This window comes from Chiloscyllium plagiosum, unplaced genomic scaffold (genome assembly GCF_037043375.1).
Source record: "Chiloscyllium plagiosum isolate Xiang-an unplaced genomic scaffold, Cpla_swu_hap1 HiC_scaffold_37, whole genome shotgun sequence".
Classification (NCBI taxonomy): Eukaryota; Metazoa; Chordata; class Chondrichthyes; order Orectolobiformes; family Hemiscylliidae; genus Chiloscyllium; species Chiloscyllium plagiosum.
The window spans coordinates 37,540,263-37,684,441 of NW_028270175.1; the positions used below are offsets into that span (position 1 = coordinate 37,540,263).

Genomic DNA, 144,179 nt, shown 5'->3' on the forward strand with positions numbered 1-144,179 from the left:
AGGTAGTCCTGTTCCACCATTCAACGTGATCATGGTTGATCCTCTATCTGAATGCCATATTCCCGCTTTCCCTTTGCCTGTTGTCCCATTGATGTAACACTTGCCTATTTGATATAACAAGTGATTGAAAGAAGAATACTTCACAATTAGTTTTCTTTACTATATTCATTGCTGCCGTGCCTTCTGGGACATTTGTTGAAATACACAACCACATCAGAATAAATAACAATCGCTTCAACTAGACATGACAGAAATCCTCATAGAACATAGTACAGCACAGAACAGACCCTTTGGCCCACAATGTTGTGCCGAGACTTACTCCGAGACTTAACCTACGCATCCCTCAACTCACTGCTATCTATGTGCATGTCCAGCAGTCGCTTCAATATCCCAAATGACTTCGCTTCCACCACCACAGCTGGCAATGCAATCCATGCATTCACAACTCTCTGCATAAAGAACTTACCTCTGATGTCTCCTTTATACCTTCCTCCTAATATCTTCAAACTATGACTTCTCATACCAGTCAATCCTGCCCTGGGGAGAAGTCTCTGGCTATTGACTCTATTTATTCCTCTCATTATTTTGTACTCCTCGATCAGGTCTCCTCTCTTCCTCCTCTCCAGACAGAAACGTCCGAGCTTATTCAACCTTTCTTCATAAGGCAAGCCCTCCAGTCCAGGCAGCATCCTGGTAAACCTTTTTTTTGCACCCTCTCCAAAGCCTCTGTATCTTTCCTATAGTAGGGCGACCAGAACTGGACACAATATTCCAAGTGTGGTCTCACCAGGGACCTGTAGAGCTGCAGCAAAACCTCCCGGCTCTTAAACTCAATCCCCCTGTTAATGAAAGCCAAAACATCATATGCTTTCTTAACAAGCCTATCCACTTGGATGGCAACTTTGAGGGATCTATGTACTTGTACATTCAGATCCCTCTGTTCCTCCACACTGCCAAGAATCCTGCCTTTAATCCTATATTCAGCATTCAAGTTCAACCTTCCAAAATGCATCACTTTGCATTTATTCAGGTTGAACTCCATCTGCCATTTCTCAGCCCAGCTCTGCATCCTGTCTATGTCGCACTGCAGCCTGCAGTAGCCCTCTATACTATCAATGACACCTCCAACCTTTATGTCATCTGCAAATTTACTAACCCACCCCTCAACCTCCTCATCCAAGTCATTTATAAAAACTACAAAGAGCAGAGGCCCAAGAACAGAGCCCTGCAGGACCCCACACAACACTGACCTCCAGGCAGAATACTTTCCATCTGCAACCACTCTGCCTTCTGTCAGCCAGCCAATTCTGAATCCAGATAGCCAAATCTCCCTGTATCCTATACTTCCTGACTTTATGAATAAGCCTACAATGGGGAACCTTATCAAATGCCTTGCTGAAGTCCATATACGCCACATCCACTGCCCTACCATCGTTGACCTGTCTTGACACCTCCTCAAAGAACTCAATAAGATTTGTGAGACATGACCTGCCCCTCACAAAGCCATGCTGACTGCCTTTAATCACACTGTGCTTTGTCAAATAGTCATAAATCCTATCCCTCAGAATTCTTTCCACAACTTTGCTGACCACAGACATATGGCTGACTGGTCTGTAATTGCCAGGGATTTCACTATTCCCCTTCTTGAAAAGAGAAACAACATTTGCCTCCTTCCAATCCTCTGGTACGACTCCCATGGAGAGTGAGGAGGCAAGTATCCTCGCCAGCGGCTTAGCAACTTCCTTTCTCATTTCCCGGAGAGGCCTCGGATAAATCTGGTCTGGCCCTGGGGACTTATCAATCTTAATGTTTTCCAAAATTTCTAGCACATCAGCTTCATCAATCTAAGTTTTCATTTACAACAAATTCCCTTTCCTTGGTGAAAACCGAAGCAAAAAACTCATTTAGGGCTTCCACTATCTGCTCAGACTCCACGTACAAGTTCCCTCTGATATCCCTGATCGGCCCTACCTTCTCCCTGATCATTCTCTTATTCTTCATGTATGAGTAAAATGCCTTTGGGTTCTCCCTAATCCTTCATGCCAAGCCTTTTTTGTGCCCCCTCCTGGCTCTCCTCAGTCCATTTCTGAGCTCCTTTCTAGCAAGCCTGTAATCTTCTAAATCTGTGCTAGATCCTTGCTTCCTCCACCTTACGTAAGCTGCTTTCTTCCTTTTGATGAGAAGTTCCTCTGTTCTCGTCATCCAAGGTTTCTTAATCTTATTCCTTTTTACCTGTCTCAGAGGAACAAATTCGTGCATCACTCACAACAACTACCCCACATGTCTGCTGTGCCCTTTCTGTGGAACAATTGCTTCCAGGCTGTACTTCCCAAACTCCTGTCTGATAGTGTCATAATTTCCTTTCCACCAATTATATATCTTCCCTCATAACTGCTCCCTTCACTCTCCAAGGCTATGCTAAGTGTGAGGCAGTTGTGATCACTTTCACCAGAGTGCTCTCCCACCGTGAGATCTGACATCTGTCCTGGCTCGTTGCCGAGCACCAAATCCAAAATGGCCTCTCCCCTCGTCGATCTGTCAACATACTGAGTAAGGAAACCCTCCTGAACACACCTGATGAAAACGGCTCCATCCAAACCGTCTACACTTAGGAGGTTCCAGTCGATATTGGGGAAGTTGAAATCACCCATAACAACAACCCTGCTACTTTTGCACGTTTCCAGAATCTGCCTGCCTATGCGATCTTCAATCTCCCTATTGCTATTAGGTGGTCTGTAGAAAACTCCCAATGAGGTGGCTGCTCCCTTGCTGTTCCTAACTTCCACCCATACTGACTCAGTAGACAAACCTTCCTCAACAGCCTTCGTTTCTGTAGCTGTGATGCACTCTCTGATTAACAATGCTACACCTCCTCCTCTTTTTCCACCCTCCCGGTTCTTTTTATATGTTCTAAACCCTGAAACATCAAGCAACCATTCCTGTCCCTGTGAAACCCACGTCTCTGTTATGGCCACAACATCGTAGCCCCAAGTACTGATCCACACTGTAAGTTCATCACTCTTATTCTAGACACTCCTTGCATTAAAGCAGACACACTTTAACCGATCCCTATGTTTCATCGCGTGAGAAACCTTCCTGATAGATTCAATATACCCTGTCACTGTCCTGTCTGCAACTGACCCCCTCTCAGACATGTGGCTCTGATTCCCACCCCCCCTGCCAAACTAGATTAAACCCTCCCGAATCGCATGATCAAATCTCCCACCCAGGACATTTGTGCCCCTCCAGTTCAGGTGCAACCCATCCTTCATGTACAGGTCTCACCTTCTCCAGAAGGTATCCCAATGGTCATGGTATCTGAAGCTCTCCCTCCTGTACCAGCCTCGCAGCCACGTGCTAAGCTGCATTCACTGACTGTTCCTCACCTCACTGTCTCGTGGCACCAGTAGCAAACCTGAGATCACTACTCTACTCATCCTGCTCTTCAGCTTCCAACCTAACTCTCTGTAGATACTTTTCAGATCCTCAATCCCTTTCCTGGCTATATCATTGTACCACGATTTCTGGCTGCTCACCCTCCCCCTTCAGAATCCTGTCAACCCGATCGGCGACATCCCGGACAGTGGCACCAGGGAGGCAACATACCTTCCGGAAGTACCGTTCCTGACCACAAAATCTCCTGTCAATCTGTCTAACTATCGAGTCCCCTACCACTAGCGCTTTTCTATTCCCCCCACTTCTCTTCTGAGCCACAGTGCCAGATCTCACCCACTTAAAAACTTCCTAGAAGTCCTTCGCTCCTCCCTCACACCTCTCAGCAAATACCTCAGTTAAGGTATTAGAGGTGATAGAATTATAAATTGCTGATTGTCAATGATTGGGCCTTCGTATTACACTGTAATATTCAAAATATCATGGACTGTTTTACAGAAGCAGCAGATGACTTTGGGCTTAAAAAATCAGCTTAAAAAAACAGAAGTAGTTCACCAACAATCGCCAAACACTGACTAAATCCGTCATCTATTACTGACACAACGCTGCAGGCTGGAGATAACTTCCACCTATCTCAAAGGCACTATCTCCAGCAATGTCTACATTGACAGTGAGGTGGCTAGTAGAATTGCCAGACTGGAGCTCAGCATTTTCCGATTTACCCAAGAGACTTTCGAAGTAACTTACTGTGCACAAGGTCATGGTAACATCCATCATGGCACGGTGGCACAGTGGTTAGCACTGCTGCCTCACAGTGCCACAGACCAGGTTCAATTCCCGCCTTAGGCGACTGACTGTGTGGAGTTTGCACATTCTCCCCGTGTCTGCGTGGGTTTCCTCCGGGTGCTGCGGTTTCCTCCCACAGTCCAAAAATGTGCAGGTTAGGTGAATTGACCATGCTAAATTGCCTATAGTGTTAGGGGCAGGGATAAATGTAGGGGAATGGGTCAGTGTGGGTTGTGCTTCAGTGGGTTGGTGTGGACTTGTTGGGTTGAAGGGCCTGTTTCCACACTGTAAGTAATCTAATCTCTATGCCTGTGCATTTAAGGCACCCAGCCCATAGTTGGACAGGTTTCACATGAGATGTACTCAGAACATCATGGGAAACAAATGGGGAAAGTGCCTTCACGAGGTTCTTCAGACAGCAGAAATGTATGGAACTGAAGAATTCATGTTCAGAGCCTAGCAAAGATGAAGTGAACAAGTGCAGTTGACTTATAATAAAATCATTAAGGTGGTCAGGTATTGACAACTTGAACTCGGACTCAGCCAGGATAAGTTTAGGTTCAAGGAATCGTGAATGTGACTATAGGAACTTCAAGGAAAGTGCACAAGACAAACCTACCTGGGAAATAATGTCAATGCTGTTTCCCACTGCAATGGCAGCTTAACACCATCTTCTCAAGGGCAATTCGAGACAGGCAATAAACAGTGGCACAGCCAGTGACACCCACATCGCATGAGTGAGTTTAAAATAAAACTTATTTATTTTTTCAGATCTCTGGTGTTTGTAGTACTTTGCCCATTTGTGAGAAATTATAGCAAACCTTGTGTAATCATTATTTGGACCTCAGCGAGGGTATTGGGTAAAACTCTGGGGAAGCTTTAGGAAGGACACCAAGGCCTCAGATCTGGGGCAGAGCAGATTATTAGAATGGTACCAGGGATAAAGAATGTCAATTAAAGTGTAGAGATTGGAGAATCTGAACTTGTTTTCTTTGTCACAGTGAAGGCTAAGGGGATATTTAAGAAAGATGTTCAAAATTAGGTATAAATTCGATAAACCACTAAGAAAAAAGTGTTTCACTGACAGGAGGGCTGTTCAATTGAGGATATAGATTTTTTTAAAAAGCGAAACAAAAAGAACAACATTGTGGCTCAGTGGTTAGCACTGCTGCCTCACACCATCAGGGACACGGATTCAATTCCAGCCTTTGGCACTCTCTGCCAATACTTCAGGCACCCAAGTCTCTAATCCTTTAAGGCCACCCTTTGTGGAGTTTGCATGTTCTCTCCATGTCTGCGTGGGTTTCCTCCCACAGTCCAAAGATGTGCAGGCCAGGTGGCACTAGCCATGCTGAAGTGTCCAGGGATGTGCTAGCTAGGTGGCTCAGGCATGGGTCAGAGGGAGAGGGTGGGCCTGGGTACGATGCTCTTCAAAGGTCAGTGTGGACTTAATGAGCCAAATAACCAGCTCCCAGTCTGTAGGGGTTCTATGATTAGGGGAAAAAAGTGCAGGCAGCAAGTAGTTTTCTGATCTGAAGTAAATGACTTGATACAATGATAGAAGCAGATTTAATAGTAACTTTCAGAAAGGAATTGGCCAGATCCTTGTAAAGAAGGAAAGAGGAGCTGAGTGCAATGAATTGGATGGACGAATGGCTGTAATGACTCAATACCTGGTGTCTTTGAGCAGTGAGATCATTCGCAGTCCTACAGGAGATGTTTTGCCACACCTTTTAGTCATCGCACTGGCATCGCGAACACAAAGTTCACAAATAGGAAGACAGCAAGCTGTGAATCAACTGAGACTAACTGAAGTGGTGGCTCAACACTGGATTGACACCCTTCCAAACAGTGCCAAATTAACACACCTCCCACCAGAAATAACAAAGTGTTGCGTGGGTATACAGTAGACACTAGCAAATATCCTTAATGAGGCTAATGCACTTTAACATTGGAAGCTAGCGACTGCAAGCAGGAAGTCTGATGTCTCTGAAGTAAACGTAGAAAATTTAATTGGAGAAATTAATAGAAAGACAATTGCAATTAAATAGCTTTCCAATTTCTTGCCATGATGATCACCTCACTAGCTAACAATACTAATCGAGATGTCTGGTAAAGTGACATGTTCTTCCTGTAATGTAGCACTGACAAAATTCTTTCTTTCCGTGGGTCGTCAGTCTGAGAAAATCTCTTCTCTAGAAAGCAATGGAGGCTGATTCTTCAAATTTATCCAAGGCTGAGTTAGACAGATTTTTGATAGACAGGAGAATCAAGGGTTAATGAGGGGGCAGGCAGAGAAAGTGGGAATGAGACCAGGTGGCTCAGTGGTTAGCACAGCTGCCTCACAGCACCAGGGTCCCAGGTTCGATTCCAGCTTCGGGTGACTGTCTGTGTGGAGTTTGCACATTCTCCCCGTGTCTGCATGGGTTTCCTCCAGGTGCTCCGGTTTCCTCCCACAGTCCAAAGACATGCAGGCCAGGTGAATTGGCCATGCTAAATTGCCCATAGGTTAGGTGCGATAGTCAGAGGGAAATGGGTCTGGATGGGTTACTCGTCGGTGTGGACTTGTTGGACTGAATGGCTTGTTTCCACACTGCAGGGAATCTATTCTAATCTAAAAAAAAAACCAGACCGACCTTGATCTTACTGAATGTTGGAGCAGATTTGAAGGTCCATATTAGCTACTCCTCCTGATAATTCAGATATTTCTTTGCTCTTAACTGGTCCTTGAGGTTGCCCTGATATACATGGGAGCTTTTCAAATTATTTAATCAGGTTAAGTCTCAACCTCAATAACATAGCACACACTAAGGAATAGGTTGAAGTATTTACGACAATAGGTGGAAACTATGGAGGAAAGTTTCACACTCCGTTCCATCCTCCACATACCGTCACCACTCCCGCTGTGGTTCCCAGTGTCCTAAGGCCGTAACTTTAAAAATTTCACCAATGTGCTCAAATCTTCATCCTTTCCTATCTCTGTAACCTTAGTGACATGCCTTCCTGAAATATCTGTTCCCCTGATTGCAATCTCTCCTGCCTTCCTCTCCATTTAACCCTACCACTCTCTGCCAATACTTCAGGCACCCAAGTCTCTAATCCTTTAAGGCCACCCTTAAAGCCAATCTCTTCGACAAAGCGTTGACAGTCGTAGAGTCAGAGTCACACAGCACAGAAACAGACCCTTCGGCCCAACTCATCCATGCCAACCAAGTTTCCCAAACTAAACTAGTCCTATTTGCCTGTGTTTGGTCCATATTCCTCTCAACCTTCCTATTCATGTACCTGTTCAATGTATTTTAAATGTTGTAACTGTATCTGCATCTACCACTTCCATACATGAACCACACTCTGTGTTAAAACATTGTCCCAAAGGTTTCTTTTAAATCTTTTTCCTCTCAACTTAAAAAAATGCCCTCTAGGTTTGAACTCCCCTCGTCTAGAAAAAAGATCTTACCTATGTCCCTCATGATTTTATAAACCTCTGTAAAGGTCACAGCTTAACCTCCTAAACTCCAATGAAAATAGTCCCAGCCTCTCTGGCTTCTTTTTTTAACTCCAGTCCCTGATGCATCCTCATAAATCTTTCCTGAACCCTCTCCAATTTAATAATGTCCTTCCTATAGCAGCGTGATCAGAAATGTGCACAGTACTCCAAAAGTGGCCTCAGCAATGTCCTGTACAACTGTAACATGATATCCCAACTCCTATACTCAGCAGTCTGAACCAGTATGCTGATCACGTTCTTAACCATCCTGTCTATCTGTGACACAACTTTCAAAGAATTATATACCTAGAACACCTAGATCCCTCTGTTCAACAACAACACCCATTAATTGTATACGTCCTGCCTTTGTTCATCTTACCAAAATGCAATATCTAGGATTTAATCAATCAACACCCCTTATTAGGCCCCTCTGAGGTTCAGTCGAGCATTTAAGTATATTGAAATGTATTAAAATCCAAGTTTTCGGTAGTGTTGTGGTACATGGATTAAATAAACCTCTGGTGATATGAGTGTGGAAACATTGTATAATGATGTCTGATTGTGCTGGGAGGCTTGGTACAACAAGATGATGAGATTATAGTTCATGAAAATGTATAAGCTGCATGTGTAAGAGATACACAAGAACAAATCGATCACATAGAAATAAGATGACTTCTCTAAAGTTATTGGATGCCTCATTTAACTGTTAAAAAATGATACATTGATAGTCCTTTCACCAGTTGTGTTCCTGGCTGCTAGATCTCTCATCTACGCTGCTTCCTATTATAATGACAGTCTCATCTTCTGTGAAATCTAATTATTCATAATTTCAATTAATCTAGGATGTGTTTGCCACTGATTTACATAGAATTTTATCAAAACTGCCTCAAAAATTGCAAATAGTGCAGATCATAATTTGGAGATGGAATTGTAAAACTATCCAGTTCAATTTAATTTCACTCAGCAACTGGATTTGGATATATTACAGAATTACAAAGTGTTTACAGTAAAGGAATAAGCCATTCAGCCCAGCTGGTGTTTATTCTCCACACAAGCATCCTCCTATCCCTCCTCAACTCATTCCTCCAGCAATCGCATGTTACTTTCTCCTTCATGTTCTTATTTGGATTTCCCCATAAATGCATCTCTGTTATTCCCCTTGACTACTCCCTGTGGAAGCATATTCAACATTCTTTCCTCTCTCTGGGTAAAGAGGTTTCTCCTGAATTCCTTATTGGATTAATCGGAGACTATATAAGTATGACCTCTCGTTCTGGATTCATCCCAAATGGGAGGATTTGCTCAATGTCCACCTGATTTCTTTTTTCAATAATTTTAAAGGTCTCTATCAGGTCACATCTCAGTATTTCGCTCTGGAGCCTCAGCATTACCTTATTATCGTGACCTTGCTCTGGGGTCTCTTTGATAGTAGGCAGCTGGAAACTGGCTGGGGCAAAATATTGGATATTTATTGACTATTGGTAAAAAAAAATGTACATTTTGTTGAAGCTTTTCATCTTGCACTCATCAGGATGGTTCTATAGACTATCAGTTTAAGGGGAAAACCAACATTTATGCTGTGTGAGAAGAGTGTGCTAAATTGGTTGGCCAGTGAACTCAACAAAACAGGTACAGCCATTCACTGCTTCATCTCTCAGAGTGATGCCCTGCCCAATCAGAGTCAACCTGTCTGGTTTAAAATTTAAACAAAGCTGATGGTGAATTGTCAACTATCATTAACTGGTATATTCTCCATGGAGCATCCTGGTCAACAATTATCCCTCAACCAACATCAATATGACAGTTTTTTTCTGACATCATTATTCATTTATTAAATCTTGGTGCATGCAAATTGATATCATCAGTGACCAGACTACAAAACTATTTTATTTATTGTTAAAAACCGAAAGAATTCCAGATACTGAAAATCAGGAACAAAAACAGAAATTGCTGGAAAAGCTCTATAGTAAAATGCTGAGATGTGACCTGATAGAGACATTTAAATTAATTGAAAAAAGAAATGGGGTGGACATAGAGAAAATCCTTCCATTTCGGATGAATCCAGAACTAGGGGTCATATTGATATGGTCTCCTGTAGGGATTCTATACCGAAAATCAGAAATTGCTGGAAAAACTCAGCAGGTCTGGAAGTGAGTTCTGAACTGAGTTCTGAGGAAGGGTCACTGGGCCGGAAACCTTAACTTTGTTTTCTCTCCACAGATGTTGCCAGACCTGCTGAGCTTTTCTAGCAATTTCTGTTTTTGTTTCATTTGCTGTTAGGCCGTTCAAGGCATCCCTAGGTTTTGAAAGTAGCTATATCAGTGCATATCTTTCTTTTCTTTCAAGATTGACAGGGATATAGATTTAATTGTTAGAGATTAATCGTGATCCATTGCAGCTTTCTTTCTGTCCAAATGCTGAATTGGAATTCTTATTTACATGGGTTCACTTTGTGTTACTGTATTTACTTAGGAGTCTGGCTGTATGGCCTGGTTTTTAATGGTGAAGCAGACATGATCATGACAGTCCAGTTTCTGGATTACTGGTGCTGGAACAGCACAGCAGTTCAGGCAGCATCCGAGGAGCAGTAAAATCGACAAAAGCCCTTCATCAGGAATAAAGGCAGAGAGCCTGAAGGGTGGAGAGATAAGCTAGGGGAGGGTGGGGGTGGGGAGAAAGTAGCATAGAGTACAATAGGTGAGTGGGGGAGGGGATGAAGGTGATAGGTCATGGGAGGAGGGTGGAGTGGATAGGTGGAAAAGAAGATAGGCAGGTAGGACAAGTCATGGGGACAGTGCTGAGCTGGAAGTTTGGAACTAGGGTGAGGTGGGGGAAGGGGAAATGAGGAACCTGTTGAAATCCACATTGATGCCCTGGGGTTGAAGTGTTCCAAGGCGGAAGATGAGGCATTCTTCCTCCAGGCGTCTGGTGGTGAGGGAGCGGTGGCGAAGGAGGCCCAGGACCTCCATGTCCTCAGCAGAGTGGGAGGGGGAGTTGAAATGTTGGGCCACAGGGCGGTGTTGTTGATTGGTGCGGATGTCCCGGAGATGTTCCCTAAAGCGCTCTGCTAGGAGGAGTCCAGTCTCCCCAATGTAGAGGAGACCGCATCGGGAGCAATGGATACAATAAATGATATTGGTGGATGTGCAGGTAAAAGTTTGATGGATGTGGAAGGCTCCTTTAGGGCTTTGGATGGAGGTGAGGGAGGAGGTGTGGGTGCAGGTTTTGCAATTCCTGCGGTGGCAGGGGAAGGTGCCAGGATGGGAGGGTGGGTTGTAGGGGGACGTGGACCTGACCAGATAGTTATGGAGGGAACGGTCTTTGCGGAAAGCGGAAAGGTGTGGGGAGGGAAATATACCCCTGGTGGTGGGGTATTTTTGGAGGTGGCGGAAATGTCGGCGGATGATTTGGTTGGTAGGGTGGAAGGTGAGCACCAGGGGCGTTCTGTCCTTGTTACGGTTGGAGGGGTGGGGTCTGAGGGCGGAGGTGCGGGATGTGGACGAGATGCATTGGACGACATCCTTAACCACGTGGGAAGGGAAATTGCGGTATCTAAAGAAGGAGAACCTTTTTACGATGCCAGTCCAGTAGTGAGTACCACCCGCCGGCAGACTAGAGACAGAGATACTCTGCTGACCTTATTGCTGAGGCTTCACACATTACTCCTTTGTGGTGACAACTGCAAACATCAGAAAGAAAGCAGCTTAAAATGCGCATACAATGTTGAAAAGGCACTGTCATGTAATTGGAGAGTCATTGAAGTATGAGTTCACTAAGTTTTTCAGAATAAGCAGCAAGAGTTAGGGCAAATCTTAAACAACAAGCTAGAATTGACTTGAACCACCTTGGCATATCAAGGTGAACATCCTGGTTATGTTATAAATATTGATATTTATACAAGAAGTCAAATAAAATTTCATGTCTCACTTCAAAAAAGCCAAAGGGAAATATGAACACCGGCCCCAGTCTTGCAGGAAAGGACATTCTTGACAGACATACAGTTCCTATCTTTGATAAATAAGCCTAATCAGGTTGAGTGCCATTTGGTTCTGTGCTGTGCGACTCGATCATTATGTTCTGGAGAATTACAGTGTAAAATGGCTGGAGCTGGAAGCACAAAATAGAGGACACAAGTGCAGCGTTATTATGCCTCAGGCAAGACTAATGCTGGGAAGACATTTTTTTTCCCGCTGAGTAATAGATATACAGCAAGGAGTCCAGCAAGGACAGCTGATACTGTTTCCGTTATCTCTTTCCCTTCAGGAAGAGCTGTGTGGGGACATTGCTAATGGTGAAGGAAGGAGAGATTTCCTCTCGTCACATCGCATGCACGGAGGGAAAATCTCCTGAAGAAGATTCTACTCATTGACTGTAAACAATGGCACATTGAGAGGGTCACATTCGCAAAATAGAGCCTGCTCAGTTATCCATCAATTGAAATGAAAGGAGGGGGATGGAAGAAGTTTGATTATCAACTGTCATGTTTCTTGTCGCATTGGCTTTTGGGGAACCAGTACTTTTTGATACTGATTACTAATAGAGGATAAATCACTGGGGAGTCTTATCAAGAAGAGGCACTTGCTTTGCATTGTAATGTAAAAAATATAAGAGGAATAGTCCATTTGGTCCTTCAAGCCATTCAATTTGATTGTGCCTGATCCTTTATCTCAATGGCATATTCCTACTTTCTCCCATAATCCTTGATCTAAGATCTACAAAGTTATCCAGGCTTTTTTGAATATATTCAGTGACTTGCCTCCTCTGGTTGAGAATTCCACAGGTTCACCACCCTTGAGCAAAGAGGTCTTTCCTCACCTCAGTTCTAAATAGGCCTATACCCTAAGGCAATTGCTTAACAAGCTGTAGTTTATTGCCTGATTACAATAAATACAATTAAGATTAACGAATTAGCCATAGCTAAAGCTGTCTGGAGCCAGTGATGATATATCAGTCTCCAACAGGATCTCATGCAAGACGTCCTCATTCTCTGTTCAGTAACTATGTGACAGCATTGTCAGGAACAGCACATTAAAAACAGAAGTATAAAGAGCATAGGTGGTTACCTAAAATGAAAATTAGAAGGATAAAGAGGAGCTGCGAAATATATTTGGCAGGTGGGATCAGTACAATTGTGGACAGCACTGTGGCTCAATGGATAGCAATGCTGCCTCGCAGCACCATGGACCTGGGTTCACTTCCACCCTTAGGTCTGTGTGGAGGTTGCACATTTTCCCCGTGTCTGCGTGGGTTTCCTGAGTGTGCTCCAGTTTCCTCCCACAGTTCAAAGATGTGCAGATTAGGTGGATTGGCCATGCTCATTTAGAAGGATGTACATAATGAATGATAGGTCCCTGGGGAGTACTGAGGGGCAAAGGGATCTTATTGTACAAGTTCACAGATCCCGCAAGGTGTCAGCAGGGTGCTGAAGAAAGCATATGGGATGATTGAGCCAGGGCATAGACTATGAGAGTAGGAAAGTCTTGTAACAACAGTTCTGAACACCACACTATCAGAAGGATGTGATTTCAGTGGAGACCGTGCAGAGGAGATTCATTAGGTTTTGCCTGCGGTGGAAAGTTTCAGTTATGAGGAGAGACTGGATTGGCTGGCTTTGTTTTCCTTCAAACAGAGGAAGCTGAGGGGGGATCAGATTGTGGTATACAAAATTATGAGAAGGGTAGACATAGTAGATTGTGAGACTCTCTTCCCCATGACCGACGTTTCTGAGACCAGAAGACAGAAGTTTAAGGTGAAGAGCAACTGGTTTAGAGGAGGTTGGAGTGAAAAATGTTTTCAGCCTGAGGATGGTAGAATAATGGAACGTGCTGCTCAAGATGGTGGTGGAGACAAGTAATCTCGCAACATTTAAGAAGCATCTGGATGGGCACTTAAAATAACAGGCATTCACAGTCGGTGCAACACTGAGGGCTGAAGGGCCTGTTCTGTGCTGTGATGTTTTATGATCTATCTATGTTCTATATTGGCTGCAGATCAAATGCAGGTAAATTAGATTGGTGTGGTTTGGTGTTTGTAGATCAGCATAAACATGGTAAGCCAATGGGCCTGTTTCTAGGCTGTACAACCCTCTGACTCTATGTTACAAATCACTAGTGTGCCATAAATTGAACCCTGCTATTCCTGGCGTTGTACCAAATATTAAAGTATTTTTTAAGGTATGCACTGCATCCCTTTTATGTGACTTTCAGATCAACCATGATAGAAAGCACTGACCAGGTTTCTGTACTAAAGAAGAATTATTACGTGTTATGAGTAATTAGTTCTCGGTAAACAGATATAAGCCATTGGCTTATTACACTACTGCTCAAGATGGTAGAGGTAGACTTTGGGCTCCTGAACCTGGGGCTCATCTGCTCCTTCTTCCATCTGCTTTTATTTTTCCTTATTTTTCTCTTCCTTCTTATTTTTTCTGTCAGAAAGGGGCAAGTGTGGGTCCGGTATGGGATCTGACAGCTTCAGCATCATCATCGAGGTAGACCCAGCAGTGAAGAGTGGCGACTCTGCCTTTGTTGGTTCTGGTGCTGGCAGCAACAAGGCCCTGGCGGAGGGACTTGGGCATCAATGGTGGTGTGGTGATGTGGGTCCAGCAGCAAGAGATAGCGCCCGAAGTGTGGCCACTCTGACGGTGCATGTCAGAGTAGAGTTTTGAACTGGAGCAGTGGATAAAGAACAAAGATGGACTCTCTTCCAGTTTTATATATTTTTTAATTTATTCAAAGTGGCACTGGCACATGGAGACTGTTGAGGCTTTTCACTGTATTTTCCCTGAAATACAAGTGACAAGAAATCATTCAATTCAATCCACTATTAACTAAAATCTTAATCTTCTTATAAACTCCCCATTACTGACACAAATACACACACACACATAAACAGTCTCTCGGCCCGACATGGTGGTTTATCGGCTTGGCATGGTGGCCTTTTGGCCCGGAGTAGCTTCAGCATGGTCTTCTGGACTCAAGGTGATTTCTGAGCGGTCTCCCGGCTTTGAGAGTCTCAGGGTGAAGCCCGGTATGGTCTGGACTCAGGGACCAGCATGGTCTGAAGGCGAGGTGCCAGTGTGGTTTGGGTTTGAAGGACTGAACTTCAAAGTTCAGAAATATAAAGCTCTGAACTTTATATTTCTCTATTTTCGAATTTATTCCTACGATCTGTAATGCTGGACTTTTTATTTCCTCATGTTTCTAATTACTTCTTTTCTAAGAACTTGTACTGAAGTTTCTGTACCTAAGATGGCACTGTAAGTGGCTACTTATAAACCTTTCACTGTACTCATCTGAGTACATGTGACAATAAAGCTAAGTAAATTCAAACATATCAGGAAAATAGATTGTTGGCAGAGACAGAAAGACTGTATAGAGTGTTCAAGGGTCTATGCTTCCTGATTCCAACATTGAGATGATGTTTCTTCAGCTGGTCAGACTCGTTGCTGTTCAAACATCTCCCTCTGAAATCTCCCACAGGTTTGTAAGATGTACGGATTGGCTGACCCACTCTGATTGATCCATTGAAAAGTCACAGCAATTGCTGTGCGAAAGGGAATTAATTTTCTTCGGGGTAAACTGAGATTTTTGACTGCGGAGAACAGGCAGATTTTGGGCTGGGAGATGACCAGTGTACTTCTTTTCCTCTCTTTCTGTAACTTGTTTTCAGCTTCAAGATGATCAGTCAGCCCAAGAAGCATCACACAACTGTTGGCAAGTAGAGTGTCTCTGTCATCGATAACTGTTACTCATCTACAGACCAATACACTACTTGCTGCCAACAAAAGCTGCATCAGTGTACATTCTGAGCTTTCTCTGCAATTAAACTTCAATTACTATGTATAAAACAGTTATTTACAATATCCGCTATGTATACCAGATCACTAGCATTCAAAATTGCTGCTACTCTGTAAGAAACTCTGTTCTTTCTCGTTTTATTTGATTAGATTACCTACAGCGTGGAAACAGGCCCTTCGGCCCAACAAGTCCACACCAACCCTTCGAAGAGTAACCCACCCAGATCCATTTCCCTCTGACTAATGCACCTAACACTTTTGGCACAGCCAATCCACCTAACCTGCACATCTTTGGACTGTGGGAGGAAACCGGAGCAAACCTACGCAGACACGGGGAGAATACGCAAACTCCACACAGACAGTCTGCCTGAGGCTGGAATCGAACCTGGGACCCTGGTGCTGTGAGGCAGCAGTGCTAACCACTGAGCCACCGTGCCACCCACAGCTTTTAAAAAGACAAAACTAAAAAGATATGGTTCTTACATCAAAGAAAATAATTAATTTTGCATCATCCAAATCTGGTAAATAACGGTTAAAAATAGTCAATTGAGGAAATTGTCTCTCAATATTTGCAAGGTCATTAGTACATGAGCTCTTAAATTGTGTCAAAATGCTTAATCCTTTCATCCTGAATTGTTCTGCCTGCTATTTTAATGGAACCATTAGCGCTCTGTTTAAAAGATATGAATCAGCAACTCACAAAGCCACATTTCTATTAATTTTGAAAAAAAAACAATACTTGTATTTATATAGCTACTGTCATAAGCTCAGGCTATGGCGGTGAGAAGAATTTAATACACATACAAAACCTTAATCTGCTTGTATCCCACCACGTCTGGCTTCAGGTTTGCTGCAGTGCTCCAGTGAAGCTCAGCACAAGCCTGGGGACCCTGCAACCTTCAGAATTCAATATTGACTTCAATAATTTTAGGACTTGAGGCATTTTCTCCCATGTCCTTACCGCTCCCCCCACATGCCAGGCTTTGTTATCACAGAGTCAGTTCTGAGGAAGCTCATTTGACCTGAAACGTTAACTCTGATTTCTCTCCACAGATGCTGCCAGACCTGCAGAGGTTTTCCAGCAATTTCAATTTTTGTCTTTTATTCTTACATGTCTGATGTTACTTACAATCCATTGTTAGCCACTAATTGTCCCCATCAGTAGCTACTCATTCTCGCAGGCTGATCATTATCCACTCAAGTCTGTCCCACTGCTCTTCTCTCTCTCTGTTTGGGTTCTATCCTCAGCTATTATTTACTCCTTTACCCCCCCTCCCCCCCCCCCCCCCCCCGCATCTGATCTTCTGCATTAATACCAACATTTTCCAAGTTACCATCACTTCTGAGGAAGAGTCACTGGATCCAAAACTTTAATTCTGATTTCTCTCCACAGATGCTGCCAGACCTGCTGATCTCCTGCATCAATTTCTGTTTTTGGTGTCTGATTTCCAACATCTGCACTTCTTTCGGGTTTTTGACTTCATTAACAAAGTGGTGGAAAGAGAGCAACACCCATAGGTGGAGGAAGAAATCGCAACTGGCCCACATCTTCTCAGTTCTTGTTGTTGTACAGTGTATATCAGAAATAGTGACCAAATTGTAATTGTGGGCAGTATAATTTTAAACATCTGCTTTTAAAACCTCTCAATATTATTGCTTTATTCCAAATCAGCTTTCAATCCACAACTTGCATCAAGTCTACTGATCAACTAAAGGTGGAGTTAAATATTGAAGTGTATTCAAAGGTTCAATCGATGTCAAGATTATGTCTCCTATGGACTTTTAAGGAGCAAGTGAGGGCTGCAGATGCTGGAGATCAGAGTCGAGAATGTGGTGCTGGAAAAGCACAGCCAGTCAGGCAGCATCCGAGGAGCAGGAAAATCGACGCTTCAGGAATTCCTGATGAAGGGCTTATGCCTGAAACGTCGATTCCCCTGATTCTCGGATGCTGCCTGACCGACTGTGCTTTTCCAGCACCACGCTCTTCGACTTATGGACTTTTAAGTTTATCATGTGTCTTGAAACGTTTAATATGAAAGAGTGTGCCAGAGGAGCTCGGGCAGTAAACACAACACAAACCTGCGTTGATCTTAGCCAATAATTTTAACAGATCTTCCGGCACTTCCTTAACAATATTTTACAAGGGCTACACCCCAGGCATAAATGTTGGAAGCTTTGTCCAGCTACTAAATCTTTTGAGGGTGCCAGACATGCACGATTACTCTTATAAAGCAGCTTATAAAGAGAATTAGCTCCGAAGCAGTTTGATTCAGCAAAATGCAGAGCGTTGCTGTTTAAACCCAATTTCCAAACTTTAGCTGGTTCCAACATTCTGACACAGAGTGACAAGATTTACTGGCCTGATGAATTGCTGTTTAATAGCTTTAGCCCAGATAAGCTTTAGTTCAGCCAGTAGCACTTTCTACCTCTGAGTCAGTGCGTTCAGTTCAAGTCCAGCTCTGAGACTTGAGTGCATGCCATAATCTGCGCTTCAGCAGTGGAGGTGCCAGTTTTTGACTGAAACTTAAAACTGAACCCCACTTTCCTTCTCTCAGGAATCTGCAAGTTGCCAGGGCACTAACCTTGGTGTCAAACACTATGGGTGGGCAACTACTGGCAGGCTTAAAGGTATAGTGCAGGTTATTTCCCAGGTTAAATACCAAACATTGTAGCAGTTCAAAAAATATTTAAACTCCCCATGGATTGATGATTAAATGTATTCAATACTTTATTAATATTATCTTGATTGTTTATTAAATATAGTGCTGTATTTGTATTAATGATATCAAGAATTGGGAGATTCTATGGGAATGTACCACTGATGTAGAAAATCTAGTTGAATGGCAAGGTAGGCTGGATCGACCAAATAGCCTATTCCCTCTCCTGTTTCCAAGGTTCCTAGGAACCAACTGGACATTCACAGCAATTCACTTTTCAAGTGGAATAGCAAAGTGCTATTCAAAACAACATTGGGGCTAACCCTGAACAAACGGATTTAGAAAAATAATTTATCTCACCGTTCTTTGTGGAACCTTGCTGTTCCCAAGTTGGCAGTCACTCTACATCACAACAGTGTCCCACACTTCAAACGTACTTCACTGACCATAATAGTAATTGATGAATCCTCAACGCCACTTTCCTGCCTTTTCCCCATAACCCTTCATGCCTTTACTTCTGAAAAGATCTGTCTAGCTCAGCCTTGAATATACTTAATGACCCAGCCTCAACAGCCTTCTGCAGTACAGAGTTCCACAGAGAAGATATTCTTCCTCAACTCTGTGCTCATCTGAGATTATGCCCTCTGACCCTATACTCTACCATGAGGAGTAACCACAATTCCACATCTAATCTGTCACATGTCCTAAACATCATGGATGTTTCAATAAGGTCTCCTCTTATTCTTCTACGTTCTAACAAGTACAGGTCCAATAAACTCAGTATCTCCTCAGATGACAGCCCCTCCACACCTGATAACAACCTAGAGAATCATCTCTGGACTGTCTCCAATGCCAGGATACCTTACTTGAGATAAGGGGCTGAATGGCCTCTTTCCATACTCTATGGAGCACCAGGGACATGGGTTCAATTCCAACCCTGTGCAATTGTATGGAGGTTTGCTGTTCTCCCTGTGACTGTGAGTCTCCTCTTGGTGCTCTGGTTTCCTCCCACAGTCAAAGGATGTGCAGGTTAGGGTGGATTGACCATTCTACATTGCCCATAGTGTCTAAGGATGAGCAGGCTAGGTGGATTAGCCATCTTGGTTAATGGAGATGGGATAGAGGGGTGGGTCTGGGTTGGATGCTCTTCAGAGAGTTGGTGTGAACGCAATGGGCTGAACGGCCTTTTTCTGCATTGTAGGGATTGTATGAAAACTATTTACAGTATTCTGGCTGTGGATGGATTGTATAGCTACCTTTACAGTCCACTTTTCTTGAATTTGCTGATATTGCCTCCATCATGTGTTGGAATACAATCCAGACAACTGAAATAACTGGGCAGAATATGCTTGGGCATCATTATATGGCTTCCAACATTTTGGCAAACCAGGCTACTACTGTGATTGTGAATGTAGCCCATCAGTTACAAACTGGAATAAGACATTTCCACACAGGATCTGCTGGCAGCCTGTGCAGCAATATAGTGACAGAGCAAAACTCCAGTTCCAAAAAAAAAATACGTAATCATTACTGTCATGACCATTCTTTCAGTTTGCTGTTCTGATAATGCAATTCCACACACAATTTAATCAGGCCTTTCTTAATCTGTTAAAGTGCTGACTCTTTTCAGAGAAGGTGTATTTAGTTTATAAAGTGCACTGCTTTATCATGCAACACTTACAAAGATCTTCAGGGTATGAACATTTCTTATAGTGAACCATTTTGTACAAAAGAAGCTGATGGGGTGAGGCTTGTTGCTTGGTATTTAGCCATCAGCAGTCACAGAAGTCATGGTACACATGTACATCAGTGCTCTCCTGACAAGATGTACTTTCTTGTCTTGTGTCAACTTAGTCTCAAATGGCCTAATTTGTCACCATATTATTAGAGTTTGAATTCTCAGTACTATTTTGATCAGCATTGTTTGATGGTTCTAATATTCCTTAAAGATTACCCATGATGCACAATATTCCGAATAATTTCCTCTTCACAATCGAGTCATCAAACAACTCAACATTTTCAACCGTACCTGGGGCACATAACCCATATCACTTTGACTATCAGGATCAATCTTAAATCCAAACTGATCAATTCTGAATGAAGATACCTTGGGTCAGTGATTAGTACTGCTGCCTCACAGTGCCAGGGATCCAGGTTTAATTTTACCCTCCATCATTTCTGTGTGGAGTTTGCACATTTTCCCCATGTCTGCATGGGTTTCCTCTGGGTGCTCTGGTTGCCTCCCACAATCCAGGGTGGATTGGCCATGCTAAATTGCCCATAGTGTCCAGGGATGTATAAGCCAAGTAGGCTGGCCATGGGAAATGCTGAGTTACAGGGATAGGGTAAGGGTGTGTCTGGGTGGGGGTGTTCTTTGGAGGGTCGGTGTGGACTGAGAGGGCTGAATGGCGTGCTTCCACGCTGTAGAGATTCTATGAAGACTGAGAGGTTCTCCACTGTTGACCAGTCATGTTGGAGTACCTAACGCCAACTTTGTGTTCTGTCTGTGGATGAACAATACTGACATGTTGTGTTACCCTCTAGGTACCTTATGTCAACTGATAAACAGGGATACTTCGAACACCCACAGAAAGCTCAAATTCAGGACTATGATAAAGAGATCACAGGAAGGATTGAAGACCAATGTGTGAGAATGAAAGACAGAAACAGATTTCTGTAGCCTTCAGGTGATCATAGCCATTCCTGGACATTTCTTTATCTGTACATACATTGTGGATATGGACCTCAATACAGGAAAACCATGAAATTTCAGAAAAAGAACGACAAAGCAAAATGAACTGAGAATTATATTCATTGTATTGTTTTTCAATTTCTTATATTGAATTTTAAAATGCAATCACTCTGCAATGGTTATAATTAGTGCACATCCACTAATATCATTTATTATACCCGTTGCTCCCGATGCGGTCTCCTCTACATTGGGGAGACTGGGCGCCTCCTAGCAGAGCGCTTTAGGGAACATCTCCGGGACACCCGCACCAATCAACCACACTGCCCCGTGGCCCAACATTTCAACTCCCTCTCCCACTCTGCCGAGGACATGGAGATCCTGGGCCTCCTTCACCGCCGCTCCCTCACCACCAGACGCCTGGAGGAAGAATGCCTCATCTTCCACCTCAGAACACTTCAACCCCAGGGCATCAATGTGGACTTCAACAGTTTCCTCATTTCCCCTTCCCCCACCTCACCCTAGTTCCAAACTTCCAGCTCAGCACTGTCCCAATGACTTGTCCGGACTTGTCCTACCTGCCTATCTCCTTTTCCACCTATTCACTCCACCCTCTCCTCCCTGACCTATCACCTTCATCCCCTCCCCCACTCACCCATTGTACTCTATGCTACTTTCTCCCCACCCCCACCCTCCTCTAGCTTATCTCTCCACATTTCAGGCTCTCTGCCTTTATTCCTGATGAAGGGCTTTTGCCCAAAACGTCGATTTCGAAGCTCCTTGGATGCTGCCTGAACTGCTGTGCTCTTCCAGCACCACTAATCCAGAATCTGGTTTCCAGCATCTGCAGTCATTGTTTTTACCTAATAGTTATAATTGATGATTAGATCACATTACTAGATCTCTTTGACAACTGATCATCTATTATACACCATTAGATGATCTTTTTCATCTTTGTGGCATCATTCACATTCAGCGTTTCCTTTTTACCAAAAAAAGGGACTTGCATTGATGAGGTCCTTATACGTGATCTCAGTATTTCCAATGAAGCAATATTGCAGTGTAATTATTTATGTAAGGTAGGAAATGCAGCAGTCAGTTGACCAATTTTCCTGATGCTGTTTACAGAAAGTACATTAATTATTGTTGATTGTGAGCCACACAATATTCAGCTATCTCTGCCTTTGGATCTCAAATTGTTCGAACAACTGGTATGAAAATCCAATAATAGAAGAATACTTAACAGGCAATTATTTAGTGTAGAGTTGCTCTGAAGGAGTAAGCGGTTGAAGATGATTCAGTGAAAGTAAAATTGTAGATGTTTTGATGTGCTATTTATTTGTTCAATTTATTGTTATCACTCATACTGAGATACAGTGAAAACTGTTGTTTTGAGTGCTTTACAGGCAGATCGTATCATACAAAGTGGATCAGGGTAGCAGAACAGAGCTGCAGAGAAGGTGTGGGGGGGGAGAGAGAGAGAGAGAGAGAGGTCAGAATTAAGATTTGAAAGGTCAGTTCAAAAGTCTGCTAACAGTGGAGAAGAAGCTGTTCTTGATCTTTTCATACATGTATTCAAACTTTTATACCTTCTGCCTGACAGAAGAGGGTGGAAGAGAACATAACCAGGATGGCAGGTGTCTTTGGCAATGGTGGTTGTTTTCTTGAGGCTGCGGGAAATATAGATGGCGTGAAGGATGGAAGGCTGGTTTGCATGATGGACTGGGTTGTATTCACAAATCTCTGTATTTTCTTACGATCTTGGAAAGAGCAGTTGCCAAACCATGATGCATCCAGGCAGAATGCTTTCTATGGTGCATCTATACCGATTGGTAAGAGTCTTTGTGGACATGCTGAATTTCCTTAGCCTCCTGAGGAAGTGGAGATATTGTTGTGCTTTCTTGACCATCACATCAACATGGGTGGAGCAGAACAGTTAAATGGTGAATATTGCTCCGAGGAACTTAAAGCTGATAATGGGATTGGTTCTTTAACTAGTGAGTGCCTGGTAAATAAATGGGGGTGAGGAGCAGTCAAAGTTTTTAAAGAATGAAATTTAATATCTATGGAAGTTTGCTCAGTAAGAAAAATAAGATAGTGAAACAACAGGGCAGTCCACCTTAGAGAGCTGGTGGCTACCTGATGCATTCTCAGGTATTTGGTGGGGGGTGGGGTGGAAAGCACATCCTGACAATGGACTGGCAAACCATACACTGGGCTACAGAGCAATTTGGCTGGAGTTACAGACACAAGTTCATACAATAGCCATTCATAATTTTAATCAAGAGAACTGGAACACTGATCTGAACTGAATGTCCCTCACATAAAGTGAGTTCTCCATCCCTGATTAAAGACACACTAGCCTAATGCATGCGTTTGTGACCCAACTCCAGTGCAAGATTTCTTTTAACCTGCTTCTGTCACATATAAAGCAAGTAGAGCAGTTAATATTCCTAAGGAGTGGATTTACCTTCATGTATTAATGTCACTTGTTTATGGTAATTTAACAAAGTGGGTATTTTTGCAAAATGTTGTGTCGCAGGAGAGAGCATGTTTTATTTCAGGGATCAAGTCTTCATGAGTCAGGTGTAACAAAATGGGTTTTATAATTCAGCTGCCTTTAGCTTCCCCACAAACCTTCTCCCTTCCCACCTCTCAGCCCCAAGTTTGTACTTCATCACTACTCCCACATTACAGCCAGTTCATGTCCGCATTCTTCATTGTCCGCATCAGTAATTCTAAGCCTCCATGAATGGAATTATCAACTCATTGAAAATTAACCCCAGCTAGGGGGTTAACTTAATTTGCTCCAGAATTGAAACCGAAGCCCATTTAACACAGAGATTTTACAGCTGGTACAGAGAGGGAAGTTTCATCTCTTCAGCTTGGTCTTTTTGTGAATCCACTCTCCAGTGGTGATGGAGCTAATCCTACACGGAAGCAGGAGACAGAACTTACAAATGTACAACCCACGTTCTTCTATCAATTGACTCTTGCATGCTTCCCTGGCTAGTGCTGTTCCCTACTGGAATCTCAATGTATAAATTCATCACATATTTACTCCACACCCCTCCAAGTAAAGGGCATATTGAAACAGTCACAGCTCCATTCATTTATTAGGAAGAGAAAGCCTTGTTCTCTAGGTCTCACCTGAACAGAAGACGTTGAGGTGATTGGAGCAGGATCAATTGCATACACATATTAAAGGCCATCTGATTATTCATCCATTTGAATAGGGGCATGTCAACCTTACATCTGAATCTCATCTACATCACATCCATTTAATAAAGAGGAAACTCTGACCCAAGTCACATTGCATCTGGCAACACCCAAAGCTGACTGTGATGTTTAGCATCGTGCTTTCAATAGCTCAACTTGAAAGAATACACTCCCAAATTCCTCTCTGCCTCCCTTCTTACAATTTATCTTAAAATCCAACACATAGACCACGGTCGTGGTCATCTCACCTGATCTCCATTGGTTACTCTGTGTTTGCTAATGTTCCTGTGAAGTAGATTTGCACATTAAAACTTCAATGTAATTATAGTTTGTTACAGTTGCTATCATGAAAAATTTCCATTATTCTCATTCATGCAGACAAAAGGAACAACAATGTTGACATAACATGAATGTATTCCATTCTTTATCAGATATGCATCGCAGGAAATATGTCAACAGTGTTTACATCTCTGTCCAAACTCTACCTCTCATCATAAATTCTGACCATGAAATATTAAATTGTGAATTGTAACTGAATAGCAATCAAGAAAAGTCTTAAGCTCAGGTTGCTGTAAATCAATAATGGATGAACGTTACATGTATTAAGTAATTAATGAGCATACAATCTTTTGAAAGTTGTTTGCATTCAATGCCACTGAGATACTTGTTCCAGTTATGAAGTCAACTTTGTAGCAAATGACCAAAGATATGTATTAAGGGAAGGAAACTATTTGTCTGTCTGTCTACCTATCCATCTGTCAATCTATCTTTCTAACTGGCAACTTACCTGTTGACCTTTGATATGTCTTTTTATCTATCAGTTAGTCCATTTATTTATCTACATTTCTGATGGCTTATCTATCCATCGAGCTATTCTTCCATCTATCCACTACTAGTCCATTTATCAATCTGGCTGTTTGCCAGTCTGTCTGCCCATCCATCCATCTGTAATAATGATGGTGGTGCAATTTTCTGCCCTGAACACCCCCCCTTCCTGTAGGTGTTCAAGTTGTCCGTATACTAAAACAAAAGGAAAATACTGTGGATCCTGGAAATTTAAAATTAAAACATTCAAGAGGATTCTGAAGAAGGGTCATACTAAACACAAAATGTCAATCCTGTTTCTCTCTCCACCGATGCTGCCAGACCTGCTGATTTTCTCCAGCGTGTTTTGTCTTTATTTTTGCCCGGTTTGTAAATGTATCAATGTAAGTAACTAGTCAGAATCCAGGTAATCTGACAGGATCAGTAATTCAATAGAATCCCAATCTACCATTATTAGCATGGATGGACTGACATTCAGTAATTGGATTGGTAGCATGATAGGGAATTGCCCACAAGAGATGGGCAGGGTCCGTGCCCCTAGTCTTGAGAAGGATGGACAATGAGAGACTTAAAAAGAGCGGTCTGATGGGGGAGATGGAGAAAGGGTGATCAACCAATGTTATAGTGACCCCATGCATAATGGGAGAAGCTGAAAGAAAAACAAACCAATGAATGGCCAAAATATATCTTGTGCAGTTTACTCCCTCTTTTTCCCTTGCAATCAAAGCTGGGTATGGCAGAGAGTCACCAGCGTAACTAACAAATAATCTGGGTATAAAATATTTACATTTCTATAGAACTGTGAGCACTGCCTGGCATCTTCACAATTTTGTGGGAGGCGGATGGTATTTAATTGTTTGTTTCTTTGCTTTATGTCACAAAAATTACATTTTCAAAAAGAAAACTTCAAAAAAGTAGAAACTAAGATATCATTCCAGGGGCTGAAGATGGAGTCCAGCCCCCACAGTGCTCACTGATGGTCTTAACTCCATCGGAGAGAGGCAGGCCGTCATGGTTAACAATGCCCTGTAAGGCCTATTGCCTGGGCCTGATCATGGTCACCTTGGCCAAGCCTAGGAGCAGACCCATGGGGAGGTCCTTGCACTCCTGTTGGATACCCACCATACCTGCTGACCAAAGGTCATAGAATCCCTATAGTGTGGAAGCAGGCTATTTAGCCCATTGAGTCCAGACCAACCTACCAAGAGCCACCCCCTACCCAATCCCCATAACCCTTCATTCCCCAAGACTAATCCACCTAGCCTGCAAAACAGTGAACACAATGGACAATTTAGCATGGCCAATCCATCTGACCTACACATCTGTGGACCATGGGAGGAAACCGGAGCAGCTGGAGGAAACCCACACAGACATGGGGAGAATGTGCAAACTCCACACAGACAGTTGCCTGAGGGCAGAATCGAACCCAGGTCCCTGGTGCTGTGAGGCAGTAGTGCTAACCACTGAGGCACCATGCCATCCCAAAAGATCAGGAGCATTGGGTTGGAGTGCGAGCGAAATGTGAGGTACAGCCACTTCAAATATGGGACAGAGACTACAGCCTCATTTAGTGTCCACATGAAACACATGGACTACTCAAGGCAGCAGAAATTAGTTCAGTTGATTGCTGCATGGTTCTGGCACCACATCTAAAACATGTTATTGTGCCCCATTATTGCAACATCCATTTACAACACATTCAAATACAGAAGAGCAACTTAATAATAGAAGGTAACATTGCTATTGTCCTGCTGGACTATTAGAGAGATCATGACTGATGGTGGTTTAACCTGAGGGTCACTATGCCTCAGGCAAGGGAGAGGTTGAGATGGAGAGTCCATCATGGTAACCACAGCTGGAATTGAACTCACGCTTATGGTGTCACATTACGTCACAAACTAGCTGCCCAGCCAATTGAGCTAACCAGCACCCCCTTAGGGATTGCATAATATACAAGATATGGGTGACAAGTAAGGCCTTGCAAGCATCGAGAGAGAAAGAGCTAGAACAGTTATGGAGAAAGGATGCAGGACTTCTCAGCCCAGTTCGCTGTTGGCTCTGCTGTAAATGGTGGGATTGGAAGGTGCACAGGAGACCCAAGTTCAAGGGACTTAAGAGCTCTTGGAAGATCATTGAACTGGAGGAAATTGCATTGATTGGGAGTAGTAAGGCCTCGGATTAATTCAACCATAGAGCAGAATCATAGAGTCATAGAGTTGTACAGCACAGAAACATATCCTTCAGTCCAACTCGTCCATGCCAACCAGATATCAGAGCTTAAAAAAATCAATACAATAGGCTAAATGGTCTCCCTGTGATTCTGAAGGCACACGGAGCTAATCAGATCACAGATAATCATGTCATGACCCCTCTCTGCCTGAAGAACATCTCCAAAGACAGTTCAGTTCCCACACTTCTCTATATGACAATGACCACACTGATGACATAATTGATTGGTTATGATTAGATTATTTACAGTGTGGAAACAGGCCCTTCAGCCCAACAAGTCCACACCGACGCGCAACCCACCCAGACCCATTCCCCTACATTTACCCCTTCACCTAACACGACAGGCAATTTAGCATGGCCAATTCACCTAACCTGCACATTTTTGGACTGTGGGAGGAAACGCACGCAGACACGGGGAGAATGTGCAAACTCCACACAGATAGTCGCCTGAGGTGGGAATTGAACCCAGGTCTCTGGTGCTGTGAGGCAGCAGTGCTAACCACTGTGCCACCCGTATGGATGCCATGTGATCCTGACACCAGGCAAATTCCTCTGTAATCCCGGGTTCAGTGTCAGCGAACGGCACCTTTACTTCATCCACTCTATAACCTTCAGTGAGCAAAACAGTTAAGGTTACTCAAATAGTCCCAAGCAAGTACAAAGGCTTGAAACAGAAAGTTCTGAAAAATGGGATTTATAAACTTAAGGGTTACATTCAGATTTTCTGAAAATCCTCCACCACTACAAGGCAAAAGCATTTTCTTGCTTACAACACTCTGCTATCACCCAATACAACACACCCAGATGTGTTTCGGGATAGATAGGAGCAACCTTTTTGAGGAACAAATGAAGCAACACTGAAGGACAATTTTTTTCATTAAGATGAGTGACCAAATGTATCGTTACTGTGAGAAAATAAATGAAGGCATATAGCAAGGAGGCGCTGTGTAGGTCAAGATCCAGGTAAAAAGTCCCTCTCCCACTGCAACTCCCAGGAACTCTATGCTACTTTTTCCCCACCCCCACCCTCCTCTCATTTATCTCTCCACCCTTTAGGCACTCTGCCTGTATTCCTGATGAAGGGCTTTTGCCCAAAACGTCGATTTTCCTGCTCCTTGGATGCTGCCTGAACTGCTGAGCTTTTCCAGCACCACTCTATTCCCGAACCCCGCCAGATCCAGGCTGTAGATTTCCCACGTACACAAGTGCATGATTAAACACATTAATCTTTCTGCTTTACCTGGAGCCAGACCTTTTGGAATCTACCACACCAGGTCCTTCAGAATGATACAGAAAGCCTTGCATCACCTTTACACATTGAGCTATATGTGTAAAACCAGAGTGCTTCTGCTTCAATGTACTGCAGGCCTGATCTTACAAAGTGCTGGTCCTATTTTCCCAAACAGCTCTCTGTAGCCAAGCAGGGATGGATTGTGTTTACGCAAACGTTTCATGACAGTTTTGCATTAGCCGCTGGAAATCAGACTGTCAGATCTGCACATTGCAGATTAAAGCTGCATTCTAGTTTGACTGATATCTGAATTCATTCGAAATAACCCTGGACAGTTTGAGAGCAAAACATGCTGACTACACAAAGCAGAATGAAAGGAACAAGCAGAAGTCATTCTGCCCCCTCTAAGTTGTTCTAACATTTAGAACCATGTAATCCCTACAGTGCGGAAACAGGCCATTTGGTCCATCGAGCCCACACCAAACTTCTGAACAGCACAGCGCCCAATCCGTCTATCTCCATGGCTAATCCACCTCACCTTCACATCCCTGGCCACTATGGAAAGCTTAGCATTGCCAATCCACCTAACCCACACAGACACAGGGAGAATGTGCAAACTCCACACACACACACACACTCAGCCCCGGCCAGAATTCAGTCCTTGGCGCTGTGAGGCAGCAGTGTTATCCACTGAGCCACTTTGCTGCTCCTTGGTCAGATATTGTGAATCCATCTGCTTCAGTTCTAATTCTGTAATACCCACGCCCAACAAATAATTCTCGCTTTTTTTTTTTAACTTCTTGTTGACAGCCAGGGTCGAGAGCTTTTAGGGGAAAGGCTGCCAGATTTTCACAGTCCTTCTTGTAAAGATGATTTCGGAATGTAGGGGAAATATGATTTACATTTATTATGCATTATACCACGATTGCTAACCTCTCCATGAGCAAAGTGCCCTTGATGTACAGCCACTGCTCCAATGGAGGAGATGCCGCAGCCAATTTGTACACAGCACACTGCCAGAATTAGCTTTGTGTCAATGTCCAGGTAACTTGTCTTTGTGCTCTCGGTTGATTCTGTTAGACTTCTTATTGTCACAGGTACCTAGGTTTTGTTTGGCATGCAGAATAGGTAGATCATACCATACAAAGTGCATTAGGGGTAATAGAACAGAGCAAGGAATGCAACGTCAGGGTGAGGAATAAATACTGGCCAGGACACCATCTAACTCCCCGCTGCTCTTCCTCAAGATAAGTTTTCACACTCACCTGAGCTCGAGACCAGGGTTTGGTTTAACACCGCATTTGGAAGACAAAACCTGTAGCAGTGCAGCACTCCCTCAGTGCTTCATTTGGAGTGTCAGCCTGAGACTTTCTGCTCAAGTCATGTCATGGGTCGTGAATGCGTGACCTTCTGACTCCGAGGCATAATTACTGCCAACTGTGGCATGACTACCACTTAAGGAGATCACGTGAGTGAAACAGGCAACACGTGTATTGTATCAGAGTGAATGTTGACATCATTGGGTTAACCGGTGGGCAAGAGGTGAGCTGGGAATGGAGGTTTCCATTTGTATATTTAGTCAATGTTAGATGTGATCCCAATGGCAGCTGATTTCCCACCAAGTCAGTCATCAGCCTTATGTTTTCAACCGAGTTCCAACCAAGCAATAGTGAGATGAGTAAAGAGTGAGTCAGAAGAGGGTGAACTATTTTTCGGAGCACTTCAGTGGAAAGAAACATCAGCTAGACTTCACTTTGCCCTGCTGACAAACATCCGTGTCTGCCCACCTCAGAGTCCCAAGAGCAAATTCATAGATTATATTCAACAGAGTCTCCAAACTCAAGCAGGGTGATAAAAGTATTGCAAAACCATTTCACCAGCCCACAAAGTGCAGGACATCAGGAATTGGGGGTGGAATCTTATCAGGCCTGAACAATATGGGCTACAGTGGGAAATATAGCAGAATCATAGGAGGACTCCAGCGTTACCAATCTTGATAACAGGAATAACTCACCGTATCTTTGAAGGAAGCTCCAGATGTTGAGGCAAGATTCTCACTAGACAGTGATGAATTGTCAATTAAGAGAGATGATTGTTTTTTAATGACTTTATTAACTGTACATCTTGCCTCATTCATATGTACTTCCATATTTTACTAAATGTGGCCAGCAAACTAGACTCCTGGAATTCTCGGCTGTAGGTTAGGGCAGCTATCTGGTGGCTTCAGCTCACCATTGGCTGTGAGAAGTCTCCATGTTGCTCAGTGTAAAACAGCATCTCAGGGCATGATCCATACCACCTGCCACAGGCTCCTTTCATCTACAGAGACTGGCAGCTGCCATCACCTCATGACCATCATGGCACCACTCCAATCCACCTGCAGACCACTTAGGAGCTACAGACCTCCATTGCAGTATGCACCAAAAACCAGGATTGAAAGACTACTACAAGAAACATTGGGTCAGGTGCCCAACTCATGGAGTAGACTACTTGCTCTCTCAGAAATCAATGCCTGACGGTGGTGGCAGTAAAGGCATGTGTTAAGGTGGGAAGCAGGATGGTAATTGTGAAGGAAGGGGTGGGAAGGTAGAACAACATCAGAGGGCATGGTAAGCTGCTGGAGGTTATGGCAATACCCAGCACCGTGGTCTCCTCAAGGGGAATGTAGAAGGTGTGAGGTGGAGTAGAAGTCAGCATCATTAAGGTCTAAGGTTGGGGTTTGATGATGCAGGAAGGTTCCACAGAGTGGATCTCCATAATGGGAAGATGTGGGAAATGTGGAAAAGGTATGTCAGGTTAGTGGAAGGTTAAAAAAAAAGGGACATTGGTTTCCTAGGGGGATCCTGGCAGTGCTCAGAGCTGACTACGTCCACTGTGAGCTGCACGCCCAATGCCATCATTTGCCATGTCTAACTGCCAATTTCAATTAAGAAATAGTTGGCACACAATGGGTAAAGTCAGTGTCAGTTTAATGGGCAAAAGAGCAGGATGCACATCCACCAGTTGCTAGAATGTTCAAGGAGCAAATACATGAAGCCTGTGTCTCCCTGTGTGTAGCAAACCCCCATGGTCCAATAGATCGTCTTCTGTCAACAAGAAAACAATCATAAAAAAAGTCAAGCATTCTTTCAATCATTGCCAATAGCAATGTTTACATTACAAGGAGCATATAGGAATTGGGATATCGTGTTGCAGCTGTTCAGGACATTGGTGAGGCCACTTTTGGAATACTGCATGCAATTCTGTTCTCGCTGCTATAGGAAAGATGTTGCGAAGTGTGAAAGGGTTCAAAAAGATTTACAAGGATGTTGCTAAGATTGGAGAGTCTGAGCTATAGGGAGAGACTGAATAGGCTGGGACTGTTTTCACCGGTACTTCAGATACTGAGGGGTGACCTTACAGAGACTTATAAAATCATGAGGGGCACGGATAATGTAAATAGACAAGATCTTTCTCCCCAGGGGAGAGGAGTCTAAAACTAGAGGGCTTAGGTTCAAGGTGAGAGGGGAAAGATTTAAGAGGTACCTAAGGAGAAATTTGTTCATGTAGAGGGTGGTGTGTGTATGGAATGAACTGCCAGAGGAAGTGGTAGAGGCTGGTACAATTACAACATTTAAAAGGCATTTGGGTGGGTATATGAATAGGAAGGGTTTAGAGGGATTTGGGTCAAATGCTAGCAAATGGTACTAGATTAATTTAGGATATCTGAGTCAGCACGGATGAGTTGGGCCAAAGGTTTCCATGCTGTACAGCGTTATAACTTATGACTTTGTAACAATGTTATTCCTGATGATGCCCCATCTTTTAATTATAGTGAAAAAGAACCACATGGTGTCCAGTCTTACCATAAAATCCTGAACCAGGGAAAGGAGGAACCAAGAGACTGGGATTCAAATTTTGCTTAGGTAAATGAATGCCCAGAGCAAACTTCTAACAGTTTGTTGCAGATGGAAGAAGCACTAAAGAATCAATAATGTCATTGACATCATTCCCCTGACATAGACAGCATTGTTAGAAAGGCACATCATTGTGTTAGCTTTCTGAAGTTTACATATTGCGATGTTCAAGTAGCACAGTCATCAAACCGCAAATGAAATTCAAGATCAGTTCAATGCAGAGTGACTCTCCTATCTGACCCAGAGCAATCTGCCATCAGGGAACAGGCAATGTTTCTGTGCTCTGAATGCAAGGACCTGCCTGGAGGAAATTGATCCGTTTTCTTTTATCTCCTTTATTCCAGATCCAACGTGCGGACTCATATCTAAGACAAAAAAAAGTAGCATTTAATTGTAGGTAGGGGATTCAAATAATTTCACATTGTGGGAAAACATTGTGAGTCCAACTCCAAACACGTCAGCTCAGTACATTGAGAATTGGCACTTCTGATACAATGCCTGGGAAAATATAGTTTTCTCTGTCGAAGTGTGCAGGGGATATTCCAAATCAGAAACAATTTGCTAGAGTGAACGATTACCTTATCGCCTGACAGGGTGCCAACCTGATTGGGTGGTCTAAGCTCTACTACAGTTGGCAACGCAACTCAACATGTTTACATTGTGAAAGAAAGAGAAAATAGACAATGATTAATAGTTCATTTCTCTTGAATACCAAAACCCATTGAAGATGACATCCATCTTCTTGTTCTTTGTTGACTGGCTATGATTATGTAAAATGACCTCCTTCAGTCCTAAATCTGTCCAAAATATTTGCACTCCTCTAGTTCGCTCTCTTCCACATCCTAGACTATCTTCGTGATTGATGGACATGTCTTCAGCTGCCTACTCACTAAAGACTCCTCATTGAAGGAATTCCTTAAAACCTATGTCTTTGAGTAAGTTTTGTATCACCTCTCCAACTACCATATTATGTGACTTAATGTCATTTTTTCTTTAATAATGCTGCTGTGAAGTGTCTTAGGATGAACTAGAATGGGAAAAGATGCAGTATAAATGAAACTATTGGTACAGCAGGCATGTTTTGCAGTCTGGTTGGGAATTATTGTAAGGCGTATATACTATGTTGCTGTCTGCACTGCCAATGCTTTATGAGGTAAAGATGATTCTTATTCCCACGGAATGTGTCTCTGTCTTATCTCTGCCTGGTGAGGACAATCACAGGAAAATAAAAAACAGATTGTACAAGCAGTATGAAGTGGCTTCTTCTTATCTTTTTTTTAACAAAACGTGGGTGTCGCTGGCAAGGTAAACATTTGTTGCCCATCCTTACTTGCCCTTGAGGAGGTGGTGGTGAGCAGCTGCCAGGGTGTGTGGGTACTTCAACAGAAACAAAGCCAACTTGCAAATTACAGTACAACACAAATTAATTCAGAAACGTGGAATAAAAAGAGTCAAGTGATGAAGCAAGGTTACAAAGAGGACTAAAGATAAGGCAAATCAAGAAGCAGTGATCAGATGTCAGAGTTGGTACATAAAGACCTAGGTAGGGGTCTTGAAGTTCAGGGGTGATGGTTGCAGGGATGTGCCATAATGTCTCTGTAGTGACTGGAACTAGGTGGATCTTATTGCCTATGAGATCCTTGATTTGGGTTGTTAACCTGGGTCAATCAGGGAGCCCTGGCTGACAGATAAACAGGGGAATCAGAATCTCCTCACTTCAGGGACTGACTCTGTACTGGCTGGTCACAGCCAACATACTGTGCACATGTAAATAAAGGGCGACTCGGTGACAGGATACCAGCCACTGTACAGTTTTTTCAATCTCCAAATGGGTTGAGTTAAGAAGGAAATCCATTCCCTTAGAGAAAGATGGAAGGTTGCTTATGCTATATGAATACCATAGTGCTATTCTGGAACTAAATGATTCCAGGTGGATATTGTTGACAAGGTAAAAACAATGACCTCAGATGCTGGAAACCAGATTCTGGAGTAGAGTGGTGCTGGAAAAGCACAGCAGTTCAGGCAGCATCCGAGGAACAGGAAAATCAAAGTTTCGGGCAAAAGCCCTTCATCAGGAATACAGGCAGAGTGCCTGAAGGGTGGAGTGATAAATGAGAGGAGGGTGGGGTGGGGAAAAAGTAGCACAGAGTACAATAGGTGAGTGGGGGTGGGGATGAAGGTGATAGGTCAGGGAGGAGGGTGGGGGAAGGTAGCAAAGAGTACAATGGGTGGATGGGGGTGGGATGAAGGTGATAGGTCAGAGAGGAGGGTGGAGTGGATAGGTGGAAAAGAAGATAGGCTGGTAGGACAGGTCATGGGGACAGTGCTGAGCTGGAAGTTTGGAACTAGGGTGAGGTGGGGTAAGGTGAAATGAGGAAACTGGCGAAGTCCACATTGATACCCTGGGGTTGAAGTGTTCTGAGGTGGAAGATGAGGTGTTCTTCCTCCAGGCATCTGGTGGTGAGGGAGCGGCGGTGAAGGAGGCCCAGGACCTCCATGTCCTTCGCTGAGTGGGAGGGGTAGTTGAAATATTGGGCCACAGGGCGGAGTGGTTGATTGGTGCGGGTATCTCAGAGATGTTCCCTAAAGCGCTCTGCTAGAAGGCGCTCAGTCTCCCCAATGGAGAGAAGACCGCATCGGGAGCAATGGACACAATAAATGATATTGGTGGATGTGCAGGTAAAACTTTGATGGATGTGGAAGGCTCCTTTAGGCCCTTGGATGGAGGTGAGGGACCAAATGATCCGCCGACATTTCTGCCACGACCAAACGGACCCCACCACCAGAGATATATTTCCATCACCACTCCTTTCCGCCTTCCGCAAAGACCGTTCCCTCCGTGACTACCTGGTCAGGTCCACGTCCCCCAACAACCCACCCTCCCATCCTGGTACTTTCCCCTCCCACCGCAGGAATTGCAAAACCTGCGCCCACACCTCCTCCCTCACCTCCATCCAAGGCCCTAAAGGAGCCTTCCACATCCGTCAAAGTTTTACTTTGACGGATGTGGAAGTAAAATCACACTTCAATGAGGTCAAACTACTTTGAACTCAGTGGATCTACTAAATCATCAAATGTTTATTTATTTTAAAATAAATACTTATTAGTTGTCAGCTGTGGTTCAGTCGTAGCACCCTTATTTATTACATGGAAGGTTGTTCTTACAAAGAGCGACACCAGAGATTTGAACGGTACTGAGAGAGTGCCACATTGTCATCGGTGCGTCTTTCAGATAGGAGGTCACAGACCTGCGGCCACACATCGCAGACACTGTTGTGATGGAAGGGGGAGGAAGCCTCGAGGGTTGGGTGTGATACCACCACATTAACCCTAATGCTACATTAGAGATACTGCGGCAGGGGAAATGGGGAAAGGACTGACACAATATAATTGTCTGTCTTCCCTTCACAGTGAGATTGCTGCTGACAGGGAAAAGAATGAACACAGGTTCCTGCCTACACTTCGGGTAGGAAAGGACTAAACATCATCCAGTATCACATTGCAGCCAGATTGGCTCAAAGCCGAGGTGGCTGCTACAACACTGAGCTCCAGGCTCAGATCAGGGATTGAACCAAGACCCTGCCTATCGTCTCAGGTGGATGTTTGGTTTGCTCAGTTGGTTACATGGCCTTAATGTGATGCAAACTGAAGACACGCACCTTTGGGTCAATCCCTCTACCAGCTGGGGACATTAAAGTAGGCACTGCCACCTTGCCTGGCAGAGTGATATCCCCTCAAGCCTTCAAACCTCTCTCTCTAATGGAGAGAAGCCATTATGGTACTTTGTGGTTTATGGTTAATCATGTATACAACATGGCCTGAGCATTGCCATGGAAAGGTGGGCTTAGAGGCCAGTGGGGATATTTAGAAAGTTGTATATTGAGTCTCCAACATTCCTGCCTCCAGGGCATTTTACCAGGAGTGCGGGTGATCGGAATCACCCCAACCCCACCCACAGGAAATAATTCAGCCACTTACTCTCTTGGGAAGCAGCCATTGGCACAGAGGGAACATGTTCCCCACTCTCATACACCCCACACTACCAGCTCCCCACTATCACCCCCACCCTCATCCCAGCTCTCACACCCTGCCACAGTCACCCCCCCAACTCTCACCCTCCATTCTCTTACCTCCTCACCATCACCCCCTTACTCTCTAATGCCCCCACTGTCACTCCCCCAACAATATTCCCCACTCTCTCAACCCTCCTACTGTCAGCCGCCCCATGCTCACCTCCTCACTCTCCCACCCCTCAACAACAGCCCCACTCTCTCAACTCCCTCTACCATCAGCTCTCCCGCACTCACTCCCTCGCTCTCCCACCCCCCCAACAACAGCCCCACTCTCTCAACCCCCTCTACTGTCAGCTCCCCCACCCTCAACAGCTCACTCTCCCACTCCCCCCCACCAGCATCCCTACTCTCTCAACTCCCCATCAGCTTCCCCACCAACACCAGCTCCCAACCCTGTTACCATCAGTTCTCCCACTCTCACCCCCACCCCCACACTCTCCCACTTCCTCGCCATCACCCCCATCAACATCACCTCCCAATCTTCACCCTACCACCATTGTGCCCCCACTCTCAACTGCCTGCCATCACTCCCTCACCCTCACTCCCCCACTCTCACCCCCCCCATCATCGCACCCCGACCGTCAACCCCCAGCCCGCAACATCTCACACACGCACACACACACACCCACTCTCACCCTACCCCACCTCCTCATTGTCATACCCCCCCCCCCCCCCACCATTGTCACACACACCCTGCACTGTCTCATCCGCTCCACTGGCAGCTATTTCCCTGCACCGCACTGCATTGACCCCCAACTCTGGCCTCCAGCCACTGGTCCCAATTAGACAGAGCCCCTACAGATAATTTTAGAGACTGATCACCTCAATGAATCCATCCATCGCTCCACCACATCTACTATCTGGTTCTCGATCTGAAATTGGCCCTTCCAATGGATTCTCCCCACAAACCCTGACCCCACACGAAAATGAAAAATTCTGCCTTTCAATCCCACATCACTGAATCTGGATTAGGAGCAGGACAGGCCATTGAACCCTTCAAGCCTGCTGTCCCATTCAATAATATCATGATTTTTGTGTCCACTCCACTTTCCTGCCTGCATCTCCATAACCTAGTCATGCATCTATCAAAATATGGAACTTAACTCTGAATAACTTTAACAGCAAAGATTCCAGTACCTTCTGGGGGAGAGAATTTCACTGGCTAATAACCATCGGAGAGAAAAACCTCTCCTTATTTCAGTCTTCACATGGAAGCCTCTTATTCATAAACCATCTTTCCTAATGTTCGTCTCATCCACCAGTGGAAACATTCACCTGTTATCCATCCTACTCGATCCTCTCAAGCTCTTATATATTTCAGTGAGATCACCTTTCATCTTCTAAATCTTCGGGGATATAGAGCCAACCTGTTCAACCTTCCTTCATTAGACAATCCTTTCATCTCTGGAATCACTTGAATTTTAGCTTTTCTGAACTAATTTGCAAGCATTTATATTTTTTTCTAAATACCAAGGCCTTAACTGTACACAGCACTTCGTGTGGTCTCAGCAATGCTTTTGCACAAGTGGAGTAAAATATCCTTACTTATATATTCAATTCCCCTTGCAATATATGACAACTTCCCATTTATCCTTCTAATCATTTGCTTCCCCTGCATACTAATTTTACAATTATCTGTACACCAGGACAAATATTTCTGCAATTTCTTTCCACATAAATAGTATTCTGCTTTTCTATTATTTCAGCCAAAGTGAATTTGTTCATATTTGCCAACAATATACTACCCCTGCCAATTTTGCCCCACTCACTTAACCTGTTTATGTCCCTATATAGCCTGTCTAGATATATAGATATAGAACCCCTACAGTATGGAGACAGGCCATTTGGCTCATCAGGTCCACACTGATCCTCCAAAGAGCATACTACCCCCCCTACCCTATTTGTAACCCTGTAACCCTGTATTCCCATGGCTAACAGTGGCTAACCCACCTAGACTGCACATCCCTGGATACTATGGGTGATTGAGCATGGTCAATCCACCTAACCTGCACGTCTTTGGACTGTGGAAGGAAACTGGGGCACCTGGACGAAATTCATGCAAACCCAGAAAGAATGTGCAAACTTCACACAGTCACCCAGAGCTGAAATCAAACCCAGATCCCTGGTGCTGTCAGACAGCAGTGCTAACCACTGAACTACCATGCTACCAATCTTAGAATCATCAAATCATAGAATCCCTACATTGTGGAAGCAGGCCCTTCGGCCCAACAAGTCCACACCGACCCTCCGAAGAATAACCCACCTAAACCCATTCCCCTATGCTATTACTCTACATTTACCCCTGACTAACATACCTAATCTACACATCCCAGAACATAATGGACAATTTCCCATGGCCAATTCGCCTAACCTGCACATCTTTGGATAGTGGGAGGAAACCAGAGCACCCAGAGGAAACCCATGTAGACACAGGGAGAATGTGGAAACTCCACACATCTCCCACCTATTGAAATATACCTGCAGATTAAAGCATAGAACTGCAGATGCTGGAAATCTAAAACAAAAACAGAAATTGCTAGGGAAACCCAGCAGGTCTGGCAGCATCTGAGGGAAGAGAGCAGAGGTAACATTTCATATTCCCATTGCATCTTCATCAGAAGAGTCACCAGACTCGAAATATTAACTCTGATTTCTTCCCACAGATGCTGCCAGACCTGCTGAGTTTCACCAGAAATTTCTGTTTTTGGTTTATACTTCCCAAATATCTTGGTGTCATCAGAAAATTTAGCTACCATACTTCCAGTTCCTTCATCTAGATCTTTGATCAAGATTGTATGTAACTGAGGACCCAGCACGGACCCCTGCGCCATTCTAGTCCAGTTTACCAACCTGAGGAAGATCCATTTCTCTCCACTTACCGCTTTGCATTAGCTAACTAATTATTTATGAGTGTTAATATGTTACTCCCTATACGTTGTGCTCTCACCTAATGCAGGCACGTTGAATTGTTGCCTTATTAAATGTCTTTATGAAATTCAAATATACAATATCTACCAGTTCCCTTCTACTTACCCTGGATATTATTTCATTTTAAAAAACTAAATAAATTATAGTCATTTCATAGTACTGATCTGAAGTATTGCTGCAGTCAGATAGGTCTGATAAAAACTTTTTGTCTTGTGTTCCTCAGGATTGTTCACAAGAATGCGAACCCAAAGTCAAAATCAACATGTTCATGATTGGTAAGTTATAAATTGGTAAGAATTTGTAGAAGTAAAAACATGTGCTTATGCACCAGTTAATGATGATTGACAGGTAACTGCCAGGCTTTAATTCTTAACTCATTGATTGGTCAAGGCATTACTGAGACAAATGAACTAGTAAATGGCTATCACCTATTCTGTTGAATTGAAACAGGCATAATGTGTGTACATGTTCCTATTGTTTTGTACGTCCCATTTACTTTTTTCCTGTATGCTCTGTCCTACAGTGTATCTACTGTTAGTGGACCCATAAACAACTCCCACAAGTGACCTCTTATCTTTGTTTTTTTCTTATCTCTACCCAAACTAATTCCACACCTTGATTTTTCAAATTATGTTAATCTTTCAGTACTGAATTAATGCCATTCTTAATTACACAGTGACCCAACAACTTTTCCTAGCTTTCTGCATTTCAGTATGTCTAATGACCCATCAACATTCAAGTCCCAGCCTTGGCTCTGTAATGCCTATCAGGTCACACCCAGTTATCTCTGACTGTGCGAACAAATCATGCCTTTTCATTCCAAACACAGTTGCATTCGGACAAGTCTCTGAATTGTCTTTTTTTCACCATTTTTGCAACTTCTGCTAGAACATTCTGATGTTTGTATGTGTTATCCCTTTCTGTCATACTCTGGTAAAAACTACCGAAATTGCTGCCTTCCTTGATTACATTGTTGTTTCCCTTTGTTTTGCAAAATCTCCCTTTTCTTGATCCTTTTTCCCACACTATTTAAAGCCCTCTCCACTGCCCTAGTTATGCAATCTACAAACACACTGATCCCAGCACGGTTCATAAAGTCATAGAGTCATAGAGATGTACAGCATGGATACAGACCCTTTGGTCCAACCTGTCCATGCCAACCAGATATCCCAACCGAATCTAGTCCCATCTGCCAGCACCCAGCCCTTATCCCTCCAAACCCTTCCTATTCATATACCCAGGAGAAAGTGAGGACTGCAGATGCTGGAGGCCAGAGTTGAAAAATGTGGTGCTGAAAACACACAGCAGGACAGGCAGCATCTGAGGAGCAGGAGAATTGACGTTTCGGGCATAAGCCCTTCTTCATATACCCATCCAAATGTTACAATTGTACCAGCCTCCACCACATCCTCTGGCAGCTAATTCCATAACCTGCAACTCAATAACCTGCAAATTGTTCCCCGAGCCTAAGAAGTCTTGAACCCCAGCAATGGACAGGCAACACAAGCATCTGGATTCGCAGTTGTGACTACAGAGAACTATGTTTCTCCCCCTAACCCTACAATCTCCTGTTACTACCACTATATTGTTATTTAATAGCTTCCTCTATGAATTATATCCTGGTCAGTTAGTTCATTCACCCACAGCTCCTGCTCCCATCCAAAAAAAAGAAAACGCTTCAAATGTGTTGAACAAAACTTTAAAGGGTCAAACTACTGCGCACTTGTCTTAGGTCCCCTTTACCTGCTTCATATGGATTCACACCCTCCTGTTCCTGATCACTGATCAAATCTGAAGACCCTCTCCTACATTGTGTGAGTGCCTCATGGATACAGTGTTCAGGTCAGTTCCTACTTCCTGACAAATCACAGTATCTACAGCTCAGTCTCCAACTCCTATCACCTGCCACTTAATGTGCTTGAATTCATTGATTAATTAAATAATTAATTTGTTTTTAAAAAATTATTTAGAGTCTAATACAACATGTAAAAGGATGGACATTTATCTTTCAAAATAAAATATTTATAAACTTACATTTTTTTCTAATTTCAACTGTTTCCACACGCTCCCATCTCACTGGATAATCAAACTACAATTCTCTGTGATGTCACTGTCTTTTTCTTCAAATTATTGATTCTTCCAAACTACAGTCCCACCTTCCTACTTTCACATACTCCTCTCAGTGTTGTTGACTGCCTGTCTCAGAGTCAAAAATCACACAACACCAGGTTATAGTCCAACAGGTTTAACTGGAAGCACTAGCTTTCGGAGCGCTGCTCCTTCATCAGGTAGCCGTGCGGCGCTCCGAAAGCTAGTGCTTCCAATTAAACCTGTTGGACTATAACCTGGTGTTGTGTGATTTTTAACTTTGTACACCCCAGTCCAACACTGGCATCTCCAAATCATATCTCAGACTCCTCTAAATGCTGCTAACTGTTTGAATCAGGGTACTCCTCTCCCATAACGCTCATTCTTCTGGTCAAGCTTTATTCGCCACTAATTTCACTCAAAACAACTGATCAGGTCACAAAAGCACTGTTATTTGTCATTTTTTACAAACTGGATGCAACATTCACTACATTTTCACAATGTCCATCTTTCAAAAGTATTTGTTGGTTCTAATGTGATTTGGTTCGTCGTGTGATTCTAAAAATGCAAGCCTTTCTTACTGATTTGCCCAAAAGTATCTGCGCATTTAATGCACCATGAACTGTCCCTTTGTTATTGACTGTAATGATAGTGGCACAATGATGGTTAGCACTAGCCCTCCAACTGATGCAGAGGCTCAGGATAACAATGGATGGAGTAACATGTGGAGGGAATCAATTGAACTTGTAAAATATCATGCTCTTAATAAAGGACTACTCCATCATATATACGTAATTGAAACCAAAAGCATATTGTGAAGCATTGGTCTCCATCACAAGCATTGCAACATTTCAAACATCAGTACTTTTGAGAAACTTGATCTTTAATTACTTTCATTGGATTTTTACTCCTTGCTTTCAATCTAACCAACTGAGAGATGAGACATATATGTATTCCATGTTTTTCTTCTGGTTATTGTAATTACTAAACTGCAGATTTCTCTCCTATATAAATCCCCACTGCACATCCTTTGGTGTCATTCCACATTTTAAATTATATTCAGCTCAAAAGTCACAAAGTGGCAGATAATCATTGCATGTGATGTGTAGTTTGCATCATTACTGCCAGTGAGAGATGATGTTTTGTCTAGAGAACTCTCCATTAATTTCACAAATAGAAAAGTGACCTGAGATAGCATGATGGTTTCAATTGTGGACGTGGTAGTTAGCTTAAAACATCTTGATAAATCCTAATGTTCAGTTAATAATGAATCAGTTGAATTCCAAATTACAAGAGAAATACTTGCAAAGTAGATGGGTCCCGGTAAAATCCCTTGTGCAGCCGAGTGGCAGAGCCAGGTTTAACTGACTCCAAAAGAAGGGACGAGAGTGACAAAGGAGAAGGAATCTCTTCAGCCAGAGACTGGTGAATCTGAAGAACCCATTGCCATAGAAGACATGTCAGAAATAGAAAGGTTCCTGATTGGTAAGGGGATCAAGAGTTATGGGAGGAGGCAGGAGATTGGGGTTGAGAAATATCTTAGCCATGATTGAATGGTGGAACAGACTGGATGGGCTGAACAGCCTAATTCTGCTCCGATATCTTATGGTCTTATGAAAGATTGACATAGGAAGTGTGGAGAGGGCAGGGGGGGAGAAAAAGAGGAGGGTGGAAGGAAAGCAATAAGGAAAGGGAAAGGGAGCCAAACTTAACTCAAGGTTTGACGGACTGGGGGTAGATGACAGGCTAAAGACTGGGGATGATCAACTTAACCATATTTGTAAATCAAGCTATGAATCTGGGAATTGCACGGCCCTGGAGGTGGAGCCTGGAGATTAAAGACCCTGCAAGGGTTGGGATGGAGACTATTCAATCTCACAATCTAACCCTTGAAGATTACAAAGTCCCCTGTCATGTTGCCTGAAATAGCTTATTGCACACTAGAATTAGAACTACAATGAAGTTTATAGTCAGATGTACCCAAGAACGGGGAAGTTGGAGTACAGTGACAAGTTTACAAAGTCGCCACTCCCAATGTCGTATTAGCTACAATGCACCTAGGGACAAAATCTCCGGTATAAGTAGAAACATAAATAAATAAGTTAAATAGTACAGCCCTTCTTAGTATAAAGTTGAAATAATAACAAAAGAGTTACAGTACTTCTTTGGGCTTTCACATGAGGGATGGCACTCCCCCACAAGATCTCCATTACTCCCCTACAAGATCTCCATCACTCCCCCACAAGATCTCCATCACTCCCCTACAAGATCTCCATCACTCTCCCCACAAGATCTCCATCACTCTCCCCCACGAGATCTCCATCACTCCCCCACGAGATCTCCATCACTCCCCCAAAAGATCTCCATCACCCTCTCCCATGAGATCTCCACCACTCCCCCACAAGATCTCCATTACTGCCCCACGAGATCTCCATCACACTCCCACAAGATCTCCATCACTCTCCCATAAGATCTCCATCATTCCCCCATGAGATCTCCATCACTCTCCCCCAAGAGATCTCCATCACTCTCCCCCACAAGATCTCCATCAGTCTCCCCATGAGATCTCCACCACTCCCCCACAAGATCTCCATCACTCCTCCACGAGATCTCCATCATTCCCCTATGAGATCTCCACCACTCCCCCACAAGATCCCCATCACTCCCCCAAGAGATCCCCATCACTCTCCCCCATGAGAACTCCATCATTCCCCCACAAGATCTCCATCACTCTCCCTCATGAGATCTCCATCATTCCCCCACAAGATCTCCATCACTCCCCCACGAGATCCCCATCACTCCCCCACTAGATCTCCATCACTCTCCCCCATGAGATCTCCATCACTCTCCCCCAAGAGATCTCCATCACTCTCCCCCACGAGATCTCCATCAGTCTCCCCATGAGATCTCCACCACTCCCCCACAAGATCTCCATCACTCCTCCACGAGATCTCCATCATTCCCCTATGAGATCTCCACCACTCCCCCACAAGATCCCCATCACTCCCCCACGAGATCTCCATCACTCTCCCCCATGAGAACTCCATCATTCCCCCACAAGATCTCCATCACTCTCCCTCATGAGATCTCCATCATTCCCCCACAAGATCTCCATCACTCCCCCATGAGATTTCCATCACTACCCCACAAGATCCCCATCACTCCCCCACGAGATCTCCATCACTCTCCCACGAGATCTCCATCACTCTCCCCCACGAGATCTCCATCACTTTCCCCCACGAGATCTCCATCACTCTCCCACAAGATCTCCATCACTCCCCCACGAGATCTCCATCACTCCCCCATGAGATCTCCATCACTCCCCCACGAGATCTCCATCACTCTCCCACAAGAACTCCATCACTCTCCCCCACCAGATCCCCATCACTCTCCCACAAGATCTCCATCACTCTCCCCCACGAGATCGCCATCACTCTCCCACAAGATCTCCATCACTCTCCCATAAGATCTCCATTACTCCCCCATGAGATCTCCATCACTCTCCCCCACAGGATGTCCATCACTCCCCCACGAGATCTCCATCACTCCCCTATAAGATCTCCATCATTCTCCCATGAGATCTCCATCACTCTCCCATAAGATCTCCATCACTCACCCCCACGAGATCTCCATCACTCTCCCCCACAGGATCTCCATCACTCCCCCACGAGATCTCCATCACTCCCCTATAAGATCTCCATCATTCTCCCTTGAGATCTCCATCACTCTCCCATAAGATCTCCATCACTCACCCCCACGAGATCTCCATCAGTCTCTCCCACAAGATCGCAATCACTCCTCCACAAGAGCTCCATCACTCCCCCACGAGATCTCCATCACTCCCCCATGAGATCTCTATCACTCTCCCCCTCGAGATCTCCGTCACTCACCCCCACGAGATCCCCATTACTCCCCCATGAGATCTCCATCACTCTCCCCCACGAGATCTCCATCACTCTTCCCCACAAGATCTCAATCACTCCCCAACGAGATCTCTATCACTCCCCCACAAGATCTCCATCACTTCCCCATGAGATCTCCATTACTCCCCCACGAGATCTCCATCACTCTCCCCCACAAGATCTCTATCACTCCCCCACAAGATCTCCATCACTCCCCCACGAGATCTCCATCACTCCCCCATGAGATCTCCATCACTTCCCCATGAGATCTCCATTACTCCCCCACGAGATCTCCATCACTCCCCCACAAGCTCTCCATCACTCCCCCACGAGATCTCCATCACTCTCCCCTACAAGATCTCCATCACTCCCCCACGAGATCTCCATCACTCTCCCCCACGAGATCTCCATCACTCTCCCCTACAAGATCTCCATCACTCCCCCATGGGATCTCCATCACTCTCCCCTACAAGATCTCCATTACTCCCCCATGAGATCTCCATCACTCCCCCACGAGATCTCCATCACTCCCCCACGAGATCCAGATCACTTCCCCATGAGATCCCAATCACTCCCCCACGAGATCTCCATCACTCTCCCCTACAAGATCTCCATTACTCCCCCACGAGATCCCAATCACTCCCCCACGAGATCCTGATCACTCTCCCCCATGAGATCTCCATCACTCCCCCACGAGATCTCCATCACTCCCCCATGAGATCCAGATCACTTCCCCACGAGATCCCAATCACTCCCCCACGAGATCCCAATCACTCCCCCACGAGATCCTGATCACTCCCCTCCATGAGATCTCCATCACTCCCCCACGAGATCTCCATCACTCCCCCACGAGATCCAGATCACTTCCCCACGAGATCCCAATCACTCCCCAACGAGATCCTGATCACTCCCCCACGAGATCCCGATCACTTCCCCACGAGATCCCGACCACTTCCCCACGAGATCCCAATCACTCCCCCACGAGATCCTGATTACTCCCCCACGAGATCCCAATCATTCTCCCATGAGATCCCGATCACTCCCCACAAGATCCCGATCACTCCCCCACGAGATCCCGATCACTCCCCCACGAGATCCCAATCACTCCCCCACGAGATCCCGATCACTCCCCCACGAGATCCTGATCACTCTCCCCCACGAGATCTCCATCACTCCCCCATGAGATCCAGATCACTTCCCCACGAGATCCCAATCACTCCCCCACGAGATCCTGATCACTCTCCTCCATGAGATCTCCATCACTCCCCCACGAGATCTCCATCACTCCCCCACGAGATCCAGATCACTTCCCCACGAGATCCCAATCACTCCCCCACGAGATCCTGATCACTCCCCCACGAGATCCCAATCATTCTCCCATGAGATCCCGATCACTCCCCACAAGATCCCGATCACTTCCCCACGAGATCCCGATCACTCCCCCGCGAGATCCTGATCACTCCCCCACGAGTTCCCAATCACTCCCCCACGAGATCCTGATCACTATCCCCCATGAGATCTCCATCACTCCCCCACGAGATCTCCATCACTCCCCCACGAGATCCAGATCACTTCCCCACGAGATCCCAATCACTCCCCCACGAGATCCTGATCACTCCCCCACGAGATCCCAATCATTCTCCCATGAGATCCCGATCACTCCCCACAAGATCCCGATCACTTCCCCACGAGATCCCGATCACTCCCCCACGAGATCCTGATCACTCCCCCACGAGTTCCCAATCACTCCCCCACGAGATCCTGATCACTATCCCCCATGAGATCTCCATCACTCCCCCACGAGATCTCCATCACTCCCCCATGAGATCCAGATCACTTCCCCACGAGATCCCAATCACTCCCCCACGAGATCCCAATCACTCCCCCACGAGATCCTGATCACTCTCCTCCATGAGATCTCCATCACTCCCCCACGAGATCTCCATTACTTCCCCACGAGATCCAGATCACTTCCCCACGAGATCCCAATCACTCCCCCACAAGATCCCGATCACTTCCCCATGAGATCCCAACCACTTCCCCACGAGATCCCAATCACTCCCCCACGAGATCCTGATCACTCCCCCACGAGATCCCAATCTTTCTCCCATGAGATCCCGATCACTCCCCACAAGATCCCGATCACTCCCCGCGAGATCCCGATCACTCCCCCATGAGATCCCAATCACTCCCCCACGAGATCCCGATCACTCCCCCATGAGATCCCAATCACTCCCCCACGAGATCTCCATCACTCCCCCATGCGGGTTGGTCTCCTCCACGATGCCATATCGTAGATCGACAGAATCCTGCTCCCAGACAACACCAAAGTTCCAAGCCACTTGCCTGCTCCTCACCTCGAAGAATCCACGGCAGAGGTGCACCGGCTGAAACACACCAAGGACCCACTCCGAACCCACACCCTCCTGCATCGCCACTATCTCCATGACTGAGCTCTCCCCAGCAGGAAAGGTGAAAACCAAAACCATTTGAAAACCTAAAAAAAACAGAAGCGAGGAAAGAGGAATGAATAGAAAAGCAGTCGGATCAGATGAGGTCAAGCTCAGGAGCCCTGCTCGTTCATCATATCACAGCAACACACCTGACATTGTTCAAGTCCACACGAGGTATCTCTCCTGTGTGATTCCTACCCTCATTACAGTGAGTGGCAAACTTCCAGACATTAAACCTTTGAGAACCCTCAGATTACAAAAGGCAAGCAACAGGGCTTCCTGGGAGTGAGAAAGTGACCAACCTCAATATGATTGGCCCTTCATCATGTCTCCACCAGTGACATGGATAATTCTGCCACCCATACCTTGCTCCAAAATAAGCAATTGTATTAAAAATGTTTCTTGTTTTGATTTAATGATGGTTATTGTGAACCTGAAGGGACTACGCAGACTGCAGTTCCTCACTCTAAATTTACTGCAGGAAGTTTTTAGAGCCAGTGTGGACTGCTTATCATTCAAGTACATTTCAAGTTATCATCACTTCTGTAATACAAGAACCACCCCTTGTAGCCACACGCACAGCAGGATCTCACTGGAACCAACACAGATCCAAGCTCAGAGGGTTTGGAGTCTAACAGGGGAGATCAGTGAAAGAAAAGTCAGAATTGCTGAATCCAGATACAGAGGAACCTCGATTCTCCGAACAACACGGGCGGAAAGTATTTTGCTCGGATAATCGAATGCCGGATAACACAGTTTAGCCAAGCATCGGGACCTCGCAATCTTGTCTGGATCATCCAAAATTTGGATAATCAAATGCCTGATAATCGAAGTTCCTCTGTATTCCATTTGAATAAAATGCTCTTCACTAACAGTGCCAGCCAAATGGACAAGAAAAGGAAAGAACAGGGCCTTTGAATTAATTTGTGAACGAACCATTCGGGCAGTGTCCAGTTCTTGAGTACTTTAAAATGTTTTGGAGATTATCACGTTGTGGGGTGAAGGTTGTGGGTGCTGGGGGAGTGGTGACTTCCTCATCAGATTTGAGGCCATCTTGTTGCCTGGCAACCAAGGTTCCAGCAACTGAACCTTTGGTAGTGAATGGGTTAGTATGGACCGAGTCCCACAAGCAGGAGGATGAGACATTACATGTTGCTGCCTGCTAAGCACAGATAGATTTATAACAATTGTGCTTGTACATTTTTTGAGGTTCGGAAATAAAGAAGCATGTACTTGGATACAGCGCAATATGTAATTCCCCTGTGGAGGATCAAAGATCTATCAGTTGCAGAAAACGAAATGCAGTATAAGCAGACATCAGACTGTGCAGCACAAAATTATACTCAATTACCTTTGAGTAAAAGCTCCTTGAAATTCTCAGCATTAGCATTGTAATAAACTGCTGAAAGGGAGACATTAGTAATAAAAGAAATCACAATCTTCACATCATTGCGATGGCAAACTAAGAGCAACTTTACAATGATCGGCTTGGGTAAAATTGTATTCAAGTCTGAAACTCCAACGAGACTAAATCGAGAGGTTTCATTCCACCAGGATCAGTGAGTTTTTTCTGTAAGCGCACAGTAATAGAAGGCAGCTTAGAAATAGGAGAGAGTGATAGGCAGTGATCCCTGTAATTCGATGGGCATTGGCACCAGTACTGGGGAAGAAAGGGCCTGTTCCGATGGGATGGTCTTCATCTGAATCACGCTGGGAACAGAGTCCTAGCGAATTGCATAACCAGGGGTTTTAAACTAAATGGGGATGTGGGAGGGTTGAGTTATAGGGGAAATTAGAAAACTCAAATTAAAAGAGAAGGTAAGAGTGCAGGTTAGCGGTATGGCAGATGGTTCCCAGATAATAAAGGTGAGCGACGGAACATCTTTATGCACTAAGGAATTATTAAAAATAAAAGTAGGGAAATTTACCAGTGGAACAAATTTAAAAGCTTTGTATTTAAATGCATGTAGCATCTGAAATAAAGTGGATGAACTAATCACACAGATTAATGTAAACGGATACGATATAATTGGGATTACAGAGATATGTCTGCAGGAAGGTCAGTCCTGATGAAGGGCTATTGCCCGAAACGTCGATTTTCCTGCTCCTCGGATGCTGCCTGACCAGCTGTGCTTTTCCAGCACCACTCTAATCTAGACTAGGGATGGGAACTGAATGTCCCAAGTATTCAGTATTTAGGAAGGACAGGCAAAAAGGAAACGGGGGAGGAGTGGTATTTCTGGTTAAAGAGGAAATTAACACAATAGTGAGAAAGGGTATTAGCTCTGGCAATGTGGAGTCTGTAGGGGGAGAGTTGAGAAATAGCAAAGGGCAAAAAACATTAGTGGGTGTCCTATACAGAACCCCCAAACTGCAGTGGTAATGTTGTGAATGGCATTGAACAGGAAATTAGAGATACATGTGATAAGGGAATGTTGGCGATCATGGGTGAATTCAATCTGCACATAGATTGGGCAAATTAAATTAGCCACAATGCCATAAAAGAGGAATTCTTGGAGTGTATATTGGATGGTCTACTTGACCAATATGTGGAGGGATCAACTAGAGAGCAGGCCATCTTAGACTGGGTACTGTGTAATTAGAAGGGAATCGTTGCCAATCTAGCTGAGTGAAACCATTTGGGGATGAGCAACCATAACATGATAGAATTTTTTATCAAGGTGGAAAGTGAGAGAGTTGATTTGGAGACTAGGGTGCTGAATCTTACTAAAGGAAACTCTGAAGATATGAGGCATACCTTGGTCTTGCTAGTTTGGGGAGAGTTACCCAAAGGGATGACGGTGGATAAGCAATGGCAAACATTCAAGGAACAAATGGGGGAATTGCAACAACTGTTTCTTCCTGTCCAGCCCAAAAGCAAAATGGGTAAGGGGGCCAACTCATGGATTACAAAGGAAATTAGAGAAGCTTGCAGGGAACATTAAGACTGACACTAAGAGTTTCTATAGGTACGTGAAGAGAAAAAGATTAGTGAAGACAAATGTAGGTGCCCTTTGGACAGAAATAGGGAAATGTATAATAGGGGACAAAGAAATGGCTGAGCAACTGAATACATATTTTGGCTCTTTCTTCACAAAAGAGGGCACAAATCAGATACCAGAAATGTTGGAGAATACAAGATTTAGTGAGAGGGAAAAACTGAGGGAGATCAATATCAGCAGAGAAATGGTACTGGGAATATTGAGGGGATTGAAGGCAGATAAATCCCCAGAGCATGATAATCTACATCCCAAAGTACTTAAGGAAGTAACTCTAGAAATAATGAATGTATTAGCGGTCATCGTCCAGGATTCAATTGACTCTGGAAGAGTCCCTGCAGATTGGAGGGCAGCTAATGTTACTCCATTATTTAAAGAGGGAGGTAGGGAGAAACAATGGAATTATAGAGCAGTAAGCCTAACATCGGCAGTGGGGAAAATTCGCGAATCCATTACGGACTTTATCGCAGATTATTTAGAAAGCAGTGACAGAATCAGACAGAGTCAGCATGGAGATATGCTTGATAAATCTGTTGGAATTCTATGAAGATGTAACTATTTGAGTTGTCAACGGGGAGTCAGTCGATGTGGTATATTTGGATTTTCAGAAAGCATTTGACAAAGTCCCGTATAAGAGATCACTGTGCAAGATTAAAGCACATGGGGTTGGGGGAAATGTATTGAGATGGATAGAAAACTAATTGGCAGAGAAGAAACAAAAAGTAGGAATTAATCAATCCTTCTCAAATTGGCTGGCAGTAACTAGTGGGGTGCCACAGGGATCAGTGCTAGGACCCCAGGTATTTACAATCCATATCAATGATTTGAATGAGAGAACAAAATATAACATCTCAACATTTACAGTTGACACCAAGTTGGGTGGGAGGGTGAACTGTGATGAGGATGCAGTGATCCTTCAGTAAGGTCTGGACAGTTTGGGTGAGTGGGCAAATCAATGGCAGATGCAGTATAATTTGGACAAATGCGAGGTTATTCACTTTAGAAGCAAAAACAAGGTAAAGATTATTACCTGAATGGCTGTAAGTTGGGAGAGGGGAGTGTGCAGTGGGACTTAGGTGTCCTTGTGCACCAGTCGCTGAAGGTAAGCGCGCAAGTGCAGCAGGCGGTAGAGAAGGTAAGTGGTATGTTAGCCTTCACTGTGAGAGGTTTCGAGTACAGGAACAGAGATGTGTTGCAGTTATACAGGGCCTTGGTGAGGTCACACCTAGAATATCGTGTGCAGTTTTGGTCTCCTTTTCTGAGGAAGGATGCTCTTGCTCTCGGGGGAGTGCAGCGAAGGTTTCCCAGGCTGGTTCCAGGGACAGTGGGACTGACATATGAGGACAGATTGCCTAGGTTAGGATTGTTTTCACTGGAGTACAGACGACTGAGGGGGGAATCTCACAAAGACTTACAAAATTCTAACAGGACTACACAGGATAGATGCAGGGAGGATGATCCCAATGGTGGGTGTGTCCAGAACCACGGGTCACAGTCTGAGGAGTCAGGGTGGACTATTTAGGATGGACAGGAGGAGATATTTCTTCACCCAAAGAGTGGGGAGCCTGTGGAATCCATTGCCACAGGAGATAGTTGATGCCAAAACATTGAATATGCTCAAGGAGCAGCTGGATATAGCACTTGGAGCAAATGGGACCAAAGGTTATGATCAGAAAGCCTATTAAGTTGGAAGATCAGCCTTGATTGTGATGAATAGTGGAGGAGGATCAAAGGGCCAAATGGCCTCCTCCTGCTCCTATCTTCTATGCTTCCTATGTTTCTATGCAATGTTTCCAGGCCCTGTGCTGTGGTCAAGAGACCATGGGCGCAAAATTGCACATTCTAAATTGACCCACAGCCAGGGAAGTCAAGCTTGACAGAAACTTGGCCAAACTAAACTAAACAGTAGCCAACAGCTATCAGTGACAGTGGAAACCAAGATCAAAGAGGTCTCAAGGTTTAAAGGGAACCAGTCACAATCAGTCCCAGGGTTGTGTATGAGAGAAGTGTTGATCAGACTTTCTGGCATCTCGACTGCCCGAGTGTGTGCACTTGACAGCTCCTGGCATGGCAACAATGAAGGTTATTGGTGTGATCCCATTGGATGATTTGAGCCCTGCTCCTGATCCCATTGGCCAAGAGCTGCAGAACATTCTGGAAGTAGAGATAAAACACACACCTGAATGCCACCCCTTTAGCGAAGACTCAGTGAAGATTCAGCAGAACTCTTACCAACAGAGTAAAAGAGAAGGTAAGAGTGCAGGTTAGCGGTATGGCAGATGGTTCCCAGATAATGAAGGTGAGCGACGGAACATCTTTATGCACTAAGGAATTATTAAAAATAAAAGTACGGAAATTTACCAGTGGAACAAATTTAAAAGCTTTGTATTTAAATGCATGTAGCATCTGAAATAAAGTGGATGAACTAATCACACAGATTAATGTAAACGGATACGATATAATTGGGATTACAGAGATATGTCTGCAGGAAGGTCAGTCCTGATGAAGGGCTATTGCCCGAAACGTCGGTTTTGCCTCCTCCTCGGATGCTGCCTGACCAGCTGTGCTTTTCCAGCACCACTCTAATCTAGACTAGGGATGGGAACTGAATGTCCCAAGTATTCAGTATTTAGGAAGGACAGGCAAAAAGGAAACGGGGGAGGAGTGGTATTTCTAGTTAAAGAGGAAATTAACACAATAGTGAGAAAGGGTATTAGCTCTGGCAATGTGGAGTCTGTAGGGGGAGAGTTGAGAAATACCAAAGGGCAAAAAACATTAGTGGGTGTCCTATACAGAACCCCCAAACTGCAGTGGTAATGTTGTGAATGGCATTGAACAGGAAATTAGAGATACATGTGATAAGGGAATGTTGGCGATCATGGGTGAATTCAATCTGCACATAGATTGGGCAAATTAAATTAGCCACAATGCCATAAAAGAGGAATTCTTGGAGTGTATATTGGATGGTCTACTTGACCAATATGTGGAGGGATCAACTAGAGAGCAGGCCATCTTAGACTGGGTACTGTGTAATTAGAAGGGAATCGTTGCCAATCTAGCTGAGTGAAACCATTTGGGGATGAGCAACCATAACATGATAGAATTTTTTATCAAGGTGGAGAGTGAGAGAGTTGATTTGGAGACTAGGGTGCTGAATCTTACTAAAGGAAACTCTGAAGATATGAGGCATACCTTGGTCTTGCTAGTTTGGGGAGAGTTACCCAAAGGGATGACGGTGGATAAGCAATGGCAAACATTCAAGGAACAAATGGGGGAATTGCAACAACTGTTTCTTCCTGTCCAGCCCAAAAGCAAAATGGGTAAGGGGGCCAACTCATGGATTACAAAGGAAATTAGAGAAGCTTGCAGGGAACATTAAGACTGACACTAAGAGTTTCTATAGGTACGTGAAGAGAAAAAGATTAGTGAAGACAAATGTAGGTGCCCTTTGGACAGAAATAGGGAAATGTATAATAGGGGACAAAGAAATGGCTGAGCAACTGAATACATATTTTGGCTCTTTCTTCACAAAAGAGGGCACAAATCAGATACCAGAAATGTTGGAGAATGCAAGATTTAGTGAGAGGGAAAAACTGAGGGAGATCAATATCAGCAGAGAAATGGTACTGGGAATATTGAGGGGATTGAAGGCAGATAAATCCCCAGAGCATGATAATCTACATCCCAAAGTACTTAAGGAAGTAACTCTAGAAATAATGAATGTATTAGCGGTCATCGTCCAGGATTCAATTGACTCTGGAAGAGTCCCTGCAGATTGGAGGGCAGCTAATGTTACTCCATTATTTAAAGAGGGAGGTAGGGAGAAACAATGGAATTATAGAGCAGTAAGCCTAACATCGGCAGTGGGGAAAATTCGCGAATCCATTACGGACTTTATCGCAGATTATTTAGAAAGCAGTGACAGAATCAGACAGAGTCAGCATGGAGATATGCTTGATAAATCTGTTGGAATTCTATGAAGATGTAACTATTTGAGTTGTCAACGGGGAGTCAGTCGATGTGGTATATTTGGATTTTCAGAAAGCATTTGACAAAGTCCCGTATAAGAGATCACTGTGCAAGATTAAAGCACATGGGGTTGGGGGAAATGTATTGAGATGGATAGAAAACTAATTGGCAGAGAAGAAACAAAAAGTAGGAATTAATCAATCCTTCTCAAATTGGCTGGCAGTAACTAGTGGGGTGCCACAGGGATCAGTGCTAGGACCCCAGGTATTTACAATCCATATCAATGATTTGAATGAGAGAACAAAATATAACATCTCAACATTTACAGTTGACACCAAGTTGGGTGGGAGGGTGAACTGTGATGAGGATGCAGTGATCCTTCAGTAAGGTCTGGACAGTTTGGGTGAGTGGGCAAATCAATGGCAGATGCAGTATAATTTGGACAAATGCGAGGTTATTCACTTTAGAAGCAAAAACAAGGTAAAGATTATTACCTGAATGGCTGTAAGTTGGGAGAGGGGAGTGTGCAGTGGGACTTAGGTGTCCTTGTGCACCAGTCGCTGAAGGTAAGCGCGCAAGTGCAGCAGGCGGTAGAGAAGGTAAGTGGTATGTTAGCCTTCACTGTGAGAGGTTTCGAGTACAGGAACAGAGATGTGTTGCAGTTATACAGGGCCTTGGTGAGGTCACACCTAGAATATCGTGTGCAGTTTTGGTCTCCTTTTCTGAGGAAGGATGCTCTTGCTCTCGGGGGAGTGCAGCGAAGGTTTCCCAGGCTGGTTCCAGGGACAGTGGGACTGACATATGAGGACAGATTGCCTAGGTTAGGATTGTTTTCACTGGAGTACAGACGACTGAGGGGGGAATCTCACAAAGACTTACAAAATTCTAACAGGACTACACAGGATAGATGCAGGGAGGATGATCCCAATGGTGGGTGTGTCCAGAACCACGGGTCACAGTCTGAGGAGTCAGGGTGGACTATTTAGGATGGACAGGAGGAGCTATTTCTTCACCCAAAGAGTGGGGAGCCTGTGGAATCCATTGCCACAGGAGATAGTTGATGCCAAAACATTGAATATGCTCAAGGAGCAGCTGGATATAGCACTTGGAGCAAATGGGACCAAAGGTTATGATCAGAAAGCCTATTAAGTTGGAAGATCAGCCATGATTGTGATGAATAGTGGAGGAGGATCAAAGGGCCAAATGGCCTCCTCCTGCTCCTATCTTCTATGCTTCCTATGTTTCTATGCAATGTTTCCGGGCCCTGTGCTGTGGTCAAGAGACCATGGGCGCAAAATTGCACATTCTAAATTGACCCACAGCCAGGGAAGTCAAGCTTGACAGAAACTTGGCCAAACTAAACTAAACAGTAGCCAACAGCTATCAGTGACAGTGGAAACCAAGATCAAAGAGGTCTCAAGGTTTAAAGGGAACCAGTCACAATCAGTCCCAGGGTTGTGTATGAGAGAAGTGTTGATCAGACTTTCTGGCATCTCGACTGCCCGAGTGTGTGCACTTGACAGCTCCTGGCATGGCAACAATGAAGGTTATTGGTGTGATCCCATTGGATGATTTGAGCCCTGCTCCTGATCCCATTGGCCAAGAGCTGCAGAACATTCTGGAAGTAGAGATAAAACACACACCTGAATGCCACCCCTTTAGCGAAGACTCAGTGAAGATTCAGCAGAACTCTTACCATCAGGATGGAGAGACAGAAAGAGAGAGAAGATCCACTCTGACCTGTGAGACCCATCCTGTGGAAAAGAGCCAGCCCTCCATCAGAGGGGAAGGAGATTCCAACTGCCCAGCTCAAACACATGGTATGCTACTGGTAATATCCTTTCTCAGAGCTAGATAAGGGTAAATATTGTGGGAATTTTGGAAATACTTGCATGGTTTTTAATCAGGAATGTTTTGTTAATAAATTTGAATTGAACCGCAAACCAAATTCTGTGTCTTTTTGTCAGCCTCGCAGTCAAGGGCATTTGGGTAAAGTGTTTTTAATACATCAACTGGTCAAAGACTCCAAAGCACAGCCAACAGAGTAACATGATGGCTCAACAGTTAGCACTGCTGCCTCCCAACACGAGTGCCCATGTTCAATTCCAACCTTGGACGACTGTCTGTGTGGACTTTACACATATTTTCCTGCACGCATTTCCTCTGCATACTCTGATTTCCTTTCATAGTCCAAAGATGGCAGGTTTGGCTGATTAGCTATGGGAAATGAGTGTTGGGGGATAGAGTAGGGGGGCTGGGTCTAGCTGAGACGCTGTTCAGAGGGTTGGTGTGGACTTGATGGGCTGAATAGCCTCCTTCCAAACTGTTGTGGTTCGAACAACGTGGAACTTGGAGTAGCCTGAGCAGCACATTTACATCTATTGACTGGAAGTCATTTTCTAATACTTTTTCACAGTTCATTTATATTCTGTACTGAGGAGTTATTAAAATCCAGTCAGAACTGAGAACATACAAGCTCGTTGTTTGCTGTAATCCAGCAGGGAGGATTTTATTTTGAAACTGCACATTCTGTAAAAGCTCAAACAAGTCTGAGCAAATCCCTGAGTACTGCCTGAATGCTCTCCAGTGTCACATGACTCACCTTTTAAAGAGACATTATCCCAACATAACATATGCATAACTACAATACATGAGTTTATTAACAATTAAAGATGTGAATTTAAATTATTTCATAATTCCAAGTATTCCACCTGCTAAAACAAACAGAATTGTTTGCTTGGCTCAAAGTCATGAGTGATGGCACAGGGTATACCCCATTTAATACATGATCAAAAGAGACACATTTATTCACTCTCTCATAGATACAAATAGCTACCAAACTTCATTTGCTGCCTAATGATCATCGATATGAATGCGGTATTCATTTTGATCCAATGTAATGTATGACTCAATGCCCAAAATGCTACACAAATGTCCAGAAGAATGGACATCTAGTTAGGAGCAGATACTGGAATCTGTACTGAAAATGAAACATGCTGGAAGTCATGGCAGGTCAGGCAGCACCTGTGAAGAGAGAACAAGCTATCGTTTCCAGTCTAGATGAGACACCTGGACTTGAAACATTAGGAGAAAGTGAGGACTTCAGATGCTGGCGATCAGAGTCGAAGAGTGTGGTGCTGGAAAAGCACTGCTGGTCAGACAGCATCCGAGGAGTGGGAGAATCGACGTACCAGACATATTGAGGCCCTCATTCCTGATGAAGGGCTTAGGCTTGAAATGTCAACTCTCCTGCTCCTCAGATGCTGCCTGACCAGCTGTGCTTTTCCAGTGCCAGACTCGAAACATGAGCTTGCTCCCTCTCCATGGAGTCTCCAGTTTATTGATCTCAGCCTTTGCAAATTGTGCAGCTTCGATCGTTGTCAAAATTGTCTCAGCAAGAATTTGCTTAGTGATAGCAGCTCACTGAGACCATCCTCAGAGCTGTCAATGCAACGTGATATCGTGAGCATTTTCAGGCAATGTTTGTTTATTGAATCATTGCACTTACTCACACTGGGTGCATTATTCGATCAAGGCATTGTAGTTTTGCATTACAGTGTTCGCTGCAAAATGCCTTGACGACCAATTCATTTCATAGAGAGGTCAAAATGTCATTGTATCACACTTTACAACTTTGGCAAAATCTTCAAATTGCCCTCTGTTCACAGTGGACCTGCTGAACATTGTAGACACTCTGAGAAAAATGTTCCAGTATCTTGTCTCAGTGAACCTTGCATGCAAGGCATCACCGGGATCTTCTCAGAACTAGACACAGTATTCCAGAAGAGGCCTCTCCAACATCCTGGACAACTTCAATATAACTCCTTCTCTAAAAGTCTGGGCAATGAAGGTTTTCTATATGGAGCTTGCATGTGGAGCCAAATGAGTGAAAATTAATGCAAATGCTGTCAGTATTGTGTCCTTAATGGATACCTGAGTTTTCTATAAACTTATCAACAGGCTGACTTAGATAACTCTGCTATACCACTGGATGCAGAGTTCCAGTTCAGCCCAGAACATTGAACTGAAGACCTCTTTCCTTTAGCGAAATCCAAAAGATCAAATTGTAATTAACTTTCTGCTGTCCTTCTTTCAGGATACAGAGAGCACAACAATTGGGAAATGTAGAAGGGGTTAAAGCTCTTTGTCTCTTGAAAAGGCTGAGAGATGACCCAATCTGTCTGTTACTCTCCAGTCCTTGCATCCGAGGGTTGGGTGGCAGATTTCCATTGGGGCAGCGGTTTGTCATTGCATTCCGCAAGATGGCTGACCAGGAGAGTCCCTCTGTAACCATCTACCATCAGAAGCATTGGAAGGCTTTATCGACTGATAATCAACCTGCATGGCTTCATTATGAGTGCATCCTCACAGCCAAATAATGCTGGAATGGGATTCAAACCCAGAGGTCAGCTCAGCTGTAGGGAACACCTAGATCATGCTGCAAGACCTCCAGTGATCCATTTCAAAACGTTTGGGCAGATTCAACTGGGTTGATGCAGAGACAAAGTGTGAAGAAGTCCAAACTTAAGAAGCACCAATACAGCTGTCGTCTTATCTCTCAGTGTAAGCATGTCAGTACACCTTTGAGAAAAATGCGTTTGTTATCATCACTATATTATACAATATGATCTGAGGAGATACAAATCATAGATTCCTCAAGTGTGGAAACAGATCATTCGGCCCATTAAGTCGCCACCAACCCCCTTAAAGAGCATCCCACCCAGATCCACCCTATCCCTGTAGCCCTGCATAGCTAACCCACCTAGCCTACACATCCCTGGACACAATAGGCAATTCAGCATGGCCAACCTGCACCTAACCCACCTAACCTGCACATCGTTGGACAGAGAGAGAAAACCAGGGCACCAGGAGGAGACCCCCACAGACATGGGGAGAACATCCAACCTCTGAACAGTTACCTGAGTCCAGAATCGAATCCGGGTCCTGTGGCACTATGGCGCAGCAGTGCTCACCACTGAGCCACCATGTCACCCCAGATCGCAGATTCCATCTTACTTCGAACCATTTGAAGCTCGAAATGTTGCTCTTTGTAGCTTATAGTTTAATGTGAGCCCTAATTTGCCTGTGAATGTATTACTTGCATACACTAGCAATCTGTAAAACATCTGCTGAACTTTTCATCATCACATTAAGCATGTCTGAGTTTCTTACTTCATGAGTATTAAGATAAGAATTGCTACATGTAAAGACAACATGGTTAGCTGCAGTGATCATCAATAAAAAAAATGACTCCACCTTTCTGGTTGCAGACATTAACACTAATTGAAGACCAGCTATCCAACAGCATCAATTTCTGAGAGTATAGAATGATCTGAAAATGCGGCATTGAAGAGAGAACTGGTTATTTTTGATCAAAATCCAAGTTCTTTCAAGATATGAGAAACTTTTCAGAGTCCTTTGAATCAATATTAAAAAGGCTGTAGTGATGTTTACAAATTTCTAGACAGTGAGAACTCTACTTTTCTTTTTCTCTTGAAAAAAAGATAAGTTATTAATCTGGTTTTGAGAAAGAAAAAGGCAATTAAATGATCCCTACAGCACAGGTTCAAAACACCCCTCCGGGCAGGCAAGCTTTAAAAAGAGAACAATTTTTACATTAAGCTGGTTTTCACAAACCAGCAGTCAGTCACTTGTTTCCGCCATTTTCTTCCTCCAGTTCGAAGCAGAAGTGGTGGCAAGTGGAGTAGAGTCTTTTCTCCTAAGATTGTACAAATGTCACCTACTGGCTGAAAGTTCTAACTATAAGAATACAATCTTTAAACTACAAGTTTGTCATAGAGTGATACAGCACAACCCTTCAGTCCAACTTGTCCATGCTGGCCAGAAATCCCAACCCGACCAAGTCCCATTTGCCAGCATTTGGCCCACATCCCTCTAAACCCTTCCTATTCATATAGCTATCCAGATGCCTTTAAAATATTGTAATTGTACCAGGCTCCACCACTTCCTCTGGCAGGTCATTCTATACATGCACCACCCTCTGCATGAAAAGGCTACCCCTTGGGTCCATTTTAAATCCTTATCGTCTCACCCTAAACCTATGCCCTCTAGTTTTGGACTCCCCTATCCTGGGAACATTCACCCTATCCATGCCCCTCATGATTTAATAAACCTTAAAAGGTCACCTTTCATCCTCTACACTCCAGGGAAAAACAGCCCCAGTTGATTCAGCCATTCTTAAAGAAACAGTAAAGGATCAGCAAGAAGGAAAAATAGAGACAAATGGAGAAAAAACTGGGAATGCATAAAAGGAAAGAGCAATAAAAACCAGTAAAAAAAAAAGTAAATAGTGGACTGCATTCTACCTCTTTAAAAAGAAAGAGGTCAGGAAAGGGAATATTTTTCATTATACATTCACAGGACGTGGGCATCACTGCATTTATCAACCATCTCTAATTGCCCAAATGGGTAGTTAAGAGTCAATCACATTGCAGTGGGTCTGGAGTCACATGTAGATTAGAATACTTACAGTGTGGAAACTGGCCCTTCGGCCCAACAAGTCCACACCGACCCTCTGCAGAGCAACCCACCCAGACCCATTCCGCTACACTAACCTCACACTACGGGCAATTTAGCATGGCCAATTCGCCTAACCTGCACATTTTTGGACTGTGGGAGGAAACCGGAGCACCCGGAGGAAACCCACACAGACACGGGGAGAATGTGTAAACTCCACACGGACAGTTGCCTGAGGCGGGAGCTGAACCTGGGTCTCTGGTGCTGTGGGGCAGCAGTACTAACCACCGTGCCGCCCACACGGTAGGTCATACCAGATACAGATGGCAGCTTCCTTCCCTAAAGAACATTAGTGAACCAGATGGGTTTATCCAACAATTGGCATGGTCATCATTAGACTCTTCATTCCAGATTTTGTTTTTTACTGAATTCAAATTCTACCATCTGCGATAGCAGGATTCGAACCTGGGCCCCCAGAACTTTGCCAGGGTCTCTGGATTAAGAAGGCCCTTCCTGAAGAAGGGCTTATGCCCGAAACGTCGATTCTCCTGTTCCCTGGATGCTGCCTGACCTGATGCGCTTTTCCAGCAACACATTTTCATCTCTGGATTAACAGGTCAGTAGTAACCTAAAGAGACTGAGAAAATTCTTAAAGACTATCTAAGATAGGAATTCAATTCATACTCCAATTCATGTCATAGACGCAGCAACCCCAAGAAATTATTGACCGGTCTTTCAGAAGGAGCTGCCCAAAGTGTGACTTCTCCAAGGAAAACATTGCCCCATTGAATTAGGGACCTCCGCACCAAATAGGCCTTCAGGAAAAACATTTGGTCATAGATTGATCTCAAAATTCAACCAAGTTTATGCAGCCCATCCTGATACTCGCAATCCTGGTCCCATTCTGGTCAATCAGGAGTCCAGTTTCCCCACAGACAAATTAATTCATCCTGAGGTGCAATGATTATGCCAGATTTTGGGCTTCTGCAATTGTTCTATTTCTGAATATTTCAATTCACAGAACCTGAAGCGAATTGTACATTCTTGGAACATTTCAGTCAGTTATTGCGAATGTTCCCAACCAAGTATCTGAGAAAAAAGATGACTGTTGCACTTTGAGATGACGCACATTTTCCAAGCACTTTGGAAGCAACAACTTGAACATTTAGTTTCCATTACAGACAAAATGTCTCGAACATTTGACTCATTTATATATTTTTATAATTTTTGTTGCACATAACTCCGACCCACAAAACCCAACTGCTGTTATGATTTTTGGTCATATGCCTTTACTGTCAATTCTTTCTGTTGCAAATTGTTATGTTAATATTGGCCGTTTAGCAGTCATAGCCTAGTTGTAGGGTCTGGACATTAGCTGTTTTTACTGAAGTTTTTAACAAGGCCGTTCAAACGTTGACTCAAATTCTCACTTCCAGGATTTAGCTAAGGACGACTGCACAGACCCAGTGTTGAAATCAGGCATAAAATACAGTGGACACTGAAGACCTGAAATAGTGACAATAAGCTCTGGAAATGTTCAATAGGTCAAGCAGCCTACATGAAGCAGGAAACAGTGAACTTATCTCATTAACGACCCTTACATCTTTTTTTTTCCCATGGGTTTCCTCCAGGTGCTCCAATTTCCTCCCATAAACCAAAAATGTGCAGATTAGGTAGATTAGCTTTGGGGAATACAGGATAGGGTGGAGGTGGGGGAAGTGGTGTATGGATGGGTTGCTCTTCAGAGGGTCAGTGTGGTTTCGATGGGCCAAATGGCCTAATTCCGCACTGTAGGAATTCTCTGATTCTATGGTCAGTTTCTTTGGCGAGCTGTCTTTGGGGTTTAACAGTTGTCAGCAAAGCTCACTGGTCTAAGTTAAGAGAGGCCAAATTCACTGGCAGTTTCAGGCCTATACTACAGACACACACCCAATTTAATCACTAAACATTAAGATAACTGCTCATAATTGCATGCCACTTGTGAAAACATAAGCATTCTCACTCAAAGAGGCAATAAATAACTGAGAAATTTAGATCAAAACACTTCATTAGTTTAAAAATACTTGTTAGGATTTCTAAAGAAGAAAAGCAACATTCTCTACTTTTGATAATAGTCAGAATCGAGCAACCCTTGATATAGCACCAGTTGCAGAAGAAAATGCCACTAATGCACATTAATTCCAACATTGGAGATTATACTCACTTTTGCATCAAATTGATATACTTCTTGCCTGCACCATCATTTGTACAGATTGCTAGACTGTGCTGACAGTCTCCAGGAATTGATTGGAAAATTACATGTAAGTTACAGCTCAGAAACAGGCCATTCAATCCAACTGGTTCATTTATTTATAAACCACTCAAAGTCCCTCCCAAATACCTTCATCTTTCTCCATCAGAATATCCTATTTCTTCTTCCTTTTGGCTTTAATGCTTACCTCTTGAATGTCGCTCACTCCAACATTTTGAGATAAATGATTCCACGTTGTAACCACTCTCTAGTGAAGTAGGTTACTCTTGAATTCCCAACCAAATTTACAAACCATCCCAGTGAGGTGGTCTTTGATTTATCTCCCAACATAATGAAAGGAACTAGGTCACATTGGGCAGGGTCAACTATACTTGTCTTCTAAGCATGAGTTACACTGCGGACAGTAATCCTTTCTCCATGCTTTGGTGCTCAACACTTAATGATCACTGAATTGCTAGCATGTACCATTTGTACTGCCAGACTGTTTGATTGTGTGTAGTGGGGTGACAACGTGATATAGAATCCCTACAGAATGGAAGCAGGCCATTGGGCCTATTGAGTCTCACCAACCCTCCGTAGAGCATCCTACCCAGAACCACCATTTCTCCTGGCTAACCCAACTAGCCTGCCCATCCCTGGACAATATGGGCAATTCACCCAACCTTTGGCACACCTTTGGACTGAGAGAGAAACCGGAGCACCCGGAGGAAACCCATGCAGACACAGGGAGAATGTGCAAACTCAGCACAGACAGTCACCTGAGGATGGAATTGAACCTGGATCCCCAATGCTATGGGGCAGCAGTGCTAACCACTGAGCCACTGTGCCATGATTAACGTAGGCCTGTGAAAATCTCTCCTCTTGCCTTGGCCGACAAGCAGTGCTGTGAGTTCATGCATCTGATGGATGTTCTACTTGTGTCCTGTTATCTGCCAGGTTTCCCAAGCATCAGAAAAATAAAACAACAAAGTTACCATTGAAAAACACATTGTCTGAGAACAGAACAGATTTGTCACCTCCTCCCCAAACTAGATCATCCCTTTTTGAGAAACTAAAATTGCCCTCAGTAACTGTGTTTCCCCCCTTATCCACAGAACATTGCTGGAGTCTCCTGTTTTTATTGTAAATGTTTACTTGTTCATTCTAAATGGGTTAACACCATCACCACAATAGGAGAGAAATGTTGCAAGCTCATTAAACATTTACCTACTAACACCACCACTGGTCACTCCTGGCAATATAGAGACTGAGGAAGTCTCACCCAGCATTTACTTTTCAATTACAGCCGCACGGGAGCACTTTCACTGAATTATTTTCACATTTACCTTCCTAAGGCAGATTAGTAGGAGCAAGGAGCCATAATACCTACATAGCACAACGTCCCTGTCTAACTTATGATCAACAAATGATGAGTTGGATTTCGGCTCAGCATGAGATGCACTTTATAAGTGGACTCAAGGCAACAGTATCTTAATATAAAAGGGTTGAAGAAATGTAAAATTCATGTCTTCATGTCTTGGATGGCCCAATATATGTTAATCAGATCACCTATGGGAATGAACAGTTGGAAGCATTTGTGAGGACAGTTTGAATGATTGAAAGAGATTGAGAAGAGAAATGTTCACCTTATGCATGTCATTATTCTGATGCCACTTGTGTGTGTAGCTGTGAGGTAGTGATACACTGCGATAGAATGTAGAGATCAAAATATGTTGTAAAACACTGTACGCTATACTCAGACTGAAATTGCTTGAAGTATTGAAACTCATCGTATTCCTGGCTCTGCATTCTGACAAATGACGTATGCAAACTCCATCATTTAAAGTGAGGAGCTGAATTAGAACAACAAAACAGCCCACCCTAGATCACAAAATAATGTTGAATTACCAGCAGGTTTGAATTACAGATCCACACTCACGAAGAAAGGTAGTCAATACGACCTAAGGGTTTCTCATTTTGGGGCTTTGAAATTATCATCTGTTTTTATTCAATCTGACCACACTGTCACACAAGCCTGGGGGCAGGATGAATATCAAAAAGGCATTTATTTTAATGTGAAGGATGTGGCAGTGCAAGCAAGGATAACTGCCTAGTTTGGCTCAATGGAGTGGGATGCCAGACCTCTTCAGCAGGCAATTAAGAAACTGGAGTCACGTACCAACCAGTCCTGATTAGGACAGCAAGTCTCCTTCACAGAAGGGAGGAAGTGAGGACTGCAGATGCTGGACAACAGAGTCAAAAGGTGTGGAGCTGGAAAAGCACCGCCGGTCAGGCAGCATCCGAGGATCAGGAGAGTTGATGTTTCAAGCAGAAGCTCACATCCATGATGAATGTGCTCGAGACGTTGACTCTCCTGCTCCTCAAATGCTGCCTGACTGGGTGTGCTTTTCCAGTGCCGCACTTTTCAAACTTCATCACGAAAGGACAATCATGAGACAATTTAAGATTTTCCACCAACAGATTCACTCAGAGCAGTTTCTTATCCAATTTTCAACCAACTCTAATGCGATTTTAACTCGTATTTCTTTCCTAGATTAATAGTCCAGGATTGAAACAGCGATCAAACCGCTGTGTATTTGCTAACTCACTAAGACTAATGACATGGAGGTAATGACTGTAGTGTGAAAGAAAGGATGATAAGGTTGGTGCTGCTACTGAAAGAGAAACTCTCAGATGAAGAATTCATGAATGCAATTTAACCTGAATCACTTCTTAGCCTCAGATAGTCAACAGCTGAAATGCCACTGTTACTGCTTCTGACGAAAGATTTGCTGGTGAGTTGAACTTTGCAGCTGGTTGGGTATTATTAAGCTCATCAGTGAAGTGCCTGCAACTTCTACCATGTTTGAATCCTGTGACAATAGCTGTCTGCCATCAAATTTTAAGACAGATGTCAGAGGCAGGTTCTTTACTCAGAGTGGTAATGGCGTGAAATGCTCTACCTGCCAAAGTAATTAAATCAGCCACATTAGGGAGATTTAAACAATCTTTGGATAAGCATATGGATGATGATTGGATAGTGTAGGGGGATGAGCTGAGAATAATTCACGAGTCGGTGCAACGTTGAGGGCCGAAGGGTCTGTTCTGCGCTGTATTGCTCTATGTTCTATAATTTCAGTACAATTACTCAGCATTATCGACAGTTTCAGTGACCCAGCCATGGTCAATCCTTCCTTCCGCACATCAAATAGCCTTGACCTTTCCCCTTCAATTCTCCAAACGATCACTTACTCTTCAGGCAGACTGAGGCATCTGCCTTTCCCTCCATCCTTGGTCTCTTCCAGTTCAACTAAAACAAAAGCAAAATGCCACAAATCATGGAAATCTGAACCCGAAAACCAAAACGCTCCACAATCCAGGCCATGTCGGTGGAAAGAGAAACAGAGTGAACCTTTCAAATCAATAACTTTCTATCAGAACTGGAAGGTTGTACAGAGTTAACAGCTTTTTTTCAAGTCCAGAATCCATAGAAAGAATTGAGGGGCTCGGAGGTGTGAATCATAGAACCCCCTACAGTGTGGAAACAGGCCACTTGGCAAACCAAGTCCAGACCAACCCATTCCCCTACCCTATTGCACTGCATTTTTCCTGACTAATACAGCTAACCTACACACCCCTGAACACTGTGGGCTATTTAGCACAGCCAATTCACCTAACCTGCACACCTTCGGACTGTGGGAGGAAACCCACGCAGACACAGGAAGAATGCGCAAACTCCACACAGATAGTTGCCCAAGGCTGGAATCGAACCAGGGTCCCTAGTACTATGAGGTAGCACTGCTAACCACTGACCCACCATGCCACTCAGGGAAAAGGGCTATGCAGAGAAGGAACGGAAGGCATGATCTGCAATTGGGATGAAACAGACAAGAGACTAAGGGCCCAATTTTAACTCGAGCTCAATGAATGTATTTTGGACAAGGCCCTAAAAGGGCAGAGAGACAATGGTCCAAAGATCAAAGGGATAATAATGGGGCAAATAAAGAAACAGAAAATCACTCCAGAAGAAGTGTAAGGGGTTCCAGCACAACTCCATTGCCAGCACTTGCTGTGTCCGAAAATGGGAGCAGTCATTGAGATCCAAAATTGTTCCACTCATGGTTGAGGTCGGTAGGCTCCAAGTTCCTCATTGTTAGACACAGTTAAAATTCACACAACACCAGGGTACAGTCCAACAGGTTCATTTGGAGGCACTAGCTTTCGAAGCGCTGCTTCTTCATCAGGTGGTTGTGAAGCAGGACCATGAGACAGAATTTATAGCAAAAGATTACTGTGTCATGCAGCAGATAAACCTAGCTTAAGTCTTTCATCTTTTAGAATGGTTTGCACATTTCCATTCTTTAATATGTAAATCCCAGAACTTCTTTTCAGCCACATTCTCAAGATAACTTCAGGTTTTCTAACAAAAGGTGCTATCTCAGCTCAGACAATGCATTAAAGATGTGAGGTTAAAGTTTGTCTCTGTCCCAGCCTTGAGTCAGGCTGGTTCTATTTCTAAAGTAGGATGTATAGAATATTACATGGATTGATTGTAGGTTATGCACTTTTTGAGCAAAATAGAACATATCTGCAAATACAATTCTTCAGATACAAACTCACCCCAAAAACGTATTTGTATGCGTGTGCAGGAGAGACAGAGTATGTGTGTGCATGTGGGTGTGGGGATGTGTGGGTGTGAGTATATGTGAGAGCATGTGTTTGCAGGTGTGTAAGCTTGGTAAAGTATGTGCATGAGTGTGATGGAGTACAAGCCTGTGAGAGGATGCTTTCATGGGTATGAGTGTGGGGGGTTTATGTGTGTGTGTATGAGAGAGGGTCTGCGTGAGTGTGTGAGTATGTAAGAGTACATGTGTGCACGAGAGACAGAGAGAGACAGAGAGAGAGTGTAGTGCATGGGGTCACCTGAACTTTGACATGAACCCAAGGCCCCTGTTGAGGTCAGCCCCATGGGTACCGAACTTGGCTATCAGCCCCTGCTTGGCCACTTTGTGTTGTTGCCTGTCCTGAAGACCGCCTTGGAGGATGGTCACCTGAAGGTCCGAGGCCGAATGTCCCGAACTGCTGAAGTGTTTTCCAATTGGGAAGGAACATCCCTGCCTGGTGACTGTTGTTAGGTGTCCATTCATGCATTGTCATAGCGTCTGCTCGGTCTCACTAACGAACCATGCCTCAGGGCATTCTGGCCTGCAGTGGATGAAGCTGGTGCTTCCAAATAAACCTGTTGGACAATAAACTGGTGTTGTGTGATTTTTAACTTTGTCTCACCCCAGTCCAACACCAGCTCCTCCAAATCGTTGTTAGATACGTTATTGCTCCTCAAGTTTACATTGAAGCTTCATTGAAATAAGCCAGACTGGAAATATATCCCTCCCATCTCAGCACGTATCAAGTTAAATTTATTGCCTATTCCACTAACTTCTATCAGACTGCGAACCTGTGATATTGTCAATTGTGTCCATTCACTTCTCAAAAGCTATGTGCTAAAAGCTTCCAAGAAGCACTTCCATCAACACTCAGATTTTAGTACCAGATCCCATATCAAGCCCACTATTGTTTCAGTACTCCATTGTCCTGCTCCTTCTATTAAATTAAATCTTATTCTCACTGGATCTTGCACTCCTTGTCACATCTGCCATCTCCAGTTACCATACTTTGCAAATATTTAAATGGCCTTGTCTGATCCAAATCCTGCTCAATGATTTGTGTCAAGAAAACTTGTACAAGAAGCATCCAGAAAACTTAATGAAAATAATGATCATGCCCCTGGGGGGGGAAAGGTTGCCACTAAAATCTGAGGGTTTCAGATTATAGTCAAGAAATTCAGACACCCTTGACTGTGATGGAGCCCCATGGCAGCATTAAGATAAACCAATCTTCAAGAGAGAGGGAGCTCAAATAGACTTCAGCTTCATAGCTATATTAACAGTAGGCCTCATGCCTGTTCAAAGCATGGGTAAATAATATCTCTTTTTTCCTATCCCTTTCCCAATATGATTAATGGTACACTTTTGGTCAGAAACGTGGCCACATTTCCTCACCCCTCCCCCAACATTGCAGTTTTGAGGACTGAAGTAGATGAATTAATTCCCAAATTACAAACAGGGCTTGGTATTTAGAACCTTCTTGGTTGGATTCCATCTGTCTCAAACATTATCTTCAAATTATTTACAAGTGGAAAAGCAAATGCAGAATAAGAGCTTGGCAAACAATCGATTGTTACTCTGCACAGAGGATGTGGAACAACAGAGGAAGTAGTGACAGTGATACTTTCTTTGCAGGAGGAGTTTAGAGCTGAATACTGAGCCATACGAAGATTTTGAAAAATAATTCAAATACAAAAGAAAATACAGAAGGAAGTCAGCAAATCTGGAAGCATCCGTGAACAGAGAAGCAGAGTTAATGCTTCCAGTCCGATATGACTCTCTTTCAGACAAAGCAAATGGCAGCAAATCTGTTGGAGATTTAAAGAGCATGACTGTGCATTGTAGATAGGGAGATGCTTACTGAATGCTCTGCATATGAGAAAAACTGCACGGGTTAGATTAGATTAGATTCCCTACAGTGTGGAAACAGGCCCTTCAGCCCAACAAGTTCACACCGACCCATTGAAGAGTAACCCAGCCAGTAATAGATAGAGAATCTGAACTAGACGAGAAGTGACTATAATATCATGAGAAATAGAAACAGGAGTAGGCCATTCAATAGGATCATGGCTTACCTGACATTCCTCATGTCCACTTTCCTGCCATTTGCCTGTAATCCTTCATCCCCTCGAGGTATAGAGGCTGCTTATCACCTGTGTTGTTTAACATACACACTGGAACATTTAAATCAAGGGAAGGAAGCTTGCCAGTTGGCGGTCGGCAAAGGAAAGCTGTCAGACTTGCTAATGATAAAGTGCTGGCATGAAGTGCCATGGACAACACTGTCATTGGCAGACAGCCTGAATACTGCAGCAAGGGATGACAAATTGCAGAATTATCTGGACATACTCAAAGATGAGAAGATATAGAGTACTGTAAGCGAAAGAGACAGATTTTAGCAAAAGATGAACAGCTGGATAACATGAGAATTTAAGTGCCATAAATATTGGGGAAGTTATTTTTTAAAATTTCATTCATGAGAGTCGTGAAGATGGTAATGAGCCACCTTCTTGAACCTCTGCAGTCCACATGCTCTAGGTTGACCCATAATGTCTTTAAGGAGGGAATTCCAAGGATTTGACTCAGTGACACTGAAGGCGTCAGCGATATAAGGCTTGGAGGGCAACTTGAAGGTGGTGGCGTTCTCCTGTATCTGCCGCACTTGTCCTTCTCAATGGAAGTGGTCGTGGGTTTGGAAGGTGCTGTCCAGGGATCTCTGGTGAAATTCTGCAGTGCATCTTGTAGATAGTACATACTGCTGCTACTGAGCATCGGTGGTGGAGGGAATGGATGCTTGTGGATATGATATCAATCAAGTGGGCTGCTTTGTCCTGAGTGGTGTCTTGAGAGTTGTTGGAGCTGCACTCATCCAGGGAAAGTGGACAGTATTCCATCACAATCCTGACTTGTGCCTTGTAGACGGTGGACAGGTTTTTGGGAATCAGGCAGTTAGTTTCTTGCTGCTGGATTCCTAGCCTCTACCCTACTCTTGTTGCCACCTTCACAAAAGTGAGATGATTAATTTGTAACATATAGAAAACTGGGAAATGATAGATCACCAGTGTGTACAAAATGAGAAATTATTAGATGGTAGCATGTATAAGTAAATGACGATTTTAAAATAAAAACAAAATGCTGCAGATGCTGGAAATCAGAAATAAACACAGTGAGTGCTGGAGAATCTCAGCAGGTCTAACACCATCTGCAGAGAGGGAAACAGAGTCTCCTAGCACCCCCCTTCAGAACTGAAAAAAGCTGGAACACGGTGGCTTTTTTGGGAAGGGGGAGCAAGTGGAACAGATTATGAAAATGCCCAGGTCAAAAGACAAAGGCAGAGGTAAATAAATATGCATGATAAGCAGTTTCCAAAAGAAACTGTGTGAAAGTGTGAGAAGGGATGTGGTAGAATAATTCAGATACTATACTGATTATATAGTATTTCCATATTCCATTGAAATTCCATCTATGTTTCTTTGCAAGACAAGAAAGCGAATTTAAATCAACTTGAGCATGCAATTTTTTTCCCTTAATGTTTTTTTTTCCCAGTCTGGTTTATTGTTTGGGAACTCAGGGAGTGAGAAGCAGAAAGCTAATTTCTTCATGTTGGTAGATTGGTGCTAATCAAGTTAAGACACATCAGCTCTGAGAGATGAATGGCTACTCTTTCTATTTGTTTTTCTCTCATTGGCAACATCACTGTGATTGATGGTGGCACAGTGGTAATATCATTGGGCTGGTAAGCCAGAGGCCCAGGCAAATACTTTGGGGAGAAAGGTTCAAATCCCATGCAGAATGGCTGGTGGCATTTAAGTTCAATGAACAAATCTGGGATATTAAGCTAGTAACAATGGCCCTCGTGAATGTTACAAAAATATATCAGTGTCATCAGTGCCTGCCTCAAGCAGTGCAGCTTCTCTCAATAAACTGCTGTTACTAGAGCTGTGCCAGTTTTCAGTCGCATATGTTAGCTCAAGATGAGACTGCTAAACCCTATTCCTAGTTGGAAGAGAGGATTATATGCCTATGGGCTAGATTTGATTCCAGGTTTTAAAAAGACAATAGTGTGCATCATACCTTGTGGCAATGCCCAACAGCATTCGAATTCTCAAGCCTCTCTGTTCTAAGAAACCAATCCTCTTGGTAATAAATTACACCACAGTGAGATAAACAGCATCATTCAACACAGGAAACTGGTGGGAGAAATGTTTCAGCCTGACAAACTCTTCTCAAAGTGTCATCAACCATTAGCAACTTCATTGCCTGTGACCTGGACTCAGTGGCAACTTTATTATGAAACTGAAAATATAAGAGGACGTAGAAAAGCTATCAAAGGTATTAAAAAGAAATCCTCATCGGTGCAATGCCTTTGACTTTAAGCTAACATGACAGACTGAACAGGGGAAGGCTGTGGCTGAGCAGACTATCACTTCTACTCAAAGATTTCCATTTAGAGATGACACGCTGACATTCAATGGTCAAGCACTTGCTGCAAGAAAAATAGAACATTTTTGGAATCGTTTTCTAAATCTCTTTAAATCCTCCTGATGGGAGCAGCTATCTATTCTTTATGAGGAATATGTTTAGCAATTGAATTTTTGACTTGGTGAGAAGTCTATTTATTTATTGTCATAAAATATTTAATGTGGTTACTGAATTTCTAAAGTTATAAACAAAGATGTCAGGGAATCTGAAAGCATTTTACAGCCATTAAAGGTTTCTGGTATGTAATTCCTATGTAATAGGAAAAACCAGCATTCAATTTGCTCAGGGTACGTTCCACATGATCCTGATCAGACAATTGATGTTGGGTGGAGGGATATAAATTACCTAAATCATGGAGAAGGAGAAAGTGAGGTCTGCGGATGCTGGAGATCAGAGCTGAAAATGTGTTGCTGGAAAAGCGCAGCAGGTCAGGCAGCATCCAGGGAACAGGAGAATCGACGTTTCGGGCATAAGCCCTTCTTCAGGAATCATGGAGAACTCCTATGTTATTTTAGAGTCATACAGCACGGAAACAGATCCTTTGGTCCAATCACACCATTTTCAGAAACTAAACTAATCCCCCTTTCCTGCACTTGGCCCATATCCCTCCAAACCTTTCCTATTCTTGTACTTACCTAAGAGTGTGTTAAATGTTGTAACTGTGCTCACATCCATCAGTTCCCCAGGAAGTTCATTCCACATGTGAGCCACCCTCTGTGTAAAAAACTTGACCTCATATCTTTTTTAAATCTCCCTCCTCTCACCTTAAAAACATACGCACTCGTCTCAAAATCGCCCATCCTAGGAAAAATACATGTACCATTAACCCTCTCTAAATCCTTCATGATTTAATAAACCTCGATAAGGTCACCTCTCAATCTCTTACACGTCAGTGAAAAATAGTCCCTGACTGTCCAGACTTTATTTGTAACTCAAATCTTCCATTCCTGCCAACATCCTGGGACATGGGATATTTCATATTAATACAAGTGGACGTAATTTGGTTCCACTTACCATCTGAAGCACAGGACAGAGACAGTGCAGCATTCCCTCAGTGCGGGAGGATCCACTGAGAGTTTGGACTCAGGTTTCAGCAGGAAGGTGAAAAGGTACAACCTTCTGCTCAGATTCAAGAGTACGCTCCAAGCCTGTGGCTCATATTAACACTATCACTCAGAATTCATTGGTCAGCTCAAGCAACGACAAATCCTTCAACAGTTTTTGGCCCTGTTATTGAGTTTATGATGAAAAAGGAACAGACCCTCAAGCCTGTCCTGTTATTCAATAAAATTATGGCTTAGCTGTATAATAACTTCTGATGGTTCTGTCTCACTTAGTGTGTAATACTAAAGAGGCAAATTGTTTCATTGTGGTACAGTCACTGGACTTGAAATCTTGAGACGTAGAGGAGCCTTGATGAGAGGAAAGGTGGATTCAATCCCAACATGGTTGCTGGTAGAATGTAATTCCCATTAACAAAATCCAGAAGTGAAGGACTCCCATTAGTGGCAGTGACCTCAAAACTATCATTGATTATTATAAAAACTTACCAGGTTCACTCATGTTTTTTTGATGAAGGAAAACTGCCATCCTCACCTGGTCCGACCTCTATGTGAGTCCAGACCCATCACACCTTGAGTGGTTCTCCACTGAACTGGCCCAGCAAGCCACTCAACTCAGGAACTTTCGGGAAGGGAAACAAACACTGACCTTGCCCACATCTAAGGACGAAAAGGGCCCTGACCCAATAAAAATCTAACCAGCTCAGTTATGTAATCATTAATTGAGTTCTTGTCTCAACAGTTTTTTGTGGGAGATATTTTAATGTCAGATATGAGCACTACCTGCATGTTATACCTGGCAAACGTCTTACCATTGTCACCATTGATGGTATTGTGAGGCCAAGCTGTCTGAGGTGCCTTGCATTGCAATCAATCTCCTCATTGGGATTAGTCTAAACTACTGATACCAAGTGGGGAAGATGTCCACACAAAGTATTTGTCAGATACTGAGTTGAATTTTTTTAAGCAGTAAAGAATTGTTATATAGTAAGTCTGACCTAGTTACATGACATTGGAGATACATGATTATCTCCTGTGAGGCATTAGGCTCAACCTAAAAATACAGTTGCCTACATTGACAGAGTATTAGAACAACATGCACTGGCAGACTGATTAACTCATCCCCTGTATGGTCATAGAAGCCCTACAATGTGGGGCCATCTAGTCCATACTGACCGTCCAAAGAGCATCCCACCCAGACCCACCCCCTGCAACCCTGCATTTCCCATGGCCAATCCACCTAACCTGCACATCTTTGGACTGTGGAAGGAAACCGGAGCAACCGGAGGAAACTCACACAGAAATGAGGAGAATGTGCAAACCCCTCACAGATAGTCATCAGAGGCTGGAATTGAACCAAGGTCCCTGGGACTATAAGGCAGCAGTGCTATCCACTGAGCCACCATGCTGCTCCATCGTGCTCCTTTATAGCCTGATGGACGAGCTTATCTCTTGATGTCTGTTAACCATTTCAAGTACCAACAGATAAATTCATGAATAAGAAATGTTTGGAGGAATATGGGCCAAGTTCAGGCAGGTGAGACTAGTTTAGTTTGAGATCATATTCAGCATAGATCTGGTTGGACTGAAGGGTCTGTGTCTATGCTGTATGACTCTTATGATTAAATATAGTAGGTGTGGAGAGCATGATTCCTCTTATGGCAGAATAGAATGAGAGGAACCGCTCATTTCAAACAGAGATTGTGATATTCACATAACCAAACCCCTTCAAATTATATTAAAAGTTTGCCTAGACCCTAATGTTTTCTTATCTTAAAGGTAAGTCAAAGGTGTTGCATTCCAGATGCAATTCAGTTGTTCAACTTACCATATTTGAACGAAATACATTATATTCATACACTATAGTTAAAATACAACAAAAGAAAAAGTAAAGAAAAGATTTGGCTTACCTGTAAATCTATCGAAATGCTTAACAAAATAATAGGTACAGTAACTATTACTGATTAGCTGTTCCAATATAATAACATCCCATTAACACATACTTGACAAAGACAAATTTAGAAAAAACAGACCTCACTTGAAACTCCAGCAGCAGGAAAAACACAAGAAGAAAACTCTGAGAGAGTGTCGCAGGGAGAGATATACTGCAGCTTCCAAACCTGCTGGGGCCCCAGCAACTGCTGCTACTGAGAAACCACACTACAAAATCCTGGCTCTGAGAGAGCTGGGCCCCACCCATTCAGGCAGCTTCTCTTGTTTCAACTTTAAAAAGAAAAGCCCAAACCCTCACGAGCCGTTTCCTTCACAAGTTTTCAATAGCCAGCTCATCACCTCGACCTCCAAAGAAAAAGGCCAGGAGAAAATACACCTCTTAAAGCCACGATATCGTTACAATTGGTTCTATTTATTTTCTCTCAGAGGATCATAGAGTCATAGAGATGTACAGCATGGAAAGAGACCCTTCAGTCCAACCCGTCCACGCCGACCAGATATCCCAACACAATCTAGTCCCACCTGCCAGCACCCGGCCCATATCCCTCCAAACCCTTCCTATTCATATACCCATCCAAATGCCTCTTAAATGTTGCAATTGTACCAGCCTCCACCACATCCTCTGGCAGCTCATTCCATACACGTACCACCCTCTGCGTGAAAAAGCTGCCCCTGAGGTCTCTTTTATATCTTTCCCCTCTCACCCTAAACCTATGCCCTCTAGTTCTGACTCCCCCACCCCATGGAAAAGACTTTGTCTATTTATCCTATCCATGCCCCTCATAATTTTGTAAACCTCTACAAGGTCACCCCTCAGCCTCCGACACTCCAGGGAAAACAGCCCCAGCCTGTTCAGCCTCTCCCTATAGCTCAAATCCTCCAACCCTGGCAACATCCTTGTAAATCCTTTCTGAACCCTTTCAAGTTTCACAACATCTTTCTGACAGGAAGGAGACCAGAATTGCACGCAATATTCCAGCAGTGGCCTAACCAATGTCTTGTACAGCCATAACATGATCTCCCAACTCCTGTACTCAATACTCTGACCAATAAAGGAAAGCATACCAAACGCCTTCTTCACTATCCTATCTACCTGCACTCCAAGGTCTCTTTGTTCAGCAACACTCCCTAGGATCTTACCATTAAGTGTATAAGTCCTGCTAAGATTTGCTTTCCCAAAATGCAGCACCTCTCATTTATCTGAATTAAACTCCATCTGCCTCTTCTTAGCCCATTGGCCCATCTGGTCCAAATCCTGTTGTAATCTGAGGTAACCCTCTTCGCTGTCCACTACACCTCCAATTTTGGTGTCATCTGCAAACGACCAACTTTACCTCTTATGCCCGCATCCAAATCATTTATGTAAATGACAAAAAGTAGAGGGCCCAGCACCGATCCTTGTGGCACTCCACTGGTCACAGGCCTCCAGTCTGAAAAACAACCCTCCACCACCACCCTCTGTCTTCTACCTTTGAGCCAGTTCTGTATCCAAATGGCTAGTTCTCCCTGTATTCCATGAGATCTAAGCTTGCTAATCAGTTTCCCATGGGAAACCTTGTCGAACGCCTTACTGAAGTCCATATAGATCACATCTACTGCTCTGCCCTCATCAATCTTCTTTGTTACTTCTTCAAAAAACTCAATCAAGTTAGTCAGACATGATTTCCCACGCACAAAGCCATGTTGACTATCCCGAATCAGTCCTTGCCTTTCCAAATACATGTAAATCCTGTCCCTCAGGATTCCCTCCAACAACTTGCCCACCACCGAGGTCAGGCTCACCGGTCTATAGTTCCCTGGCTTGTCTTTACCACCCTTCTTAAACAGTGGCACCACGTTTGCCAACCTGTAGTGTTCCGGCACCTCACCTGTGACTATCGATGATACAAATATCTGAGCAAGTGGCCCAGCAATCACTTCTCTAGCTTCCCACAGAGTTCTCGGGTACACCTGATCAGGTCTTGGGGATTTAGCCACCTTTAACTGTTTCAAGACATCAAGCACTTCCTCCTCTGTAATCTGGACATTTTGCAAGATGTCACCATCTATTTCCCTACAGTCTATATCTTCCATATCCTTTTCCATCTTTGGAAATCTCTCCCTCAAGACATGGTGGGATCAGAGTCCATGAACATTGTTAAGGCCAAGATGAATAGATTCTTGTGAAGCAATTGGGATAAAAGTGTAGGGGAATATAGAAGAGAATTTTATTGAGTGATAGAGCAAGCTCAGGGGCTAAATAGCATCTTGCTGCTCCTGATTGGTCTGTTTTTGAGTTCATATAAAGGTGAGCATTCCAATCAACTGCTTATGATTCCTTCCTCATGTTCATTGTGCTCATAGCTTCTCTGCCTACACCCTGAAATCTCTTCTTTCATAACTCCTAGCAAATCACCATTTTAAAACAAAGCCCTCTAATTTCTAATTTTCAATCCTAGGACAGATGACCGCTTGCATGTCCTCATCAGATTCCACCTCCTCTAGATCTCCATCCAATGGAATGCAGAGCAAGACAGAATGAGCAGGTGCAGTTCTCAATTATCAAACACAAATATACTTAAAGATATCATGTTTACTTATTCAATCGTGAGAAATGCTACTTTGAGCAACTGAATAAATTAGCAGTTTCCCAGAAAATTGAATAACAGATTGATTTGCTGTACAGAAAGAGATCTCACCAACTCCTACAATGTTCACTGTTGCTTGTTGCACTAAGATGTTGTTTATTAACTATAGAATCACTTATCTTCATAATTATTCATCCTTAACCATTCACAATCAGCAGTACTGCACTTAAAAGACATTGTCGAGCTTTGAGATTTCTTAAAAGCATTTCCTACAGGAAAAAACACCAGAACTGGACTGGTCATGTTCATACTGTGGTTAGGTAGAGACTAGTAATTTTGAGACATGTAAGTCTCAAAATTCCTTTGAGTACGTCTGGTACGTTAGGGGTGTGATGAAATACTCTTCACTTGATTGGGTGAGTGCAGCTCCAACAACATTCCAGACATTGACCAACATCCAGTGCAAAACAGTCCACTTGTCTGATTCCACATCCACTACCTCCAACTTTATTCTCTGCAATATTAATGCATGTCAGTAAATCCACACCTGCCACATGGGAATCTTATAAAGGCCAGTTAATTAGAATTCAGGACCTGCATGTTCCATTGAAAGCGATGGATAAGGATGGCAAAATTTGGGAACCTGGGTTAACAAGAGAAATTGTGAGCTTAGTCAGACACAAAAAGGAGACATACATTTTAAAAAAAGCAGGAAAGAACAAGGAGTTAGGAGGGCTTAAAAAAACCATGCAATGACCGTGGCAAACAGGATTATGGAAAAGCCCAAGGGATTTTATATGTATATAAGGAACAAGAGGGTAGCTAGGGAAAGGGTAGGTCCACTAGGAGGGAATTTATGCATGGAGTCGGAGGATGTCTTTGAGGTCCTTAACAAATACTTTGCATCGGTATTCACAAAGAAGAGGATATGGTGGATGGTGAGTCTTAAGAAGGGTATGTTAATATTCTAGGGCATGTCAATATAGAAAAGGAGGTGGTGTTGGATATTTTGAAAAGCATTAAGGTAGACAAGTGCCCAGGATCTAATGAGATCTATCCCAAAATATAGAGGGAGGAAATTCTTGGGGTCTTTCTGTAATCTTTGTATCCTCTTTAGTCACAGGTGAGATCCTAAAGGACAAGAGAATGGCCAACGTTGTGTTTTTTTGTTTAAGGACAACAGAGATAATCCAGGAAATTACAGGCCAGTGGCCTACTCCTGCTCCTATTCCTTATGTTATGGAATATTGAAGTGTTCCATGCTGAACATTCTCAGCATGCAAAGCTTTCTAACATTTGGGAATGCATCCCTAACAGAACCCAGATAATCTCAGTTCCATCAAGTTCAAAGTTTGACTGGTTACCTCGAACTATATTCCTGTGGTGGGAATTCTGTCTTTTTTATGGCACAATAGCAGCAAATACACTTGCAAAGTGTGCACTGCGAGTTAGAAATGAACAGTCATTTTCATCACAAGGGATTGCTTCTGGCAGATGGTCTGTTTCTATCAGAACCCCAGGAAATTTTCGATCAGCATTTAGTCAAATTGGAAGTTATTGTAGGAGCACAAGAGGTATTTTAGTGATAATTATAACCATCATTCCAACGAAGCAGGAGTTTGCCAGTGATGTGTCAATCAAGTTGATATTGGTGGGGAGTCTAGCATCCAGCATTCAGCCACTGAAAGTAAATGCTCCCATCTTCGCTAGATAAGCAAATTCATTAGTACACAGAATGTAACTCTGGCAAAGTGATTATTTAGTTTAATGTGTCTAAACCAGTGGCAATGTTCCACATGAGCTTACTCACCTTACATCATTTCAGCTATCAACACAACCTTCAATGCTTTCCACCTTTATCTGTTTAATCCAGCTTCCTCTTTAACCCATCAACATGGCTTGACTCAAATTATTCCCTATAGCAGTGAGTTCCACGTTCTCAGGACTCTCTGGGTAAAGAGGTTTCTCACAAGTTCCTTATTGAATCTTATCGCTACGCTCTCTGGTTTTGGTCACACTACATTTTGCATTTCTCTGTAAAAGGCACAATAAAGCATCTGATGAACTGATGTACCCCACTCATCAAAATAACAACTGACCTTATTTTACTGCAACTCTCAACAGAAAACACAGAACACCCATGTACTGATCAGGTGTGACTCACTGGGGAGCACACTTGCCTTTAAATTCAAAGGTTGTGGATCTGAGACCCATTCCAACATAAAACAATCAAGGCTGACACTTGACTACAATACTGAGGGGATGCTGTCTTTCAGATGAATTGATAAACCAAAGCCCTATGTATCCTCTCAGGTGGAAATAAAAGACATACTTTCCATTGCTCCAAAGAAAAAGAGGGCAAAAATAGATTATCTGACCACAGTGGTGTTTAGTTCTGAAGAGTTGTCATATCGGACTTGAAAAGTTAACTCTGATTCTCTACAGATACTGCCAGATTGGTAGTTTTTCTCCAGGATTCATCGTATTTGTGGGAACCAGCTGTGTGGAGGTTGGTTGCCACATTCCTGATCATGACAAGACTGCAGGAGCGCTTAGTTGACAGTAAAGTACTTTTTGGACATTCCGTGTTTGTGAAAGGCACCACAGAAGTGCAAGTCTTCCTTTCTTCTTAAAGTTATGCACCACCAGATCTCTCAAACACATTCTGTGGGCGAGAACATGCTATTGGGTGTGACTGATGTTGATTTTCAAAAAAAACTAGCTTGAACATCAGAGGAATCTTGATAGAGAAGTGTCCTACCTCATGATAGAGTCACACAGCACAGAAAAGATTGCATGACTTGATCCATTTACAAGTGGGAACAGCTCCTCTCTATTCACTCTGTTGAGAGCCCTCATGATTCTGAAAGCTTTGATCAAATCTCCTCTTGACTGAGCACAAAATGACAAAGGAAAAGGTAGAGTCCACAAGAAGCCTGAGGACAACTGCACAAATTCAATTCTCTTTCAAACTGCAAAGTTCAGGCAAAAATCATAATTCTCAGAATGTGACCTTCATTGTAATCACTCAGTAAGGTTTAATGGTCGGATTTGGTGAGTGGAGATTAACGCTTGATGACACACTAAATGGACCCCTTTCTTTTCAAATTGCAGCCAGGCACATTTATATGTAAATTGGACATCAGCACATTGCTGGTATAAGCATCACATGTCCAGGAGACAACACTTTCACTTGTCATTCAGTTTTCAATGGTGTCACTTATACTATTTTTTATGTAAAGTGTGTTTGCAGTGCTGAGTTATTCACACTAAAATAGATTCCTGTTTCTCAATTACCCCCAGCTCGACCCCTCTCTGCCCAATAAAGTATAGTTCATGAATATGTAAGTCACACAAATGGTGCCCTTCTTAATAATGATAAACTGCAGAAAATGTCAGGTAGCAAGGGAACTGATGGCTCACATTCTTGGCCAAAATACAAGAGAAGAGATGAAAATTTAAAGCAAGGTCAGAGATAAACAACCAATACCATGAAGAATGCAACAAAAAGTTCCTTCGCAATTTACCCAACAGCCAGGAGAAGATACAATGTTTGACCAATGCCCAACCAAACTATCCTATCCCACAGATCAATCTGGCAGGACCACCTTTGCCTATCTAGTTGTAACTTGATGATTATTTCCATGATCTTTTCTTCTGACTTCCACGCACAATCACTCAAGATTGCATCTTTGACCCCTGGCCCTTCCTCCCAATGATCTATATACTGCCCATCTGCAGACACAGGTCCTCTGGGGAAATGATCTCGACTCTCACAGCTGTCTGCACTGCTTGGATGGCCCGTGATCTCCCTTCCATACAGTAAGTTCTGATAAAAAGCGCATTTCATCAACACGAATTGATTATAACACGCTTAAAGAATTTAGAGCATTATTTGGAGAGCTCCTTACCTGTTTTGGCTGTAACCCAATTCCAGTCCCATTGGTTTAAATGGTGGTGCTATTATGGGATTTTCTTATAACACAGGATTGCATGGAAACGTTATATCAGAACAAACTATACATTGACGGGAAAGATCAAGTCTATCATCTCCCAGAAATTCACCAAAGATTCTTAGGCAGCACCATCCAAGCCACTCACCATTCTGACTTGGAAATGTCTTGCCACTCCTTCATTGTGACTGAGTCAAGATCCTGGAATTCCCTCCCTAAGGATATTGTGGGTCAACCCAGAGCAGATGGACTGCAATGGTTCAAGAAGACAGCTCAATACCACTTTTTCAAAGGCAACCAGAGACCAGCAATAAATGCTGGCCCAATCAGGGTCGCACACGCCCCACAAAGGAATTTTAAAACATCTCGTGGGAGAGCTGACACAGACACAATGGGACAAAAGGCCTCCTCCTGTAACATTCCTGGGATCCTGTGAAGTCTACCACACACTCCACACTACTGCCATCAACTTCATTTCTCCTTGTCCTCCCTGAGCTAAATAGGCCCTCTGGGTTGTAACTGTGCTGCTTGTTCAACAGATAACTTTCAGCATTTCATCTTAGTAAATCTTTTAAAAGTCCTTTCTTGCCAGATAGTTTTATGGGGATCAAAATGAGGGATGATGGTGCTGGAGACTGGAATTCAGCATTTGTTGACGCCCTCAGATCATGCATAGCATTCCTCCTTTTTGCATTAATACTGTGCCTTTGACTTGTGCTGTCAATATGGCAGTATCTTCCATCATGCCATCTGGAACAGGGCCACACTGGATGGCATCTATGTGCAAACAGATGGTATCAATTTGGGGAAGGAGTAAAATAAATCCCAAACTCTTGGCCTCTCCTGCAACAGATTGCTGTCCAATAAAGCAATGGACTAGGAACTTCTGGAGCTGTAGCCTGCCCATTGCACATTTGAGACACTGAAAAATTTGTTGTCCACTTAAAGGACTCTCCTCAGTCCCACTATAATACCTCCCATATTCCAGTGTTAAATGTAATTAGACCAATAGAGATGTACAGCACAGAAACAGACCCTTTGGTCCAACTTGTCCATGCCGACCAGATATCCTAATCTAATCTAGTCCCATTTGTCAGCACTTGGTCCATATCCCTCTGAACCCTTTCTATTCACATACCCATCCTGATGCCTTTTAAATGGTGTCATTGACAAGACCCTTCCTCCCTCTCTTAGGGGGAACATTGCCTGCCCACCTTGACTACAGTCAGCCTGGGGCTCATTATTATGCCTCTCATTTACCTAGTTGCCCAATTCCACAATCACCCCAATGATCAGAAGCACTCCTAGTAGCGACCATTAGTCCCAGTGGTGATACTGGTACCACAGTGTCATGGGCTATTTCATTCCCAGATGAGGCTAAAATCCTGCCCAGAGCTACTTAAAAGCCCATTAACCATTAGATAGCTGTTAGGAAAGCCAGGAAGGTGAGGTCAGTGGGGGTGAGTGTTATAGACCAGAACAGACTCTTTCCAAATATATTAAAAAGAAAGTCTATACCCTATTTTTTTCTTAAAGTACATGTATGTGTAAATTACATTGTCCCAGATCAGTCAGACTACCAGATTTGAAGCAAAACACATTTTATTCATAAACTCTAGTTAAAATACAACAAAGAAAGAAGAAGAATTAGCTATGCTGTAACTCTATTGGAAAACTTAGCAGAATAATAGATTAGTTAGCTACTAAACAGTAACTGTTCTAATCCAGTAACAGGGAGGGAGTCACGGAGGGAGTGGTCTTTTCGGAACGCTGATAGGGGAGGGGAGGGAAATATATCCCTGGTGGTGGGGTCCGTTTGGAGATGGCCTATTTGCGGAACGTTTCAGAGAACACCTCTGGGACACCCGGTCCAACCAACCCAACCACCCCGTAGCCCAACACTTTAACTCCCCCTCCCACTCCACCAAGGACATGCAGGTCCTTGGACTCCTCCATCGCCAGACCATGGCAACACGACGGTTGGAGGAAGAGCGCCTCATCTTCTGCCTAGGAACCCTCCAACCACAAGGGATGAACTCAGATTTCTCCAGTTTCCTCATTTCCCCTCCCCCCACCTTGTCTCAGTCAAATCCCTCGAACTCAGCACCGCCTTCCTAACCTGCTATCTTCTTCCTGACCTCTCCGTCCCCACCCCCACTCCGGCCTATCACCCTCACCTTGACCTCCCTCCACCTATCGCAATTCCAACGCCCCTCCCCCAAGTCCCTCCTCCCTACCTTTTATCTTAGCCTGCTGGACACACTTTCCTCATTCCTGAAGAAGGGCTTATGCCCGAAACGTCGATTCTCCTGTTCCTTGGATGCTGCCTGACCTGCTGTGCTTTTCCAGCAACACATTTTCAGCTCTGATCTCCCGCATCTGCAGTCCTCACTTTCTCCTCAAATCCAGTAACATCCCATAAACACATGCTTGGCAAAAGGCAAATTTAGAATACAGACCGTCTACACGCAACTGCAACTGCCCAAGAGAGTAAACACCAAGAAAACTGAGAGAGGGTGTATCAGGGAGAGATGTATTGCAGCAACAGACCTATCAACAACTGCTACTGAGAAACTAAGAAACTAAGACTCCTGGTTCTGTGAGAGCTTGGCCCCACCCCTTCAGGCTGCTTCCATTGTTCCAACTTTTTAAAAACCTCAAAAACTGTTTACTGTAATGGTTAGCACCTCTGTATTATGAACTCTCCTTTTCAAACATAAAAGTACAAAATAACCTCTGAAAGTCATAGTATTGTTATATGAGCTTGCCCTCAACTTGTAGAGTCTAGGTGGAGGCAATGGGAGGGTGGTGTGAGAGGGAGGTCACAGGGGATACAGGGATCCTGACTGAGCATAAAATTCCACCCTCTGTCTCTTTCCTCCAAACTAACTTTAACCAAAATCAAATAGGTACCTCCAAATCTGCATATTTTCATCTATTCAAATCCCTACTGAAAATCTTCATGGAGCATAGATGGGAACATTCATGGGAAATCCCTTTTCTACCTAATTAACAGGCTGCTCAAAACATCCTGATTCATGAGGAGATGGCAATATTGTGGTATTTCATTTATGCTAAAGCCCAGTATGATGTTCTGGGGACCTGAGTTTAAATACCAGCATGGCAGTTTTGTGGAATTTAAATTCCATTGAATGAAAGAAGATCTAGAATTTGAAGTTATTTTTAGTAACGGTAACCAAGAAATTATCAACTCTATTCACAAAAACCCGTTTGGTTAATTGATGTCTTTTTAGGGAAGGAAATCTGTTATCATTACCTCATCTATTTAATCTGTGACTTCCAATACACAAAGGTGTGATTGACTTGTCTAGTAAGCCACTAGGTTCAAGACAAGTAGAGACAGGCAATAAATGTGCTGGTCTTGCCCTACATCCCACTCAGCAATTCTTAACGCAGTCTGACGTGGCATCCCCTAAACAAACCCACACAGACTGCAGCTCACATTTGTTCAAGTGCTCAGTCACTCTATCCTTCAAAACAGATTTTTGTAGTTTCCTCCAAGTTAATTTCCAATCGATAATATTGTGGTTGCTGGTTCTTCACTGTCACCCTTATTAAATAATGGATATTACAGTCTAACGGCATAATCATTAGAGCTTTTAAAGATTATGAATAATGCAATTTCCTCACTTTCCTTTTTCAAGGCCTGGAGATTTATGTATACTAAATACCAGTATTATTTGTCACACATTGAATTTAATAAGTTCTCCTTTCAATTTATATTTACTCTTTCTTCTACCACCAATATTCTATCCTTCTTTTTCCACCATGAAAATAGATAAAAAACACTAATTCATTGAATCTGTACTTAACTTTTTATCATTACAGTGTCACCTGTGTCTGTCTTTAATGGGCCCATATTTCTTTTTCAAGTATTTATTTTAAAAGATTACTGTCAGCCTTTCCTCTTTTGTTATTGATAACTCTTGATATTGTCTTTGTGTTGCTTCACTGTTTAACACATTTCTCTAGGTCTATTGAATGATTTTTATCATGGCAATTTTATCGGTCATTTCCTTTGGTCTCAAAAACTGTTTACTCTATTGGTTCTGTGGAGACTGCTTAGCACCTCTGTCTTAAGAACTCTCTTTTAAAAACAAACAGTACAAAATAACCTCTGAAAGCCATAGTATTGTCACATGAGCTTGCCCTCGACTTGTCTTGTCTAGCTGGAGGCATTGGATGGGTGAGAGAGAAGTCATAGGGATCCTGGCTGTGAATAAAATTCCACCCTCTGTCTCTTTCTTCCAAACTAACTTTCACCAAAATCAAAAGGCTACCTCCAAACCGTACTGTATAGTACGTCCTATGTTGGTCGTAATTTGCACAATTATCAGAGCGTTGCTCTGTAGGGCTACGGATTGACCTACATTCACTAATACCTCCTTAGATGTATCCCATTGTCTGTCTACATCTCTACCTGCTCACAGTTCGTCCTAGTTTACACTGAGAGGCCAAAAGGTGGGGAATGTCACACTGCTGACAGTAAAGGAACAGAAGAAGATTCATAGGGTGGAACAGCGAGGGACTGATCTGGGAATGGGAATGGGAATGGGAATATGTGCTGCTAAATATGGGGGTTTGAAGCAAGAAGTGTGGCTTGCCCAACATCACTCACCTTAATGAGCACAAAACTTCTCAAAAACCAACAGTTTGTTTTAAAAATAAGTGGATTAGGAGGAATATTAGAAGATTTTTAATCAACGATTTTCTGAGGGAAAATCTAACCAGAAAACCTTTTGAAGCCCAAGTGTTTACATTCACTGTGGCAGTAAGGATAAAAAGCTTTGTTTTAATCGTTTTGAATTCCAATCTCTATGTCAGTCAACAGTACAAATCCTATCTATTAAAATGCAGCTGGCGAAAGTACACTCCCCCTCATTGTTAATCAAAGAACTAAGATATTAAGAAAGCCATTTCATGACTATTTAACAATAATGGTTGTCATCTGTTCTTCCCTTCAGAATACCTCCAAGCGCATGTTAATAGAAGTCTGGGGAAAAGCCTGCGAAAAGTCAGTAAATTACTACCTGAGGGAGCAAACATCAAGCCTTCCTTCTGTTCTGAAATGCCTCATTCTGATGCTCAATGGCAAATGCAGCCAAAAAAAGAGGCCTTCAAATAAGCATCCTAAACAATCCCGAAAGGTGAAAGAGAGCAAGTATCTTTAACAGGCTCGATAAAGCAGCCAGAAAAAAATATATTTATCATAAACAATAGGACGTGAAAACACAGCATTAGTTCAAACATTTACACTGAAAACACAGTCCCAGCTCACCAAGATCTCTCTCAACTTGTTTGATATCCAGCACTGGGTGCGAATGAAGTACTTCCAATTAAATAGTGCGACATCTGAAACTTATTCTTTTGATTCCTGCCTCAACTTTGTTCCCTAGCCACCATCAGTATTTCTTCTTTCTAATAACTGTCTGAGCTTAGGCCAGATTGTTTTAATACGTGACTCCCAGAGGAGCTTCTAACTATGGTATTGTTAAGTCTGCCTATTTTCACTTCCACAGCTTTGCTGGACTCTGCCCTGACTCTGTTCAACTGCTGCTGAAATCCTCACCAGTGCTTTTGTCATCGCTAGACTTCATTGTTCCAATAGATGGCCTCCATTGTCTTACCCTCGCTAAGGCCCAGTCCATCCAAAACTCTTCTTGTTCGCATCAAGTGCTGCCCACTGATAATCTCTGTTTTCCCTACATTCTCCAAGGATATTTGCTTCCACACTTTTGAAGGGCATGCAGATTAAACCGATCGAGATTGGTATACAGACTGGGTACTACCATTATCTGCAGGCTGTAGTTCATGGAGGTTGATAGTGGTCTGTTTAGTTTTGGCAGCGAGGCAACTGAAGTCAAAGAGTTTTCATACCAATTGGTATTTAACACAGACTCTAAGGGCAGTAGATATTTGATGAGGTGAACAGCCACTATCAGGCAGCCTGTATATAATATAAGCATTACCACTAAGTCATGTTTGACATCAGTCAGGATTTTGGTTTCAGATATACCACACGACAAATTTACAATCATGTCATCCTGAAACAATTGCAATGTACTTTCTTGATCTTCCAAATCTTTGGGGCACAATCTGCAGAGCCTTATGATTTACCATAAAGTTGCAGCAATGTACTGAGAGTCTCCAACTAACCCACTCTTCCTAAACTCTCAGCAAATCAGATGGGATTCTACAATTGGACAGCATTTGCTAAATAACCCTGAGTTTGTGAAGAAATATGCTGACAACCAATTGTCAGTCATGTTCACATTGTGGCACACTTACATGAACTGGAAGCTCCATATATTGACATACACAGTCCTGCACTTTGCAAACAGAAAGAACATGTATATGCACTGTGCCTACTTTTACTCAACAAAATAGCTGACAGCCATTCTCTGGTTCATTTCTTAGGGTAATGACAAAGTTTGGCAGTTAACTGTCAGTCATTCACTTTCCTTGAAAACCGGAGTCCACTTGTCAATCAAGCCTCCCCTCTAATGAAGTGCAATTATTGGTTTTCCTTTGAAATTGGTATACTTGCAAATTGTCCTGATTTGTCTTGTTAAAATGTGTCTTTTTCAGCAATACCCAAGTGGTATCCCAGCAAATAAGTATTTGAATATGAATGTGGATTTAAAATCTTCTAGATCTGTCCGAGATTCAAACTCCATATCCCAGGTATTTGGCTTATCTACAAAGCTTAGTCTAAAGTTAATATTAATTCACTGCATCACATTGAGTTGGTTAAAGCTCTAAAGACATGAGTTTCTTAATCAGGCTAAAGTATCATTAGTGGATAAATGTACAGCCTACTGTTGCATTGGACCAGGAAATTAGAGGATCAATTTTTGGTCAGTCCAGAGTCAACTGAACACAGTACAGAAAGTAGAAGCAGCCATTTCAATCCTCCTTAAAAATGCTACCTTCAGGATGTACAAAAATCAATGAACGTCCTTCTGACTGAATGCCTGTGATCTCCCATGTTGGACTATCTTGAGTAAGGACAGACTCAAAGTCAATTATGTTGCTTAGTGTTATTCAAGATGGCGGTGGAATAGGGGCACTGAACCCAGGGCTCGTCTGTTCCCATTGGCTTTCTTTCTCTTTTTTTCCTTTCTTTTATTTTTGCTCTTTTTAATTTTTTTTATTTTTTTCTTCATTTTGTTTTCTTTTAAACCTGGAGAGTGGCAAGTGCAAAGAGGACGACTCTAGCTGCATCAATATTAGGATGAGCCAGACACAACTCCACCCCAGCCTAGGGTCTCCCAGCAAGTGAGGAATAGGTCCCAGGCTGACTTCTCCTGCCCACACTAGCAGGCTAGGCCAAGGCTTCAGGTCCACAGCTGGGCTGAGGCTCGAAGTACGCAGGCTAGGCCAAGGTGCTAGAAAGAGGAGAAAGGCGTCTCGGCCTGGTGTACCAGTGTTGTCCCAGAGTGGAGATCTCTTCCCCATCTGAAGGTCTTCATCATTTTCGGCATCCAGGTATTCCAATGGCCCGACATGCCAGTCTTAGCCCGGTCTTCTTCAACGGAGACTTCCGGCCTAGTATTCCAGATGGGGGTCTTTTTGTCCCAGCTTCACCTTCAGGGTATACCATTGCCCCTGAATCAGCTCTCCCCGATCCCAGGCGCCGTTAACTGAACTGTGATGAACGTTGTCTTAATAATAAAGAAAATTATACATGACTTCCGTCATTGATGTAGGCGCTGTAGTGGGACGACTTATAAAACTTTTCACTGTATTTTTCATGTAAAAGTGCACATGGCAATAAGTTTCTATTCTAATCTACCAATGCTACACTCCTCTGAGAAGAATGGCCAATTGAATGAGGACCAGATCAGGGGTCATTTGGTTACTATGGCACCACATCTTCAGACCATAGGAGAGCTGAGGAGAGAAACCCAAGAGGTGAAAGGATGGGATATGAATTAAACCAATCTATTAAAATTATGTGAAAGCCTTTTAAGATCTCTGCTGAAGTGATTTGTTCTGCCTCAGTCTCCCTCAGATTCCTTAAAATCAAAGGCACATTGGTTTGTCAGCTGAAATTAATCCTCAGTGAAAGTCTTTGAACTCAAGAACTCATTTCAAATAGATTAGATACAGGAGCAGAATAAAATAAAAATCCAATAAGAAATGTAACTATCAGAAGAGGAAAATTATCTTCAAAAACATTTACCCAAAATACATATTGGAAAAGTTTCTTGTGCACCCTTGAGTGTGGCAGGCAGTGAATGATTCAGTGAGTTAGAGAATTAAAACATCACTCTCTCACCTTATACTTTAATCACCTCTCTCCTCTATTGCTTACAAAACCTGCTAGACTATTCACTAGGGGCTTAATAAAGAGAATCATTGAAACATATAGCACTCTTATTACAATATAAAATACAGAATAGGACTAAGTTCTTAAGAGTTTAAACTCTTGCATTTAGGATGATTCTGTATAGTTATGGTGTATCACTTTCTCATGTAATGCCACACATGAAAGGTTGTAAAACAGTGCCATAGTCTTTGACTCAAAAGCAGCAACAGTACAGAAAAATTGCAATTACTTGAAAATGTTGAAGGAATCCATAACTATTTCGAAAATTATGTTTGAAAAGGACTCTTAAGAGCTTGGGTGGCATGGTGGCACAGTGGTTAGCACCACTGCCTTACAGTGCCAGAGACCTAGGTTCAATTCCTGCCTCAGGCGACTTGTGGAGTTTGCACATTCTCTGTGTGGGTTTCCTCCCACAGTCCAAAGCTATGCAGGTTAGGTGAATTGGCTATGCTAAATTGCCCGTAGTGTTAGGTGAAGGGTTAAATGTAGGGGAATGGGTCTAGGATTTAACTGAGAAGATATTTCTGCTGTATCTACTATGCCACTTGTAACTTGTGCTCACCTGTTAGTTTGCATCAATGCTGAAGCTTCTTTGTTCATTAATAACAGGTATTGCTTCTTGCAATTATTTCAATTTCGTGGTCATTCTTCACCCAGAGAGTGGTGAGCCTGTGAAATTCTCTACCACAGAAAGTAGTTGACACAAAACATTGAATCTTATCTAAGAGGAGTTAGATATTGATATAGTTCTTAGAAATAATGGGATCAGAGACTGAGTTGGATGATCAGCCATGATCATATTGAATGGTGGAGCAGGCTCGAAGGAATGACTGGCCTACTCCTGCTCCTATGTTTCTTTGATTCTATTCTATAAATTTTGGTTAATTTTTAATTTACAATCCCACAGAGATCACAACAACAGAATTTTTAAAATATTTGACATGGCAAGAGACTTTTTGAATCTGCAAGTTATGTTGCTTTCTTCATTCAAGTTCTGGAGGCTATGAGACTGCTATATTGTTCCTGCTGTGAATTTAGTTTTGTGTAGCAGAGAGGTGAATTTTATCTCGAGGCAGGAGTTGGGAGGTATGTTCAAGTTCATCTGGTTCACCGACGTACTTTAGGGAAGAAATCTGCAATCCATATCTGGTCTGACCTACATATGACTTCAGAGCAATGAGGCTACCTCTCAACAGCCTTCTGGGTAATTAGGGATTGGCAATGAATGCTGGTCTAGCCAGTGACATCCACATCCTCCGGATGAATAAAGATTTGGCTAGATTGTGAACCATTCTCTAGTCCCAGCCCGCCAGGAAGTTGGCCAGGCGACAACTCTGGCTTCTAATTAGGTGGGAATTGCAAGGCGCTAACTCCAAGAAGGGAGGTTAAATAAAAACTGACAACATTGTCTGTCTAGTCCAGGACAGGAGATTCCAGCCTGATATCTTTCTTGCTCAAAATGCTAGATTCCAAGAAGTAAAGTAACGTAGACATTCACTTACGTGACAACATACTGAACATGATACATAGGAACACAACTCCCTGCAAGTTCCACTCCAAGTCACTCACCATTCTGACTTGGAAATAAATCACTGTTCCTTTAGTGTCACTGGATCGAAACTCTGGAATTCCCTCCCTAGCAGTATCTGCTGCAGGTGGACTGCAGCGGTTCACCACCAGCTTGTTCAGGATAACTAGGGACGGGCACAAATGCTAGTCTGACAAGTGATTCCCACACTCCATGAATAAATATAAGAAAAACACCACCATCTCGTCTAGGCGGAACATCTCATTCACATGTCTGATACCATACTCCTGAAGCAATTGCTCTACCCGGAATTTAGATGCAGCAGAAAAGACCTGGGGGAATTCCTTAAGGGATCTTCTAATCATTTCCTGAAGGGGCCCCTGCATATCTCACTGCTCCCCAAACCACTCCATTTTGGCACCATTTTGAAACAGAGAAGGCTCATTCAGGAAGACACCAACCACAGAAAGACTTTGATGGGAAATCCTAGAATCCCTACAGTGTGGAAGCAGTCCATTCGGCCCATTGCATTCCCACTGACCTTCCGAAGAGCATCCCACCCAGAAACCTACCCCTATCTGATCCCTGTAACTCTGCATTTCCCGTGGCTAACCCACCTGGCCTGCACACTATGGGCAATTTAGCACGGCCAATTGTCCTAACCTTTGGACTGTGGAAGGGAACCAGAGCCCCCAGAGGAAACCCATGCTGATGCAGGGAGAATGTGCAAACTCCACACAGATGATCACCCAAATATAGAATCGAACCTGGGTCACTGGTGCTGTGATGCAGCAGTGCTAATCACTGAACCACAAAATCAGAGGGAGTGCACACATCTTGAGATAACTCAGCCACAGACACTTCAAACATCATCTGCCCCTGTGCGGGAACGGAGCGCGCATTTACAGCTTTGTCAGAATGCATCGAATGGGACTGAAAACAAGTCATGCTGAAACCCAACGGGCTGACCAAGGGGCTGACAAGGGGCTGACCAAGGGGCTGACCTACTCCTCACCCACAGCGAACAGTGTAAGCAAGGAAAAACTACTTGATAATTCGAAGGACAGGATATCAATATTTTATACTTGACATGAAAATCTGTGACTGAAGGCTATGTAAATTGCAGAATGTCAACCAAAAACATTTACTTCTTTGAGACTGAGGTACAAGGAGAATAAATTTAAAACTGCTCAGTTATCGAAGGCTAAGTGCAATACAGGAAGAATGAGAATATGAATCTGCTACATTCATGAGAGGTTTTTTTTACCAAGAACTAATACACAGAGAGTCTTATCTCCTTGAGAACTGTATTCTGATGACTTTACCTTGAGAACATAATTAGGGAGAGCCAAACAGTGAGGCTAAAAATCCTTGATAATCAATCTGTTGCAAGTTCACCTTTAAGACACTCACCATTCTGATTTGGAACTATATCGCTGTTCCTTCAGTGTCAAAAGTCACAGCTGTTTGAACGTGAATATTGTTACCATTTGGACCCTCAGTGTTTGAAACCAAGGTGAGGAAATTCTCTGAGAATTATGGATGGTGGTAGCAAGAAATATCGGATGTTTAAGCACAAAGAGATCAGATGTTAAACTACTCTAAAATACAGAACGCAATTCCCCCCAAAAGTAAATTCTTTCAATTTTAGGATAAAAATATACGCAGAAATATATGTATAGAACATAGTTATGCAATAACATTTCATTGGAAAGAAATATTGATTTTAAGATCTAATCATCCTCCCTTTTTGACATCTCGCAGAAACGGAACAATGTGTATTTTAGTTTGGCATTTAATCAAATTCAGATAAATGAAAGAAGAAAGCTTGACAATTAACAGAAAATAAGATTTGTTTTTAATTTTCCCTCTTCCATTGAAAAAGTCCTCAATTCCACGCTGCTGGTCTTGAACCAGACTGCTGTCAAATGCCTGGCTGGAAATTGAACCGTTCTCTGGGAACAGGCTCTTCACAATGACTTACATTGCCTCATTGGCCTACATTGTGCATCCCAAGGCCTACTCCTCCCTGCTTCCCCTCAGGAAAAGGCAGAAACAGAATTCCCATCCTGGTGGCTATTTTCACTGAATCCCTACAGTGTGGAAGCAGGGCATTCAGCCCATTGAGTTCACACGATCCTTCCAAAGAGCATCCCATCCTGTCCCTGTATTTCCCATGGCGAATCCACCTAGCCTGTGCATCTTTGGAGTGTAGGAGGAGACCCATGCAGACATGGGGAGAATGTGCAAACTCCAGACAGACAGTTGCCCAAGCCTGGGTCCCTTGTGCTGTGAGGCTGCGGTGCTAACCATGGAGTGACCATTTTCTGTCCCCATTGCTGTTCGATCAAGGCTGAGAAAATTGATTTGTAGCTTCCCAAATTCTGAAGGGCAGGTCCAGGCTGAAAAGTAGCCTTACCAAGAGAAAAGGAATAGCATTTCGATGCTGCCTTTCATGACATCAACATGTTCAAAAGCACTTCAGTTAGTAATTTAGAAGTGTGGTAACTATTGTCATTTAGGAATTGCAGCTTCTAATTTGTACACAGCAAGCTCCAACAGAGAGATAATCTGATTTTTTTTAACAATGTTGCTTGAGGGACAGTGCCAATAGTGCCATGACATCATTTAGGCTCAAATGCGACCTTAGTCTAATGAAAGATACTACATCTGACGATGCAGCAATTTGTCAGTATATCTCTGATGAATCCATCTTTTTTGTTCTATTCATTCACAGATATGGGCTTCTCTGGCTAGGCCGGTATTTATTACCCATCCCTAAATTCCTAAAGAACAGTTAAGAGCCAACTACATTGCTGTGGGTCAGGAGTCATGTGTAGGCCAGACCAGGTAAGCATGGCAGTTTCCTTCTCTAAAGGACATTAGTGAACCACATGGGCTTTTTCTGACAATCAAGAATGGATTCATGGTCATCATTAGACTGTTAATTAAGATTTTTTTAAATTGAATTCAAATTCCACCATTTGTTGTGGTGGAATTTGAACCCAGGCCTCCAGAACATTATCTGGGTCTCTGGATTAACAATCCAGCGATAATACCACTAGGCATTGCCTCCTCAATATACTTAGATTATCTCTAATTTCTGGGAGTGTGTGGAGTTTGCACATTCTCCCTGTGTCTGCGTGGGTTTCCTCCGGGTGCTCCGGTTTCCTCCCACAGTCACAAAGATGTGCAGGTCAGGTGAATTGGCCATGCTAAATTGCCCGTAGTGTTAGGTAAGGGGTAAATGTATGGGTGGGTTGCGCTTCGGCGGGGCGGTGTGGACTTGTTGGGCCGAAGGGCCTGTTTCCACACTGTAAGTAATCTAATCTAATCTAATGTGAGTGTGACTCATAATCTGAGGTGAGAGTGCTACTATTGAGTCAAAACTAAATACAGCCAGAAAATCTACTTTTCAAGGTGGCAAAAATTAGGAAGTGAGAGACAATCTCTGCGGAGGGACCCACATATTGGAATGTTCTGCTAATCACTCAGTTATTTAAGGACTGGCCTAGATACATTGACATGGAACATTTCCAGTGGCATTTGTTTTCAGGATGAAGCTTATTTTCACTTGCCCATCCTGAATAATGAGGTTTTGCAGGTTCTGGTTCAGTGAGTATAATTCATTTTCCAGTAGCTTAACCGAATAAAGTTCATTATCGGCGCTTTTTATTCTTTGGGATGTGGGATGTGGGTGTTGTCAGCTGGGCCAACATTTATTGCCCGTTCCTAATTGGAAGGAATTGGTGAATCTACCTTCTTGAACGGTGGCCCTCTGTGTAGGTATGTCTAGAGTCCTGTAAGGAGGGTTCTAGGACTTTGATCCCCAGACAGTTAAAGTCAGGATGTTTGATTTGCAGGGGTTCCCATGCACCTGCCACTCTTTCCCTCTGAGGTGATAGAGGTTGTTGGTTTGGAAGGTGTTGTCCAAGGAGCCTCGGTGAGTTCTGCAATACATCTTGTAGATGGCACATACTGCTGCTCCACAGCATCAGTGGTGGCCGGAGTGAATGCCTCAGTTCGGGGGAGGTGATGTCCATCAAATCAACTGCTCTATTCTGGACAGTGTCAAAGTTTCTAAGTATTATTCGAGCAACACTCATCCAGACAAATGGGGAGTATTCCAGCACATTCCAGAGTGCTTTATAGATGGTGGACAGACTTACAGGAATCAGGTGGTGAGTTCCTCACTGCAGGATTCCTAGCCTGCGACCTGCTCTTGTAGCCACAATATTTATATGGCTCATCCAGTTCAGTTTCTGGTCAATGGTAAAGTCTAGATAGTGATGGTAATGGCATTGAACATCAAGGGATGGTCTGATTCCCTTGTTGGAGATAGTCCTCACCTGGCAATTGTGTGACTGTCACTTGCTAGTTGTCACTGAAAACCTGGATATTGTCCAGGTCTTGCTGCATTTGGACATGGACTACTTCAGTATCTGAGGGATCATGAAAGATAATCACATGTGTAATCAATAATGAATGTTGGAAGTTTGTTCAGCTATGATAAAAATCATAACTGAGTCCAGACCCACTGTCCACCCCCACATATTCTCTTTTCAAGTGCAGATTGCTATGGAAACAGAATTGTCTGACTCCCTCTGTTCATGGAGCTTAAGCCAGTTGTACATTTACCAAAGTCCTTATTCAGAATGCACAGAGTCAGGGGACTCAGTTTTAAGATCCTGCCAGGGCAAGGAGTAGAGGTGGGAAGGGAATTAAAATCAACATCCCGGCTTGGATCCAGTTCCCAGACTCAATCCCACCCTCCCACCCTGCAGAGGGGTAATCCATCCACTTGGTTAACAAGGGAAGCTTACAGCCAATTGAAGGGGGCAGGTCCCCATGGGCAGTCGGGGTCAATGTCACTATTTTGAGGCAAGGCTGGGGACATCTGTGTTCCAGGTAGGCTTAGAGAACCTTGCTGACTGCCTGTGCTCTACAGCAGCTGTAGGTCACCCTCTTCAAAAAGAGCCCAATGCCACATCATTGTCCAGCAGACACTACCTTGAGCTCCCCAACTGGGAGAAAATTCATTACTTGGCACAAAGTTTTTTAAAAATGTTGGAGAGATGCTCCCAGTAAAAAATACCTTCTGTTTGGCTCTTTTGCTCGCTATTCCCTTACTCTCTGAACTCTCTGCCTGTAAGGATTGTAGAGACAAAACCCCCTTATAACAACGAAGAAGTATTTAGATATCCATTTGCAATGCCAATGCATACAAGGTTATGGGTCAAGTGATGGACAATGGGGTAGGACTATTTATAGTCATGGAGTTTAAAAGCACCAAAATAGACCCTTTGGTTCAACTCCTCCATGCCAACCAGATATCCTAAACTGATCTAGTCCAATTTGTCAGCACATGGCCCATATCCCTTTAAACCTTTCCTATTCATATACCCAACCAAATGTCTTTTAAATGTTGTAATTGTGCCAGTCTCCACCACTTCCGCTGGTAGTTCCTTCCATGCGCACACCATCCTTGCCCCTCGGGTCCCTTTTAAATCTGTCCTTTCTCACCTTAATCCTATGCCCTCAAGTTTTGGATTCTCCTACCCTCAGAAAAGCTCTTGGCTATTCAGTCTATCCATGCCCTTCATGATTTTATAAAGCTCTAGAAGGACGCCCCTCAGCCTCTGACTCTCCAGAGAAGATAGGGCTCAGTGGTTAGCACTACTGCGTCACAGCATCAGGGTCCCAGGTTCGATTCCAGCCTCGGGGGACTGTGTGAAGCTTGCACATTCTCCCCACGTCTGCGTGGGTTTCCTCCCACATTCACAAAGATGTTCAGGTGAGGTGAATTGGCCATGCTAAATTGCCCATACCGTTAGGTGCATTAGTCAGAGGGAAATGGGTCTGGGTGGGTTACTCTTTGGAGGGTCAGTGTGTGGACTTGTTGGGCCAAAGCACCTGTTTCCACACTATAGGGAATCTAATCTAAACTATTTAGCCTCTCCCTTTAGCTCAAACTCTCCAATCTCGGCAACATCTTTGGAAATCTTTTCTGAACCCTTTCAAGTTTCACAACATCTTTCTTAAAGCAAGAAGAGAATTGAACACGATATTCTAAAAGTGGCCGAACCAAACCAAGTACAATCTAAACATGATGTGCCAACTCCTAAAATCAATGCACTGACCAATGAAGGCAAGTGTACCCAACACTTTCTTCACCACTTTCAAGGAGCTATGAACCTGTACTCCAAGGTCTCTTTGTTCAGCAGCACTCCCCAAGGCCCAACAAAAAGTGAATAAGTCCTGACCTAATTTGCCTTGCCAAGTTGCAACAGCTCACATTTATCTAAACTTATGTAGGTGGCTACTTTTTACTGGTCAGACTCAATGGGCTGAAGGGCCTTTTTCTGTGCTACAATGACTCTATTGCAGCCTGGTTCTTTCAAGGTGCAAGGTCCCTTCATAAAATCCACCCACCATCCTCAATTGGATGCTGTGCTTACCCTCTGACACAGCTGGAACTTCCAGCTTGATGGTGCAGGCTCAGAAATCCCATGAGAAAATCCAGAATCAAATCTCAAGAAGTAGTGGACTTGCCAACATTCAGGGCATTTAAATGGTCATTGGATAAACATATGGATGATAATGGAATACTGTAGGTTAGATGGGCTTCAGATTGTTTTCATAGTTCGGTGCAACATCGAGGGCCAAAGGCCCTGTACTGCACTGTAATGTTGCATTATGTATACCCTTCACTGAAGACTCCGTTGTGATAGTAGAGCGGTCATGTTGAACTCTTTTACTCTGTTCTAGCCTGGCACTATACTGCAGTATGGAGGGGGTGCTGCACTGTCGGAGTAGCTGGCTTTCAGATGAAATGTTAAACCCAGACTGTGTCTGACCTTTTAGGTCAGTTTAATTGATCCACTGTACATCTGAAGCAGCGAGGAAATATGCCCCAGTCTACTGAATCCAAGATGGCGGTGGAGGAGAACTCCTCAGCCAGAGCTCATCCTCCCACCCTGTTTCTTTTCTTCTCTTTTTCCTCATGTGCCTTTTCTCCTTCTTTCTTCTCTGTGATGTCCTAAACCCTCGGCTCAATGTTGACAGGGGATGGCAGTTTCCTGGCCCAGCGTGGTAGTCTCTTGGCAGCCCAATGTGGTGTTTTTTCAGCCTGGCATAGCCTCAGTGTGGACGTCCAGCCTGGGGGTGAATCCAGAGCAGTTTCCCAGCCTGGGGGTGAATCCAGAGCGGTTTCCCAGCCTGGGGGTGAATCTAGAGCAGTTTCCCAGCCTCGGGGTGAATCCAGAGCAGTTTCCCAGCCTGGGGGTGAATCCAGAGCAGTTTCTCAGCCTGGGGGTGAATCCAGAGCAGTTTCCCAGCCTGGGGGTGAATCCAGAGCAGTTTCCCAGCCTGGGAGTGAATCCAGAGCAGTTTCCCAGCCTGGAGGTGAATCCAGAGCAGTTTCTCAGCCTGGGGGTGAATCCAGAGCAGTTTCCCAGCCTCGGGGTGAATCTAGAGCAGTTTCTCAGCCTGGGGGTGAATCCAGAACGGTTTCCCAGCCTCGGGGTGAATCCAGAGCAGTTTCTCAGCCTGGGGGTGAATCCAGAGCAGTTTCTCAGCCTCAGGGTGAAGCCTGTCACAGACTGGAGTCAAGGTCCAATGTAAATTGAAAGCTTAGTGGTGCCAAAGTGGACCAAATTGGAAGGACCGTTATTCTGAACTTTTTATTTCTGTATTTTTCTCATTTCTTTCCCCCAAAGAAATTGTACTTAAGAGTCCGTAATTAGTTACCTTTGTACCTGAGATGGCACCGTAAGTGGCGACTTGTTAACTTTTCCTTGTACTCATTATATACATGTGATAATAAACCTAATTCAATTCTATTCTATTCTATACTGGCCAACATTTACCCGTCAACAAGATGACTAAAATAAATAAACCAGCCTTGGTGGTAGCACAGGCATAAACTGGCTGCTGTGTTCCCTACATTTCAATAAAAGACTACATTCCAACTGTCATTCGTTCACTATGAAAGTGTCTTGATGTTGGGGAAGGTGCTATAGAAATATAGTCTTTCATTCATTGCTCTCTACCAAACCTCGCAAGTGTGCATATTTTAAGCTGAGGTACTGCCCTCCCCCATGAGATTCACGCAGTTTAATACACACACAGAATAGATTAGCTGCTCATTATGCAGAATTAATCACTTCACATGACAGAGTGAGAAACTGTCCCTTCAGCTGTGAAAGGTTTCGCTCTGCTATTTTTACCATGCTTAAAAAGAACAGTCTCTAATAATCAGATGCTGATTTCACGGCCAGTGATTAATCCCGCCGCAGACTCATAGTCATTTTAATCCATTTACTCTTGCATTTGAAGTAGGCTCTTTGATTTCTGTGTCTAGGATAAGCTCCGTCCCTATAAAAGAAGGTTTGTTTACTGTCGTGCCTATAGCAAATGGAGAGTGGCCTCAGAGAGTGAGGGCAGGTATAGGGAGAGGGGCAGGGGAATTACAAAGCATCCCATTCCCCCCCCATCCCTCTGAGGCTTTCACTATTGATACAAAGATACTAGAGAATTGATAGTGAGTGAACCAACCGGGCAGAATGGTGACTCAGTGGTAGGTACTGCTGCCTAACAGCTCCGGGGACCCAGATTCAATTCCACCCTCGGGTGACTGTCTGTGTGGAATTTGCACGTTTTCCCTGTGTCTGCGTGGGTTTCCTCCCAAAAGCCAAAGATGCCCAGGTTAGTTGGATTTGCCATGCTAGAGTGTGCAGGCTAGGTGGATTAGCCATGGGAAATGCAGGAATGGTGTCGGTGGAATGCTGTTCAGAGGGTCAGTGTGGACTTGGTGGGCTGAAATTTTTAAATTGACATGCCTACGCTTCTTGCATCTCTCAAGACAGTTCACACCAATCGCCAGACCCATCTCCCCCCTCGTCCTGTTTCTGATTGTCTCCAACAGCATTGAAACAGCGGGAGTAAAAATTGATTGCCTGTCACAATGATACTATTTATCCTCCTTGAGCCATCAGTATCCTTGACAGCACTGATAGCAGAATCTTCCTCCAATGTTTTATTCCTGCTTGACAGCATTTTGATATTGATTAGATTAGATTCCCGACAGTATGGAAACAGGCCCTTCGGCCAAACAAGTCCACACCGACCCTCCGAAGAGCAACCCACCCAGACCCATTCCCCTACATTCACCCCTGACTAATGCACCTAACACTACAGGCAATTTAGCATGGCCAATTCACCTGGCCTGCACATCCTTGGACTGTGGGAGGAAACCGGAGCACCTGGAGGAAACCCACGCAGACACAGGGAGAATGTGCAAATTCCACGCAGACAGTTGCCCGACGCAGGAATTGAAACCGCATCTCTAGCGCTGTGAGGCAGCAGTGCTAACCACTGAGCCACCGTGCCGCCCATAGGTACAACCACAGCCAAAGGATCTCCGACACTGACTTCTCTTCCCCGGACTGTCATCTCAGAAATTTCCCAAAGATCTGTTACTAGCCATCTCCTCCTCTTTCTCCCATTATTCTGCTGTTTCTTGGTGACATCATCAGCTGACTCAAGGTCAACTTCCACCCATGTGCTGATAACCCCCTGCCTTGCAGTAGGGAATGAACCGATTAGCTCCAAACAGAATTTGACCAGATTGCTTTAACACTACCACATTGACTCATAGAACTTTGTTAAAAGCTATGCAATTAGATCACTGGGCGCAGGGAAATTATAGAAATGGTAAGGAAAATACATCGTCAGTCTTAAGAAATCCCATTGATTCTAACCAAAAGTCCGTCCTACTCTGGGTCAAAATGGCAGATTTCCATAAGTCAGTTATTCAAGTGGTGGTTTTCTACACATGCATCCATATGCTTAATAGGCCTAACCATTCCTAGTGTTATGTTTCAAAAACTGAGAACTTAGACTATGACCCAGAACAATGGGGATGGGGACACGGAACTGGGACTGGAACTGGTCAGGGGAGGGGGACTAGTCAGGGCACAGAGGCCCCATGTTCACATTGGGAATTGAGGCCAGTGGGGGGGGGGGTAAGGGTCAGGACCAGCAGAGGTGCCCATGGTTTCTGTCCCTGGCCGTGACTGTGACACACAGTTCTTTCTAATATCTGGAGTCTATTGGTTACAAGTGAGTTCAGCCTAGATTTGTCCTGCATATTATCCAGTTAAGGCTGCCATACACATGTACCAGCAGAGGGAGTCTATAGGACGACAAGGGCTCCATATTTAACAACACGTACAGAAGTAAATCTTACTCAATCTTATTGTTTCCTCCCAAGAATTTCACAAAACTGGCAAGAATTTAAGAAGTGCTTACATTTGTGTTGCCATGGAAACTTTGTGCAACTGTCAGTGTACGTTAGCAATTACTACATACCACAGGTTAGTGGTAGCCACTAACTATAATCATAACTGGATTCTTTTCACAGTCTGAATAACTCACAGAATACTTACAACCTGATAGAATTCAAACTGGTAGGATGAGAATCCATCATTTCCCCACCCAATCTACAGAACACCACACTGAAACTGAATCTCCTTTATTCTCACAAAAACAAAAAAGAGCTGCGGATGCAGAAACACAATTAGAAATTGCTGGAAAAGCTCTGTAGGTATGACAACATCTGTGGGGGGCAATCAGAGTTAACATTTCAGATCGAGTGACACTTCCTCACAACCAGTTCTGAGGAAGAGTCATTACACCTGAAAGGTTATCTCGGAATTGTCTCTCAGATGCTGTCAGACCAGCTGAGCTTTTCCAGCAATTCCTATTTTTGCTCCTTTTTCCTCAGATCGACTTTTCAAGTAGCTCCTCCTAGAGGGCAAATGAAGTGCTGCTGGGGTCACTTTCTGAGCATTTAAACAAGCTAATTAATCAATTATTGTTGAGTCCATTGCAGCAACAATATCTACCTATATTGTAAACAATGTCTTGTCTCAGTGTTAACTTGTGAAAATACATGGGGCCGAATTGGACTTTTTTTTGGCTAAGTGCATGTAACATCAAGCTTTTTGGAAGCTTCCTCGCCATTTCCTATTAACTACTTATCCCGTTCCTATAACACCCCTCACGTCTGATTCTAGCTCCTTCTTACCCAACATAGTTCCTGGAAAAACTCGCCACTCAATAGAAAGCAGCTTTCCTAGCACCAGCACCAGCTTAAGAAGCCCTGTCTGTCCAGAGTTGTCCTGCACAGTTCCGGACAACTGCGCCAGATATGGCACAAAGGGGGAGAGTGGCACCCTTTCTTGGTGGGCAGGGACCTGGAGATCCTGTTGGATGAAGTGGTTGCAGACTAGATTAGATTAGATTCCGTACAGCATGGAAACAGGCCTTCAGCCCAACACGTCCATACTGACCCTCCGAAGAGTAACCCGCCCAGACTCATTTCCCTACGTTTACCCCTGACGAATGCACCTAACATTTAGCATGGCCAATTCACCTGACCTGTACATCTTTTGGACTGTGGGAGGAAACCAGAGCACCTGGAGGAAACCTACGCAGACACGGGGAGAAAGTGCAAACCCCACACAGACTGTCACCCGTGGCCAGAATCAAACCCGGGTCCCTGGCACCATGCGGCAGCAGTGCTAATCACTGAGCCACCGTGCCGCCCTGAAACACGTAGGATGCTCCCCCAGGATTGGCAGAGGAGGGCACAGCACCAGATAATGCCAGCCTCATTCAAAATGGTTCCCTGGGTTCAAGCAGTGTGTCAGTCTTATGAAAGCCTTGAGTGGAAACAATAAGATTCAGCAAATTTTCTGTTGTATGTGTCGTTAAACATAGATTCCTTTGATCTGCTCTAGACTCCCTCTACTGGTTAATTGGGGGAATGCCCAACAATGCAGAAGGAAGGGCAATGACCTTCTTTGCTTCACCAGTATAAGTGCCACCATCTTCACTCTACTGCCTCGTCCTCAATCTATCTCTGCTACTGTAACCACCTGCCACCAAAGCTCATGTTCTATCACTCTCACCACCTCCCCCACTCAGTGTTACCCAGCCCAATACCTGACACCACTCACCCTGCATGTCATCTGTGCTGCCCACTCATACACCAGAAGAAAGTGAGGACTGCAGATGCTGGAGATCAGAGCTGAAAACGTGTTGCTGGAAAAGTGCAGCAGGTCAGGCAGCGTCCAAGGAGCAGGAGAATCGATGATTCGGGCATAAGCCCTTCTTCAGGAATGACGGGGTTGTGCGAAGCAGGCTAAGATAAAAGGTAGGGAAGGAGGGACTTGGGGGAGGGGCGTTGGAATTGCGATAGGTGGAAGGAGGTTAAGGTGAGGGTGATAGGCCGGAGTGGGGGTGGGGACGGAGAGGTCAGGAAGAAGATTGCAGGTTAGGAAGGTGGTGCTGAGTTCGAGGGTTGGGACTGAGACAAGGTGGGGGGAGGGGAAATGAGGAAACTGGAAAAATCTGAGTTCATCCCTTGTGGTTGGAGGGTTCCTAGGCGGAAGATGAGGCGCTCTTCCTCCAGCCGTCGTGTTGCTATGGTCTGACGATGGAGGAGTCCAAGGACCTGCATGTCCTTGGTGGAGTGGGAGGGGGAGTTGAAGTGTTGAGCCACGGGGTGGTTGGGTTGGTTGGTCTGGGTGTCCCAGAGGTGTTCTCTGAAACGTTCCGCAAGTAGGCGGTCTGTCTCCCCATTATAGAGGAGGCCATATCGGGTGCAGCGGATGCAGTAAGTGATATGTGTGGAGGTGCAGGTGAATTTGTGGCAGATATGGAAGGATCCTTTGGGGCCTTAGAGGGAAGTAAGGGGGAGTGGTCTTTTCGGAATGCTGATAGGGGTGGGGAGGGAAATATATCCTTGGTGGTGAGGTCCGTTTGGAGGTGGCGGAAATGATGACGGATGATACGTTGTACATGGAGGTTGGTGGGGTGGTAGGTGAGGACCAGTGGGGTTCTGTCCTGGTGGCGATTGGAGGGGCGGGGATCAAGGGCGGAGGAGCGGGAAGTGGAGGAGATGCGGTGGAGAGCATCGTCGACCACTCCCTCCGAAACTCCCTCGTCAGGTCCAAACCCCCCACCAATCTCCACTCCCAGCACCTTCCCCTGCAACCGCAAGAAATGCAAAACTTGCGCCCACACCTCCCCCCTTACTTCCCTCCAAGGCCCCAAAGGATCCTTCCATATCCACCACAAATTCACCTGCACCTCCACACACATCATTTACTGCATCCGCTGCACCCAATGTGGCCTCCTCTATATTGGGGAGACAGGCCGCCTACTTGCGGAACGTTTCAGAGAACACCTCTGGGACACCCGGACCAACCAACCCAACCACCCCGTGGCTCAACACTTCAACTCCCCCTCCCACTCCACCAAGGACATGCAGGTCCTTGGACTCCTCCATCGCCAGGCCATAGCAACATGACGGCTGGAGGAAGAGTGCCTCATCTTCCGCCTAGGAACCCTCCAACCACAAGGGATGAACTCAGACTTCTCCAGTTTCCTCATTTCCCCTCCCCCACCTTGTCTCAGTCCCAACCCTCGAACTCAGCACCACCTTCCTAACCTGCAATCTTCTTCCTGATCTCTCCGCCCCCACTCCCACTCCAGCCTATCACCCTCATCTTAACCTCCTTCCACCTAAAGCATTTCCAACGTCCCTCCCCCAAGTCCCTCCTCCCTACCTTTTATCTTAGCCTTCTGGGCACACTTTCCTCATTCCTGAAGAAGGGCTCATGCCCGAAACGTCAATTCTCCTGCTCCTTGGATGCTGCCTGACCTGCTGCACTTTGCCACTCATACACCACCCAACCTGCATCAACATAACATCTGTGCCACCCACTTCCATCTCCCTGAATACCTGCCTCTCATTCCAGGAGGAAGACAGACCCCAGTGGGGGCGGTGAGCTGCCTGACATTCAGTTCCTCACTGTTTATGTGAAGAGGTTCCTGACTGACAACCCTGAGTAGCTGACTGTCATGTCCAAGCCCTTCGGCTGGTATCAGAGGCTACTCTTGATATATAATGCTGGAGCCCTCGGGTGAAGACCATCTCCCTCAATTGTACTTGTGCCAAATCAAACGTCTTCACTTCGCGTCTGCACTAAACAACATTGCTAGAAATATAAGCTGAGGGGGTAAAATGCAAAACAGCAAGGCAATGTACATCAGGGACATTGTGACTATCGATGGCAAGGCAGAGTGATTGAGCTCAATGACAGTGAGTGAAAAGCCCAGGGATATAGCCTGGTCCAGTCCCTGGGCTGGGTGTGTGTCCCAGAGTGCACAGTGCCCTTGCTGCTCTGTTACAATGAGGTTACTGGTGCAACCCATGGTGCAGCATTAAGAGCAGACGTGTCATGTAATTGAATTGGAGATATACCAGAAGATTTCTTAGAGGTAGAGTGTGTGGTGCTCACATGTTGCCCTGAAATGTTGGGCCTGGTGTCCAACATGAAGGTTGCTCAGAACAAGAAGTGAGCTGAATCTGCCTGGCACCCATTTGGGTTTCCATGTCGAGAATTCTCAATGTCTTGCTCCATCACATGTTTGGTAAGATATGAAGCTGAATATTATTAAGGTGAATTTCAATGGCAATAAGGCAATTAAACAGCTATAACCCCCTTTAAGTGAAAACTTACCATGTCACTCGGTAGATGCATAATAGATGGAGCTAGACACTCCTAAGGGAGGCATCACTGGACTTTTCACTCAATTCTGCAACAAATCTTACTCTGGCTGCTTAAACACATATAAGAACCAGACCATCGTGTTTTTGAGAACCCAACATTAAAAGCAACTTCCTTCAAAAATGGAAAAATACTCCATTCTTCCTAAAATTGTAATGTCAAGAGTTCATATATACATGGATATTTTACATTGACAAATATAGAAACAATCACACTTGGTGTATGCATGTTCTAATTCTGGTTACACGTGTACTGGGAACATGTAAAATTGGTCTTGTGCTCTGATGTTGAATTGGAAATTAGGTTTCTCTGGGTACTGTTGTTTGGGGTGGTTTCAAGTTTTGCCATCTTATAAACCTTTTTAATTCATTCATGGGATGTGGGCCTTCCTGGCCAAGCCAGCAACTTTTCCTAATCCCTAATTGTCCAAAGGGCAGTTAAGAGTCAACCATACTGCTGTGGGTCTGGAGTCACAGGTAGACCAGACCAAATATCCTTCCCTGAAGGACATAAGTGAACCAGATCAGTTTTTCTTGACAATTGACAATCATTTCACAGTGATCATTAGATTCTTAATTCCAGATTCTTTTATTGAGTTCAAATTCCACCATCTGCCATGGAGGGATTTGAACCTGTGTCCCCGAATATTACCTGGGTCTTTAGGATTATCAATCCAGTGATAATACCAGTAGGCTACCACCTCCACTAAGACCATCAGCCCAAAATGGTGAAAGCCTACAGTCAAATGATTTAACTTTGTAGAGACAGCCTAATTCGCAGGTCTTTTAAGATGGTGGACAAGACTCAAATGTGAAGATCTTGTTCCCATTTACAATAGATCCCATTTTTTTGCCAGTAACAGGAAGAGATTAGGATGGGAATCAAAGGTTTTGTAAACCTGACGTAGGTTTTTGTAAACCTGAAATTATTTGAAAGTTGCCTTCAGTTGAGGCTCAATTTTCATCATGGTTAAAACCTTTGGAAACAATATGGGAGTTGCAATGTAGAAGGAGGTATACATAATCTTGTAGAGTGAATAAAATCTATTTAAATGTCGTGAGTTGAAGTTATTTCAATCCCAAATCCTTTAATAATGAAAAATGAGACAGGGTGTAGCTTTCAATTGGAGTAAGTAAATAATAGACCTACCACTGCTGGGATTGATTGACAGTCCATCTGATGTAGCTCAGAAAAACCGTTAACCATCAGATTCATTTCCACCCCACTTCCTCTGATCTATGGCTAACAGGGTCCCCTTTGAAGAAGACTGGTCTGACAAACTGGGAAGTTTCCTGACTTGGGCTTCCTGGGAGAAAGTGAGGACTGCAGATGCTAGAGTCAGAGTTGAAAAGTGTGGCATTGGAAAAGCAGAGCAGGGGAGTTGAATGCTGCCCTGACCTATCCTGCTTTTCCAGCGCCATACTTATCGACTCTGACTTCAGCTTTCTGCCTTAATGCCAAATAACTGGTCAAAAATCACAAGTAAGTATCACCCATGGCTCATCTGCAGCTTTTTCACCTCAAGGCCAGAAGGCCATGGGCTCATTGTTCCACTCGAGGGACTTGAACATTCGTGTTCTGAGGGAGTCCTACCCTATTGGAAACTTCACCAGCCTTCCCCAGCACCATTTGAAGAGAAGGGAAGATTTCCCTACTCTCCTGGGCATGGTTTATTTCTCGACCAACAACACACAAACCCAGGGCAATGTTATAGAACTCTCAATCCAAAGGGTTCGATAAATAATCTGGAGCATTTAAGTTTAAAAGTCAGCTTGAGAAAGTGAGGACTGCAGATGCTGGAGATCAGAGTCGAGAGTGTGGTGCTGGAAAAGCACAGGAGGTCAAGCAGCATCCGAGGAGCAGGAGAATCAACATTTCAGGCATAAGCCCTTCATCAGGAAAGTTTAAAAGTCATCTGGCCAGTTAAGAAAAAGCCGACATCAATACCATGAAGTGGTCATAGAAATCCATCAAATTCATCAATAATGTTCAAGCAGTGAACATTGTTTGCAACTGGTTTCATTTATATATAACATCCATCTTGCAGGTGCATAATTGGCCCTTAACCATTCCCCTAAGTTACGAGTTGCTGCACGTTTTCTGTGGTATTTTAATTGTGTCTATAGAGCTGACAAGAGGGGACAGCCACTGTATTAAACACCTTTAATTGGGCAGATGTAGACCTTCCCAGAAATGAGGGTGGAGAGGTCAGGGGTTTGGGAGTGGGTTCAGATCCACTAGAGCTACTCAGTTACTTAGCAGCACCACTGAGCATGTGATGGCTGAGGCCAATACTGCACCCATCCAAATTCCAATCCACCCAGGATTGTCAAGAGAGCTAGTCACTGGGGAATGATAGTGGGAGTGGGGTGATAGAATGGGTGTTGTGGGGTGGTGGGGAGTGCTTGATTGGCAGCAAGAGGAAAAGGAGTTATTACTAGCAGGCTTTTCCACCTTTCTGTTGCCTTTGAACAAAGGACCCTTCCTAGACAGGGTTTGATTTTAGGGCTTTCTCTAGGGTTAAATGCTCTTAGAGTGTACCTTTGGTGGGGGAATGGAGCCCTCAATCCTGCCACAGGGGGGTTAGCATTAACCTCCATCAATCCTCTGGTTTGACCAGGAGCTGGACATTTTGAGGAACAATGGCTTACCTCTGTACTAAGAGTGGGGGTTCATCAATACTCTCATGTTGCTTTTATTGCATTAACCCCTGAAGGAGCTTGCTGTGCACAAACAACTAAATTACAATCATTCAAAAGTACATCATTGTCCATGAAGCAGTTTAGAGGCAAGTTATGAAAGACACTATACGAAAGAGAATTTTTATTTTTGTCCTTTTTTTCCCACATATCCAGCTCCTTTAGTCATGACCCTGTAGTTGTTAGAACGTGGATAGCAGCACCCAACTCAAATCAGGATGAGCTTTGCGGTCTATACAGGCCTCAAGATTAGCAGTGACGGGGAGGTGCTTAACAGATGCTGACAAAGTAGTGTAATTACTGAAACACTAATGACTCCAACTCTGATGGTAATTTATTTCCCTCCCACTGTCTCAGTAACATTCCCCATGAGACAGTACTGTCACCCATCTCATTAACACACTCAGTTTCAACAAAGGCTTTGCTTGCTGCCAAACCAACTGCAGGAGACATGCTCTCTGCAAATGCAGTTACAGAGCCTAAACCATCACTGCATTTTACCCAAACACTGCAATAACAATTGGCTGAACAACTGTTCATTCGCAAAACTGCACTAATAAAGACATTAAGGCAAGGAACCCACCCACTCTTTGAAACATGCAGAAGCGTGGGCACTGTTAAAGGTATAGGAAAGGTCATGTTTAGCTGCAGGAGCTGGGATACACTTTGGACATAGAAAGACAGGTGAATAAACAGGGGGGGTGGAGAACGTAGCAGTGAGAGGAGAGAAGGTCAGAGCAATGAGCAGGCAAAAGGAAGAATGGCATGGTGAGGGGAGAGTAGCAAAGGGAACGGAAAATGCAGCAGTTAGGGAAGTGAAGATTGGGACAGTGAGGGGAGCAGAAAGCAAGCCAGCAACTAGCAGGTGTAAATGACAGCAGATCAGAGAACAGGTCCGCGAAGGGAACAGAAGTAAGGGAAATGGAGAATGGGGCAGTGAGCAGTGCGGAAAAAGGGGTGGCAAGAGGACCAGAGAACAGGGAAACGTGTGGGTCAGAGAGGGCAGCAACAACAGGCTTACTACTTCTAGTAGCAGCTGTAACTTCCTGTTGTAGTGTGGATCCAAAACAATGATGTCAATGGCTCCCATTTCCTATTACAGAAGAGGGAAATCAAGAGAACAAAAAGGGACAGGTGATAGCTTTGGTAAATAGCATTAAAGAGGATCCAAAGAGATGCCCACATTAAGAGTCATAGAATCATAGAGATGTACAGCATGGAAACAGACCCTTTGGTCCAACCCATCCACGCCGACCAGATATCCCAACCCAATCTAGTCCCACCTGCCAGCACCCGGCCCATATCCCTCCAAACCCTTCCTATTCATATACCCATCCAAATGCCTCTTAAATGTTGCAATCATACCAGCATCCACCACATCCTCTGGCAACTCATTCCATACGTGTACCATCCTCTGCGTGAAAAAGTTGCCCTTTAGGACTCTTTTATATCTTTCCCCTCTCACCCTAAATCTATGCCTTCTAGTTCTGGATCCCCGAGGGTTAAAAAGTAACCTGGGAGAGAATCTGGCCCCTTAAAAATTATCTAGGCCATCTAAGTTTGGAACCATAGCAGTTGGGTGAGATACTAATGAAATATTTCACAAGGAGGATACAGAAGGTAGAGAACTTGAGGGAAAAAAGAGTGATATCTTGAAAAGTAGGAGGGGTTTAGAAGGATATGGGCCAAATGCAGGCAAATGGGACTACATTAATTTCAGATATCTGGTCAGCATGGGTTAGTTGGATGAAAGGGTCTGTTTCCATTCTGTACATCTCTATGACTCAATGCACTATTAATATGCTTGAGCTCCAGTGGACAGAGGGAATAAAGGGTTCATTGAAATTAACAGCTTACTTTTACAACTGTTTCACCTCACCCGAGTGATTCCATTTGTGCTCTGGGTAGGAGTCATTGAGTGTAGGCCATGAGCAACCAAACTGCACGCAGCAAGCTCCCACAGACAGCAATGTGAACTTTCTTAGCTGAAGAGAGAGGTGAAATATCTTTAATCGGTGGAATGATGGTAACCCACAGCCTATGCTCAGAATTGCATCCATTGGCAGATAGCTGTAAAGTCCTGACATGGTGGATGACAGCTCAGTAATACTTTTAATTTATTGTCACACGTACTCAACTCAAAATACAGTGAAAGGTTTATACAGTTGCCATGAATTGTCACTGTTCTCATTTTAAAAAAAAGAAAGATAACTTATAGAGAGTCCAACGTTTCTTCCTCCACCGCTACAGTCCCACTCAGGGCTTCACAGGCCAGGGGACTCTGTAGTCCCCTGCTGCTCCAGACCGCACCAATGGGCTACCTTTAGAAGGTAGTTCAAGTGAAAGTTAAAGAAGAAGGGGAGAAATGGAATAGAAAATGAAGAGGACAAGCCTGGGGACAGGATGCTGCCTCCTCCACCACCACCATCTTGAGGACTCTGAACACTGAACAGTTATCCATCAGCAAAACTCAAAACAGACAGAAATCTGCGAACAGACAGCAGCTGGGACTGTTATCGTGTAAGACAAGGCAGATAACCTTGAGAATGTCACCAACAATTTTTTTCCTTCAACAGTGCAAAACTTACAAACTGGGGTTGTTCTTTGTCAGTGCTCAAATCAGCTTTCAGATGAACTGTTAGACAGAGGCTCCATCTACCCTCTCAGGTGGATTCAAAGCATGCCACTGTTTGAGAAGACTTCCCTCCATTCTCTGGGCCAATATTTATTCCTCAATTAGTATCACTAAAACAGATTATCGCATTCATTCATTCATTGCATTGCTATTTGCAGGACCTTAAAACAGTGACTATATTTCATGTCTGTAGAATCCTTTGGGGTATCCGGGAAGTTGGGATCAGTGTTACAAGTTATTCTTGTCTTTCAGAGAGACCGTGCTATCGAATACCAGGAGTGTAGAATCCCAATTGTCACAAAAGGTAATTGAAACATGTTTCCCTGCTACAAAACTGCCTTTACTGCTTCCGGATAACTTCATTTAGCTCGTTTCAATAACTCAAACAGACAGCAAAGGCTGTTGCTGGAAACTTCAAGGCTTCTGTAATTGGCAATGATGATACACATTGAAGGTAGCCAGTTCATATTGCAATTCAATGTCAGTGCAAATATGGAATACAAACAATCCAAAGGTTTGGCTCTTACATTGAGGCAACACTACCACCTACAACTAGCTGCCAACACTGAGTGGACCCCTGCTGGAAACACTCCGACATGTTCGTTACTTGAGGTAAGTCTCATTGAAAACAAGACTGTTTTTTCCCCTTTAACTCAAAAGGGTGGCATTATTCACGGTGAGCAAAGGGACGTGTGGTTTTATTTGAGCAACATCACCATATGTAGAGCTCCAGATATTTTCTGTTTATTATACAACTTCTACAGGGACATTACACTCAGTGACATGCAGCATGTTATATAAGTTGATTTGTCATGACAACAAGATCTCTTCCAGTAATTGATTCTCTGCTTCTTCCATGACAGCTGGTTCTCTGTCGCCCTCTCTCTGCTTGTCACACTGTTTTATTCTCTTCAGTGTGCCTTTTGCACGGTGTTCTTTTTGTGCAGCTTATACCTATTCACATCTCACTCTCAGCTATCATTTCAACAGGTCTCTACTGCCCACTATCTCATGGTTTCAGTCAGTCCTCAGCCTTTCCATAATCCTCACACTGAGATGAGCTTTCACTTGAATCCCAAACTCCCAAGATACAGCTCAAGGATGAGATGGCAGTGTCTGGGAGAAGGGCAGTCTGTCATTTACCTCAGCATGAACAGAAAGGAAGGGTATTATTCTAATTTGTGATATTTTTGCAGGGTGTTGTGAAACTTGAAAGGGTTCAGAAAAGATTTACAAGGATGTTGCCAGGGTTGGAGGATTTGAGCTATAGGGAGAGGCTGAACAGGCTGGGGCTGTTTTCCCTGGAGTGTCAGAGGCTGAGGGGTGACCTTATCGAGGTTTACAAATTTGTGAAGGGCATGGATAGACAAAGTCTGGGTTGGGGGAGTCCAGAACCAGAGGGCATAGGTTTAGGGTGAGAGGTGAAAGATATAAAAGGGACCTAAGTGGCAACTTTGCCACGCAGAGGGTGGTACGTGTATGGAATGAGCTGCCAGAGGATGTGATGGAGGCTGGTACAATTGCAACATTTAAAAGGCGTTTGGATAGGTATATGAATAGGAAGGGTTTGGAGGGATATGGGCCGGGTGCTGGCAGGTGGGACTAGATTGGGTTGGGTTGGCATGGACGGGTTGGACCAAAGGGTCTGTTTCTGTGCTGTACATCTCTATGACTCTAACTGTGGATGCACAAAAGCACATGGTTGTCCTTATACATCAGTCATTGAAAGTAGACAGGTAAGTGCAGCAAGCAGCGACAAAGGCAGATTGTATATTGACCTTTGTTGCAAACAGATTTGAGATCTGAAGTAGTGATGTCTTACATCAGTTATACAGAGTCTTGGTGAGACCATACCTGAAGCACGTGTGAAGGTTTGAGCAATCTACCCAAGAACGGATACCTTTGCCAAACAGAGAATACACCAAATGATCACTAGGCAGACACTAGAGTTTAGAAGAATGAGAGGGGATTCTCATTGAAATGTGTAAAATTCTAACAGGAATGGACAGATCAGATGTAGGAAGGATGTTTCTTCAGGCCAAGGAGTCTAGAACCAGGGGACACAGTCTCAGGATACGGGATAGACCATGAAATGAGAAAACATTTCTTCACTCAAAAGGATAATGAACTTGAGGAGTTCTCTACCACAGTAGAGGTCAAGCCACTGAATATATTCAAGAAGAAGATTGATACATTTCTAGTTGTTTAAGACACCAAGGGATATGGGGAGAAAGCAGGAATATGGCATACGGATAGAGAATCAGCTGAAGCTAAGCCAGTGTTTCATGAAGATTCATCAAAACTCCTTTACTCTCTCTATACAATTATTTATAACCTTCTAGATGTCTATTGCCTTTCCAACCATTTTTTAAACCCAGACCCCGATTTTAATCACTGCAGGTGCCCGGGTTTAATAAGTATGGAATTATTTTATAATTAGAGATTACGATAGAATGCATTCTTCTATCACATTCGATGGCAACTGTAGTTCACTGAATGCAGGTTAAATAAGCTGTTAGAATTATTACAAGTAAAAGTTATATGATATCTAAAACCAATACACTAAAATGATGTAACATTGCAAAAACAAATATAACCAGTTTCATAGAGTCATAAAGAGTCATAAAGTCTCACAGCATAGAAACAAGCCTTTCTGCCCAACATATCTATGCTGACCAACAAATACCAAACTATACTAATTACATTTGGTCTATAGCCTCCTATACCCTGGTATTTTAAGTGTTTGCCTAGATGCTTCCTAAATATTGCAAGAGTACCTACCTCTACCAACCTCATATTTCTTCAGATCTCCTCTAAACCACTTACTCCTCACTTAAACTTAAACACATCTGCCATGTCAAAACAATTTTCACAATCTAATCTGTCTAAACCTCTCATAATTTTGTTTACCTCAATCCTCCCTCAGCCTCCTCTGCTCCAAGGAAAAACAAACCCAGCCTATCTCGTCTTTCCTCATAACTGAGGCTTCCCAATGCAGGCAACATCCAGTGAATCTCCTCTGTACTCTTGTCAGTGCAATCATGTTCTTCTGGTAATGTGATGACCAGAACTGTGCACAATATTCCGCCTATGGCCTAGCCAATGTTATGTAGTTTTGCTCAATAACGGGTTAATATGGTTTGTGCAGCTGATCCTACATAAGGTTTGATTTAAGCAAATATTTCCACAACATATGCTGTATTTGATGCTAGATAGATGAGATAGTAGACCATGCATATCTTATTGGTCCTGACACACATCAAGATAGATTACAGAGCCAAAGATGATCAGGTTCTCCCAGAATTATTTAGGTCTCTCTACTTTAAAAATAAAGACTTTTTTTTTGCTTTATCAGGAACTGAACAATCTGTTCTTATCATCAGACAAGTACCAGCTAACGCCAGTAAAAGATTAATTAGGTTCAATATTTTATTCTGAGTTTGCAGTCTACGGTCTAGACTTCAAAGGATTCAACTGCCTAATCCTAAATTAATACAATTAGTTTTCCCTTATTGAAATAAACTAATTGTCTCCAACCCTGTGAAACTTCATACTCTGTCACAGCTAACAATTCTGTTTTATTAAAGTTTATAATGATTTTTATGTTTAAAGCCTCCACTAATCCAGATCCACGATGAATTTTGTTTGCTTTGTGGCTATTTCACGTGGCTTCTCTTTATCAATTACATGGGATTACATAGTAATGTAGAGCACAGACACAGGCCATTTGACCCAATTGGCCAAAATTGGCATTTAGGCTGCATACGAGTTTCTCCCACCCTTATCATGTCTTCCTAAAACCCTGGCTGAAATGAAAACTCATGGAATTAAGATGATTTGTCGACCTGATTAGAAGATTGGTCAGCCAGCAGAAGACAGAGAGAATGGATAATGGTTGAACTGGAAGGAAGAGACTCATGGTATCCCACAAGGAGCTATGGTGAGAGTTCAATGATTTTCTGCTTATTTATGACATTTTGTAGCACAATAGAATTCCACATTTGCTAATGACACGAAGATTGTTGGCATTAACAGGTTCAGGCAGCTGGCCGTGGATGGGGATTAGATTACTTACAGTGTGGAAACAGGCCCCTCAGCCCAACAAGTCTACACCAACCTTCCGAAGAGCAACCCACCCAGACCCATTCCCTTACATCTACCACTATGGGCAATTTAGCATGGCCAATTCACCTAACCTGCACATCTTTGGACTGTGGGAGGAAACCGGAGCACCCGGAGGAAACCCACGCAGACACGGGGAGAATGTGCAAACTCCACACAGACAGTTGCCTGAGGTGGGAATTGAACCCGGGTCTCTGGCGCTGTGAGGCAGCAGTGCTAGCCACCGTGCCACCCACTAACTTGTTATGGCTGATTGACTGCCCCTCTTCCACGGTTACATCCATGCCCGGCTGTCCCTAGAGAAGAAGCACAGTGTCTACCAATGCCCTCGAGATATTCAGGGAGAAGTGGGCACCGCGGGGAATGGAGTGTTTTATTTTCCCCTCCGACTCTATTTTGATTTAATCTCTGCCCTCCCCTTCACCATTTTGGTGAGGCATTGCCCTGTGATGTGAAGGGCACTGCTTGTCACTGGCCACTTGGATGTTTCCTTTCTTCCTGGTGGTGGAATATCAATAAAAATTTCTGCACTCATTATTCTTCACTGTGTCCTACACCTGCACACATGGCAAAAAACCAGAGCTCAAATAAATAAACACTACCGCTGTTAGGCAGTGATGTGGGAGATTAAAATATACATGTAACCAGGAGATTAGAATCTCCCCAAAGAAAAACTGGAAGAAAAAGAGAATAAAGATTGGTGGCATTTAAAGCAATGTAGAAAGATACAGAAAGACATTGAAAGATTAATGGCAAAAATGCAGCAGATGGATTTCAATACAGATAAATGTAATGTTTTGCAACAGATAGTGAGATGATTTGATTGCAACTTAGAAACCAAAAAAGTGGAAACTTATATATTTTTGGCTCTGTCCAAGTTTCTTTTTGGATGTTTTTTTTTGCCACGGGTCCCACCAAATTCTCTTGTAACACCTTCGTAAATGCACTGCATTAATTAGCTACCCCGCCACATAGTGTCTCTCACTTCCAGTCCAGCTCCATTTTAACATGCACCACTCCATAAACTCACCACTCAGCGGCTATGTGGCACCACCTCCGAAAGGCCATTGTGTCCCTGGACGAATGTTGGCATCCTGAGGCTGCCCAGCCCCTTGGGTGGACAAAACGTGAACATGGCAGAGGGGATAAAAATGGCACCCTGATACTCTGACCAGGATCCAGAGATTCCAGTTGAAGGGGTAATACAGAGGAGGCCCTCTCTCTTCCCAGAACACTAGCAGAGACGGCTGTGGCACCAGACACTGGCAGCCTAGTCTGTAATCACCAGCTGATTCAGTGTCAGGTCCATGGACTGAAGGAACAGCGAACAGTGCAGTGAGAGGGTCAATGATCATCTCTGCTACACCAAGGCTAAGTGCCACCATCATCTATGTACCACCTCACACTGTGCTATTGTACCCACCTCCCACAAAGGCTCACACTCTGCCACCATCACAACGTCTGCAATGTCTTCCCTCACTCACTCTAAGCCCTCTCAGCCCACACTAACACCACTGCATGTCCTCTTGTCTCCTCACCCACTGGGAACCTGACCATCTTTCACCCACCTTTGCCAGCACTCACAGCAGTACCACCCACTTTTACCTTACTCAATCCCTCTCTTTCTCTCATTACAGCCCTTAACAGGCCAGAGAGAAAGCCCATACGCATGGAGGGGACATTCACCTCCTACAAGGAGAGGATCCAGACCCTCGCAGGAGAAGAGCAGGACTGCTCCTGTGATGACACCCGTGGCCTGCCAATCAAGTAAATGCCACTCTACATTCCACTGCAAATCTCACAGTAACCCCACTATTGGTCTCAATCATTGGATCTGAAAATGTGTTGCTGGAAAAGCGCAGCTGGTCAGGCAGCATCCAGGGAACAGGAGAATCGACGTTTCGGGCATAAGCCCTTCTTCAGGCTTATGCCCGAAACATCGATTCTCCTGTTCCCTGGATGCTGCCTGACCTGCTGCGCTTTTCCAGCAACACATTTTCAGCTCTGATCTCCAGCATCTGCAGACCTCACTTTCTCCTCTCAATCATTGGACTCCACTTAGAACCACTGGCCATGATGCCTTTTTCTCTCTCATGCCTTGCAGGTTCAACTAAACATCCCAAACACTTCCCAAGAGAAATGTACTCAGAAGTTGCAGCAGGGTAGCACACAAGGTGACTGTCTGTCTGCCCCATTGACGGGTTGGCATTGCCATGGAAAGCCAGGGTAGCACCCTAAGGGTCTAATAGAGAGGTACACACACACCTGACACACCTGACACACACACACACCTGACACACACACACCTGACACACACACACACCTGACACACACACACCTGACACACACACACATGCACCTGACACACACACACACCTGACACACACACACCTGACACACCTCACACACCTGATACACACACACACACCTGACACACACACACACATGCGCCTGACACACACACACACACCTGACACACATATACACACACACACACACACACCTGACACACACACTTGACACACACACACATTCACCTGACACACACACACACCTGACACACACACACACCTGACACACCTCACACACCTGATACACACACACACATGCACCTGACACACACACACACACACACCTGACACACATATGCTCACATACACACCTGACACACACACACCTGACACACGTACACACCTGACACACACACACCTGACTCACATACACACCTGCAATTCAGGCATTGGTCTTCAGACCAAAAACATGGTGAGGGGCAATGAGAAACTTGGTGCACATTCCAGATGTCCCTTCCTCATGGGGATCTAGAAGGCACCCAGCTGGGGAGGGAATATCACAGCAGCCCCCATCACCCCCCCACCCTCCCACCCCCAAACCCTCTCAGTTCACTCCAGAGTTTGCTGGGCCTTCCACTTTGTTTGTCCCCCCATGACCCTTAGAAGGTTACACCATGGAGGTTCACTTTGCTTCTTGTGAGAAGGCCCTTGGCATATCTGACCCAGTCACCGACAAGCATTCCCATTGACTACTGACCAAATATTCCTACTCACTCTGTCCAGATTGCTGGTATGTAGAAGTGGATTCCATCTATTGAGAAGTCAAACAAACGAGTGTTGGACGTATCAGACTGAAAACAGCTAGCAATTTTCACACAAAATATTTCGGAAAGGTAAAATCCTCTTCCTGAAGGACTGCAATTATATACACAATTGCAGCTTTCAGGCAGATTATTTTGTGTTAAATTGGTAAATGTAGATTCAGTTTGCTGAATGGATTTGAGATTTAAATCAGACACAACCTAATTGAATAGTGCAGCAGACTCCCAGGAGGCTGAATATCCTGCTCCTGCTCTGAAAGGTTGTGTTAACTTTAAAATTATTGTAATTATTTGTTTTTCTTGGAAAGGACAACATCATTTTCTGATGTTGTCGCAGGCTCATATTTGTCACTAGCTGTCCCTTTCCCCATTTCTTCTTCAGATTGTGATCAGATGATAAATAAAGTATTCTTTTAAAACTAAAGAAATTAAATAGACTCAACTTTTTCACTTTTTTTTATTTCACCCTTCACCACCCACCCCCATTCCACAACGGGCTATTTTGTCCTGGCTAACAATCCAGTGCAATTGAAGCTCTACATTTAAGAAATTTATTACATGGTGAAGGATGAAATATTTTAATTTTATTTCATCTATTTTCCTAATCAACTTTTTCAGAGATGTTATTTCCGGGGCAGATGGGACTTGAACTTGGGCCTCACATTTCAGGGATAGAGACAAAATCACTGCGCCACAAGAAAACCGTAAGATACATTTTTTTATTTGACCTATTTCGCTAATCAACCCATTCAGAGAGGTTATTACACACCTCAGGAGGTGGGACTTGAACTGGGGCCTCCAGGTCCAGGGGAAAGACCTGACTGCTACACCACAAGAGGGCCATGAAACCTGTAGTCACCCACAGCTAAGATATTAGATTAGATTACTTACAGGGTGGAAACAGGCCCTTCGGCCCAACAAGTCCACACCGAAGCGCAACCCACCAAGACCCATTCCCCTACATTTACCCCTTCACTTAACACTATGGGCAATTTAGCATGGCCAATTCACCTAATCTGCAAATTTTTTTTGATTGTGGGAGGAAACCCACACAGACATGGGGAGAATGTGCAAACTCCACACAGAGAGTCGCCTGAGGCGGGAATTGAACCTGGGTCTCTGGTGCTGTGAGACAGCAGCGCTAACCACTGTGCCACCTGCCCTACCTAAGCCAACACACTGTTCTTAATGGGTCTCATCTATATTATCCTCTGCTTTGGCATCCATGTGAGGGCAAATCAACTATCATTGAGAACAAATTACTTTTGGCCCATTTGCCTTTGACTCCTGTTTCAGGATTCCGAGCTTAATTACCTCCTGTAACATTCAGAAAAAAGATTTCACAGAGCAGCCGTCCTCGTGCAGGCTACACGTATCCTCATAGCTGGCTGCCTTCAGGGAGCTTGCTCTCACCAGTCCTGGTGACAAGAAGGCACAACATAACTGAGCCAATGGAGAAGGTAGTGCAATTTTCTCTCTAAAAATGTTATGGTCACCCAACTAATACGCTCTTAAGACCACAAGACACAGGAGCAGAATTAGATCACTCAGCCCATCAAAACTGTTCCACCATTCAATGTAATCATAGCTGATCAGATAACCCTCAACTCAACTTTCCTGCCTTTTCCCCAATGTCCTTGATTTTCTCACTTCTTTCTCAGCCCTGAATACACTTAATGACCCAGCTCTCTGTTGTCAAAATTCACTAACTTCTGAGAGAAGAAATTCCCCCTCACCCATGTCTGAAGAAGTGACCTGCTCTTAGACCTTGATCTAGTGAACTCCAAATGCTATGATATACATCGTTTGGTGAAATAAGGACACAAATGTCCCTTATTTCAAATCTGTCATTTTGAAGGGTAACTTGCTGCAGGGGATGAGGGGGTCTAATTTTCTGTGTCACTGGTGAATTTTATAGCACTGCAAACTGGCCAGAGGTTACAATGTGCAAAAGATCCACTTTGTTAGCCTGTCAGGTGGTGATCTCCATCCATTCTGGATTAGAGTGGTGCTGGAAAAGCACGGCAGGTCAGGCAGCATCCAAGGAACAGGAAAATCAATGTTTTGGGCAAAAGCCCTTCATCAGGAATAGAGGCAGAGTGGAGAGATAAATGAGAGGGGGTGGGGGTGGGGAGAAGGTAGCAAAGAGTACAATGGGTGAATGGGGGTGGGGATGGAGGTGATAGGTCAGAGAGTAGAGTGGAAGAAGGTAGCAAAGAGTACAATGGGCGAATGGGGGTGGGGATGGAGGTGATAGGTCAGAGAGTAGAGTGGAGGAAGGTAGCCAAGAGTACAATGGGTGAATGGGGGTGGGGATGGAGGTGATAGGTCAGAGAGTAGAGTGGAGGAAGGTAGCCAAGAGTACAATGGGTGAATGGGGGTGGGGATGGAGGTGATAGGTCAGAGAGGAGGGTGGAGGGGATAGGTGGAAAGAAAGAAAAGGCAGGTAGGTCAGGTCATGGGGACGGTGCTGAGCTGGAAGGTTGGAACTGGGGTGAGATGGGGGGAGGGGAAATGAGGAAATCTGTTTCAGGACATGGTTGAGGAGCTTCAGGGCAGAGAAGGTGACCTGGGAGTTGCAGTGAGAGAGAGACTCACTGAGGTTCTTGTAGAGAGAGGAGGAGAACTTCTTCAAGGCAGGCATCCTTGCTCTCTCTCACTGCAATCCCCAGGTCATCTCCTCTGCCCTGAAACTCCTCAACCATGTCCGGAAACAGACTTGCCTTATTTCCCCTTCCCCCACCTCACCCCAGCTCTAACCTTCCAGCTCAGCACTGTCCCCATGACCTGTCCTACCTGCCTATCTTCCTTTTCAGCTATCCACTCCACCCTCCTCTCTGACCTATCACCTCCATCCCCACCCCCATTGTACTCTATGCTAATTTCTCCCCACCCCCACCCTCCTCTCATTTATCTCTCCACTCTGCAGGCTCCCTGCCTCTATTCCTGATGAAGGGCTTTTGCCCAAAACATTGATTTTCCTGTACCTTGGATGCTGCCTGACCTGCCGTGCTTTTCCAGCACCACTCTAATCTAGACTCGGGTTTCCAGCATCTGCAGTCCTTGTTTTTACCTCGTTGACCCCTATCCATTGCCAGGTTAGGGCTTCACTCAAGTAACTCTCAATGAAATTGCATGTGCAACATTAAATAAGAAATCACTGCAGGACCATTGAGAAAGAGTAGGGTGAGTAGAACTGATTGGATAGCACATTCACTAAAAGATAGCACAGTGCCAGTTGACCAACTAGTTAATAATTCGTAGCTTGCTGTGCTGTTTCTGCTTGCTCACATGGTGCCTTGCGTACCACACCAGAATGTTCTCTCAGTGACACACAGGACCAGACATTTGGCTCATTGGCACGTGTCAGAATGAGACATGCTTAATTACTCCTCATTCCCACCCATCAACGGTTCTACCATAACCAACCATGAGCACATCGTTTCTGTTGGAGTGAAAATACAACACCTTTTCTTAAAAAAAAGACAAAGTCAATTCAAGGAAGTGAAGAATTCTGGGTTTTCTGAGCAAATGTCAATAGTGCACACATTGACATGTACCGAGGAGGTCAGAGTGATCAGGAATTGCAGAGACACCCACCCCCTTGACCCTCACTCCCCTCCTCCCTCAGTGCAGAGACACCACCCCTCGTCCCCTCACTCCCCTCCATCGCGATGCAGAGACACCCATCCCCTTGTCCCCTCACTCCTCTCCATCTTGATGCAGAGGCACCCACCCCCTCGTCCCCTCACTCCCCTCCACCTCGGTGCAGAGACACCCACCCCCTCTACCTCTCACTCCCCTCCTCCCTCAATGCAGAGACAGCCACCCCCTCGACCCCTCATTCCCCTTCCCCCGCCCCGCTGCAGTAACACCCACCTTCCCAATGCCTAAACCTGTCATAGTAACCTGTTAAGCTACATATTTTTAACAAATACTTTCTGAACCTCATTCTCACTCAGAGTCATAGAATCCCTACAGTGCAGAAACAGGCCATTCAGCCCAACAAGTCCACACCAACGCTCCAAAGACTAACCCACCCAGACCCTTTCCCCTACCCTATTACTCTACATTTACCCCTGACAAATGCATCTATTCCTACATGCATCCCTGAACAATGTGGGCAATTTAGCATGACCAATCCACCTAACCTGCATATCTTTGGACTGTGGGAGGAAACTGGAGCTCCCAGAGGAAACCTACACAGACACAGGGAGAATGTGCAAACTCCACACAGACAGTCGCCCAAGGCTGGAATCAAACCCGGGTTCCTGGTGCTGTGAGACAATAGTGCTAACCATGTGAGGGTCTGAGGACGAAACTAGGGGAAACTCATATCCTTATACAACACACTTTCCCACAATGAATGTACTAATGTCGGTTATTGGTGTATCTCAACATGGAAAGGACAGATCACTCTTTATCAGGGTGGCATTCTCATTAACTACTGTAAGTACAAATGACTAAGTACATGGACTAGAGATATGATAATCCTTCTAGTCACCTAGAGACAACTGCCAACATGGCACCTGCTGGAAGTTAAGATCAGGTAGTCATAAATCAACTATAAAGCTAGTCTCAATCTTAGTGACCATGGAACTATTACCCATTACTGCAAAAATTCAATTGGTTCATTTCTGCTTTTTAACAGAAGGAAATCTTCTGTCCTTACCTGGTCTGGCCTATATATAATTCCAGACCCACAGTGATGTGGCTGACACCTAACTGCCCTCTGAAATGGGCAATTAAGGATAAGCAACACATACTCACTTTGCTCATGACATCCATATCTCCTGTAAGAGTATGGAAAATAAATTAGACTGGTGTCTTATGAAGTTTTATGTGTAATGATGGAAATCAACAAACATTCCCACTCCCAAACTTACTGAAATCTTCACAGGGTCAACCCATCAATATTAGACCAGTGGGAATTCCAACATAGAAGATAAAGAGTACAGGTTACAATGAGCTCAAACATGCCCATCCTCATGTTTTGTCACCAATCCCCATCTAAACCATCCCTACATCTAGGAAAATATCTGGAGTGGAGTTTACACATATTCAACATGAAATAGGTCTTATCACAAAACACAAAGCATATTCACCACTATACAAGATATGACACAAAACATGGCATGCACTTATTATTTGGAATATATAATGCCTGTACCCACATTCTCGATACACAAAGCACATAATTCTTGAAGGCTCAAGTGCCAACTACTTTCAGCTGACCACAGTCCCTCCCATCTCCAATGGGATTTAAACTTTTCTGCAAAGACACAATTCCTATCTTCCTTTCCTAAACACCTCTACGTTGCCCATACCCTATCACAATCTTCATGCTGATAAAGTCTGTCTTTATTTTTGTTTAAAAGAAAATCCCCCAACATACGATTTGAACATACAAATAGCCCAAAAAATCATGAAGCAGGGATCCACTGGCATCAGGTCATTACAAACAGGAAGAGAAATTAGGGATAAACAAGGAACTACTTACATCATATACACAGAATGACTATCTGGGTTACATTGCTTTATTCAGCTTCTATCTTCCCAACGGACCTCTCCACACCAAAGACACATTCTCCAATAAAAGTCTATTTGATTACTCTCACTGTGCTCCCTCACTACTGCTGGGGGTCCCTCGACAATTATAAAGCGTTGATGGGTTTCCATTTCCAAATAATTCCTGTGACAGTCGGAGACAGTTACCTAACATGACAATGGAAGAAATGCATTGATACCGCAATGACAAAACAGACCCAACAACTCTGTGTGCTTTCACAGTCTGATTAGTCAAATACTTCCAATCAGGTTAATGCAGCAGGGACCCCTTCATGCCCTTTTCTCCCATTCACCTGCTCAAATGCACCTGGGCCACTTCTGCTTCAGACAATGAGGCTGGAAATAATTGAAAGGCAAACAAAAGCCTTTTCATTTGGAGAGCACCTTTCATGATTTTCCAACGTGTTTATTACCAATGAAGTACTTTGGAAGTATGATCGTTATTTTGCTGTAACAAGCAATTTGTACACAGCAAGCTCCTACAAGCAGCAATGATAATCTGTTTGACTGATAGTGCTGTGGGATAACAGTTGATCAGGACATTACATGGAACTGCACTGCTCTTTTTCCGAATAGTATGGGGATATGGTATTAGCCATTTCAGAAGGCAGCCTTTGATAGTGCAGCACTCACTCACTAATGCACTGGAGTGTCAGCCTAGAGTGTGCGCTTTGTCTCAAAGTGAGACTTTAGACCCATAGACTACTAACTCTGAGATGGGTATGTCAGCACTGACACATTACTGACACTGAATAAAATGAAGGCTGTGTTGGAAAAAGAATGCAGATACCAGTCAGTCAGCAGTGGGATCGCTGAATTTATAAAATAAACAAAGACTACACAGCCTGTCATAGAACATAGAACTGTATAGCACAGGAACTGGGCTTTCAGCCCACAACATTGTGCCAATCATGATGCCAGATTAAACTAATCCTTTTTGCCTGCCCTTTGTCCATATTCCTCCATTCATGTGTTTATCTAGAACTCCCTTAACCACCCCTATTGTATCTGCCTCCACCAACACCCCTGGCAGCACATTCCAGACTCCTACCACTCTCTGTCTAAACAAATTGTCCCTCACATCTCCTCTTAACTTTACCCCTCTCACCTTAAATGCATTCCCCTAGTATTAGACATTTCAATTCTGGGGAAAAGATTCTGACTGTCAACTCTATCTATGCATCTCATAATTATATAGACTACTATCAAGTGTCCCTTTAGCTTATGCCATTCCAGAGAAAACAATCTGAGTTTTTCTTGTGAGAATGCTGCACCTTTAACAAGGTTATATTGTCTGGGATTTGTTTCTCAAAGGGGGTTGTAAAAGGCAGAGGTTCCAATTTGTCTGGGATTAGGCCAGACTGATTATGGCTAACGGATACTACCTAAGACAACAATCAGGGAAAAGTGCTTTTAGGGTTTTTTTACAACACTTGTACAGTGAAAAGGGAGTAACCAGTTCTCCCAGTTCAGGGATTTTTTTCATGTGGTTTTGATTTAGCTGGGGACCCAGAGAAGCTGCTGGAGTGAAAAGAGGTTCCAAGCTTCAGCAAATGATCCCTTGCTGATTCCCTCTGCCATCTCTCTCTCTCCTGTAAGGACCTGTGTCTGAATTTACCTTTTTATCAAGAGATATGTTTATGGGATGTTGCAGGAAATTGGAACAATTCCTTCAGGAGATATCATGTTGGTTGGGTTTTCAAATCTAAATTCTGTTTTCTATTGTTTGTGTTTTCTTCAATGGTGTTTAAATAAATTCTGTTGTATTTGAAGCCCCAACAAATTCTGTTGGTTTGACTAGCTGCATCACTCCTGGGATATCTACCTTACATTTGCCTGAAACAACTCGAAAAGTTAGGGTCTGTGCTAACTTCTTTTTTTTAAAGATATTTTTATTAGAAATTTAACATTTTTACAAGTTTACAAAAATAAACAAAACTCTCAGATATAAACATTGATATACAATTAGCTCAAATATACAATAGCCAAAATTTAACCAAAAAAAAAGAAAAAAAACAAACAAAATTCAACTATCTACTAATCTAACCTACAATTAACCAGAGTGTATATTTAAGTCTCTTACATGCTCAGAATGTGTTAGCGACAGATATAATAAAACCCGTATTCGTGCAGGATTCCTCCCCCGAGGGGCCCCAGACCAGCCAGGTTTGTAATCTCAATTAAATAAAAGCCCTTGTTAGGATAGCCAAAATATCTATATTTATGTAATTCAAAAAGGGCTGCCATATTTTATAAAATAATTCGGTCTTTCGGTGCACCATATTTGTAAGGAAGTCAACGGGAATACATTCCATAATTAGTCTGTGCCAATTTGAAAGTCCAGGGGGGCCCTCAGCCGCCCAGTTCACCAAAATATTTTTCCTTGCACAGAAAGAAAGAATAGAAAATAGTCTCTTCCTGTACGTGTCCAGGGAGGGAAAGTTCGAAAAGCCCAAGAGGAGAGATACAGGGTCCACTTTAATTTCCGTTCCTAAAATTTCTGTCAGGGTACTTGCTACTTTAGTCCAATATCTACGGATCTTATGACAGGTCCATAAGCAATGTACAAGAGTGCCCACCTCTATTTTACATTTAGGACACATTGGAGATGCTCTTGCCTTAAATTTTGCCAATCGAACCGGTGCTATATGGGCCCTATGAAGTATCTTCAGTAGCCTGGGTTCTGTTACAAATAGTAATTCTTCTAGCATTTTCCCAAATATCATTCCACGTTTCTGTGGAGATTTATAGTCCCAGATCCTGATCCCATGTTTTAAGCAGATTATCCATATCTCCCGATACTTCATCATGTAGTAAATGATAAATAGTACTGACGGAAGATACCCCCACTGGTCGTAGGACACTACATTCTCTATCGGATTTATAAAGACTATCTAATAACGTAGTCTTCTTCTGCATATAATCTCGAATTTGGAAGTATCGAAAGAGGTCTCCATTGGGTAATCCGAATTTCTGACGCAGCTGTTCGAAAGACATCAGGACCCCATCTTTAAATAGATCCCCTAGACATGAGATACCCCTGGATCTCCAGAGTTTAAAAGTGGCATCTGTTAACCCCGGTTGGAATCCCCATGCTCCCACTATCGGTGCATAGGGGGATGTTTTATGTGAATTGCCCTCATTTTGCCGCATTATATTCCAAGCCTTGATTGTATTTAGTATTATAGGGTTTTTACAGTGATCTGTAATGATCTTCCTCTTGTCTGAGAATAAAAGGTTAATAAGTGGGTATTTTACTTGAGAAGCCTCGATGTCCAACCAAATTGATTGTGGATCAGTCAAGACCCAATCAGCTATGTAACTTAATAGGGAACTTAACTGATATTTCCTAATGTCTGGGAAGTCCAATCCGCCCCTTGCCTGTGGAAGCTGTAGCTTCTTCAGCTTAATGAGGGGCCGCCTATGATTCCAGATAAAGGAACCCAGCCAGCCATACAATTTACATAAAGCCGTCCTCGGCAGCATCACTGGAAGCATTCTCATAGGATATAGGAGACGGGGCAGGACATTCATTTTGATTAGTGCTATTCTACCCAACCAGGAAATTGGTAGGTCTCCCCATCGCTGGAGGTCCTGCCTTATCCTTTCCAATAAATACACAAAATTAGCCTTATACAACTGACCAAATACTGGAGCAATAAAAATGCCTAAATATAAGAAGCCCTCCAGGAACCAGCGAAAGGGAAAAAGGGATCTGTCCGCTAAGCGGGGTATCATAGCAAGGCCACCCATTGGCATAGCCTCCGATTTTGAAAAATTAATTTTATAGCCTGAGAATGCACTAAATGTATTAATAACTTGGATTAGGCGAGGTATGGACATCAAAGGGTTACTGAGGAATAGAAGAACATCATCTGCATAAAGGGTAATTTTATGTTTACCTGTACCAATCCTTGGGGCCACTATATTAGGATCAGCTCGTATAGCTTCTGCTAGTGGGTCAATTATTAGCGTTAATAACAATGGCGAGAGGGGACACCCCTGACGGCAGCCCCTACCCACACTGAAGCTATCCGAACCTAATCCATTGGTAACCACAACTGCTTTGGGATCACTATACAATGTTGAGACCCATTTGGTAAACACCTGTCCAACGCCAAACCTCTCCAATGTGTAAAACAAATATGACCATTCGACCCTATCAAATGCCTTTTCCGCGTCTAATGAAACCACTACTCCTGGTATCTTTCCCTGATGACAAGCTTGAATCATATTCAGAGCCCTTCTAACATTATTGGATGATCTACGGCCCTTAATAAACCCCGTCTGATCCTCCTTTATAATATGTGGCAGTATCCTTTCTAGTCTCAGTGCTAACGTTTTAGAGAGGATTTTAAAATCTACATTTAGCAAGGATATTGGTCTGTATGATGTACAATCTTCTGGGTCCTTTCCTTTTTTAAGGATAAGAGAGATATTTGCCTCTTTCAGCGAAGGCGGGAGACAGCCCTGACTATATGCATAGTTATACATGTCCATAAGTGGACCAGCCAGTATTTCTGTAAATTCTTTATAGAATTCAGCTTGAAAACCATCTGGGCCCGGCGCCTTACCATTTTGAAGTTGCCTAATTGCATCAAGTATTTCTTGGAGAGTAAGAGGAGCATTTAGGACCGATACTTGTTCCGGAGTTAGGCCTGGAAAAGTCAAATTTTTTAAAAAATGACTGCATCCTCTTCGTCCTATCTTCACAATCCTGTGATTTATATAATTCAGAATAAAATTCTCTAAAGATCGCATTAATCTTTTTGTGATCATGAGTCAAAATACCCGTACTTTCCTTGATAGACGTAATAGTCTGAGGGGCCTTTTGTTTCTTTACAAGAAATGCTAAGTATCTACCCGGTTTGTCGCCATATTCATATAACCTTTGCTTTGCAAATAATATTTCGCTCTTAGCTGTTTGAGTAAGCGTAGTGTTTAGAGCTGTCCTAAGAGCTGTAATCCTTTGCAATTTAATAATAGAAGGTCTATCAGTGTATGCTGTTTCAGCCGCTTTTAAGCGGGCTTCAAGCAGACGCTGTTGTTCTCCCTTTAATTTCTTCTGGGTCGCTGAGTAGGAGATGATCAAGCCTCGCGTGTAAGCTTTGATGGTCTCCCACATCATTGACGGGTTGCTAGCTGTACCTGAATTAATTTCTAAAAAAGTTTTAAATTCTTGAGAGAAGTACTTTACAAATTTACTATCTTTCATTAGGAAGGGGTCCATACGCCAATGCCGAGGGGATGTCCCATTGTTCCTCGCCTTAGTTTCCATATATACAGCAGCGTGGTCAGAAATTGCTATACTACCTATTTTACAGGATGATATGGAATTTAAAAAAATCGAGGGGGCAAAAAACATATCAATTCTGGTATGACATTTATGTGGATTAGAGTAAAAAGAAAAATCTCTACCCTGTGGATGAAGACATCTCCATACATCTACTAATCCTAATTCTTTGTTCAGATCCATCAATTGTCTAGATCTGGGAGATACTCCTGCAGTACTCTTGGGAATCCTATCTATTTCCGGATCCATAATACAATTAAAGTCTCCCCCTATAATTATATGACGGGCATCAAAAGCCATCAATTTTGAAAAGGCTTCCGTTATAAATTTAAAGGGGTGTGCCGGGGGGGGCAGTACAAATTTAAAATCCCATATTCCTCTCCATTTATGAGGGCTTTAATCAAGATATATCGTCCAGATTCGTCTTTTATCTGCTTTAGGATTTTGAAAGGGAAATTCTTCCGAACAAGAATAACAACTCCCCTGCTTTTTGAGCTAAAAGAAGAAAAAAAGGCCTGATCAAATCCGCCCTGTCGTAATTTCAAGTGTTCTTTATCTGACAGGTGTGTCTCCTGTAGGAGAGCTATATCAACTCTTTCCTTCTTAAGATTTGATAATATTTTCTTCCTTTTGACTGGCGAATTACTCCCCTTGACATTCCAGGTGCACCACTTAACCGACTGATCAACCATAATCCTCTGGGCCAATCCGAGACCCCTCGGGAGGGGGAACCCTATCCAGAACATCCCGAGCGTAGAACATGTAAAATTTACAAAAATAAAGCCTCTTTAATACACCCACAGCAATACAGGAAAAAACTATTTCTAAATAAAAAAAATATAAAACGTATCTAAGTGGAGACTTTCCCCCTTGTTCCCAGGGGGCGTCACTTCCTCTCCAAAAGTCCCTCATATCCTCTCCCAACCAATGCCCCACCCTTGACCCAGGCACTCCTCAATAAAATGAGGAGAGTTCAAATATAATACAAAGCTAGAGTTAACAGTGAGCACCCTACCCCCACCCATACCAACACCTGGGTATATTTGGTAATGTTAATACCATATATAAACATATAACTATAAATTTACCACCTCAACGAATAATAATTAAATATAATAATACAAAATAACGAAGGGAAAACAACCCCGTCCTAGAGACAGAGGTAAAATTAAATAAGGTAACCACCTCCCCCCACCAACATTAACCAAACCCCCCAGCTTTTATATATATATATATACACACACATATACATACATCCCTCAAATATACATAAAACAATAACAGAAAACAACCCCAAGGGGGAGGAGAAAATCAAATCCCTCTCCCCACCCCCCATGATAATATTAAACAGTAAGGTAAGAGAAAAGAGAAAAAAAAAGGGGCGGATATAAACCAAAGCGGGTGGGAAAGGCAGACCAACATCCATTATGTCTTACAGTTTATCTAAGAGAGTCCAAGAATTCCTTAGCCTTTTCTGGTGATCCAAAGTTATACACGGATCCTTCATGGTTAAAGCGTAACGTCGCTGGGTAGCGTAAGGAGTACTGAATATTTAAGTCCCTTAAACGCTTCTTCGCCTCGTCGAATGCCTTCCTCTTTCGAACCAGACCCGGGGAAAAGTCCTGAAATAGCATGATCTTGGATCCTTTGTAGATCATAGCTTGGGGGTCTTTTCCAAGATTTCTAGAGGCTTCTAGGAGTATCTGCCTCTCCTGGTAGCTCTGCAGCCGGAACAGGACCGGGCGCGGGCGCTGGTTCGAGCCGGGCCCACGTATTGCGACCCGGTAGGCCCATTCCACCCTTACCTGGCCTGATCCAGCTTGCAGATTTAAAAGCTGTGGTAGCCACTGCTCCAGGAATGCTGTAAGCTGGCCTTCCTCTTCCCGTTCGGGAAGGCCCAGCAAACGAATATTTTTTCAACGACCTCGATTATCGAGGTCGTCAATATGATTTTCCAAGGTCCGGACTCTCTGCTCGAGAGTCCGGACCTGATCCATGGCCGATTGAGCGGTATTTTCGGAGGTCGCGGCCTTTAACTCCGCCCCTCCGACTCGGCGTTCAATTTCTTGAATTTCTCGGTCGTGCTTCTGCAGCGCGGCCGAGAGCGACTCCCAACGATTTCTGGATTCTGCAATAAAGGCATCGATCTTCGAGTCAAGCTTGGAAAGCATTTCTGCAAGGCTTGTTACTGTTGGTAAGTCCCCCGGGGCGGCTGTGGATGCCTCTGCTGCAGCTGGAGAGGGTGGGGGAGGGGTTCCTGCTTGCTGAGAGCTGCGGGCTCCCTTCCCTTTAGTCATTTTAACTTAGGATTAAATTGTTTAAATGTAATATTACACAACTAATTAAATTACACAACTATTATAAATGATTTGGTGAGCGTGGTGGGGGGTGGGTGACCCACTGTACCCAAGTCTTGGGAGGAGCACTATAGACTCAGTCTTGCTGGGTCGCCGCCATCTTGGATCCCCCCTGTGCTAACTTCTTAAAATGTTTTGAGGGAGTCTGACCTGGTCTATAATATTCTAGCCTCTCCTTATAGATTTTAGCGTGTTTTGAGATGATTTGTATATCTCCTTGTAGATATTACCCTCTAATCCACACAGCATCCTGGTAAACCTCTTCTGCACCCTCTCCAAAGCCTCCACATTCTTCCTGTAAGAAAATACTTTAAGTGTAGCCGAACCAAAGTTTCATAAAGTTGCATTGTACTGAATGCCCTGAGTAACAAAGGCAAGCATGTCATTTGACTTCTTTACCACCCTATCAACATGTGTGGCCACTTTCAGGATCAATGGACTTGAACCCTAAGATCCCCTATACATCAATGCTGTTCAGGGTCTGAATTAATTATATACTTTTCCTAACATTTGATCTCCCAAAGTGCAGCATTTCATACTTGTCCAGATTAGACTTCATCTGTCATTTCTCCACTGCCCATATCTACCACTGATTTATATCCTGCTGTATCCTTTGATAACCTTTTACACTATCCACAACTTCACTGATTTTAGTGTCATTTGCAAACTTACCAACCCAAACTTACCATTTTCGTCCAAGTCATTTATATAAATCACAAACAGCAGTGGTCCCAGTACAGATCCCTGCAGCGCACCACTAGTCGTGGTCCTCCAGCCTGAAACACCTTTCCACCACTTTCCTGTGCCTTCTATGGGCAAGCCAATTCTGAATCCAAACGGCCAAGTCACCGTGGACTCCATGTACCTGAATCTTCTGGACGGGCCTACCATGAGGGACCTTGTGGAAAGCCTTACTAAAACAACATCCATTGTTCTACCCTTACTGATCACTTTCATCACCTTTTTGAAAATTTCAATCAAGTTAGTAAGACATGACCTGCACAAAGCCAAACTGTCAGTCCCTAATTAGGCTATGCTGTTCCAATTATGTGTAAATCCTATACGTAAGAATTCTCTCCAATAGCTTCCCAACCTTCGATGTGAGACTCACCAGTCTATAGTTTCCTGGATTATCCCTATTTCCCTTCTTAAACAGAGGAAAAACATTAACTAATTGCCAATCCTCTGAGACTCTCCAGTGGTTAGCAAAGATACAAAGATCTTGGTCAAGGCCCCAGTAATCTCTTCTCTTGCCTCTCTCAATAATCTGTGGTAGATCCCATAGGGAGAAAGTAAGTACTGCAGATGCTGGCGCTCAGAGTCACAATGTGTGATGCTGGGAAAGCACAGCAGGTCAGGCAGCATCCGAGGAGCAGGAGAGTCGACATTTCGAGAATAAGCCCTTCATCAGGAATTCCTCTTGCCTGCACCCCAGATAGATACCATTGGGCCCTGGGGATTTAATCACCTTAATGTTCTTCAAGGGCCCCAACAACATTTCTTCCTTAATCTCAAAATCCCCCAGCATATTAGCATACCCCACACTAACCTCACTCATCTCCATAACCTTCGCCCGGGTGAATACTGACACAAAATACTCATTTTGGGTCTTGCCCACATCCCCTGCCTCCAAGCACAGTTTCCTTCCTTTATCATTGAGTGATCTACCTTCTTCCTAGTTATTCCCTTGACTTAATGTATCTACAGAGTGCCTTGGGATTCTTTTTAACTGATGTGCCAAGGCCATTTCATGGTCCCTTTTTGCTCTCCTAATTCCCTGCTTGAATTCTTTCCTGCTTTTGTTTACATTCCTCACGGGTTCTGTCGGACTTTAGCTTCCTAAATCTTAAATAAGCTTCTTTTTGACTAAATTCACAACCTCCCTCGTTATCGAGGGTCCTTTCCCACACCATCCTTTTCCTTCCTCCTTACTGCAACATGCCAGTCTAGAACTCTCCCCGACAGGTCTATAAACAGCTCCCACATGTCAAATGTGGACTTCTCAAAAACAGCTGCTCCAAATTAACTCTCCCTCGCTCCTCCCTAATACTGTCAAAATTTGCCATTCCCCAACTTAGTAACTTCCCACAAAATCATAACTTATCCTTTTTCATAGCTATCTTAAAACTTAAGGAAGTGTGATCACTGTTCCCAAAATGCTCCCCCACTGAAAAGTCAGTCACCTGGCCAGGCTCATGAGATGATACAAGATCCAGTATTGCCCCTCCTCCAATTGGACTATCCACAAACTGTTTCAACAAACCTTTTTGGATGCAGCCAACAAATTCTGCCCCCTCTAAGCCTCTTACTCTAAGGAAGGACAAGTTAATATTGGAAAAGTTAAAGTCACCCACAGTGACAATCCTGTTGTTATTGTATCTTTCCATAATCTGTTCCTCAATGTCTCAGTGCATGTTGGAGACCTAAAATATAATCCAATCAGAGTGATTTCACCCATCTTATTATTTTTGAGCTCCATATTGCCGCAGTGGATGAGCCCACCCATTGGCCCTTTCAGACTGCAGATGTGACATTCTCCCTGATTAATAATACAACTACTCCATCTCCTCTACTTCCTTCTCTATCGCGTATAAAACAACAAATCCCTGGAATGTTGAGCAGTCAGTCCTGTCCCTCTCTAAACCAATCTCTACAATAGCTGGTCCTAACACCTACCTTCCCCTCAATCCCTCCACTTGCTAACCTGCTGCTCTGGTTCCCAGCCCTCTGCCCACTCTAGTTTAAACCCTCCTGAGTAGCACTAGCTACTCTGCGAGGATATTGGCTCCCCTCCAGTTAAGGTGCAACCCATCACTCTTTACAGATCACTTTTGCCCCAGCAGAAGTCTCAATGATGCAAATGATCCAATGAAACCCTGCTCCCAGTACCAGCTCCTTAGCCACACATTCATCTGTCCTATCTTAATATTTTTTGCCTCGCTAGCACGTGGCACTAACCCAGTGACTATTAGCCCCGAAATCCTGCTTCTCAGCCTCTTTCCTAACTCCCTATACTCATTCTGCAGGACTGCCTCCCTCTTTCTATCTACATCATTGATACCAATGTTCACAATGACCTCTGGCTGCTCACCCTCCTCCCTAAGAATTTTGTGTAACTGCTCAGAGACTTCATTGACCCTGGCACCAGGGAGGCAACAAAGCATCCTGAAGTCTCGAACACAACCACAGAAATACCTGTCCGTGCCTCTAACTAGGGTGTATCTTATTACTATCTCTCGCACGGATCTTGCCTGAGCTTGCTGTTAAGCAGAGACAGTTGGGGCTGTCACAGACCTGGCTGCTGCTGTTATACTGCCCTGAGAGGCTATTCTTCCCTACAGTATATCTGTTAGAGAGTGGAATAACCACGGGATACACCTGCATTACCTGCTCGACTCTTCTGGTGGTCACCTATCTACCCAACTGAACCTGTGGTGTGACCACCTCCTTGTAACTAGTGCCTATCACAATCTCTGCCCCCTGTATGCTCCTCAGTATGTCCAACAAGTCTGCGAGGCGCTGTAGCTGGTCGCATTTCCTGCAGACATAGACATCAGAGACATGAGACTGCTCCCTGATCTCCCACATCTGGCAGGAGGTGTTCACCACTGCCCTAACTGCCATCTCTGCCTCTTCATTCAGAACAACCTTGAGTATCCGAATAAGACGGGTGGGGAGTATTTTGTTCGGATAATGGATAACCTCTTTAATTGGAGCTTGAGATCTTCGGATAATCTGAAATTTGGATAATTGATGTTCGATAACTGAGATTTTTCTGTACTAAGAAAGATAAAGAATCTTACCTTAATCTCCTTACTCACTGAAACCCAGTATTCATCATAACCACACTTCTACCAACCAGCAGCACTTCCACCATACAGCAGCCCGTCTCAAAATATTTTGGAGGTAATTTCTAATTAACTGGTTGCTTAAATTACAATGCATCTTTACAAAGAGACCATTTAAAAAAAATGATGGAACAGCGTCAGAACTGACTATGAAACCCAAACAATAAGCAAAAGTCTTGACCACCTTCAGTGCCAAGGACAGGTACTGGCAAATACAAACGCAATAGTACTCGGACTGCATTCCTGATGTTATTTGAGCATGCTATTTGACATTCCCACCGCTCCAGAGAATTTTTTTTTAGATTAGATTACTTACAGTGTGGAAACAGACCCTTCGGCCCAACAAGTCCACACCGACCCGCTGAAGCGCACCCACCCATTCCCCTACATTTACCCCTTCACCTAACACAATGGGCAATTTGGCATGGCCAATTCACCTGAAACCCACGCAGACACGGGGAGAATGTGAAAACTCCACATAGTCAGTCACCTGAGGTGGGAATTGAACCCGGGTCTCTGGTGCTGTGATGCAGCAGTGCTAACCACTGTGCCACCGTGCCGCCCGAAGTATCACCTCAAACAGCAAGAGATAATCAGTGGCCTTCCTGAAGGGTAGCTATTGTGAATAATCTGCTTGTCTGTGGATCCTTGCTCATGATGAAAAAGGTCATTGCAGATCATGATCAGAACTTAATGTGGCTGCCAATGAGAGCTCACCAGACAAACCTGCAGCCGAATAAGATAAAGGTACAACTGAACACACTTGGACTCAAGTATGTAGATCACCATGTGGACAGTGAATGACTTTGTCTTGATCCAGACAAGTTGTGAGTGACAGAGGAGGTGCAGTAACCAATAGCTGTGAAAACGATGTAACAATGAGTTAGCTTGCTGACCGAGTTAGCCAATTCCCTGCCTGATTTCTCATCAGCGAGTGAATCTCGATGCAAACTCAGTACGAATAGTGTGCACCGATACAGGGGCACAAAGCAAGACACAGCTTTCACGTGAGTCAAAAAACTAGCAACAACAGCTCAACATACTCCAGAAGTTATCAACCTAGGAAGAGAATTCTAACCTGGAGTCTGAGCAAATCTTTATCTTAATCTCAAGCAATCTGCTCAATATTACTCTGCTGTTTGTGACCTCTTGCTGTCCACAAACGAGCTGTTAAATTGATTACACTTCAAAGCTACCTCACGGACTGTAAAATCCTTTGGGACATTTTGTGGTTATGAAAAGCACTGTAGAAATACAACTTTTTCTTTGTTCCTGACATTTGGCCCCTCTAAGGCAGATCATGAAAAGGTACATTCAACAAGCAAACAGATCTATCACTGAACTCTCCAGCAGGCACTGCGCAACGACCTACACAGGGATTATCCACTGCATTAAACAAGACCGCAAGACCATCCAGCAGCCCCAACTCCTCTCCCTCCATACCCACTTCCCTTGCTCAGACCTACATCACCGCAGAAACAAGCAGAAATGTACTGACAAACAGACAACAATACATATGCATGTCAGTTAAAGACAAATCCTTTAGAGATAATGAAGAAAATGTATGCGCAGAGATTGATCAACGTGAGGCTTGCAGTGATTGGAACAAGATCAATCAGGTGGACCTCATAGAATATGAGTTCCTTGATTGGGGCTGTTAACCTGGTCCAATCAGGGAGCCCTGCCCGACAGGTATAAACAGGAGTGTCAGGGGTTCTGTTCTCTCTGAGCTAGCTGACTCATGGACAATAAAGGATACCTTGGTGATGGGATACCTGCCTTTGTGGGAATTATTTCAGTGGCAACGGGTGTGAGATTAATGATGTACATGCAAAAGGGCCTACCAGCTGAAGCCACCTGGACTTCAAACAGGCACTACAACTGGCTTTGTCATTGAAAAATGTGACAAGTGGAGCATTTGAGTTATAGGGTACTCCAATGGACGCAGACACCCTTGCCAGGCTGACTGAGTTTGGGAGAATACTATTGAGTGATGGCTATTGCATAGCCTCGTTCAGGACTTATCCTGAACAGAAGGACACTAGGTCAGCCCACAGAAAAACTCAAAACAAAGCCAAGCCTCAGTCAAATGGTTAAAATTATCTCGATGATCCAGGCCAGCAGGCCATTGTAGTGTGTGGACTCAAGACAGCAAAAGAGTCCCACTAGGTTTGAATTGAATCAGAGAACGTATAGGCTAGTACCCAGGAGAGTGCACACCTGGAAAATCCACCTGCAGTTGGTTTGTACCAGTTAAACTCATTTGGTTAAATGGTGTCCCAGTTCTAATGGAGGTCAATATCTGCACGACTGTATCAGTGGTTACAGAATCAGTCTTTACCAAAATTCGGTCTGGACTCCAACCCTTATGTTTACATAAGACCTCAGGCAGGCTGAGAATCTGTACTGGGGAACCATTACAGATTAAGGCTACACATTCTGTTCTAGTCTCTTATGAGAAGTAGCTGGTTCAGTTCCCACTGGGTATAGTAAAAGGCTTGGGCCCAAGCCTAATGGGGTGAAACTGGTTGAGAAAGATTCAACTCGATTGGTTCAACTTTTGTCAATTTAAGAAATGACTGCCTGAGTAAAGTCCTAATTGAATATCTGCAAGTCTTTCATAAAGGATTAGGGCCTATCAAAGGAGTCAAGACCACCTCGCATGCTGACCAGGAAACAATTCCATGATTCTACAAGACTCGCCCATTTGCATTGTGAGCAGACATAGAGGCAGAAATGAGGAAGCTAGAAAACAAAGGAATCATCAAACTAGTCACGTTTGCGGAATGGGTAGCACCAGTGGTACCGATTGTGAAGCCCAATGGATCGCTTTTGTGGGAATCTTAAACAAATGTAGCTGGATAAATACCCAATCCCAAATAGAGAACTTATATGCAATGGTGGCGGGGCTTGGGAGGCTGTCCTTCACAAAGCTGAACATGAGCCATGCCTACCTGCAATTCTGGTTCGATGAGGATTCCCAGACGTATGCTACAATTAATACATAAAGGTTTGTAGCAATATATAAAACTGCCACTTGGGGTATTAATCAGCCTGTACCATTTTCCAATAGATGATGGAGAACATTTTACAAGGTCAACCCCAGGTCATCATTTATCTCGATGATGGGCTAATAACCTGGAAGAGCAATAAAGAAAACTTAAAGAACTTGGACATAATGGTTAAACATTTCTCCAAGGTGAGTGTAAGCCTTGAGAGGGAAAAGTGCATGTTCCAGACTCCCCAAGTGACCTACTCGGACTACAGACTTGACAAGACCAGGTTACACCCATTGGAAAATAAAGTGAGGACAATCTAACATCTTTTCTTGGGTTGGTAAATTATTATGGAAAATTCATAACCCTCTTCTCCCTTCTCCCTAATGCGTTTGTCTAGTTCCTCACTAAACGCATCCAGACTATTCACTATAAACATTCCCATTAGCAACAATTTCCATATTCTCACCTCTCTTTGCACCTTTATTTCCCTTTTACTTTGGGATTTCTTGCTCAAATTCTTTCCAAATTTCACTTAGAGTCATAGAGTTATAGAGATGGTCGGCACAGAAACAAACCCCTCAGTCCAACTCATCCATGCCAACTAGATTTCCTAATCTAATCTAATCCCATCTGCCAGCACCTGGCCCATATCCCTCTAAACCCTTCCTATTTATGTACCCATCCAGATGCCTTTTAAATGCTATAATTTTACCAGCCTCCACCACATTCTCTGGCAGCTCATTCCATACACGTACCACCCTCTGTGTGAAAAAGTTGTCCCTTAGGTCTCCTTTATATCTTTTGCCTCTCACCCTAAACCTATACCCTCTAGTTCTGGACTCCCCATCCCAAGGGAAAAGACTTTGTCTATTTATCCTTTCCATGCCCCTCATGACTTTATAGGCCTCTGTTAGGTCAACCCTCAGCCTCCGACGCTCCAAGGAAAACAGCCCCAGCCTATTCAGCCTCTCCCTATAGCTCAAATCTTCCAACCCTGGCAACATCCTTGTAAATCTTTTCTGAATCCCTTCAAGTTTCATAACATCCTTCCAATAGGAAGGAGACCAGAATTGCACGCAATATTCCAAAAGTGGCCTAACCAATGTCCTGTACAGCCGCAGCATGACCTCCCAGCTGTTAGACTCAATGCTCTGACCAGTAAAGGAAAGCATATCAAACCCTTTCCTCACTATCCTATCTACCTGTGACTCCACTTTCAAGGAGCTATGAACCTGCATTCCAAGGTCTCTTTGTTCAGCAGCACTCCCTAGGACCTTACCATTAAGTGTATAAGTGTATAAGATTTGCTTTCCCAAAATGCAGCACCCCGCATTTATCTAAAATAAATTCCATCTGCCATTCCTCAGCCCACTGACCTATCTGATCAAGATCATGTTGTAATCTGAGGTAATCTTCTTTGCTGTCCTCTACACCACCAATTTTGGTGTCATCTGCAAATTTGCTAACCATATCTTCTATATTCAAATCCAAATCATTTATATAAATGATGAAAAGTGGTGGACACAGCACTGATCCTTGTGGCACACCACTGGTCACAGGCCTCCAGTCTAAAATGCAACCCTCCATCACCATCGTCTGTCTTTGACCTTTCAGCTAGTTCTCTATCCAGGTGACTAGTTCTCCCTGTATTCCTAACCTTGCTAACCAGTCTCCAATGAAGAGCCTCATTGAACGCCTTCCTGAAGTCCATATAGATCACGTCCATTGCTCTGCCCTCATCAATCCTCTTGGCCACTTCTTCAAAAAACTCAATGAAGTTAGTCAGACATAATTTCCCACGCACAAAGCCATGTTGACTAACCCTAATCAGTCCTTGCCTTTCCAAATATATGTACATCCTGTCCCTCAGGATTCCCGTCAACAACTTGCCCACCACTGATGTCAGGCTCACTGGTCTATAGTTCCCTGGCTTTACCTTACCACCCTTCTTAAACAGTGGCACCACGTTAGCCAACCTCCAATCTTCCAGCACCTCACCTGTGACTACCGCTGATACAAATATCTCAGCAAGGGGCCCAACAATCAATTCCCCAGCTTCCCACTGAGTTCTCGGATACACCTGATCAGGTCCTGGGGATTTGTCCACTTTTATGTATTTCAAGGCATCCAGCCCCTATTCCTCTATAATATGAACACTTGCGAAAAAGGTGGCTCTAATTTTCACACCATGCCTCTCTTCCTTGTCTCACCATACCACAGAAACAGCTTTTGTCAATCTACCAAATCTGTCCCTCTTAACATTTTAAAATTTCAATAAGATCACCTCCTAGTCCTCTAAATTCCAGCAAAAGCAATCACAGCTTGTGTCATCTTTCTTTGTAATAGAACTCTTGGAAACCAGGTATTGTTCTGGTAAATGTACATTGCATTCCCTCCAACACCAATGTAGCCTTCCTACGTTACAATGCCCAGAACTACTCCCAGTTCACAAGGAATGGTGTAACTGGTATTTGGATAGTGCAACTTCTACTCTCTAACCTGCTATTCCTTTAGGTTTGAGTGTTAAAATTCCACTAGTGTTTTTAATTATTTTCTGTACCGCTTCATTACATTTTCAATGATCTGTGTATCTAGACTACCAAGTCTGTTTGGATCTTCCCTGTTTCCTGATTTTCACTGTGGCACCCTTATTTGGAGGGGGCTGCTGGCGCCCAACATCTCCCAGTATGGATGCCTATTGATCACCAACATGGCAACGTGGCTGGGTCCGATCGATCAGGGTGATCGAACCTGATCGATCCATTGGTGGACAATAAGAGCCCTTCCAAAAAGGCGCAAACACTTTCAGGTATAAGAATCACTGCAACACCACCCTGAACAGCAGTAACGCAAAACCAACCATCGTGAACCCCTGGGACCACCAGGAGATGACCAGACACACAACACCACGTGGATCAAGGCCAAGATCTTGTGTGGTGGCATATGTTCATCCGGAGCTAAGTTAAAGCACAAGATAGATGTGTAGTATAAATCATTAGTTTATAGTGTATTTTGTTGTTATAGTATGAATTGTGACAAATAAATGACTGGTATCGTTCACTATTATTAAGAGTCAGCTCATAGTTCCTTTGCTGGATATAAGAGTTAAAACACACTGTGAGGCAGGCACAACATATTGGCACCCCAGGTGGGACTTCGATAAGAAGTGACGTCATCGCTCCAAGATTGAATCCCGTGGAACCTAATATTCCTTGCGGTTTGACCTGACCCAGTTGTTCAGAGGACAGCTATCCCACATGAAGGCCAGGAATTCAAGTCAATCGAAGGGAATAGAAAGGTCTAAACTCAACTGTTCTTGAAAGGATAAAGACAACAATGTACAAGTGTTTACTGCTGATCCAGCAAATGACTGGTATGTGTGTGTGTGTCTGTGTGTGTGTCTGTGTGTGTGTGTCTGTGTGTGTGTGTCTATGTGTGTGTGTGTATGGTCCTTAGTCAGTAAGGTCCCGGTGGGATTAGGACTGGAACATAGTGAAAGCCATTCCCTCAGTCTGATCCACCCTATACCCTGTAGTTCAATTGAAAATGGCCAGAGTAGAGGATTGTGCCATATGGGAAACAAAGTATATTAGTCAGAAAAAGTAGCCCATAAGGGCAGAAGTTTGTAATAACAATGTGACAGGAACATGATCCCGAGGAGAGAAGTATTGGGATGATTTTAGGAGAACCGAAGGAAAGTGAGCTTCCAAACTTGAGAAGGTCACAGTGATAATGTGCTGTCTAGGACAATTATTAGGGACAGAGAAGGAATTAAAAATAATCCATAAGGAACTAGAGGATGCAAAAAAGGAAATCAGAGAGGTAAAGCTGAAATATGCAACTCAGGACCAGAGAAATCAGGTGAACCTACTACACATGGGGCAATTCCAAACCCAGTGTGAGAGAGCAAGCCAGGAAACCCAGCACGCAGTGTTAGCTAAAGAGGCTGCTGAGAGGGGAGGGAGGTAATTGAGAAATAAATGTGCAGATTTGCAAGCAGCATTAAAGGTGATGCACCACAGATAGGGAGAAGAAACAAGCAGCCACAGACAACACTCAGTGCCTGCAGGAGATTGAGAAATTAAAAGGCCAACTCCCAATCTGCAATTGAATAACGTGTGCATATGGAGAAGTTAGAGAGGAAGAAGAAGAACAAGGGGTAGACTGGGATGAGCTCAGGCAAGACGTGCAGCAGTACACCATGTACACAGAGGGGTGGGGTCCGCGCCCCACCCTTCCCAGAGAAGTCAACTCCTGCCACACCCCTGGAAATACGCTCTATCGCAATGAAGCCGATTCCCACTGAAAGACAGGTCAGGGACGCAGTAACATACACCACCCCATTTACAGTGGCACAGTCAGCAGAACTCACTAAAAAGGTTCCTGATTTTGTACCTGCGGCTGATCCGTTTGCATTCTTTGAAAGGGTCAGGCATCAGAAGGAGAGGAAGTAAAACTCATTATAACGTGTCTGAGCCAGTCCGTGCAGTCTGCAAACCCAGCCCCACTAAAAGTAGGGGACGGACCGCTCGCTGATATAAAAAAGGCGATCCTAACAGCAACTGGGTACAACAAGGGAGACCCCGTTGACGGGTTAAACAAGTGCAGACAGAAGAACACCCGACTGCCTTTACCATCACCTTTGGGTGCACTTTACAGAGATCGACAGAGACTTCGACACGGGTCAGTTATCAGAGGCTGACTCAGCTAAGTGGACGAGAACTTTAGTTTCCCATACCACTGAAGACAGCAGGAAGGCATTGCATGAACTTCGATCCTGCAGAGCCAAGCCACAATGAGGCATGGATTGTTAGAAGAATGTCCCAGGTGGGGAAGCCCAAAAATTAAACAGGAGCAAGGAAGAGAAAGGAGGGAAAAATGCTTCCTTTCTGAACCTCCAACCAGGGTCCGGTGTGGAGGAATGAAGGAAGGTGGGGGGGGGGGAGTTCTTATCAAAGGAACCCTTTTCCACCTCACACAGCGACATGATAGATAGAGGGATCCAACAGAGGAA

General features: G+C 43.8%; 1 protein-coding gene and 1 long non-coding RNA gene across 2 annotated transcripts in view; both read right to left on the reverse strand.

The window, feature by feature from the left end:
• LOC148139795 (uncharacterized) overlaps nt 1–28,448 on the reverse strand; it is a 155,565-nt gene extending 127,117 nt beyond the window's left edge. The window contains exon 1 of the mRNA XM_087980717.1: nt 28,324–28,448. Within this exon, the coding sequence (XP_087836843.1) occupies nt 28,324–28,388 (65 nt within the window). The 5' untranslated portion in view covers nt 28,389–28,448. The remainder of the gene's footprint in view (nt 1–28,323) is intronic.
• A 19,105-nt stretch (nt 28,449–47,553) lies between these two features.
• Nucleotides 47,554–120,511, reverse strand: LOC148139796 (uncharacterized). The gene is made up of 3 exons (XR_015753513.1): nt 120,415–120,511; nt 119,054–119,090; nt 47,554–47,698 (listed from the first exon to the last, which is right to left on the reverse strand). It is a non-coding gene; the product is annotated as an uncharacterized LOC148139796 (long non-coding RNA).
• Between the last annotated feature and the right edge of the window lie 23,668 nt (nt 120,512–144,179).